Raw genomic sequence first — 144,179 nt, 5'->3', positions numbered from 1 at the left:
CATTTGACATTTAAATTTATTTACCACTGACTGTCAAATTTTGTATTGAATAGAAAAACATTTCAGAATGAGCAGCAGAACTTTCGATATACTCTGCAATGAACTAAAGGATCTGAAAATGCAAGATAAAAACTTTAGCCTTATGAAGGTACTTATCAAGTTGAGTTTAGGCAAAGATCTATACGCGCTCCAAAAGAACGAATGGGATCCCGTCATTGAGTGGTTTTACAAACGTTTCGATACGAACAAAAAACTCCCAGTATATCACCATCCACCGTCTCGGATGCGCATAAAATGAAAATATCCAAGTACTTAATTTTTTCACAGTGAAGTTGTTCTGTTTGGTATGTATTCTCTCATGATTCAGTTTTTTTTTAAATTCTTCTAAATCTTCCAAAATCACCCTCATCCAGAGAGATCACTGAAGCTGTTATGATGGCCTGCAATTTCTCCATGACTACCCCTTTGATTTTTTACTTATGTCAAAAACCCAACGAAAATTCAATTAAGTTTGTGAAATTACTGCGGATAGCCATAATGCAATTTTGCTCGCATATCTGCATAATTACTGCATAGCCATAATGTAATTTTGCTCACGTATCTACATGTCAGATTTTACTTATGCGGCGAGCGACTGTAATCGCTCTGGCTTAAGTGTGCTTAAGTTGACGAAACTGAGAAAAATTGAACGAAACGGAGCTAGACTCCATTATGTTCACTCGTATTGAGATTCTTTGAATTCGCACGTTTACTTGTGCGCGCATATGCTAGCTTATGTCTATTATAGTTGGGCCTTTAACCTTCACCAAAAATGTACTTTCATACTTATTCTCCTTCACAAATGAACTTATCGGATTGAACGGAGTTACCGGAAAGTCTTTCTCCAGATTGTAAACGAAAGCGTCGAACATATTTGTGGCGACGAGTGAAATATTTGTTTAGACAGCAGCCATCCCATCAACTGTTTTGTTTACAATAATTTGAGCGCTGATTGTTTCGAAAGTTTTGTTTGTTTAGTTCAACTTTGAATTGCTACTAGTTTTCGAGAGGTTTTATATAAAACTTGTTGCTTACCAAAAATGTATGGCAAAACTTGAATTTTCGATGTATGTTTTCGGCCAAAACTGATAATTACCCTAAAACCGGGTTTTGCACTTGGTGTGAAAAGCTTATTACTTAATAAACTGATTTAAAAAGCATTCGAAATTATAAAATCGATAGAAATATAGAACCTTAAGTCAGTTTTATCCGATTTGGTTTTACTCTATTTCTTGAACCTAGCTGAAAGTGTTTGATTTTTGTCAATAAACTGAATGAATTGGAACAAAAATAATAAGTAAGCAACCTGCCTATCAATAAAGCCGCAAGCAATGTTTTTAATTCTACTCTACTTGTTGATGTTGATTGGAATACCATGTGAAAGCGGGGTGTAAGTTCAGTGCGTCTGAGTGAAGATTTCTTCTCGCTGGATGAAGTCGATTCTCATTTATCCCGTTGAACACACCCAATTCGAAGTTATAAATTTCGAAAATGGCTCCTACTTCCGCCCTCTCAAATATTCTGTCTTTTCAAGAAACTGCGAGTAAGAGTGAACACCATGAGGTACGGTTCCGCATAAATAATATTAAAAATTCCCTAAAAAACCTTATATCCAGTGTTTATTTATATATTTTTAATGTGACATTTACTTATTATTATATTTTTGTTAATTTTTTAGTTCGCTTAAACTTCAAAAGAGGCTTGCAGCCTCGGTAATGCGATGTGGCAAGAAGAAGGTTTGGTTGGATCCTAATGAAATCAATGAGATTGCAAACACAAACTCACGTAAGTTATTAATTAGTAATTTGAATTAATGTGAAAAGTTCAAACTATACAATCATTTCATTAATTACAGGTCAAAATATCCGTAAATTGATCAAGGATGGTTTGATCATCAAAAAACCAGTAGTAGTTCACTCCCGTTACCGTGTCCGCAAGAACACCGAAGCCAGGCGCAAGGGACGTCATTGTGGATTTGGTAAACGCAAGGGTACAGCAAACGCCCGTATGCCAACAAAATACCTGTGGATGCAGAGGATGCGAGTTTTGCGTCGATTGCTGAAGAAGTACCGTGACAACAAAAAAATTGACCGGCACTTGTACCATGATTTGTACATGAAGTGCAAAGGTAATGTCTTCAAGAACAAGCGTGTCCTTATGGAATACATCCATAAGAAGAAGGCCGAGAAGCAACGCAGCAAAATGTTGGCAGACCAAGCTGAGGCCCGCAGACAGAAAGTGCGTGAAGCACGCAGACGGCGAGAGGAGCGCATTGCTAACAAGAAGCAGGAACTTGTGCTTATTCAAGCTAAGGAAGATGAAGTTGCAGCTTTGGCAGCGACCACCGGTCCAAGCAAGAAGTAGTTTTCCTAGTTTGGTTTGTATCTAATTCCTTTTTAATAAAATTAACAAAAAAAAATCAAAACACAAGTTGGTGTAATTCTTTTTTAAGGAAATACTTTTGTTTATTTTATCAAAAGTCGTTGAAAAAGGTTGTTAGTTGTCACTTTCTCTTACTTAAAAGATGGGCATCTTATCTTGAATCTGTATTCTGATTGGAAAATGCTGACAACTTTCAACGAAATTGGGAAGTACACTTTAATGGATTGAGTATAAACAAAGTTTTAAAGTAATGTTAGACATTCTTAGGTTTTCCAGAAATGTATTTCTCCTAGTATGTCAAAATATTTTACTATATATTTACTAGTGAAGTTTGAAGTGATGAATAAAAGAGAAAAGGGCCGAGCTTTTTTGAAAGTCAGTTGGGTATATTCATTAGAAAGATATCGTTTTAGCAAAGAACTGAATTAATATCTGCTACAAAATGTAATGGGCGGTGGAAAATAATCATATTTACTTAGACTTTTGGGGTCGTATAAGGTCTGTTGGAAACTTGTTTTATCGTTTAACTTTTCGAGGTAAAGTGCCACCCACTCATCCTTAAGAAATGGTTTCAAGTGCATGTGTAATCAATTGAAATGTTGTTTTTCATTTCACAACACAAATTAATTGTTATATATTTCGCAACTGGAAGCAATACCTGTATTTCTTTTACTAACGTAATAGCTGTTAAAAAAAATATGAAATATTAATTAAGTTGATCCCCTACTGTGAAGAATATTTACATAAACAACGTTTTCTTTTATTTCGACGTGACAAATTATAAATAAATGTTAGGAAGAAACTAACTTTATTCAAGTTAAAACCAACTTTATTCAATAATTTCTTTTTTCGCGAACAACCCCAAACTTATTTCAAAAAAAAACTTGTCTAACTTTAGAATAGTGATACGCAATAATTTTAGATGCGTTTAAAAAGCAGATTTATATTTGAGTGTGCAAAAACCATACCTAGCCACTTCGAAATTTCTTGTGATTAATAAGAATTCCAAGTAAAATTGGTATTCAAATAATTTTAGGTTAATTTTACCTATGCTAAAGTTTGTTCAGATCATAACTTGAACAAATTGTAGGGAGTAAATTTAAATCTTAGAACTGCAAAACTTTGATTTTGATCCATTCTCTTCATAAAGACAATCCAATAAAATTATCTTCTTATATATAAAAATGAATCTCAAAATGTGTTAGTTACCGCATAACTCAACAACGCCTGGACCAATTTGGCCAATTCTTTTTTTTAAATGTTCGTTGAAGTTCAAGGATGGATGCGAGAAAAATTCCAACAATTGCCGAAAAACCATACAAAAAGCCCTTTTCTTTTTCCCATACAAATGATTTCTAACTGAAACTTAGTCGAACCATTTCGAACTCATTCAGCACTAAAATTTCCATTAAATATGCAAAGCAATGAAACTCCAACCTGCAACATTTTGAAGAACTCTGCAATGGCAAAGGTTTTGCAGCAATCTAAATTGATTGCGTGGGATGAATGTAAGATGGCACATAAAAAATCTTTGGAGGCTTTAGACAGAACCTTAAAAGATCTACGATGCAATAATATCATATTTGGTGGTGCAATGATTTTATTAGTAGGAGATTTTTGTCAAACATTTCCAGTGATTCCATGATCAACGCCAGCTGATGAAATCAATGCATGTCTTAAGTCCTCCAATTTGTAGAAACATGTCAAAGTGCTTCATTTAAGAAAGAATATGCGTGTCGAGTTGCAAAATGACCAATCTGGAAACATTATCTAAATAGCTCATTAACATTGGTAATGGCAAATTTTCTATAGAAATGTTGACTGGCGGCATTAACAAAGTTTTTGTCAGTTAACGCAATCAAGAGACGCATTTATTCAGAAGGTGTTTCCAGATGTTTCTCAAAATTACAGAAACCATGATTGGTTGAGCGAACGACCTACAGTTATGTTCATAAAAATAGCAGTACTGGTCACATTTTATTAGATTTTCAATTATTCAAATAACGGAAATTCTTACAAAAATTATTAATATATTACTTGCATCTAACGGTCTTTCGTTTTCATATTAGAGACTTTTAGCTTCAAGTTATACTCTACTTTTCGCGGTGAACACACATTATTTCAAACACTCTGGATATAGAGTGTTCATAAAAATAGCAGTGCTTTTCATTTTATAATTAAGAAGGTTAAAAATTCATTTTGTTTTATTTTTCGGCAAGTAAATATTTTACTATTTAAAGTGTTAAGTATTTGTAACATATAAGCATACAAATAATTAATAAACATTGGCTCAAAAATAAATAAAGGGACAGTTAAGATACTGCATCGATGAAATTCGAAAACTTATTAGAAAACTGCGTTTGAAAAATGGTCAGTAACGCCTTAAAATGGCAAAATAAACCGTAAACGCGAGGCCCAAAAAGGATGACTACTGAAAGAAGTGACAAAAAATTGTTCAGTTAGCAAAACAGAACCCTTTCATAGGCTCTAGGAAAATAAAAAATGGACTTTAATGGTCTTTTAACGCTGTCACAATACGAAGACGTCTTTTTTAAGCGAAGTTACCATCCCAAAGTCCATTTCGTGCCGAAAAGACATGTGGCAAAGAGAATAGAGTTTGTTAAAGCGCATAGAGATAAGGCAAAAGAGAAATGGAGGAATGTTCCGTGGAGCGATGAAAGCAAAGTCGTCCTGTTTGGGTCCAGGGGTAGTTGGGAATATGTGACAAGACCCTAAAATGCAGCAATCTAAAACAGTGAAGCAAGGTGGAGGAAAAATTATGATATGGGCTTGCTTTTCACACTACGGGGTTAAACCTATTTATCCTATCGGGCGTACAAGGGAAGTAACCGACTATGTGGAAATTCTCGAGGATGTTATGTTACGCTATGCTGAAGAGGAAATGACGTTGGTTTGGGCAGAAGAAGTTATGCGCTATGGAGTGTCCCGCTCAATCCGCCGACCTTAACCCCATCCAAAATTTGTGGGGGGATGTTAAGAACGCAGTTCATAAAGCAAAACCCAAGATTTCGAAAGAATTGTGGGAAGCATTGGGTGATTCGTGGAACGTAATACCAATCGAGAGTTGCCAGGTTTTAGTGGAGTTGCTGCCCCGTAGATGCGAAGCATTCATAAAAAACAATGGTTATGTAACAAAAAACTAATTTAAGCTAACATTATTTGTATACTTTCATATAACTTATAACAGTTTTTCTTACTTCTTACGTAAAAGATCCAGTACTTTGTCATTCACTGCTATTTTTATGAACAGCCATATATTTAAAATATGGTTTTTACTGTGACAAAGCTAACGGTAAAAAATCGATAATACTTATTTTCTGTTATTATGAACAAAATATTTTAGATTGTTATTAGAAGTTTAATGAATATATTATAACGTTTATATTGAAGGCCTTTTCGTTTTATTTGGAGAGCACTACTATTTTTGTGAAAACAACTGTAAATCTGCCAAATGGCGGAAGTCCTCTTTTTTTGTGTAACATTGGTCATAATAAAAACATTTATTTTTAATACTGGCGGTTATATCGGGCTTATGGGTTGAAAGAGTTTTGTGTATCGTGTACCCAGTAAGAATTTGATTTGAACATAGAAATTCCGGTTTAAATTTTTAAGATTTATGAGAATTTTCTGAACCATATTGAAAAGCAGGAGAATTAAATATAAATAGAATTCACTATTTATTCTCATTTAGCAATCAAATTAGCTCTGAATTTCTATGCGAAGGATAATACTCCAGAAATCAAATCAAATAAATTCTTTTACAAGTTTTAACAGTAAAAACAAGACATTTTTAAATAATTCTGAGAATAGGGAAATCTCTGGAATCTTAAAAATAGAACCTGTTTAAGTGTTAGCTGACTCTGTTAGAAACACAAAAATAACTGACATTATGTAGTCCAAAATGCTTTCCTTAAACTAGCTTCATATAATAAATATTTTGTAAATGCCAATAAACACATCATATATCCGTAACATACTGTAATTTTTGCATTTACTTTGATTTGACAGATAGGCTGATGAAGAAATAAAACGAGGCTCTAAAATGAAAGCAGAAATCAGCTAAGGAAACATACACATCATTTGTATTACCCCACGTCTCTACTAGTATCATTTATTTATATTATTTTTTTTTTAGAATACAAAAGAGAAACTTGAATTCTTATTTGATAAGGTAAATATTTCTCAGAATTTTTTTGTGAAATATTTCATTCGTGAAATGTGAGCAAAATAAAAAAAAGATACATGTTTTATTACTTATAAGTATCAATACGATTCATATTGTTATTAAAGTTGCCAGGTCGAAGAACTAACGAGAATAAGTAGCTTTCATAAAAATTGACATAAAATATGTTCTATGGGTTTAAGTATCTATGTACGGTATTATTAATGTTTTTGCGCATGTTTTTCCTTGCATCAATGAAGTGCGAAAGAAAAAGGAATAAAGAAAATATGAAATAGAATTAAATCTGTCTCGGCATGCACGTACAAGCTATTCTTGCATGTTTTTGATGTTTGTCTTTCCTTTTCTTCATATTTTTTCGCATTTGCTTCACTTCATGATCGTGTTTAGTAGAGGTTATACCTCAATATGGGACACGAAAGTGAATGCAAGGGGACGATAGGTATGCCACTACTGAAAAAAGGTTTGTGTCCAAATTTGAAAATAAATATGACAACTTATAGGTAAAAATTACCAACATAATTCAAGTCCGAAAAATTTTGAAAACACAGATTAATGAATTCATCACATTTCGTTTAACATATTTTCCAAATAAACTCACAAAATCCCTTACAAACTTAATTATATTAGATTAACCCAAATAAAGATGACCAAATATAAAAATAAAGTATATAAGACGACAGTATATCCAATTCAGATCAAGAGTTTATATTTTTAATAAAGTTATTACTTACACAAAGTTGCTTAGATGAGTTTAACCGTTGTTTCTGTTTAGCAAAATGAGTATGTCAAAAGAATGAAAAATATGACCAAATGGAATAAAAAATGGCTATTTGACCAAGTGATAAAATAATGACCAAATTTGGTCACAGATGATAAATGAGCCAACGTATGTTGGATACACCGAGTGATAGCCGATTAATGCGCATTAAATATATGCGCTGTGTGATACCAGACTATGTTTCAATCGGCCAGGCATCCCGTGAAGGAAGAACATAGTTGAAAGCAACTTCAAGTTTCCCGGAGTATTCCCAGAGAAACCAAACAACTGAAAAAGTTTATTTAGAATTTTTAGTTAGTTTTTCTTTTTGAGTTGAATTTAGAAAACTATGTCATCTAGTAGTGTCCAAAGGCAATTTTCAATCGAAAAATGTACACTCCATACTAAAACCATATCAATACAAAATAAAATGAAAACCACATAGAAACAGGTACAGCTGTTTTGACAACTTATTGGCAATGACAAATATACATTTTATTGAGGGTAAAGGCTTAAATATATTCAATCTTTTGTCTTTTACCAACACGCTGGTAGTTTCTGACTCTCATCAATATAGAACTAAAGTGAAAAGTTAAAACGGTCTTAGCTTTCACTCTTTCAAAAACCCCAATATATGCAAACAAAGATGAAAACAACGAGTTGTAGATGTCTCTCAGATCTAATATTTATGGTGAGTAGCCTTTTTCGACAGGTAATGACATACAACTTTAAAGTACTGAACACAATCTTTGTTCTCATTAGTAGTTAGTATGTAATTCATTTTATTTACAATAATTTACAAGAATTTTATCCAATATTTTATATTTAAATATTTATTTATAACAATCTATCCTTGTAAATATCTTTTAAAAGTATACTTACAGTCTTATTTAATAGAATTCGCTAAACAGATGAATAGTTATACAGTGAATAAGGATTTATGTAGGCTCTATGTAACGTTGCGAAAAATCCTATTTATAAAAAATTCTGCTATAAATTTTAGTTATACAATGCTTATATAAAAAAAAGTACCAAAATGTCTATAAAATCAGCTTGTTGTCATAACAACTAAAATATACAAAATAATTCCAATTATTTTTATGATATTCTCTTTCGAAAATCTATATTTATTTTAAATTCTTCGTTTCTTCTTCGGCTCACGAGCTAAATTGGAGAGGCATTATTGTTTTTATTTTAATTTCAAAAAGAGAGGAGAGAAATCAAAATGACATTTACGAAATAATAATAAAAATAATTTCCTTATGCAGGCTATATTCAACCTCAAAACGAGTTTAGTTTATTATGGGACTATGCAACCTTGTATAAGTTTTATAAATAGCATTTTTGTGTTTAGAGGCATTATAGAGATTACATAACTTTATTTAGGCTCTATACAGCGTTTTTAAATAAGACTGTTATTTTCGATTTCATAAACAAACACTAAAAGCACCTTTATCTAAAAGCTTTTTAAATTTTATCAGGCCTTTAAATTTGTTCAGTTTCACCAAGCTAAAAATGGGAAATTTCAGTGATATTTTTGTTAAAATAGAGTTCTCCTCACAATCCTATAAAAAGAAAACCTCATTTTTCTTTCTATTAAGCGAATTGTGTGAGAAAAAATGACAAAGCATTATATGTTGAAATAAATGACAAGAATCTCAAAATACAACAGAGTAAACAAATCAAAAACAAACGCCACGTATACGGTGGCGTATAACTATATATGATGTTCTTCTTCGTCAGATGAAGATGACGAATCTAATATTCGAATTAAAAATTAAAATCATAAAAATAATATTATTAATAGTAATGCAATGCTGAATTGGTTAACCTATTCGTTCCGTATCTAAAAATATTGAGAATAAACATTTTACGAAGTAAAACATCAGCTGTCAACCTGTCATTTTCATTTTTTAATGACACTTTTAAAATTTAATGAGACAAAAACGGGCATTTAGTTTAAAAAGGGATTTAAAAGCTTATTTACTTTAAAAGCGCTTGGTGAAACCAAAATATCCCATTTTACAGTTTAAAATCTTGTTAAATGTTTAAAAGTTGTTTATGAAATTGGGTATTAATGTTTTCCAATCATGCTCGTTAAGAATGTTTATAGTCTCTTGTAAAGTAACAATATTTTTCTGGAAAAAGTTTCACCTTTGAGTTTTTAATATTGGACATATACCAATGAAGTGTAGGAAATCTTCTTTTGATTTTAAGTTGCACAATGCAGAATTGGTTGAAACTACAATTATAAGGACTTCCATATAGGTTGAGAACTTCACATCTTTCTTTAAAGATTAGGGATATCTCTTCATTACATTTGTTTTCGTTTTTATAGGTGGATTCCGCTTTCTTGCGTATACTTTTTAAATTAAGTTAATCCCTAAGTAGGTAAAACTAGCTCAAAGTTGCCAGCCACTAAATTCCTCATGCAACTCACATTAACTAAAAGTTGCCAGCAACTTAAATGACTACAATTTGTCTCCTCTCATATAAACCAATGTAGTATTAAATCGTATCTTAAGTTTCTGGGTTAAAGACTAAAAGACGGAAGGTCTTGAAAAATACAATTTGTATCTTTGCAATTTTGATGTCTACACAAATTTTTAATATGCAGGGACAAAAAGCTGTTGATCGTATTTTTCACACCACCTGCTTCTTCAAACGTTATTTTCGAAAATACTATTTGGAGCCATTTGTTTTCCTCTTTGCTATTTGAATACTTTACAATTTTAAGTGAACTGTGTGTATGTTGTATTGAATACAAAATTTGTTCCGGAAAAATTTAGTTTAGTTAAATAAATGTTTACCATTCAAAACACATCTCTATTCGATGAATAACTTATTGTCATGTTATCGAAAATCGACGGGACCTGCTTCAGCTCTCACTCTCACTCCCATCTCCCAGGCCAACCATCTCCATCTCAATAGTCGATACTCGACAAGTTGAAACTTTTGTGAAAGACTCAGAATCTCGGAATTTTGTTATGAAGATTTTTAATTACAATTTCACATATTATATCGTAATTTATACATAATCTTTTTTTATTTATTGAAAATTTAACAATTGAACCGCCATTCGTGCTTAAAATATATAAACTTTAATAACAAAATCTAGAAAGAAAGTGAACAAATTTTTTCGTATGTCAGTTGCGATTTATATGCAGAGCAAAAGCAGAAGCAGAACGAGAGAAGGAAGAACCCAATTAGTAGAAAAATTCTTTGTTATTCTTATTACAAATTTGTAATCAACTTTTTTTCACTATAACTGGTAAGTCCAAGCTCACAATTCCCAAATGCCGTCACTGCTGATTGGGCATAATTATGAATTATTCAGATCTGTTTTATTTTTATTTGGTTTTTTTCATAACGCTCAATTGCTCCAAATTGCATCCAAAGTCGCTATCACCAACCATAATTATTCAGGTTTTGTTGTCTTGTTTCCCTTTGTGTAATATATGTAAAATGAAAAAGTGTACATATTTAAACGCCCATCATATACCCAAATGAGATTTATAATTGTTTAAAAGTATATTACCTTCCTAATTAGCAGTAATTTGTATATACTTAAGCCCCTTAGTAGTTTTGTTGGTGTAAACATGATTCCACGAGTTTCTTGCATGTTTCACACTTATCCAAATCAAATCCAAATTAAAGCACTGAACACACTGTTGAATATATTAATTTCTTACCTAGTCATTGGTATTAATAAAGTTTGTTGTTGTTGCTAATCGTTTTTAATAGATATTAAAAAAAAAAACTTAAACGTGGTGAAAACAACAAAATCAATTTTATTTTATATCAAATACCATTTTTCCTTATAGACCAAGAAAGTCTCCTTTTTTGAATGTCAACATAAAGTTTTAAAAAGAGTACATAACCACTTACCTACCTACCTACCCAACCACACGTTACATTGAATAACTGTTGTGGATAAAAAATTTCTTAACATGGATCGCAGCGTGGACTCTATTGGAAGCTGTTCACTTGATGTTGATGCAGATTCCTCAGATGTCTCAGGTACTTGTTTGTAATTTAAAATACCTAGGTATTAAATTTGTTTGTTGTCTTGTGTGTGATAAATGTTCGACGTTTTTTGTTTTATTGTAATATTCCCATAGTAAATTATACCTAACTGAATATTGTAGACCCAAAATAATTTATTAATATGTGCAATTAAAATAAAATAAAAGAATTGAATTACTAACTAACATTACATACAAGAATGAAGTGAAACCGAGAAGTTCGATAACTTTTTCTTATGTCACCGTGACGAAGATTTCAGATGGATGCCCATTCATTTACAGAAAACTTAATTCGAAAATTTCTTACTTCAAAAGAATCAATAAAAAGAACTCACAAACGTTTGGTGGCGCAATCTTGCATGAAGGAGTGTTACATTTGCATTTTTTCATAACAAGATTTACAGTAGGAAGATTTGTCAATATCTCGCAAGAAGCAGTGCCCTAGCTTTAATTTCCCCACTTACAGTACTGTGCAAAACATTTGCAACTAGAACCTCCAACATTTTTCTTAAACAAAAAAAATTGTTTAGAAAATCAAACAGTAAAATTCTTTCTTTAGTTTTCTAAACTCTTTTGATATTTCGTTATAATTGTCTCTTCACTTAAACAAAATATAAATAACTAAATACTTGCATAGTTGGTAAAATTGCTGTGCAAAACAATTGCAACTTAGATCTTACAACTAAATTTCAAACTATTTTCTTACTTCGAAGTAAGGAAATGTTATTATTTATTTGTCCTTACATAGTCTAATCGCTCAAGGTGCTGTGTTCTCTACTCTATACATAAATGTGCTGAGTAGTATGAAATGTAATGTATGTAGTATATAATTGCATACCCTTTATTTTTTATAACGGCTGTATATCTTCTGGGCATTGATGGTAAAGGGTTATTAATAAGCGTTTTTGGAATGTCATTACACTGCCTCTGAATTTGAGCGAAGAGGTCACTTTTGTGCTTAAAAATGTAGTTCCAAACTCTTCTCTTCACAATTTCTCACAGGATCATTATTGGGTCTAGGTCTGGGGATTGGACTGGCCATGGTAAAACCTCAATTTTGTTGTCTGCAATCCACTTTGTGGTCAACTTCGACTTTGAGATCATTGTCGTGTTGGAACGTCCATTTCCAAATAAGCATAAGGCAGCATGGTGTTACAAAGGAAGTCTACATAGTCTTCAGGCTTCATTATGCCCTCCACTTGTCGAATTTCCCCGATTCCTTGGCCAAAGAAGTGCCCCAAGGCCAAAATTGAACCACGTCTATGTTTAAGCGTTCCTTTAGTGTATTTTGGATTTAGTTTGTCACCTCTTGGCCTCCTGACATTGTTTTCCACCCAATCCGTGCATATTGAGCTTTGATTCGTCAGAAAATAAGACCGTTTCCCATTTTTGGGGAGTTTTTGATAAAGTCAAACGAGCTTTCACATTTTTTTAAATAAATGACCGGAATCCGGCCTGCAGTGTGCGGCGTCTGATAGTTGATGGGTGAATAGGTAACCTAAGTAAATTTCTTTTTGTGATACCCTTTTTTGAAAGCACTCAAATGTCTGGATATTATTTTTTATATTTTTTCCGCCATTTTTAAAGCAAAATTTTGTTTGTTTTAATTTAAAAAGAATTTATCTTAAAACCGTTTTATCGATCAAAGTCACGCCTAAAACTAACTAAACAAATCCAGCTACACGTATCAACTTACCAACCTCAAAATAAATCAGATTAACCGTTATCAAAACGAGACGAAAACAGAATTGGCCACTAGTTTCAAAAGTTTTGCACAGTACAGTATATTGTAATTCTAACCATTCTAACGGGTGCTTTTTTTAGACGACTGGTTTTCAATCTGGCAATAATTTTTTCGGAGTTAGTCTTTTTGACCGCTGTCACTTAATTTATGCTCAGTTAAATTTTACTGTTCGATAATTGGCAGGTTCAAGCTACATAAGGGGCTTCATTTGCAGTGAATTGAATTCCTTCAACGCAAGTTTCGACCAAAGCAACGAGTTATTTTTTCAAGTGTCATAAATTGCAAACTCGGAACTTTACTTTACCTTTAGTTCATCGTAAAAAACTACCAAAAACATTATTGTCTGAAAAATATTCTTCAGGAAAGCTGAAAAGAATTATTACTTACTTTTTTTTCTAATTTGACAAGGAATCCTTTTTCATAAAATATTAAACGGAATTGTGCGAAAAATGAATAGAGTAATAAAGTTCAGCCTCAGTTGAATGAAAAAATATTATTATCAAGTGTCATTTTCACGTAAGTAATATTCACTTGATAGTTAGGGAGGTTTTTCTTAACTAACTTTCCAGCCACCTTTCCAACAAATTTGTCTTAATTGGAAGTCAATTTTAGGCAGTTGGGCAATCAGATAGTAGAAACTTGCCTTACTTTCAAGTCCCTTATGTCGTCTGAACCTGCAAATTTATTACCAAAATAATGGTTCGGTTCTAACAACCAACGAAATAATCAATTTATTGAAGGACTTTTTAGTGAGTGCATTATCTCGGCTTATGGGACTGTGGGGTGGCCACAAGCTCGTTGGATTTAACACCGCTGGACTATTTTTTGTGGGGTTATGTGAAGTTTTTTGTACTCACAGATAATCCCGAAACGTTTGATGCCTTGAAATAGAATATTCGGCGAGTTGTTGTTAACATTCGGCCCTAAGGTTTATATTTATCTTGATAAAAAAAGCTAAATTCTTGTCCATAACATAAGTTATGTATGTATATGTATTTTATTTTTTCTTGAAAACTAACACCCTTTGTGTGATACACCTACATAATGTTTGTATGAGAGTTATCATTTGACAAGATGCCAAAAAAGAGTGATTTCTGTTTGCTTCTTTGTATTTCGTCCTTTGCAAAACAACAACGAAAACTTTGTACAATATTTTTTATTGATTCTCATGTTTTTTTAGAGATACCCGAAGAAGAAAATTGTCCAACACCTAAAATCTGATAATTTACTTCGTAAAATATTGACTTGTTGTTTCATTTTCTGTCGGTGAAGAGCTCAATTTTTGGTTTCATAATAACTTCGTTTGGTAAACTCTATAACTATTGAATAAATAAATTTAAGAATTTGCGATACAGATGCACTCAGGCGCTCGATGCAACTGGCTTAAGATGATACAGGACAAGAGCCGTTATCGATTGTAATACACAAAACTTATGTTGGCCATCGTTTTTCTTGGAAAGTTCAACTCAAAATTAATTTTTGATTTTGTTGATTTAAAAAAATCATGTTCTCTCCCATTCCACAATATTGCGCTGACTTATGTAAGAAACTAATTTTGCTGGCAATGTTACCTAATCAAGCATAATAGACATAACTGTCTTCACTGGACACTGCCATACTAGTTTTTAGCTGATGGAATATGAGTTTAATGCTTTTTGTATCTAATAATGCTTTCTATTTTTCAAGGTTACTGCGTATGTTATTTAACTTTTGCCTGTAATAAATATATCAGTTGATAAATAAAGTTGCAGAATTCTTCCAAACAGTCTACAGGTCTCTCGCTCCAAAGAACTTTTTTCGCTTTCGCTGGGCAACGCAATCACGTATATATTTATTATTTAATCGGATTCTTAGTGTCCTTGATTATATAACATATTATGTTGACATTATAATTTTCTTTCAGTTCGTTGCGGATGGCAATGGAGCTCTGAAACGGATCCTTGGCTGACAAACGATAAGTTACTTTGTCTTCTTTTAGTGTGGTCTTCCTTTTTTGTCAGAAACTGTACTTCCCTTGTCTTTCATCTGCAAAATTATTTTTCAAGTATCTTCTGAGCACCATTGTCCTTTTGCCATGACTATTTAAGTACATTTTGATTTGTAATAATTTGATATTACCAAATACCAGATTACCTCGAAAAGTGCAATTTTGTTCAACTAAACGGATTAAAAAATGTATTGGGACTAAAATGTGATAAATTTATGTCCAGCTAAAAATAGTTTGAATTACAAACTTATGCAGTTATCTCAAAAGCAAACAATTTTATTTATTTAAAGTATCAGTTTTTAGTTTTTAATGACTACATAAAACTTAAAGTTGTTTAGAACAAAACATATACAAGTAAAATAACGATATTTCTTATCTTCTTCAAGTGTGATAATTTTTTGTCCACCACTGTATATGTGTATCACTGTTGCGTCAAGTCTTCGTCTCCGCATATGAGAGTATTGGTAACCAAGTTTGTAGCAATCATATTTATTTTTTTCAACACATCTATGTTATCTGTAAGTATTCAATTTAAATTAAAAAAAACTAATGCAACAAAGTTAACATTTATTAAAAAAATTGAAAATTCACGTCAAAGTTAAACTCGTACAAGTGCATTTAAGTAAACAAAAAAGGCAAACAAAAATGAGTTAATATTTTGTTGGAAGACCCTTACTGTCCTTAACAGCTTTTAACCTGTTTGGCAAAGATCGAACCAATTTTTCACAGTAAGAGGGTGGTATTTTGTTCCATTCCTCCAGCAGCACCTTGAGATCATTTTTATTAGAAATATGATGCAATTTTACCCGGTCTTCCAAATAACTCCATAAATTTTCAATTACGTTAATGTCTGGTGATTGCGGAGGTGTCTCAATCACTTTTGGACAGTTGTAAAGCAGCCACGAACGCACTTTGTAAGCTTTGTGCTTGGGATCGTTATCTTGGTAAAATTGGAAACCATCTCTTATACCAAGTCTATCGGTACTAGCATGTAAATTCAGTTTAAGAATGTTGAGATACATATGTTGGTCCATTATGCCATTAACAAAATGCAGGTTTCCAACTCCTGATGCTGCCATACAACCCCAAACCATGACCGACCCACCACAATGCTTAACGGTTGCCCTTAAATTTTTTTCTTTGAGCTCTTCATTGGGCCTACGCCAAACATTGACCTTGCCGTCATTATTCTGAATGAACTCCCATTTGATTGGCACCTCCTTTTCAGTTAATGTAAGCATAACAGAATTTACGATGTCGACATACTCCACAACACACATCTTATCTTCAAACCAAAATATATATGCTGAAAAGTATTCTCAAATCATTATATTCCGAACACTGTGTTTCACTGTTTTCTTTGTGTATTTTGAGTTAAACTTCTTGTTTTTTGGCTTTCTAATCGAAAGTTAACAAATTGATCTTCGTTTCATCCGACCACAACACGTTATTCCAATAAGAACAGTGTCTTTGTTTTCAAAGGGAAGACTTTGTATTATGTGTTTCTTGGTTAAAAAAATGACACTTTAAATGGACTTCTATCGGGAAGATTTTTTTATAATAAGTGCCCACATTCGTGTAGTACGGATAAAATACGAATCTCAATACTTGACGGTACAACCGAATTATACTGATGGGCATTCCTAGAAGCGCGAGTATTACGACGTAAATGATCTTATGATGGTAATATCACCAATCAATCTAAATGCTCTAAGTTCAATACTGTCTAAGAGGCTTAAGTAAGTTGCAGGAGCACCAGCCCAGATAACGGAGTTATAATCAAGCTTTGGAGGTATATAAGTCTTGTAGATAATAGCCTAATTAGAGGGGGAGAAAAACTTCTTGCATCGCCTTAGAAAACCCAAACATCTTGCGGCTTTTTTGGCGACATCGCGTATGTGATCGTTCCACAAAAGCTGGTTGGTGATACTCATACCGAGAATATCGAGATGTTCAGTCTCCTGGATGCAAGTGCCATCTATGGATAATGGCGAGGGGGGTATATCTCGCTTTAACGATACAAGACAGGGTTTGGGTTTTCGAAGCATTAAATTCCAAGTAGTTTGTCTCAGTTTTATCATCACTTGTGTATCGAAAATTATGACGACACTTTTTTCTATTATTTTTCAATACTGTAAGCTTCTAGCATTTTCATTTTATCAAAACTGAAGTCTGATGCTTTTGTGATTTGGTGTTTTGATATATTTTCGTGTTTGTTTCTTACCTCTTTTTTTATTGGCTAATGCAATGATGTCCTTTGCTGGGATTTTGACGTTAAAACCATCGAGAAAGGTTTCTATGTCGAAAAGTTTTTAATTGAACATTTTATTAATTTTGAGATTGTCAGACACTGTATTATTATGTCTATGTCTTTTTTGAAACGTGATCTAAATATGATCAATTTTGTTGTCTAATAAAAACATCGTTCTAATTATTTGATGTAAAAACTTTAACTACAATATTACCGAGTTTCTTTGAAACTAGTTTAACGGCATAAATTGGCCTAAAAGGGGTTCATTTCAGTTTCAAAAGAAACTTGATTAAAATTTTGTTTTTCAAACACTTGTTATTTAATTGTCATCTTAATCAAATTTAAAACAAAAATTGAAGCTTGAAACTCCTTTCAATTTAGTTCTACTATAAAACTAGTTCAAAAAAACTAGCCCTTTCAGAACAGCTTAAGACAGTTTAAATTATATTTTTCAAGATTTTAGGTCGTTAATTCTTATATAATTTTCTGAATATAAAAATGTGAACGAAATTTAGTTTATTTGAGGCCCTTATTTATCCCAACGTAATTAATTCAAAAATTGGTGTATCAAACTTTGAATAATTGTAAGTTGTGTAATTTTCTGTTGAAAATACCAAAATCTTTAATTTTATATTGGAAACAAAATAAAAGTAAGTACATTTTGTGTGTTAACTTTGAATATTTTCACCAATTTGCTATAAATAAACGATAAACTCTTAAACAAACTTTACACTGAACCACATACGACAGCACGCTAATCTCACTAAAATGGTACGAGTGTTAATTGCAATTCTTTAAAAGCTATACAACATACCACAGGCAAACTGACATCGGCAGTTTTAACTCTTATCATCGGAATCCAAATAAAAGTTATTCGGAATTACAATTAAACTAAATATTCCTGTACAAATATCAGGTCTCAAGTTTTGTTCTTAATGTTGAATCAAATGTTTTGCTTTGATTAATATTGTGTGGCAGGTTGTATTTTTTCAAAGAAGAAATATTTACATAGATAACTTAAATAACATGTGTTTTATAATATAAGCTTTATTTTTGTTTATTTTAGATACCAGCGGAAGTTTGAATTTCGCTACACCATTATCTGCAAAAGACATAACCAGAGAATTTACTGCAAAAATTAAAGAACGCTGTCAATTATCACAAAACACAACCACTTATCTTGATCCTTTTTCTGGCCAAATTCATACTATTGTTACACCCACTGAAAATCCAGCTACTAGCCCCAGCAAAAAACCCAGTTATTTGAATCTCGCTTGCTGCGTCAATGGGTATTCCAATTTGACAACATATGATTCCAAAATCAGGCAAGACATAAACAAATCCAGAGAAGTATCCCCGATAAGACCTTCAACAAACAGTATTCAGCATTGCAAAAAGAATAACTCACTGGCACCACCGGTTTTTGTTTCTTCTATTAAAACCTCACCAAATTGCAAACTAACTATGACATCAAATCAGTATTTAAATGACAGCATTGGAAGTAACGACACAGTTAATATATCAGATGTCGTCGATGCACAGTATTCACCACAACAGAGCTTTATACAGCAACGAGTAGAAAGGCTTTATGGGCCCGGGGCTTTAGCTCAAGTCTTCTACAGTCCAAAGAAAGTCAAATCAAAAAATTCCAATAACATAATTCTGAACGAGCGATCATCAAATACACAATCCGAATTCTGTAGAAAATACCAACAGCTTTCCAAGAGTAGATATTTCAACCAATGCAATAAACCGACAAATGAAGTGATTGTTACCACTATCCCAACAGCTACGGACGTGACAGATCATTCGGTGAATAACACAATTGATCTTCCAGTTTTGAGGCATTTAAGTCAAGAATTTAGGGCACAGTTGCCTTCTATTTCACCCAAACGTGCATATATCAAATTAAATAATGCCAATTCAAATAACATCTGCCCTATTAGTGAAAACAATTCGAACTACACAGAACTGCATAACAATGAAGGGGAAAGCGAAAATAAGAGCTCCACAGAAACGTCAGCCGAATCACTAATATCAACCGTAGATAAGTTTAACAATGGTGTTTTGGAGCGACCCAAACAAACGGAAGAGAAAGATGGAAATTATTTTCTAGAAATTCTAAAATTGGAGCAAAACCGATTGTTGGAGCTGGCTCATCGAGCGGAAAAGTATCTTTGCTCTTTAAATGTATAAAGTTATATGTTTTCAACATAAAGTAATTGATTAATAATAAGAGTATATTTCAGGAAAATGAAGATGTTTCAGAAGAAGTGTTTGGACTACTAAGATCGGCGTCTGGTAAAGCACGTCTCTTGGTCTCACAAAAAATGAAACAATTTGAAGGTAATAACATCTTAAAAATTAAATGAATGAATTTGTATAAAACTTCTTTATTTGAATAGGTTTATGCCACAACCACATGAACCGATCACCAGAGGATGCATTTCCTACGACTATAGAAGACTTGGAAGGATTTTGGGACATGGTATATCTCCAAGTGGCGCACATAGACACAATATTCAAAGAGATTGAAGAACTCAAAGAAAACGACTGGAAGTTGGTGAGACATTTTTAATTTAATTGTTTAAAATGTAGAATCTGTCATTTATATGCAAATTTGTTTTTATTTCTCTTTAAATAGAAACCCATAGAAGAGAAACAGACAACGATTTTCCCAGTGAAATCATGTAAAGTTTCGAAATCGACAGGTCCTAAACAAAAGACTGCACTTAACGGCCCCAAACTGCAAAACGGAAACAATGGAGCGGTAAATTCATCAGCATCAGCTGCTGCACTGAAGCGTGAAGCTCAACGGAAGCAGTTTTTGGAAGCGAGAAGAAAGAACAAGAATGCGATTAGTACAGACAAGCCGCAATCTAATACGGCAAATGCTATAGAAATATTTGTTAGTGAAAACAACAGTTGATTGTTTTTATTAGTATATTCAATTAAAATTTAGATAATCTAAATTATTGCTAGTCTGTTGTAAGGACATTTCATGCTTTCGATAAAATACCAGTCAAATACGGCTTCTTAACACGAAAATTGCAAACAGCACACTTTTATGACAATATATGAAAAAAAAACTTTTAAAAAATTGAAAATCAAAAATCTCCAGTTAATGCAATGAAGCTAGAAAAGACATTTTTCTTATTTAGAAATTAAAACTAGCAAAAACATGATTTCAAAATTAAATTCTTAAATTAGGTTAATAGAAAAAAACTAAAAAAAATCTCACTACTAGACTAAATTAATTGTAATTTGTTCTCTCTATCTGTTGACTCACATGTCACATCACTAATTACTGATATGTTGTTACGTTTTATATTTTGTACAATAAAGTTGATACTTGGATATGTTACATTATATACATTTTGTTAACATCAGAAAATAAAAAAAAAATCCCTAACCATTAACCATTAGATTGTTTTATATTTTTGTTGTCAAAAAGAAAGATTCCAAGTTGCAGATTAGACAAATATAGAAACTTAATAGATGCGCAGATGGATAAGACAAGTGAACGCGTTTTAACTTTTGTCAATTGAAGTTCCAAGCAGTTATTTGAAATTTACTGAATATTATATATTTTTGTTTTGGCTTCTTTTAAAATATTTTGTCGTTTATTTTAGATTTCTTTAGTGTTTAGACCAGGGGTCGGCAAGTAGTTTAAAGTGGGGTCCAGATACGGTTCAAAACATTTTAATCGAAGTCCAGAAAAAAAAACTAAAAAAGTTTTGTAGTTTTTATTTTGCTTCTTTTAAGTAACTGTAAAAGTAAGAAATTTAATGAGAAAAATTACAACGATGGTCTTGAGTCAGTTTTTTTAATAGTTTGGTTCACTTGGGGAGCAGCAAATGCGAAGAGTGTCAGTAAGGTGATCGTCTGATAATCTCGAACGTTATTTGTTCTTCAAAATATTCATTTTTGAGAAAACGATTCGCTTATATATGCCGAGCCAAACATAGTAGCTAAGTTAATATTTCTTCAAAGGATGCAGTTTTAAACATTTGCAATGAAATATCTTCTTCAAGGTAATTTAATTTCAATTGTAATGAAGCTTTTGAAAGATAAATTCGCAACCACTACAGTCCATTCTGCTACTGCAGTGATTTTGTAAGGCAATCGAAGGAATTGAGATAGCTTCCCAATATCAGCAAAATCTTGGAATCTTACAGCTTTTAAGATCGGATAAAAAGTTTGTAAACACTGCAATATCTTCTTCTTTAGAGATTTTTTCTTTTTATTTTTAAGAATTGTTGCGAAATGAATACATTATTTTTGGCAATATCTTTTTCGAAAACATCCAGCTAACGATGAAAAGCGGACACGCTTTGTAATAAATCACGTATTGATTTCCCATTTCCTTGTAACTGGATGTTAAGCTCATTAACTACCCCTATTACCATTGGCGAATCGAATGAATAAACGTGTGAGTGTGAGAAATTTGTATTACAGTTGGCGAATTGGGAACCGTAGATTCGACTTAAATGTCAAAAATTTTTTGAAGATTAATCTCACTCTATTGTGGTTATCGAATGTTCGTTGATTTGAACGTCAGTCTAGTTATTTTTTGTCGAACGTTCATATTGTGTGAGAAAAGGTCGAAGAAAATAAAACAATGTAAGTTCAAATGTATATTTCATTTCTTTTATAAAATAACATTAATCAATGCATTTTTATTCAGTTGCAAAAAAACTTTAGAAAAAATCAGTACGAAAAGTTAGTCGAACTAATGGAATCGAACCCGAATGTAACGAGAGGTGTTGGAAAGTTTGGTTCTTCAAAAAAAAAAGGTATATTGGGACTAATTTGCTATAACCTTTAACTCACTTGGGCCACCTACTCGCGATGGAAAAGAAAAATTATTGAACGACGAAATAAAATTATAAATACTACCAAGGAACAATGAACGTTCTCCTCTTTGGAGTTCCATACAAAGGAATCATGGTTTTATCCAGGATATCTTGAGTCAACATAACGAATACGCATTTTATGGTCACACGCCTTAAAAACCAAAAGCTACTCTCGAGGAAAAAACTGTAATATCCTTTTCTGTCATCAGTAATGACGCAACTCAATCGGAGCAATGATTCCTATATGGGTTCCGTCAACACATCATATTACTCTTCTTAACCTTACCGTTAAAAAAAGCAGTTTCGTGCGTTTTGTTCTCTGGGATGACATGTTGAGATTGATCCAGGCTGGACATAATTTGTCTTCAATGGCACACACAACTTTTTTTAATACTAAGAAAACCGAGGATTGCGACACGCCTAAGTCAAAATATTTTCTATCCCTGATAACTCCCACTATCAAAAAATCTAAGGGCAGAAGCTAATTTTAGTATAGCAGGGATTAAGGAGGTGCTTGCATTTTTAAATTGCCCTTCCAACTTGTTGAATACGAATACAAACGCTTCCTTATTCAGTCGAAAATATGATCTGAAGCTTAAGAAATTAATTAGAATTAAAAGAACTTCCATTAGGTACAAAATATTTGTTCAACTTACAGATGATTAGAGATTTCTAAGAAATTAGAGTTGTCTCGAATATTCTTGCGCAGTCGAAGTATTCTTAGGTTTTTTTCTGTAATTTTCGTTTTTTCCAAAAAACAAATCTATGCTGCTTATCATTTTGGCTTGTTTTGTATTTTTATTAAATATGAAAATTATCATTCAATGAACACAACAGTTTTTTTTGAAATTTCATGAGTTGACGATTATTTATGAATTTTGAACTCGAATTGCAAAGTTCGCCAACCGTGGTATGTCGAATGTGTTAGTTCGCTATGAAAATATCTCACTTGGAACGTTTGAATCACCAACCATAATAGGAGTACATTGCGCTCTTTTGTTATGAGCTCAAAGTGCTTCCTTGCTTCCGTCGTATCCAAGCTTTGCAAGAACGAGAAAATTTGCTCTGTAATCATACAGAAACGTATAATAACTTGACCTTTATATAGCCAACTAATATTATTGTGTTGCAGTAAGTCCGAATACGCGCGCCGCCGTTTCACATTCAGAAAGATTTTTTTTTGTGGAATTGCTGATGATTTTTCATAATGGTGCTTTAAATTGGCACTTTTAACAATAGTAACAGTTTTAATGCATATGAGGTATATGCAATAAAACTGGAACCGCTCGAGGCTTATCAGGCAACGTAAAACATTATTTTTCAGTTCAGCCCGCCTGTTGCTGACAGCTCGTTTAAACCCTTCACTATACAAACAACGATTAAAATAGACAATTATATTTATTTTGTATTGGTACACAAAATATTGAAAAATATCTCCGAATTTGTCTATTTATGAAATAGCAAACCAAACCGAACATAAATCAAGTGACAACTGTAAAAAAAAAACAACTCCGACAAAAGTATTGCCAGATTGGAACATGCCTTAAAAACACTAGGTTGTGGTAAAGCATTTGAAGAACCCACTAAAAGTAGAAGTTTTTAAAAATTTTATTAAAACAGCTTAAATCGGTTATAATTCGGGATAGAGAACATCCTTAAAAAGTAAGTACAGTGTTGAGATAAATATTTAATTAAATGTAGAATACAGGTTTATTAAATCTGTAGTGTTAGTGCGTTTGCCTTTTTTTACTTAGAGTGTCCATATGGGACCAGTAAGTTAGTTGTAAGTTATGGAAAATTAGGCTAGTTTTATGAATTTTTATCTAGCTTTAAGATAGTTTTAAGAAATAATAAACAAAAATGAATTAAAAAAAAAATTGTGTTGCCTATGCCACCTAAAGTTTTTTTCACGTCTACTGTCTCTTCCGAGTAATTGACAAATTCTCCAAGAGTAATTCTTGTCATAAAAAGTTCTTTCTCAATTTAGCCGTTCGGATTTGGCTTAAAACTGTAGTCCCTCCATCCTTGGCAACAGTACTCGAACTCAGGAATGGTTGAGAGTTTTAAGTCACTAGGCCTTTGTTCTAAAAGGACTGTTGCGCCACCTATTTATTTATTTTTATTTGAATCTGTTATTTACAACTTTACTTTCTTTGCTAAACAGTGTGGATTCGAACTTCAGAAATTTCATTGCAAATCAGTCACCATACAATGTATCCATTGAATTACGTTACTTTTGTATTGAAATTTTATGTTTTTATGTTTATTTTTATAAAAAACTATAGTTTTTATTAATCCAACATACCATCCGTTTCTGAAGTTGTTTTCACATTCATAGCAAAAAAAATCAACAATTTATTTTTATTTTGTCCAAAAATAGCTTGAATATCGAACATTTATTTGAAAGATGCAAAATTTTCTTTGCAACGTTTTATTTCAATTCAAAAATTATAGAGAGTTCAAAATCTTATATAACTTACATTAATATTAACGTGGAATCTTATTTCGCATTTGTAACATGGCGAGAGTTTTAAGAGATCTCTACGCACAAATGTAAATCCGGTGGTCTAGATCCCCGGTATCCCCGCTTTCGTTCTGAAGAGATGTTCTTCAGCGCTGACAAAACTACTGCGTAAGGTCTCGTTTCAAGTAAATGAAAAACAGCATTTGTGTAGCCCGTCCCTAAAAAAGAATGATCCTCACACTGTAATTATCGACTGATCGTACTTACTTCCCCATTTTTCAAGGTCATGATTAGTTATTAGCGCAAGAAATATCTCGAAAATAGAAAGCTTTTAAAAGACCGACAGTACTGTTTTGCAGCAATAGGTCCACTGCTGACCTCATGGTTCATCTCACCGAACAGTTGAGCAAATCTTTATATTTCATAACATTTGACAGGGTTGATCTCTGTTATCGAAAATGTGCACTTTCGGTTTTCACGAATTCCATCTTTATTGGGGCAATAAACGAGCGGAGGCCCCCTCGCCACAAATTATTTTGAAAATAAAGTAAATCATTTTTTCACTCGAGTTTTTCAATTAATAATTTATTGAAAACCAAGTAAATATGAACGGAAAAACGAATTATCTGAAATTAAACTTTAGGGTTAACGAACGAAAACTTTCGAGCTTTTTTCGCGGACAAATCTCGGAGTAAGTCGCTTTTAATGCTCAGGAGAGAAAGCTTCAATAGACGGTTTTATCCCATCGTGGTTCGAAGAATATTTTTTTGTATAATTTTCATTTTTGAAAATTAGCGCTCCCCAGTGCAATTTGTTACCATCGAAACCAAATACATTCTCAATGCAATTTCGAGGTTTGGGGATTTAGCTCGGAAATTTTGATTTTCAAGAATTTGGTAGTAAAATAGTTCCGGCGATTGATCTATTCGGAAGTTCTTTTCCATTTTATGTATGAGTCAATCAATGAACCAACATATTACCAGGACTAGGCTCTAAATCATCCGGATACACTTTCACCAATGCCTCTGCTGCAGGGTGCACATTTTTAGCATCCATCTTCTCGATGTGATTCAGGAATCCAAATCTCCAACGTACAGCTTCATAGGCATGCAATCTTTCATTAAGAGAAACGGAAAGCTGCTCAATCACTGGGATGAAGGCGGATAACTTGTATTTTGCCTTGAGTGACAGATTTGCGTCTGGATCTTTCCCGTAATCGAGCGGATTCGACCTCACGTTTCTCGTTTTGATGCGGCTGCTTCCTCGTATTTATAAAAATCATTTCGTTGGGATTTCACGAATCATTTCAATGATTCTAGTGCACGCATTTACGATTCAAGCATCATTTTCGGGTCTTGCAACATCTTATTTGAGCGTTGAATCGCTCCAAGATAAGATATAGCTCCAAAATGTCGCTGAGCTTTTTCAAGACTAAATACTGGCCGCTTTTCGTCTCCGATATTATTTCAATCAGAATTCGGTGCCGCTCTGTCTGGCTGTGAAAAACATGTACAAATTCTGCACGAAATCAAAGAAATGAACAGCCGATGAACAAGAGTTAGCAGCTGCCTTTCCCAGCAAAAAAAATACATATCAAGTGAAAATATGTTAACTAGTTGGAATTTCAAACAAAAATTTTCCGAAACCTCTATTGTGGGCCTCCCCATTTGTAGAGGCCCCGGGGATTCCGTCCCGGTTGCCTTTTCCTCAATCGGGCCCTGTTTCGAATGTTGAGTATAGCTCCTATCCCCGGGCTGATTCTCATGCAGCTTACTTATACCTCTTGGACAGTATTGAACTTAGAACATTTAAATTGATTGGTTATAATGTCTAACCCTTTTTTATCGTTGCTTTAATGGTTTATGCTATATTGTTCTGTCCTGGCCAAATATTGGAAATTATTTCAAAAAGACGCTGAATTTTTGTAGGGTAATTGAAAAGGTTCACAGTTTGCTGGTTATAACTTATATAATACGAATTAAAAAACATTATCTAATTTATAATTCTTAAGATTTGTTTTTATTTCTAAAACGATTATAAATAATCCATAAGTACAAACGTTTTACAACTATTGTAAATAATTTATTAGCCTAAAATTACACAACTTAAAACAATATGTTTTTAATAATTTTATAATACATTATTGTAAATACTTACATAATTTTTTTGTTTAAACTAACCTTGGGGTATTGGATATATATGTATGTAGGTACCTACATTTCTAAATCTTACACACACTTCAATTTAGTAAATTTATTCACATTTTCTTTTTCTTTTTTAAATTAAGGACTTTGTTTACACAAATCCAAAAAATATTTCTGAATACTCGAAAAAGCATCTGATACAGAATATTACAGGAAAGTTATTCTTTTAAATTTATTTTTAATAAAATACAACTAAAATAATAAATACATTTCTTATAAATTATAAGAATTTTAAACTTTAACATCCTAAAACAAATGTGATTAATATCTGTTTTGCTATTTTCCTGCTTGCCTGATAGAAAAAAAAATAAATATAGAGATCGAAGAATTTGATTTAAATAAATTTTAAGATACCCATTTTTAAGGGAAACAATGGTACAATTAGATATCTAACTTATCTTGAGGGTTAATCCGCATTAAGATTATAAGGAACAGAAAAGATGATTTTAAAATGTTTTTTTTTTGTTTTACACTTTAATTAATTTAATTGAGCTTTAATGATATTATTTTTGTTTTGCGATTTTCGTTATCTAATGGGAATCTCAATGAAGTTTATTTTATGGGTTTTTAGTAGTTGTTGTCATTTTTCTCATGTGCGCAGTCATGTTCCTAATTTTCGTTCACAATGATTTATTTATAAGTCTTTATTTGATTTTCTACTCATGGTATCGTTAAACTAATCATATCTATGATAAATGTTGCATAATCATAATGAATATAATGCTGAGGTAAAACGTGTTGGTCGGTTATATTAATCAAGATTATGTGGGCTTGATGTTCCTCCCAAGATAAAAGATGGACTGTGAGCAGAGAAACTGTCTAGGTCCAAGGGCCCATCCCCCTTATCGTTCATAGTTGAGCCATCTTGTTTCATCATCATGCGACGCCATTTTGCTCTTGCATTTTGAAACCAAACCTAATGAAAAGATATACAAAATGTTAATAATCATTTAAGTCAGAGATATGACAGTTAAGTTTAGTTCAAATTTTACCTGAAGCACTCTTTTGGGTAAGCCAGTTTTTTGTGAAAGTTGCTTCAAATCCTTTGCATCAGGATTATGGTTGATAGCAAAATAGGATTTCATTGTTCGTAACTGATGGTGTTTAAACGATGTTCTCATTCTTTTTGTGCGCGATGATGAACTCATATGCGAACCACGTCCAAAATCAAGATACTCGGAATTTAGATCTGAAAAATAAAAAAAAATAATTAACTAAGCTTTTGTTAAATAGAAAATGTTAATTTGCTTTAATTAAATTATTAAAAAAAAAATGTTAATGATTTAAAATATCTATTTTATTCATGTTTACAAAGGTTCCTGAAGCAGTTTTGTCTTCATACACCAAATAAATGTTTTATCAAGGCATGAATGCCTTGAGTAGACAAAAATTAAGATTGGCTTATTTCATTTGGGGTAAGAAAATGCTAAAGAAATGAAAAAAAGCATTCTTTTTAATAATGCCGCAGGTAGAAAAGTTATGACTATGAGACTAAAACAACAGTCAAAATGTGGAGCAAATCCCTAAAGCCAGGGAACTATACACAAAATAAAAAAAGAGGCTGGGGTGAGACCCACACTGATAACTTCCCATCCCGTGTCTATTTGTCTTGCTTAAAAGTTTGTAGGTTTTCGTGTTGGGTTACAAAATTTGTTAGCTGAATTATTGTTAAAAAATTAAAATTACCAACAATATTTTTCATATAAAGAAATAGTTTAGTTTGAAAATCTAGTTTTGTTAAATAGATTTTAAGTCGAATATCTCAAATCAATTTTTAACAAGTTTTATTAATTTTTTGTTTAGGATTTTATTTTTTGAAAAAAAACTGTCAAATCGATTTTTCTCAAAATTTTAACGAATGTTGAAAACAATATTTCTTATAAGCGAAAATAAGTTGGAAGCCATAATCTCAAATTTTTGAAAAGATATTTGAGTTGAAAATCAATTTTGACCAACTAGTATTAATTTTTTTGTTTAGATTTTTAATTTTTGTAAAAAAAAATGTCTGTTCGATTTATTTCAAAATATTAAAAACAATATTTCTTATAAGATAAAATTAGTTGGAAGCCATAAAAACAAATTTTTGAAAATTTATTTGAGTCGAAAATCAATTTTTAATATCTTCGAGTAATGTTTTTTTTTAGGCTTTTATTTTTTATAAGAAAAACCGTCAATTAGATTTTTCTCAGAATTCTGCCAGATATTTTTCCAGACGTTATTTTTCTTTGCACGTTGTTTTGGAGATAAAATCAGTTTGCATTCGTAAAATTTTTGAGGTGATTTATAAAAAAAAATTTATTTGAAGTCGATATATGTTCTGCTGCTTGAGGTAAGGACCACGAAAAAACGTCGCGAACGTACGGACGTACGTACACACGCACACACAGGCATCTTCCTACAAATCTTTTATTTCTACTTTAGGGACCTTGAAACGTTGAGAAATATCAAAATTTTCAATTTGACAAATCGGACCCATTACAATAACTTCCTATGGGAAGTTAAAAATGAGTTTCGTCAAAACGATTTTGATATAAAATTCATCATCTTGGTACATCATTTCTTCCTGAGTCAGTTTCCTCTTCTTTTGGGAGTCTATCACGTTCCCTACGCAAAACCTGTCATAATGTGTTATGAGCGATGCCCAATTCTTGAGAATTAACTGGAATTGACTAATTTGGATCATTTTATACACACGATGCACGCTGAAAATCAGCGATATCTTTCATTACTAATATGTGCAGAAACAAAGTTTTGATATTGCTTATCTATTAGTGTGAGAAATTAAATGCAAAGATGTCAAGTCCCGTTTGGGAAACCCGATACACTTGGTTGGGGAAGAAAATCAAATATTACTGGTAATTAAGACTTATTCAATTTGGAAATAAAGCTTATTAAGGTTTCGATCTTAAACTATCTATTTAATTAGGGCTAAGTTCCCTTTGCTTTGGTTTGTATCTATGATTTTAAAGTTTATAACGCCTTAGAAAAATCACGCTATAATTTTTTTGTTAAATGCAAGATATCCATTATTTGTTTTTGGTTCAAATTGGGAAGAAAACCATAATAGTTTTTGAAAAATTAAACCATTAATTAAATGTTGGAAATTGTCCCCCAATAAATAAATAAACAAAAGAGTACGTTTACGCATCAGTGCACCGCAATGCATTATTTTCATACTATAAAAGAAAAGAAAACTACTTTTGATGCTATTTAAAATATCATTATACCGTCCACGCGTATAAACAGCCTTACCCTACATGATAAGCTACAGTAGATACCTGCATAGTGCATATGTCACATGTGACGACATTGCAAAAAAGTGTTTTAATATTTTGTATGCTCTTCAATATTTAACCAAGTACTTATTCCTTGAATCACTCATTTGCTTATTATTAAGACATTCGTAAGATTATGGGGTCTGTTGACAGGATTCAGTGTCTTTCAACAATCGCAGCAAAGACTGATTTTATGAAAGCCTGTTTTTCAAATCGTGGAAAACGTTCTTCGTGATTTCAGTTCAAATTTAGAATATTAAATTTTATCTTGTCTGTTCAGAGCTATAAAACTGATTTAAAGTTGTTTTTGGTTTTTACGATGAGACTGAAAGAAACTGCACGTGAAGTAGTAAGGTATCAAATGAATGTTGTTGGCGCGACTGTGTTTTGCATCGTAAAGTTAAGCTGGTATGTTTGCATATATGTAACGCTTCATCTTCTTGCTTTAGGACATCTGATGCGAAAAAGGTTTATAGCAATTTTATAGCCATGTTTATGAAGGCCTTTTTTATTTTCAAAACTCAAACTGTGCCGGTAGAAAATTCTGGCGCCATGATGCGCAAAAATCAAAAAACTTGCAGTTAAGATAAGAAATTCTTGTACAAAGCAAAAGTCTTCACGCTTGGTGTTGGTTGGTTGGTTAGTTGGCTTGGCTTTGAACTGATCTTGGGAAAATCATATTGATCGTTAACGTCTTGAGGCTAACAAAACCATCATAAACATAAAAAACAAAACATTTTACTTAAATTATACCCAAAACTGCTTTGAAATGATGATTTCTTTGGAATTTCACTTTGAAATCTATGTTTAAGTGGTTTTATGTGTGTTCGGTACGAAAAAATCACACACCAAATCCATTATGCATCTAACATAACAATTATTTTTTCTGTTGGCGTTGGCATCTTATTACATATAAAACAGTTTTATCTTAATGAGCTGTAGCTATTAAATGTATGCTCACTCTACTTCATCGTGGGAATATGTACCTACTCTACTGTATACCTATCCACCAAGAGCTTGCACACAGTTAGTCATAAACGTGCAAAGTTTTATTAAAGATAAAATTGCTAACGATCTTAATTAAAAGAAATTCCAAAAAGCATTCATTTTGTAGGAAAATGAGAAATATAGTACAGTTTAGTTAATAGATCTTTCAGTTAAAGTAGCCTTTGTTAGTTTATAGCAACATACCTATGTTTGCTGTTAAAGAGTCGATGTCTTTTGGCTTTCTTTTTCTGGGCCGCCCTTTTTGTCTTGGCGCCTGAGGAAGCCCCGATATGACATGAGAAGCTGGCATGTACAAACCGGCAGGAACAATTCTATTTGGATCATTAGGACTTGACGAATCGTTTGGAGGTGAACCAAATTGTGAACCGTATGAGCACGAATTGGCTAGAGGTGTAGACGCTGCCTGTGCCTCTAAGGAAATTCCATAATGTAATCTGTGAATGAAAAATCAAATCAAATATAAAATAAAGTACAAATATTTTCATTTCTAGTAATTTTTTGATAATTTACCTGCAAAATATCACCGAATCTCTTATTCCAAATTGGTCACCCTTATTTAACGGTGTATTGCACATTGCGCAACTGAAACAATTCACATGAAATACTAAATCTCTCGCACGCATTACCAGTTCCGATGAACTTATAGATGCTAAGCATCGGGAACATCTTCTGGTACCAAAAAGTCTGTGGAAGTACAAAAATGTTTGTATTATTGTTAAGCATATTTGTAATACAAATTATCAAGGCTTAATAATATCAAAAAAAATATATAAAAGAAAAATACAAAAATACTTCCAACTCCATATTTAATTTATCAAATCGCATGATTCTTCAAAAGTCGTCAAAATCAGACAAAATTATAGCCCATTGCTAATAATGGGCCGATTGAAAATAATTTAGTGGGTGCACGCTGTGGAAGTTGGTAGGTAGGTTAGGTAGTAGTTGGTAGGTAGGTAGGTATAGTCATTATAATTTGAACCAAAGCGCGCAGAGAGATTCTTCTTTTGAATTATCTTGGCGTAACATAATTAATATCATTGTGATCATACAGAAGCTCTATAAGCAACGATAAAAACGGATCGACAGGTTCTGAAAATCGGCACAAGAAAACACGAGAGGTAATCACTATCAGCCAAGGCTGTTATTATTTTTTTGTTTTGTTATTGTCAATGTGTATTTGGAACTGATAAAAAATATAAATGTAGATTATAATAAAAAGTACATTCATGAGGTTCTTGTGGCAGATTTAAAATTTGTTTGCAATGGAAAAAAGGATTTACTTTGAAGTGTGTAGTACAGGCGACTTTTGTATTTTGGTATGTAAACACAATATCAAGGAATTCAAATTATTATATTACATACATATGTTGAAAGAAATTATTTTGTAAATGAATAAGTCGCACATAAAGCTTAAAATATGGTTAGTTAAAATACATTCAAAATTGAAAAGAATTAAGTAGAATGAACTTTGTTCAATGTCAGTTGGCCAACCATAGAATCCAAAAAAGAAATGACAAAAAAAGAGTCGTATTTGCCAAAGTTATATGTTTCGGATCATAAAATAAATTCCTCCCTTCCCAATGGCTTATTATATAAAGCTGTCATAATTCTGTAGTTTTAATGACAAGTTAATCAAAGAATTGCTAATAATTACTGATTTCAAAAATTGTCAGGATTTCGAAGTATTTTCGTGCGGTGTTTTCAAGGTTTGGAAGCAACTAATTATGGTAGGTTATAGTGACTGTATGTGATGGAGTAGGACATACAGTTTAAAGTCCCATTGTGATTCCACATGAATCTTTAGGCTTTCTTCAAATATCAATGAAACCAGTTTGAATCCCTTGCGAAATGTGAGAGCTAATTAAGTTAAAATGATTGATCGTTTTAGATTGTTATAGAAAAATTCTCCTAGGTAATTTTTGGGTGTTTGAGATAGAGCAGGGCACATACAGAGGAAGTGAAGAACTGTTTTATCCTCTTTCTCATTAATACAACTTCTGCAAAAGGTATTTGAAAATACGCCTAGCCTATTAGACAGTATGCAGTTATAGACACCGATTTATCGAGCTTATGTATGTGTGATCTGCTTAGAGAAAGTAAGCACCTTGATTGCTTTAAATCTGTGGGGATGTTGTTCCACTTGATTTTTTCATAGCGTCTTGCATTAGCAATAGTTTGCATTTTACATTTTAATTGCCAATATTTATAATTTTCAAGAGAATTAAGTTTTGGTCGTAGAATTGTGGAAAACAAAAGTAAAAACAGGGACAATGTAAAATCCTTAAAAATTAAATCAATACAAATTAAAACGATTTATACTATCTGTGGCCTATTTTTGTAGGATTTGTAACCACGAATTTAAACTTGGTTTATGATCCTCATCACGCCTACGCGCCATCGTGTACGGTTTCTGGAGATGTGTTTGAGCTCCCTCCAACTCTTGCCTAGTGAAGCTAATTCCGCCTCAACTGTCCTGCGCCATGTGCTTCTCGGTCATCCAGCTCTTCTTCATTCTTGTGTGAGCGAATTCCACTGCATTGCTCGGCCTGCAATGTAGTCGTTACCTTTTCGAAGCATATGTCCAATCCATTGCCACTTACGTCTTCGTATTATAGATTCTATAGGTTCCTGACCTGTCCTTCTATTAAAGACCTCATTTGATATGCGTTTTGGCCAGAAAATCGTTAGGATGTTACGAAGACATCTATTCACGAATGTTTGCAGCTTTCTTGTTAGGGCGTAAATAACCTTCCAAGTTCCGCACCCATAAAGAAGCACAGATTCGACATTTGTGCGAAACAGTCGTAGCTTTGTTCTTAAGCAGATAGAGTTATTCCTCCAAATTTTTGACATCATACCGAACGCCGCTTTTGCTTTGCGGATCCAAGATATTGAAAGCTCTCCACTTTTTACACCGTTTGCAAGAAAATATTTATTTAAGAGGATGGTCGGGTTCCGAGGCTGATCATTTTTGTTTTTTTTCGGAATTAATTTTCAGCCCCACAACTTCTGCTTCTCTCTACACACTTGTTGTTGTTTGATGAAGATCCATGATCCTATGAGAGAGTAAGCAAACATCGTAGTATGTCAAAGTCCATTTGATCCCTCCGTTACCTGACAGAGCTGAGCGCAGTACATCGCTTATCACCAACAAAAACAATATTGGCGACAGAATACAGCCCTGTCTAGCTCCGCTTCGGATTTCAAAATCATCTGACAACCTACCCTCGTGCAGAACGTGACACTTGGATCCATCATATATTGCTTTAATAATAGCAATTAGTTTTTCTGGGATGCCTCTCCTCCGCAAAGCTAACCAGATATACTTCCTGTTAACGCTATCAAAGGCTTTCTCGAAGTTGATAAACAGCAGGTATAGTGTAGATCGATATTCAACGCACTGTTCAATAGTGATCCACAGGGTGTTGATATAATACAGGAGGAACCAGCGCGGAATCCTGCTTGTTCGGCACTTTGTAAGACCTCCTTTTTTTGGGAGCTTGACGATAATTCCCACCTTCCACTCACTGGGGAAGGCGTCTTTTAAGAGCGGATGAAGCAGTTCGCTTGATGATGTTGGCGCTGCTTGTAAAAGCTCTGCAGGAATTCTAGCAAGTCCTACCGCTTTGTTGTTCTTAAGTGCTTTAATTGCGGCAACGATCTCATCTTTACTGGGAAGTGCGATGTGAATTCGGGGATTAGTTTCTACAGGCTTCAGAAGGTTCGGATTCAAGTTGTTTGCAAACATTCGGTTTAAAACCGAGGAAAAGTGTTCTTACTACCTTTTGACTTGCTCATCCACCGAACTTATGACAGTACTGTCTACTTCTTTCACCAGGTGTGAGCTGTGTGCTCAGCTCTTTGGTTATTCTGTAAACGGTCCTGCCTTCGCACCTGTTTGCAGCATCTTCTGTGCCAGAATGAATAATCTATCAAAAAATTCAAAAAAAAAATAGCGAAGTTCCGACCAGCTGATTTTTGAAAGTTGACTATCAAAATCAAGGGAATGTGATAATCAAATTCAAAGTTTTAACCAAACAATTTGACATAAAATAAAAACTTCAAGAAGGGGGTTTGTTCGTAGACTACTACATTAACATGTGGTGTTGAAGCGAGCTTGAAGCTCATCTAAATTCTTTATATTCCTGAATCGAGTTCAAATGGGCTTGATTTGCCTCGATTCCGGTCGGGGATCGGAGTCGAGTCAAAATTTGTGAAGAAAAACCTGTGTGAAGGAGTTTGGTTTACAGATAATGTATTATGGTCCGTTTATTCTTATATGGTGCTGAACTATTTAGTTTTTCATTGTATAACACGAATCAAACTATCTCACTTGATAGTGGAAACACCAAAAAGATTTATTTAATCCAAACTCAGATAAACCTTTGGTGGAAACATAGCAAAATTTAATTTTCTTTTCTCTTGTTTCTTGCTAAATAAGCCCAGTTAGTTTATTTTCATTAAACAAAAATAAATAATATCAACAGTAACAGATTGATTTTTGTCCCCAATGGAAAACACGTGATTCCAAATGCACAACTACTTAACGAACACAGCCATCGAGATACGAATGCAATGTCAATCGTACCAAAATTTGAGAACGAAATCACATAAGATCCATTCGAGACTCGTATAAATGTCAAAAACCCTTCCGTAGTAAGATTCTACTCTAACTTTTATCGGTAGTATTCATACTGCGGATATTGTTTTTGATATTAGTGTAAAATCCTACTATTTTATAGATATATTTTCCAACAAAACACGGTTAATTTAACAGTAAGCAAAACGAAAGAAAGGTTCAACATTTTTGACTTCCAAAGTAAATTGCTTAGCATTCATCAAATTTCCAACAAGTAAATTGCTAAATCCTTGACAATTGCTTCAAATTTTGAGCCATTGTTTGCAAATTTGAAAGGCCAACAATGGTAAGTTATTAGTATGGGTCGCATCCCAGCTTCTTTTTAGAATTATTTTAAGACTGAACTGTTTGGCGATTGCAAAAACAAACATATCTCATCAAGAACTAGCATTTATAAGTTTGAGTTATTCAAGATATGACCAAGGTTTAAAAACGAATTAAAAAAAAAAACATTACATTATTGAAAGGATTACATTTGTACCTAATTTATGTTCATTAATTGATATCACTTTGCAAAATTTAAACTGAAAACATTTTGTGTTTATTTACCTTTATACCTATGCATGCATACAACTTTGTTAAACAAAAAACAAAATTTTTAAAAAGTGACTCAAAGGTGCAGCAATTTAAATCCGAACCTCGAAATTCATAATAATTCCCTTCATCCAAAATCCAAAAGCAACACAAACAAACAACAAATATAATTTGTAAATAATATTCTGTGAAATAAATATGATGATAAAAATAAATAAAATATATTTGTGTATTTTGTTGGCTTATACTCGAGTATTTTTCCCTTTCTTTCTGCATAACATTTTTCTTAACTTCAGACAAAATCTCCAGTCGAGATCGTAATTTTCACGATTGTACTAACATTCCAAAAAGCAGCAGACGAAGAAAAATGAATTATGATTATTACCATGTAAAAGAGCAAGCGAAATGTCAAAGAGACATGTTTTAATATATGATTATGTTTTTGTGGCTCGAAATCTGATACGGTCACATGTTTATTATCTTTTTCTTAACCGATTTATCATAGAGTGCAGAAGGCAGTGCGTATTCTAGTGTTTTTTTTTTTTTTACTTTTTTCTGTCTTCTGCTCCTTCCTGTATTCATCACATTTTTTATCTTGTAGATGGGTCGAGGAACACGGTTGCATGGATACAAATTCTGATTTTATAGGCGTATATGAATTTTTTTTTGGTTCACCTAAGAAAGAATTAATGTTGGAAATTTGTCTTTTTTCAAGTTCACGCCTCAAAAATTCTATAGGAAAGATGGAGATATGTAATGCATACATCAAAGTGGAGTTAAGAACATTGTATAGCCTTGACATAGGTAGGCAGTAGGCACCTTTAAGATTTACGAGTACTGAGATGATAACGAAATGACATTATTTTCAATTTATATATGTATGAAAAATCAATGAATATCTACTTCATTGGGTTTTATCTGTTGTAAACACGAAATGAAAATCTCTGGATTAGAAACTTAAAATGTCCGTCACATTAAAATGGTATCTTATAACTTAAGAAGCTGACAAGCATACAAAATATGGCCAACATATACAAGTTAAAACACTGTTTACACAGGATTTCGTTCAATTATCATATTATAAATATTTTAATGCAATCATAAACAATCGGTTAAACGTATTATTCATTTAAAATATTTGAGTTTGTTTGTAAATTAAAATAAGAGGCGCAAAATAAATTGTTTATATATCAAAGCTAAAAAGATAGTGTATAGGTACACATAACGAAGATTTTATTGGCACAGCTATGGTTTTTAAAACTAAATTACTTATAAAAAAAGAATACTTATCAGATATATGTTTTAAATTTATTTAAAATAATTTTTATTTGTTATTTTTCCAATAAATTTTATATAAAAACACAACTTTTCATCATTTTCAGTACAGACAAATTTTAATGGTTTAAAAAATTCCAGTTTTTCACGGAAAAAATATTGGCACGGGCTCTAATTGCTCACTAAAAATGTACCCTTTTTTGCACTTTCCATTATTTTTTACTATAATAGCTGCTTATTTAACAAAAGTCGTTGTCAAGTAAAGTTTGTTATTATTGCACAAAATTATAAGTGGTTATGCTGGTTTCTTCTTCTAATTTTTATAAACAATTGTTGGAAAAATGACAAGGAAGGATAAGAAAACTACCAATAGTGAAAGAAAAAATACTTTCGATCTTCACTCGAAAATAAAATCAATTTTTTAGATCGGGGTGTTGTCAACAGAAGCTCTTATAAGGTTCGCAGCGTTGTTAAACGGTTCAAGGACTTAGAAAATAACCGACAGCTTAGAAAATAACAAAAGAAGCGACAGACCCAGGAAGTTAACAAGGAAAGAAGGAAGGTATGTCGTTAGTTGTATAAAATAATCCGAAAGTCAAGTCCACTGATGAACTAGCGGTAGATATTTCCGAACAATTTGGGAAACCGATACAACCATAATACATGATGCTGGTTACTTTTCCTGGATTCCAAGGCCAAAACCGTTTATTGGTAAAGTGAATACGATAAAGAGTTTGGAATTTGCAAAAGCTTACGTGAATAAGGAGTCAGAATTTTGAGACAAAGGTATATTTTCCGAAATAATCAAATTTAATATCTCTGAGAATGATGGTCGAGAACTGTTGTGGCGAAAACCAAACACTGCCCTTAGCAAAGAAAATTTGCTTCCAACAGTCAAGTATTTAAAAATATAAATGTTCTTGTTTTTGTCACATACTTTATAAAATGAATTAAAATATAAATAAATTCATAAAATAAATTATTATAAGTAACTAATTTAAAAAAAAAATAATCATTTTTAATACAAAATAAGTTACTTTTTAAAAATACATGGTGCCAATACTTTTTTTCATGTTTGTATATGATATTTGAAAGTATTCGGCAATAAATCTAGATTTAAATTAGATACAATTACAATTACTTAATTTGCATTAATAAAAGTTTTAGTACATAAAGTTGACTTTGGTTCTTTTCCATCTTTTTTATCGATTCAAAACGGTATTCACACTGTATGGATCAAGGTTGGCTTTAAGATTAAGCTTTTCTGTTGCCGGAATATGTCTACTATTTACTAACTCTAGAGATTTCTCACCGAAGCCGTCCTACACCATTTTTGAAATAAAATACAAAATTAAATAGAACAGTGTTCTTGAAGAATGTACTTTTGCTTGTTTAAAAAAGTACACGTATCTCACATGTTACTGAAAGTAGGAACTACTTTAATAAGTGAAAATTTTTAAGGCCTTATCATGTAATATAAAGTCTTTGTTTTAGGTCAAAACTTGTATTTTAGTCTCACATAGCTATGCTACATCTTTTTGCAGCTTACCTTTATCTATCCTATTTCATGACACATTTTAATCGGACTAAGTTTTTTTCAACAAAATTCCCTTCCTTAAAATATACTTGAATATAGATCGATAGATAAATTTGTATTCAATAAAAAATTTACAATAGAAAAAAACATACAAGCATGGCATTAGAGCCGTCTATCGAATTTTATCAGGGCATTTACATTGAGAAAAAAGAGTATACAATTATGGAACATAAAATAAAGAACATATATAAATAATATAACAAAAATGTGATAAACTTTTTAAATGTTGTTTTGTTAAAGTGGCAAAGTAATTTAAAGAAGAAAAAGAATAGTTAACAATAAATATGTGTTACTATGAAAAAAGAAAACAATTAACAATTAGGTACTTTAACTGATTGTTCAAAGTCTTTAAGTTTATTTTTTTTTTTAAACTAAAAATCCGAAGGTGGTGAAGAAGTGGAAAGTTTTCGGAGAATACGGACTTTATTTAAGTTAAAACGGAAAAAGGCGAACTCGAAGAAGTTCAAGTTATGGAATATTGGGGCTTTTAGTTTGGCTAAAACAAAACTTTTTTTTATTTAAGTAGATACTTCAAAACAGATTAAAATAAGGATTTCTGTAATTATTTGCATAGGAGACATAGCGTACCAGCAATTTAAAACCTTACTTCCCGTTCAAAACACGTAACCATTCTTCCGATAAAAAGAAGCTTTTATCAAAATGAAGTCTATGGATTTCTTGTAAAATAGTTTTGGTTTGAGCTGCAGAGTGAACAAATTGCATCTATGTTAGTTCTATGTGGCTTGTAGTTTAGCTCAAGAGTTTCAGTCCGTATTTTGAAGAAGCAGAAAGGTCCTCACAGAAATAATTATAATCACCTAAAGTTAAATTAAGACGGCTATAGGTTGCCTTAGAAAGTGATTCCCTAGCCCTATCGAGATTAGTTTTGTAAATTTCTCCATTCTTCTTTGTTATTTGCATTTAGATTCATTGCTAAATTTTGTGCTTTGGCAAAGGCATGCCATTTTCTAAAAGGGGAATAACCCCAATGGAGTGATACAAGCAGGAGTTGCTGGGTCAGATTACTATCAGGTCTATGCATAACTTTAATAAGATAGTCTGCTTTGGCCTTTAAATTTCTAACATATATTTGCGGAAGCCCGGACTCGACATATATGGAGTAATTATTTGTGCTACGCGGCAGCCGGAAGATTCTTTTGAAAAATTGTCTTTGAATAACTTCCATATCCTCTAGAAATCGGTATCCATACACTTGATTCCCACAACAAAAGCAATTGTTCACGGTAGCCTCAAAAAACTTAAATTTCGATGTAGGGTCCACAAAGCTTCTTGAAAAAAAAAATTTGACCACATCGAGTTTATAGCTGATTTGACTAGTACCAGTTTCTCTTTAATATGATTTTTGATGTTCAAATTATGAGTGATAGTTAAACCAAGATAATTATATTCGTTGCAACTTCAATAGTGGTACCATCTAATTTCCAATTTCATACATTATTATCTGAACGGACTTGAAGTTTAAAAATCATAATTATAGATTTAGAAATGTTTATTTTGAGATCCCACGAATTGCAATATTGCTTAAGTTTATTTATCTGAAGCTGCAATGTCACTGGGTTATCAGAGAACCACTAGGTCATCAGAAAAGAGCAAAGATAAATCGCCATAATCAATATCATTTATAAAAAGAACGAACATCAGAGGACTCAATATACAACCTTGTGGAACACCTTTTTCCGTTTTAAAGAATGTGGACATAGATATACCATTAGAAACCATTACCAGAAGTGTTAAATAAAAGTTGTTCATAAATCCGAATAAATTTGGTTGAAAGACCAATAACTGCTAGCTTATATAAAAGTGATCTTCTGTTTGTCGATAAAACGCCTGACAACGCTCGTGAGAGCAAAAGGATCACTCGAAACCAGCCTGATATCGACTTATCAAATTATTTCTTTCAATCCAATTCATAAGCCTAATGTACAACATTTGTGCAAACAGTTTTCTTATTGAGCTCAGATTTGAAATGCCTCTTTAATTTTCTGGTGAACTCGGATTACGCTTTTTTAATATAGGAAATATTGTAGCCAAACGAAAGTAGCTCGGATATTTCTATTCTGTAAACAATTTGTTTAATAACCCCAACACACGCTCGAGAAATTCAGGAGTTGAATTCTTATAGAATTCGATAGAAATGCCATTCAAACCCGCTACTTTGTTATTTTTTATTCTCCCTAGAGATGCCAACATCTCAACTCAACTATGTTAAAAGGAGAGTCTCGCTCATCGATTGAAACATTTTGCAGGACAAAACTGACGATACATTACTTGAATATACTTAAAAAATTAAGACATTTTTTTTAATTAAAACTTTTTGAACAAATGGGACTTCGGAAATTGTTTAAAACCAAATTGATAGCAAGTTTATTAAAACTTCAATTCAATTCAAACTTACTCGAGTCTCCCACTTTGGACTTGCAAACATAAAAACGAAATTGAAGTTGTAATGCTGTATGGGAAACATTATCATTATTTTACATTATGGTATTAAGATACAATATATTTAAGTAAACAAAATTCATCCAGAAAAGTTAATCAAGCATGAGTTTGTTTTATTTTTTCAGAAATTATTTTTAAGATAATGTTCCTTACTTAAACCCGATACTTTTTGGTACATTGCTTCTAAAGCGAGAGATTTGTGTGGTCATCTAGAAAAATTTGAATATTTTTGAAAAGATAAATTTCCACATAAACCTTTGGATAATACTGTTACATATATAGCAGTTTTCAAAACAATATTCTCAAATCCCTATTCTTCCAAACTGTCACATATGACATGCATGCAATTCTTTTGTTATAAAGCAAAGATTTAGGGATAAATACTCGCAAACACTATTGACATTGCCAACCCCCAAAGCAATACCTATAATTATGTCGTAAAGGTTCATAAAGATTCATGGGAAATTCAACTCAGAGACCCTTAGACTTAAAAGTATAGTTCGAAATCCCGCAGATATAATTTGTAGTTATATATTTGTGTTTTCTTTTTTTTTATAGAAACCAAACAATCATAATTATATGTTACACAATATTGACAACAAAAAACTATCTTACAGCATTGCTCTCAATTGAAAAAGCTATTGACAAAACTCTTGACAGAAATATTGGCTTTTCCACTTATGTATGTATGTATGTACAAACATTGCATACGAGAACTTACATAATATATATTTTTTTAAAACACAGTTTTTTAGTTCAGTACATTTTGTTTTTGTATTTTGTATAAAGGTAGGTTGTAAGGAACCATGCTTCGAAAATGAACATAAAGATACAAAAAGCATAATATCGAGCGTGTGTTGCAGAACTAACATATCTTACAGTGTCAGAGAGGGTTGGATTATTCGTGAGTAACTTGACAAATTTATAAACACAATGTGGCGTCTACCGGCAGGGCGTCCGGAAACGTATGTGGGAACGCCACAGGGATTATGTTTTCATTCTTTTGACACCGAAGCGTTTGATTTCACTCGCATTTGTGTCCTTTTGCCCGGGGTTTGATCTTGGATGAAACCAAGAAAAATATATGTACATAGATATGTACATATTTGAAGGATTGTTTTTGTGCAATTGTGTGTAGTGTTGATTTGGCTAAAAGTTCAATTTTACACAATTAACACGTTAAAATAGAGCAAAAAGATTGTTGATTCAAACATTAAGTGTTAATTTGTTTCGTTTTCAGTGGGTTTAGTTTTGTATCCAAGTTTTCAGAAGTTCTTGTTCAATGGCGCCAATAAATCTATGGATTTCATTATAAAAAAGGATTTACGTATGAGGGCCTCATATGAATTTGTAATATTATAAGTTGAAGAAAGTTTTCTTAAATTTAAATACGTGTACACAATGCAAGACCAATGACTTGGTTTCGGTCATACAAAATTCGTCCGTCTTTGACGTTGTTAGTTGGTCAATATCATCTCCATTAGGTCTATTCTTAGTCGTACAAGTAAGACTACAGTTGTGCCATATATTTAGTAGATCAAACTATGATTCAAATAACCCCTTCAATCAATTGATTTCGGTATATAATAAATACCATTGTATAGTCTATAAATGATAATCCAAAATTCATTTAATTTAAAACTATGTTCTTTAACAGCTTAGAATATTTAATTTAGATTATTATTATTATGGATAAGTATTGTTCCTGTTAGTATTTACCGAACCTAAATAAATATTTATCTATTCAGCAATATGAGTTTTAAAAATCTACAATTAGAATACTAGATAAATATTTACATATGTGAACGATTTATTAAATAAACTTAAGTTAAATATAAATACTTAAAATATAATTGTCATGAAAAATATATACAAATAAAATAAAAATACATAATTATTTTGTTCATACATAATTAAAATATCAAATCAGTTGAAATGAAAATACAAAATCAATATAATTTGTTTCTTTGACACAGCGGGTTATTGGTTCATTTTTCGCGTAATTAACTCTGTGTACATCTTTTCGAAACAAACAACGTATTCAAAGTTGTCGCGATGAAGCTTACAAATTTATTAAAGACAACAAAAAAGGGCATTTGATATGATATGATAAAATATCACTTATAAAAATCACAGAAAACATTTTACGTCTATTTTCAAGTGATTAAATAACTAAAAGTTGGATGATGCAGGTATTGACCATCACTTGCAACTGGGTTTGCTTCGGTGGACAAACTTGCGGAAAACTCGGAACATGCTGAAGGAAGAGGGGAAGCAAGAGAGTTGTATAAAATCACTAAGGTCATTGTCGGACAGCGTAGTAGCACTTACACTAACCATCCCGTGTTAGATTTGAACGGCAAATTTTTAGTGACGCTAGAAGATCAGCTACAAAGATGGAAGGAGCACTTTTGTGCGCTGCTAAATGATGCAGAATTAAATCCACAATTAAACAACATGCGCAGATCTTCTAGGGGTATCGACACCAGTCTCCCAACAAGTGCAAAGATAAGTAATGCGATACATCTTCTAAAGAAAAACAAAGCACCTGGACTTGTTGGTATTCCCGCAGAATGCCTAAAAGCAGGCCCTGATGCAGCTTCCCGAATTTTGCTTAAACTCGTGTAGGCTGTCTGGTAGAGTGAAACTTACCCAAGGGACTGGAAGGATGGATTTATTGTAAAGTTACCAAAGAAAGGAAACCTCAAAAACTGTAATAACTGGAGCGGTATCACAATTCTGTCCGTTTTTCCGAAGTTAATGGCAACTATTATTCTCGATAGGATTAAGTTTAGGGTCGAGTCTACCCTCAATAGGAAGCAAGCAGGGTTTCGCAATGGCCGATCGTGCGTCGACCACATCAACACCTTGCGAATCATACTCAAACAATCATCTGAGCACCAATCACCGCTGTACCTATTGTTCGCAGATTTTGAGAAGGCGTTTGATCAGGTCAATCTTGAATGCATCTGGAGATCGCTCATTGAGGCGAGCGAGGAATCCCTGAGAAAATTTTCGCTGTTGTTAAAGAATCGTACAATAACGCAAGGTGATTTGTGTTGCACAACGGACAGCTTTCCGACTTCTTCGATGGGCGTGAAGGAGTGAGACAAAGAGAAGTCTTGTCACCCAATTCTGTTTTTGCTGGCGATTGACGATGTGATGGCTGCCACGGTGAGTACAAATGAAAGACACGGTATCCAATGGAGTCTGTTTGACAAACTTAACCACATACGATTATGCTGACGATATATATGTCTCATGGCAAACAACACTGCAGGCTTAAATCAGATGAGTCACTTGCTGCAATTGAATAAAGAGGTGGCCACGGGCCAAAGCATACAAGTTATTCTAAGGCAGGGGACCATAAAGGAGGTCGAGCAGTTTAATTATCTGTTATAAGCTTTATAGCTCTCGATGGCGGAAAGGACCTGGATGTAAACAGTATAATAAACAAAGCTCGTGGGGCATTTAGAATCCTTTCTCCTGTGTGGAACTCTAGCAAAATATCGCTACTCACCATGTCAAATCAGTGCTGTTATATGCTTCTGAAACATTTAAATGCTCTGCCAACATCTGTAGCAGGCTACAAGCTTTCGTTAACCGTTGTGCTATTCTGAAGATCCGGTGGCCGCAAACCATTTCTAACGTTGAGCTGTGGAATAGGGCCGGACAGAAAAAATTGGACGTAGACATCATGCAACGGAAATGGCGTTGGATAGGCCATACACTGAGGAAACTGGGCGACAATATAGCGAAACAATCCGTCCAATGGAATCCCCAGGGTAATAGACGCGATGGAAGACCAAAGACAACTTGGAGGTCATCAGTTTTGAAGGAGGCTCGGTCTCAAGGTATTCAATCGTGGCCACAGCTGAGGTCAGTTGCGGTGAATCGGGATAGGTGGAAGGATCTTGTTGCTGAACTATGCTCCAGGAGGAGTTAAAGCGCTGCTGTACTTGCAGCCGGACAACATACATATACATATATAACAAAGTTAAGTTTAGGGTCATAAACAACACCAAGATCTTTCTTTTCCATTACTCTTTCTAGAACTTGATTCTCAATTTTGTCTTCAAAGATGATTTCCGAAAAGTTGGGGCAAAAAGAAAAACATTCAAATTAAGCGACATAAGTTTATGACAGTGATATAAGTAATTTAGTTTTTATTTTCGTGAAATCTTAAAAATGTTATACAAAAGTATTTTTTTAGTTTTTGTCTAAAAATCTAGGATTAATTCAAAACTTTTTGTTTTTTCGAACTTCGCAGACGGTACAAAAAAATACAACTTTTTTCTCACTTCAAAAATATAGCGCTCACAGGTACAACTAAAGAATTCGATTTTATTGTTATCAAGCTACAAATCTATACGATAATTTAACATTTGTCTTGAATAAAACTTTCAAAAGCTACTGTCACTAGTTCCCGAGCTATATAATGCTTTGACAAAAAAAATTAAAACAAAATAATGAAAGAAGACCACACTTAAGAGAGTATGACGTTCTTGGACCTTCATCAACGCTTTTACTAATTGAATGATATTCGCATTCGAAAGCCTTGTTTTTCTGTATTTTCATGTACATCATGCCAAACATTTTTTTCACTTATGTTGAAGCCTTAAATTTTCAAATTCAAATTCAATTGTTGACGTAATATTCTCAAGATTTATAGTTAATATGTAATTGTAAAATTAGTGCATATTTAAATGGAAAATGTTTTTTTTTTTAACTTATTTCTAAATCCATACTAGATCCATGCCACAAATTTAGTTTTATTCTGAAGATATTCTTTCACCCAACACTGGATTAAGATTGTATCAAAGAATTTTTCAACATTTTCAAATAAGCAAATGGGAGAACATTACTTGGAATTTTTGCAATTTTCATGAATCAGCAATCCACAACTTAGTTTGTATTAAGTGCTTTATTTTAACATTATTTAAAAACACCCAATATTGTTCTGAATTCCAACAGGGCTATCAAATCACGGGGACAATTTAAAGAAACTAAATGAATGATATTTTAGACTTGAAAAATAAAATACAAACAAATACATATGTACATACATATACAGTGAATCACAAAATTGGTCACGCTTGTCATAAACAAAATACGAATTCTCTTAAATTGCTCTCATTGTAATTTTTTTCTTATTTTAATTTTCCTTACATAATTTTCTCTTCTAACAGTTTTTAACGGGTTTTATTCTCCTCTACTCAAAAGTAAGTTTTACTATATGACTGCAGTCGCAGTTGAATCATGATCGTTTTAATGAGTAATGAGCCTTCGGGCTCGGATGGTAGAGAATGGGTATGGAAAACACCAGGAGAGAAGTTACAACCTCGACACGTTAAACCTACTCTGAAGTTCGGTGGGAGATGCGTTATGATCTGGGGATGTATGATGGCGAGAGGAGTGGGTTGAAGCTTCGGAAATTGTCTTTCAGCAAGACAATGATCCGAAGCATACTACCAAGATCACCCAAAAATTGTTAACAAACCACGGCTATACAATTTTGACATGGCCAGCGCAATCCTGGGGTGTGTTGGTCCATTGCAGGAGAAGCTGCAAATTAAACAGAACTATGGCCAAAAATTAAAAAGAGCGTGGGAAAATTTAAGCCCAGGGATTGGTAAGAATTTGGTTGACCGTATGCCCAATCGAATACAAGCGGAAATTGATGCTAGAGGGGGAAACACAGAATATTTACTATTCAACGCTTTTGAAAAAGAAAACACTTCAAGTCGAACAAGCTTTGAACATTTCTTTTTGTTTATATTTGATATTTTGAAAATGCAATTATTTCAGTTGATATAAAGATTTCTAATATTTCAAATAAAATATTCATAAGAAATTTGAAGTTTTTCATCTACTTTTTAGACTTGAAACAAAATATTTTCATTTTTTATACAAAAGCGTGATCAATTTTGCGATTCACTGTATGTATAACTTAATATTGAGAATTTGAATGTCTAAGATTTTTGATTATAATTCAATGTGATCTTTTAAATATACATTCAAACATAAGCCCTTACTTATGTAAATAATGGAAAATATCATATACCCTCCTAACTTTGGCTTACCTTAAAAAAAGCCTGTAACATCTTAATTCTAATAATATTATTAGTGGAATAATTTTTTAATGCATCAGTAAAGTTTCAAAATCATCATAATCAGGTGTATAGATTATTCAAAAACAGTGGCCTTGTTATCACGACAAGAATTACACTAAAATGTTGTTGTTGTTGTTTTTATGGCTATTCGCTACCACTTAAATAAATTTTGGATCATTAATTTCTATAAAGTATCTTCCTTTTAAATAAAACTATTCACGATAGCACCATCACCTAGAATGTACATATATTTAAAAAATAAACGAATGTCAAAGACGCATGGAATAAAGTCTAGAGATTTACAGACAACTATATAAATAGAACCCCTATACCTACCTGCCTGCCTACATATAATAAAAATAAAATTATAGCCATGTTTTGGAATCTTTGATTGCTCCACAAGAAGTTTAAAATTAAGATCGCTCCTGATAACGTTTCATCACATTTACGAATTAAAGGCATCTTTTTATTTCATCGCAGATAACAATCCAAATATAAAAACAGAGACCCCATGTTCTTTTATTATGACTCTGCTGTATACTTCTGAATACATTTTAGTATTTATCGTTTTTTGTTTGTTTTTTGCTTTGTTTCTTGTCCAGTCTGACTTCCTTTATATGAGATGTTTCACCTGAGTCAAAGCTGAAGCTGAGACTGAAACTGAGACTGGCATACTGGACTCTTCCGCTGTTCGGATGCATGTTTATCACACATCTCTTGAGGACACATTATTATTTCACCAGCAGCTATAGAGATGTCTTTAGGTGGCTGTCGTGTCTTGTAATGGTGGATATATTTGTTATTTTTTTATTTCATTAGTCTTTCTTTTTTTATTTTGCTAATGCAAATTTGTATGCCTCTAATAGAGTCACCACAGTTTGATCGGGTGACCGGTTTGTTTTTATTAAAAAATAAAAAAAATACAATTCTTGTTTCATATACGTATTAATTCTTTATCGTTTACCTTTAGCTATAATTATGTTATTTTTTTTAATTTGTTGAGGTAAAATAAATCGTTTATGTATAGAATAATGTGATTAATAAATATAACATAATATTTGAAAAATATTTTAAAAATATATACCGGGGTTAGGACATACAAAAACTATTACAATAAATAAGAATTTATCGTCGTCAATAAATCGAATTGGAGGAATTTCTTTAAGTATTCTTTTTCTTCAATAAATCGCAGCTTGTTTATTGTGTTTAACTTTGTTTTCCAAGCTTTATTATTGCATATAATTTAGTGTTGATCCAAGTTGTCATGAATGAGCAAAAGAATGATCGAAAAACATCAAAAGAGGGAACAATTTGTTTTTTGTCATATCAAGCGAATCGCGACTCGATTCCTGATTTGGTTAAGAATAATTGATAGATCAAATTCATATTTAGAAGATTTTTAAAAAATATATTTAAAAACACCGAGGAAAAGTATACAAATTAAAAAAAAAAAATTAAACACAGAAGGAAATGCGAATTAAAGAGCTTTGTAAGGGCTTACATAGGCATCATAACACTTATCCAAACTAATATTATAAATGCGAAAGTGACTCTGTATGTCTGTCTGTTACTCAATCACTCCTAAACTACTAAACCAATTTGCATGAAATTTGGTATGGAGATATTTTGATATCCGAGAAAGGACACAGGCTACTTTTTACCCTGGGAAAATGACGCATTCCAATTAGAAAATTCAGGTGGGCCGATCGCTTTTGCTCCTAAACTACTGAACAGATTTAAATGAAATTTGGTAAGGAGATAGTTTGAGATTTAAGAAAGGACATGAGTCCCTACGCATGTTTGAAAGCATCTGTGTTATGTACAGGTACATGTAAAAAGTACATGCGAGTACAGCTACACAATGATTCTCAAGCAGGACGATATGCCGCTGCTCTTCTAAAAATCGGTGAAGATTGTATGTCAACAAACTGTAACGGCTGGATTACGTGGAGTCATGAATTTTGTCGAATTGTCTGTAGCACAGATGAATTAAAAAGTAATGTCTATCCAAACCTGTATATAAATATAGGCAATCGGCAGTGGGAGAGTTTACACTCCAATGTTATGTAATGATACACGGCTACAGATTACTCACCTAGGACGAAATATTATAAAAGCTATAATCATGACTGGAATAGCAAAAGGAAAAAATGTTTTAACTCTCCGATAATTCCAGCCGATTCGCCGTTTCAGTTTGAAAGAGTGCAGTTTCCTCTCAAAGCAGCATTTGTAATAACAATAAATAAAGCTCAGGGGCAAACGCTGAAAGTTCCAGGTGTAAATTTGGAAAAAAAAACTGTTTTTCTCATGGAAAATTATATGAAGCGTGCTCACGAGTCTCAAACCCTATGACAATCACACTTAGTATGGCCTCATTCCATCTCGGCACAATTCAAACATACGTCAAAAAGAACAGCTTAGGGTTTTTCATACTTCTATGACAAAAAAAAAAACTATCTGATACGGACGATACATATGTACATATATTTCTTAATTATTCGATTTTGAATTTTTAAAATTACAAATATTTGCAAACAAAGCATATTTTGACAGTTGAAATTTTAAGCTTAGCAAACAAGGAATATTAGGTGTAAAAGAAAGTGGATCTAAGTTAAAGATTCGCGAGAAACATAAACTCAACATATTGATTGACGAAACTTATGGTGTACATTTTTTTGTTGGTTATTTATTCTAAATTAAAGGGTGTTTTTTTAGAATTGTGATTCTCAAGGAGAAATAAAACGCATAAAATTTAATATTATGGCCAAAAATTATGCTTTATTATAGAGGTTAGGGTTTGCCAAATATTGGTTGAGGGCAAACCTTGGCTGGAGCGAAGATTAATTGTATTATTATTATTTCTTTGCTATGAGTGGCCACTCTTGGGACACATGTCAGCAATAACGCGCCGAATATTCTCTTCAAAGGCGTCAACATTTTTGGGCTTATTTGCGTAGCCAAGCGACTTCATATAACCCCACACAAAATAGTCCAGCAGTGTTAAGCCATAATGCGCTTAACAAAAGTTATCATTCAACAAATTGATTGTTTCGTAGAGTCACGCAAACGGCACCATTTTTAACTTCCCATAGGAAGTTATTGTAATGGGTCAGATTTTTCAACTTAAAAATTTTGACATTTCTCGACGTTTCAAGGACTCTAGAGTCGAAATAAAAGATTTTTAGAAAGATGTCTGAGCCTGCGTGTGTACGTACGTTCGTACGTCGAACGTCCATTGCTCAAGAACCAAGGAGATATTGACTTCAAATAAATGGTGTTATACAGATAATAAGGCAGAAAGATGCAGAAAGAGCTCTCAAAAAAATTGCGTGGGTGGTTTTTTTACCATAGCAGTTTGAAAAAAGGTGAAAATGTTGGTTAATCCTAAATATCTCTCGAACCAATAACTTCAGAGACTTAAATTAAATTTTATATAATATATTGTAACGTGATACTAATCAGGTATATTTTTTGAAAAAAATCCAACTAACTGTTTTTCTTATAAATCAAAAAAACTAAAAAAAAATATTTGTCACCTCGAAAATTTTACGAATTAAAAATGATTTAATCTTTAAAGCAATTTTGTGCAACAAGAAATAACGTTTTCAATATCTGGCAAAATTTTGACAAAAATGAAATTGACAGTTTTTTTTACAAAAAATAAAAACCTAAGCAAAAAAAATAATATAAGTTGGTAAAAATTGATTTTCGACTCAAATATTTTTTCAAAACTTTGAAAGATTGGCTTTAAACTCATTTTTTCTTGACAAAATTTGAATTGAAGATTTTCTTACAAAAAAATAAAGACCTAAAAAAATTAATAAAGTTGATAAAAATAAATCTTTTTTAAAATTAAAAATATTAGCTTCAAACTACTTTTATCTTTTCAAAATATTGTTGTTAACATTCAGCAAAATTTTGAAAAACTCTAATTTTTGCCCGAAAAATAAAAACCTGAAAAAAGACAATACTAAAACTTGGTAAAAATTTACTTTCGACTTAAATAGCTTTTCAAAAATTAAAAATATTGTCTTTGAACCTTTTTTATTTATCAGAAAATATTGTTTTCAATATTCAGTAGTTTTTTTTTTTATAAAAATCCAACAGTCCAGTTTTTATACAAAAAATAAACTCTACAAGAAATAGTACGCAAATTTGGTAAAAATTGATAATCGGTTCTTGATATCTCTCAAATTAATTTCATTCATCCAATTTGTAAAAAATTAAGAAATGCTACTTAAATTGGTAAACATTTTGTTTTGACTTAAAATCTATTTAACAGAACTAGATTTTCAAGCTAAACTATTTCTTTATTTGAAAATATTGTTGGTAATTTTGAAATTTTTAAGAAAAAATCAACTGACAACTTTCTTAACACAACACTTAAACCTACAAACTTTTAAGCAAGACAAATCGACAGACGGGATGGGAGGTTATCAGCATGGGTCGCATCCCAGCCTCTTTTTTTGGTAATGAATTTGCACGATTTGCAAACGCTCTCTTTTCATTATGGCTAACCAAACTGAACATAAATTAAGTGACTGACTAATTCCAAGAAAAAGGTTGCTTAAAAAAAAAAACAAATCAAATAAAAAAAATTTCATAAGATCAAAAAATTCAAATTTATTCAAAATATAGAACTTTAAATCCATAAAAACTTTAGTGAAATCACTCTTATTTTTTATTGACTTATCTTCACCCATCTCTTTTGCTCAATTTAAAGATTCGAATATTAGGATTTTCAATAAAGAATAGCAATAGGTGAGTCTCTAAACAAAATATCGCCTAACCGATTCCCGTCTCTCCAAAGAAATTTCCAATCGCAAAAATAATAACTTAACAAACTAATCGGTTATTATTATTGTTGTGTTGAATAAAAGAGACTTACACACAAGTTCTAAAAATAAGGAGTGATTATGAAATTGTATTATCTTATAACATATAAAGATCTATAGATTCAAAAACATGGGGAACATAGCTTCAATTCTAACTAAATTTTTCATTTTTTAAAGAAGTCGGCGCAGAACTGACATCAAACACTATTTTCATGAAAATCCATATAAGAAAAATTATTTTTTTTTTTCAGATACTCAATCGCATGAGTGCACTTCTCTTTAAAAATTCAAAAAATAAAAAAAAAAACTCGATAAACATTAAACATTTATATTCGCAGAACCTTCATATCCAGGGAAACATACATATTTCAAAGCTTAACTAAAGAATTTAAAATATTTAAGAGAGGAAATTCTTGGTTTGAATACGACGCTAGTGTAATTAAAATTAATAACTGCATCACATAAAAGATTCCGGTGTATGTTATAGGTATCGAATTTATCTTGCTTGAGGGATTGTGTTTCACGCTTTTATGGTATATAGATGGCATAGGGTAGTGGCGCATACCCAACCATCTATCATCATACACATGCGGTACATCATCCGAATAGCTACGTCTCTTTTTTCAAGTAACCACATCTAATTTTGAAACGGGAGACGAGTCAAAGATTTTTTCAAACATATTTTCAAGGGGGATGGAAAGTAGGTAGTGTCTTTTTTTTTTTTTGAAAAAAAAAACATATTTTTTATAATTTATATGCGGAAAAAATTGTTGTAGATAATCTAAAGAAAGTGATGTGTTTTATCATTTGTGAAATTCCAAATCTTTAAAGAATTGAAAAGACAGAATTTTAGTCGTTTTCTAATTGTATAAACATTTCAGAATGGTTTATAACAATATGCCTGTGTAATGTTTTAGTCGCAAGTGATTGCTACCCTTATTCGTATTATATATTATATTATTTGCTAGGCTTGCAAGATATTTTTTGTTTCATATAAGCAAAATATAAACTTCTTATTATGTAAATAACTTATGTTGTTTAAAGTGTAAAAAAAGAACATGTCAATGTTCATTCGGACTCATTTCAGTCAATTTTAATTCTAACTTTTTGAAGTTTAAAAATATTTTCATAATTGGTTTTTAACACTTAATAGATTAATGTTTTTTTTTTTCAAATGTTGAGTTTTCATGCGGTTTTAACATACATTTTTTCTCAAATATTGCTGTGAACACAAAATGCTATTTGTAGTGTGAAGTTTACTAATTAATTTTAAATAAATATAATTGATAATAATATATGAATAGAATGCATAAATAAATTAAGGATGAAATACATTCATTTTGTAAAATACAATTCCATTTAATTATCTTTAAAAGGCGAAATTTACGGCATGTATTTAACCCTGCAAGAAGGTATGATCTTACATATATTAAAACAGAGTCAGGACTTTTAAACATTTCTTGCAATTTACAATCTTTTTTTCGAATTTCTTAAAAATATAATTCATAGACAAAAAGAATAATTAAGTTACAAAACCGGGGTTTGTGGGCCTTATATCTATTTCGAGGTAATAATAAATTAATGGAAACAAGGCATTCATTCATTTCGGAATTATCATTTTCGGATTTTGGAAACTCACTTTTGTGATATCTCTTGGAAATAAAAGTAAGAACATTTTAAAAACAGTTTGCGGAAAGAATTTCAATCAAAAAATGCAATTTTAAGCAACAAAAAACATTTTTTAAGAAGCTATTTTATTAAATTATTTGCAATAGCCGTTGCAAGCGAACCGGAAGTTCATTTTTAAACTTATAATTAAAATACAACATTACCCAAAGCAGTTACTAAATTGGTTTATGAGCTTAACAAATAAGCATTCAAAAGCCATTATTTATATATTTTTCGTATGTTTTTCCGTTAACAGACTTATTTAAAACAAAAATGAATTTAAAATTACCTATTGTGATGGCTACAGGAACAAAGTTTTCGCAATTTAAAATTACAAATATATTTTTTTTTCTGGTGCCATACAAGCGGGAATTCAATTCAACTCAATTTTTTCTTTATTTTTTGGCTGGCAATCAAATTGCATTTTTTGTATGCGTTTTTGTGGCCTTAATTCAAAAATTACTCTAACACGGCGGGTTTTTTAAGATATTGTAAATACTTTTTAATATTCGCAAAAAAAAACTGATATATATGTACATACCCGTGTTTTCTAAAACACAATCCCAATCTTCCGTATGTAATCTTCATAAGTCATGTGATTTAACTAGACGGTTTTTAACGGTTTAGAAAGAAATTTTTGTTTTCGTGACGAATCTGTTCTTTAAACTTGCTCAATATTGATATTCTAAATAAAATTGATATAGATTCTGAAAGTTCCTTGTTTACCATGGCTTTAAATGCATGACAGATTCTTCTAAGAGCTGAATTAACCATATTTTTGTTAGATGTCATAAAAACAATACAAATAATTTCATTGGTAAAGAGTATGTTTTAAATCTTTGCGATCATAGCATGATTGCTTTAAATTATTTATCTGTCAACCGTTTTCAAAACATTAAAGCCGCTTCAGATCCAGTGAAATATTGTGTTCACCTTACGCTATTAAAAGAATTATTAACATTTGAATGATGGGACCACGTTTATGCCGAAAAAAATCTTTCGGGTAAAAAGAAACACCTTAAACGTTGGATGAATAACTATATTCTGAATAACGTCAGGAAAAAGAAAAAATTGAGCGGGATAAGGTTGGTTTGGTTTGACTTTAGCCTTAAAATCTCCGTTTTTGATTGTCTTTAGCATTTTTAGAGAGGCATATTTTAACACAACCTTGGACAAATTGTAAGATGAAATCCGAATTCAGGACATCTTAATCCTTTAAAAAAGTATTGTTTTGTTTATGTGACAAGAATTTTTTTTAATTTTTGTATTTTTCTCGACAAGTGGTATCATTCCAATTTTTAACTTCCCATAGGGAGTTATTGTAATGGGTCCGATTTGTCTAATTGAAAATTTTGACATTTCTCCACGTTTCAAGGTTCCTAGAGTCAAAATAAAAGATTTTTAGAAAGATGTCTGTGCGTGCGTGTGTACGTACGTTCACGACGTTTTTTTCGTCGTCCATAGCTCAAGAACCAGAACAGAAAGATGCAGAAAGGGCTCTCAAGAAAATTGCGTAGGTGGATTTTTTTTACCATAGCAGTTTAAAAAAAGGTGAACATTTTTTTTAACTTTAAATATCTCATGAACTAAAAACGCTAGACTTGAATTAAATTTTATATAATATATTGTAACATGATACCAAACAAGTATATTTTTTGAAACAAATCCAATTAACGGTTTTTTATAAATCAAAAATTATAAATGAAAATTTTAAAATGATTTTATCTCCATAGCAATTTTTTGCTATGAAAAATAACGTTTTTAACGTTAAATTTTGAGAAAAATTTAATTGATATTTTTTTATAAGAAATAAAAACCTAAAAAAACATTACATAATGTTGGTAAAAATTGAATTTCGACTCAAACATCTTTTCAAAAATTTGAGATTATGGCTTTCAACTAATTTTTACTTTTAATATATGTTGTTATCCATATTCGGTAAAATTTTGAGAAAAATCGATTAAACAGTTTTTTTTTACAAACAATTAGAAACCTAAAAATGTATATATAAAAGTAGGTAGAAATTGATTTTTGACTTTAAATATCTTTTCAAAATTTTGAGATATTGGCTTGGATCTATTTTTATCTTATGAGAAAAATTGTTTTGAAAATTTATCATTTTTTTTTGAAAAATCAAATTGAAAGTTTTTTAACAAAAAAAATCCTAAAAAAAGCATTTTTAAAACTTTACAATAATTGATTTTCGACTGAAATGTCATTTCAAAAATTAAAAATATTCGTCCCAAAATTATTTTATCTCAATTGATATACACATTGCTTTCGTCATTTAGTAAATTTTTGATAAAAATCCAACAGTTCGTTTAAAAAAAAAAAAAAAATCTACAAAAAACAGCACGAACATTTGGTAAAATTGATGTTCGGTTTTCGATATCACGTGAACAAGAGAAGGTATTGACTTCAACTTAATTTCATTCATCCTATTTGTATTTGGTTAAGAAATAACAACTTTTAAAAAATTCTACTAAAGTTCGTAAAAATTGGTTAACCACAAAAAATCTAGTTAACAAAAATAGATTTTGACGTCAAACTATTTAATCATATGCAAAATATTGTTATTAATTTTTAAATTTTTTAGAATAATTCAATTGACTAAACACGAGAACCTACAAACCTTTAAGCAAGACAAATGGACAGACGGGATGGGAAGTTATTAGTGTGGGTCGCATCCCAGCCTTGTTTTTTTTTATAATTCAATCACACAATATTATGACAGATTTTAAACAACCGATAACCACCAAACGTAACCATATTTACTATCATTTTATTAGACACAAAAATAAGTTGGTCAAAACCTTTTCTATAAAGGGAGTCCGTTCAATTGAAATGGTTCAAAGAAAGGAAGTTTTCTTCAAAAAAAAAGTATGAAATATTTTAGGTATGATGTTAAATATCCACAATTGCATCGCACACAGTGAAATAAAGGTTAAAACAGATTTTTTGTATTATTATGTTCATAACATAATAAGTCATAAATTCAATGGTTGGTAACACATTTATAGACATTTATAGTACCCATAAGTAGGTACCTACATACGTAGATACATATATATAAAGATGCAAACCTTTTCGATACTCGGTTGCCGTTTCCCATAAATCAAGTTGTAGATAAATGTAAGATCGTTGCACAAAACAAAAACAAAAAAACGCAGATGAACAAGCATCATTTCCAGTTTGCGTTTTTAATTAGCTCCCCATCCCTATGTTTCCACTATACGACAAAATTTATATACGTATGTACATATATATAAGTATATAGATCTTAAACTGCTTTTGGTTTGTGTGAATGTTGACATTTCCTTTTTAAGTTATTTTTTTTTTGTTTTGTATTTGGTTTTAAATGAACTTTCCGAAAAGGAATTACAATTTTCTGTTTTCTATGTGCCACCTTTCTCTTTATAACATACGTAGATACTAAACATCACATCAATTATCTTCTGTACTCCGCAATGAATATCTAACATAAATTTACACGACACAATGTCATATGTGACATACCGAACATAAATCATTGGTCCGGGGCAGCATACGGATCACAGCTCAAGCGCGTATGTCTAAATTTAGTTGTTGAGTCTTGAGAGTTCTGTCCTTCGACCTAAATGCCTTGGAGGGCATGTAACCGCATAACATACAATAAATTGATATATGTACAGTACATATATTGTTTGGTTTCTTATAGAAAACATATTATTTTGTAATGATGGTACAAGTACATTATGTACAACATCAACTTATTATTTTGCCAGGATGTTGATTTGTGATTTCTTAAAAAAAAAAAACTATGTGCATGGTATATATCCCTTCTTTGAAACATGGAAAAAGGATTTTTTTTGTGAGAACATAATTCTATGGGACTGATAGTGTACTTCAAATTCAAACCCGACATCATTCTCATGCAAGGAACTCGGGTGCTGCTATGCTACCTAACACATAACCTCCCTTTTCTTTGATATAGTTTACGATTATACCTATCGAATAGTTTACATACATGCATAAATATAAACGTTAAGATACTCGGATATCTTAGTATTTTTCTCGTGTATGAATTCTTTTTTAACTCAGAAATCATACTGAACCAAGTTTGAACGAACAGATTTGTGAAACTCGAATTTTGAGTCGTTTTATTGGTAACCAGACTATAATTTATCTCAATATCTTAGTGACTAATAATTATTTCTTCACTTCTAGGTAAGCTCACAGAATATAATTACATTGGGGCATATTCTATTCATAGATGTTTGCTAAATTCTTGCTAAGTTATTACTAACAAGTCCAGAGCTTAGGCTATTTATAAGTACATTTAAACCTAAACTTAGAGCTTAACCTGTGGTTTAACTATAAACTTAGGAAATTCTGTGTTTAAGTCGTTATTATCACAGCAAAATGACATATTTGATTTTTGTTTGTGAATTAAAAAACTGCAAAGGTAAATGATATCAAATAAATTGTACGCAAACTTGCTGGTGCAGCTCTTCTTTTTGGCAATTTTCGCTATAAAGTTCTTTGTCTGACTGCGATAAGTTTTCATCCCGTTCGTGTTTTATATTTTCCTTGGTGTTCATCTAAAATATTATTGAACATTGTTAGTTGTTTTTCTTTTTTCATTTTCTATTAAATAGTTTTGTTTAACTTAAGCGTCTTGCACATGTGCTACGAACTACGAACTGCGAACTGTGGATGCTCGCATATTTTGACTTTTCTTTCACATGTTTCACATGGGCTTTATTTCTATTCGCAGATAGCGACGAATTGAATTACCCTTTTCTCCATATTTTCCTCAGCCATGATCTTTCATACAAAAACAAAACAAGAGTGGTATAATTTTGAGGTTATGTTGCGCGCGAACAATGGGCAGATTCAGATTCAACATTAGGGACTTCATTTGCAGTCAACTGCATTCTCTGAATGTACATTTTGACCAAGGCAACTAGTTAGTTTTTCAACAGTCATAATCTTAAAACTAAGAATTTTACTTCCTTAACCTCTACCTACAATCATTGTGCAAAAACTATCAAAAACATTATTATCTACAAAACACTCCTCAGGCTAGCTAAAAATACATCACGATTTTGTATTGCAGAGAAATATTACTTATTTCTCTTCCAATTTGACAAGGAACCTTTTTACACAAAAGATTAAATGGAAATGTGCAAAAATAAATAATTTATGGAGTAAAAAAGTTCAGATTTTAGTTGAATTAAAAAACATCATCAATTGTCAATGTGACATAAGAGATATTTTTACTAACTTTCCAGTCAACTTTCCATTAAAGTCAGATCCTAGAAACTTGAATTACTTTCTAGAGCCTTATGTCCTCTGAACATGCCCAATTTATTCATTGCAGTGTGGATGGTGTGTGGATTGTGGAACGCAAATAGATTTTGACAGTTCGTAGCAACCACGCTGCAATTCGTTACTACCAAACTGTTTTTACAAAATATGTATTCTTGTTTAAGAGAAGAAAATTCAAATTTTATTATCCTAACATTATTGTCAATTGGTTTCTTAAAATTTAAATGTGTTTTTGTTTGAAATTGATTTTTGAAATGTGTAAAATCACGTTTATTCGTCCATTCGTTCATTTGTTGTTCGCTCTCATGTGCAAGGCCCTTTAATTTTTTTGACATCCTTCGAGGAATGACAGCACAAAATAACGAGTTTGAAAATATAACAGTATTTTTTACTATGAACCGTCATTTCAAGAATAATTGTAGTAGAATTCAAATTATTTAAACTGGGGTATTACTAAACACATCAGGGAAATTGACTATGAGTAAGAGCTTTGTTTATTTAATCAACAAGCCTTAAAATAAAGTTCAAGAAATCACAACTTCAGTAATTCTCTATGAAAACGCGCCATTGATTTTAAATAATCCCACATAAATCATTTAATTTAATTCTTTTATATTATTAGCCAAGGATTTAATTTTTGTTAGAAAATCCTTTGTTATTTATTCTTAATAAGAGCTTAGTTTATGTAATTTGTTTAACTTTTGAAACGCATATGTTTTCCTTAAACCACAAAAGTTAACGTACCTTAGACGTATGGTTGACATAAAATAAATTGGTTGGAGCAACAGTCCGTTGAGAACTAGGGCCTAGTGACTTACAACGCTCAACCATTCCTGTGTGCGAGTATTGTTGTCCGGGATGGAGGGGATCTACAGCTTTAAGCTGGATCCGAACGGCAAATTTGAGAAAGCACTTTTCATGACAAGAATTACTCTTGGAGAATTGGTCAATTCCTCGCAAGCTGCAGGACCCGTGAAAAAACTGTAGATGGCATAGGCAGGGATCGAACCAAAGAACACTGGCATGACAGTCGAATGCACTAACCATCAAGCCACGGGTACTACTCGTCTATTTGACAGCTGTCATTTAAACTATATTCAGTTTTATTTTTAATTTCATAATAAATAGACTTAGCGCTGAACGAAGTATTTAACCCTTAAACCCTACCCAGGGTGCTTCACTACCCTGTACCTTATTTGATTGATAATATTTGTGGAGCACCTCAAATTAAAATGTGTACTAAACGTGTTAAATAGAAATTTTAATAAAAGTTTTCTGATATTCTATTTAAATATCAATAAAAGTAAATATAATTAATATTCAAAATGTAAAAGTACTTTTATTTAATAAAATACATTGAAATAAAAAACAGGGTGTCGAGGCACCCAGGGTAGGAAATGTCCACTCCAAATATGGATAGGGTTCTACTTCAGGGGTTAAATCCTGCAAATTATTTACCAAAGTTATGGTTCGGTTACGTATCAATTTATTGAAGAAAACTGTGGCGTGGTTCCCAAGAAAGTGCGATTTAACACGGCTGGATTATTTTGTATGGTTTTCATTTATCAACAGCAATTGATAGTATAATTTGTTTTGTTTTATTTATGTATCAATATTTGTATTAGTTATTTATTTGTTTATTTATCTTTTTAATTAATTTATTTTTTGTTTTATTTATTCATTTGTTTATTTATGTATGTATTTGTTTATTTATTTATTTGGTTCATATCACAAACAATGTTCTAAAATATATTTTATATTTATTTATTATTGCATTGGTCTACAAGGTTTACTTTCTTGCAATAAAATTGCAATGTTAAACGACTTGACATTAAGTTTTATTTTTCATAACGAATCTATTGTCCCAACAATTCTAGTAAATGCTTAAATTTAAAGTTTGAATCAGTATTTAACCTTAGAGTAAGTGCGGCAAATATCCATCTTTAACATTTTTTAAACATTCTAACAAAACATTTTTATTTCAGGTTTTAAAAACTTTAACTAAAAAAAGAAATATAACAAAAAGTTAAAAACAAAAACTTAGAGGAACTTCATAAATCGTATTAAAAAAATTACCATTTTTAATAACCGACTTCATATCTTTATTTTCGAGGTCTTAAATTTATTCGAGTCAAAAGTTACCTGCTGTTTCAATTTGCATTAAAGTTTTTGTTTGTATTTTGGATCATTTTATCAACATACCATTTGTTGGGCAGAGGTTTTTGTTAGAAGTTCTATAACCACTCAAAGAACAACCTTTCACGTTACACTATATTCTTTTAGCCTCTTTTGATTCTAAGTTTATACGAAAAAATGTACATTCACAATATTCGAAGTTTCATTAACTTAACATTGATTTAAAGAGCTTTTAATAAGTCGTAAGAACAGATAATAACGTTTCGTAGAATTTTTCTACATATCATTCCTAATTTTATTAAACGTGCACAGGATCAAAAGTAATACACATCTTCCTCCGATTTCAGACATACGCGTAAAAGATACGCGTAAAAGATATTTTTTAAGTCTGCATCGATTCTAATCATTAAATAAATATCCTTCTTATTCTGTGATATATGTAAATACAAAATTAAACGAAAACTATAAATAATTTATTATCTTCTAAAGTGACAAGTTTGTGCAGCATACAAAGAAAGTAAGTGCATAATTATTTCGAAAAGTTCTTCGTATTTATATTTTTTTTAAATCTTAAATATAATCTCCTTGTTTATCAAGAGCACATCATTTTATTTTCATAAAAAACAAAAATATTTTTCGATTTCCCTTTATACTAAATGCGCTACACACATAGGTATAAAGAGTGGCAAAAGTCTTGATATCTTCCATAAGCATCGCACTACACTACTTTAGATTTGAGGTATTCACTTTAAAAATAAGTATATTTTACAAAGGATGATGGTTAAAAATGACCTCGATTCGAATTTTTAATTGCAATAAAAACAATGGTGTATAATTTAAGACAATGTATATCTATATCCATATATGTGATTATTCTTCTCGAATATAATGTAAATATAAAGATATGTATAACATTTTTATAGCGTGCCGGTCGAGAATGCAATTTCAAATCAAAATGTATCAGAGGTGATGCAAGAGCGCAAAACAGTAGATTCCCAACAGCTTTGTCTTAGATCGTTTGGATCGTTTCAGAGTTGCGTGTCAGAAAACTATTTTCTGTGCTTCGTAGACTTGAACATTGCACACATTATGCATGTATTCTTGCGAAGCGGAGTAACCATGAAAAAAAGTGTAATTAGTACGACATGTTAGGGGGATTTCTTGGCACTTCTTTTGCGCACATATCAAAGTTTTTTTTGTTTTTTTTTGAAATCAGGAAGAAAAGTAATGTTGATGTAAATGCATTACACACACAGACCAACATCTATAACTATAGCATATATAATTTTTTTTAAATATAGTAAGACTTTACATATGTTTAAATATACGTTATCTTTAAAACGAAATATGTATGTAGGTATACGATACCAAAACATAGGTCCGGAAATTTTATTATTCAAAACTCACCTATAGTAATCACTTTTGCAATAAATTTTTCCATCCTTAGAAAAACACGATGACTCTCCTTCCAATGGTTGTTGGCATGTACAGCATTGAAGACAACCAGCATGCCATCGTTTTTCAACAGCTGAGAGGTAGAATCGGTCCTAACAATATGCCCAGTTAAAGATATGAAGTTTTTTTGTTTTGTTTTATTTTTGAGCTAATGCTATAATTTCGTTAAATAAAAATAAAAGTTTTAAATGTTAGGCTCCATTACCTGAATAAATCGGCCACAACCGGCGCAGTCTTCAGGACCAGGTAGTGTTGTTTCACTGGAAGATTCTGGACTGCTAGGTGGGCCATAGGGTTCTGTTTTGAGTGACACTCCAGATATTTGGTCATCACTACCTTCTGGACAGTCTAATCTCCCACTGACAGAATATTTTATCAATGATTCGTCAAAAGGAGCTCTATCCGGTGCATCGTAGCTGAAAATATTTTCAATTTAGTAATAGTATAAATAAATATTGGAAAAGATAGGTGTTAGTTTTGTATATATGTATTATGTAAAATATAAGCACCTTCTAAACGAATCGTTGTATATGGGTGCGGATTCAAAGGCCTTGATGCTATGGTCACATGTTTCAGGACACGAGGAACAGGAACGATATAGTATGTGATTGTTGTTGGAAGGTCCACCACACTGGCGGCTGATATGCGTTCCAGGTGGTGTTGGACTTCTTTCCCTTGCCGGCCCTAAGAACCTTGCGCTCTGCTGCTGTAAAGGTGAAAGAAAGAGAGTCGATATAAATTTAATGTAATGAAAAGACTATGTTGCGAAATTATAGATTTGATAATTGATTATATGTAAATATGTTTCATATTATATAACTTGTAATTTTCTTTATATATGATGGAGAATTATTACAGGTATGTATATAAATAGTTGAAAAGTTTCGGATTACATTGTCTTTGGATGAAAACTTATAATAAAATGTTTTTGTTTCTTTAAAATGTAGGTTTTTATGAGAATTTCACTCGCTTTAAGCAGAAATAACTTTTTAGACATAATTTTGAAAATTTGCTATACATATTAATAAAATAATTCCCTGACTATTTGAGCACATATTTTAATACTCGTGTTCGTACATTTTTCTCTATTTTATAATGGGTCCGATTTGTCGAATTGAAAACTTTGGCATTTCTCGACGTTTCAAGGTCCTTAGAGTCGAAATATAAGATTTTTAGAAAGATGTCTGTGCGTGTGTGTGTACGTTTGTACGTGTTTACGTCCGAACGTTCGTACGTGAGACCTTTCGTACGATTGTACGTGTGTACGGTTGTACGTAGCTCAAGAAGAAGATGAGATATTGACTTTAAATAAATTTTGTTATACAGATAACAATGAAGAAAGATGCAGAAAGTGCTCTCAAGAAAATTACCTCGGTGGTTGTTTTACCATTTTTTTTTAAAGGTGAACATTTTGGTTAATCCCAAATATCTCACGAACCAAAAACGCTAGAGACTTGAATTAAATTGTCTATAATATATTGTAACGTGATACTAAACAAGTGTATATTTTGAAAAAAATTCAAATAACGGTTTCTTTTTTAAATCAAAAAAACTGAAAAAAATTGTCACCTCGAAAATGCTGCGAATAAAAAATGGTTTTATTTCCAAAACAATTTTGTGCAACTAAAAATAAAAGTTTTAACATCTGATAAAATTTAAAAAAAAATCAAATTGACATTTTTTTTATAAAAAATAAAAACTAAAAAAAACTACTCAAAGTTGGTTAAAATTGAATTTTGACTCAAATATTTTTTTTTTAAATTGGAGATTATAGCTTCTAACTAATTTAAACTTATAAGAAATATTGTTTTCAACATTCAGAACAATTTTGAGAAAAATCTGACTGACAGTCTTTTGAAACCTAAACAAAAAAGTTAATAAAAGTTGGTAAAAATTGATTTTTGACTAAAACATCTTTTCAAAACTTTGAGACATTAAACTTATTTTAATATATTCTTGTCAACATTCAGTAAAATTTTAAGAAAAATGGAATTGACAGTTTTTTTTTACAAAAAATAAAAACTTAAAAGAAAATTTAACAAAAGTTGGTAAACATTTATTTTCGACTCAAATATCTTTTCAAAAATTTGAGACTACGGCTCCGAACTAATTTTAACTTATAAAAAATATTGTTTTTAACATTTGGACAAATTTTGAAAAAAATCAAACTGACATATTTTTTACAAAAAATAAATACCTAGACAAACAAATTAATAAAAGTTGGTAAAAACAGATTTTCGGCTCAACTATCTTTTCAAAACATTAAGATATTAGGTTTAAACTACTTTAATCTTTCAAAAGATATAGTTGTCAACATTCTGTAAAATTTTGAGAAAAATCTAATTGCCATTTTTTTAACAAAAAATAGAAACCTTACAAATGGCTTTTTAAAAATTCAAAATATTGCCTTTAGACTTTTTTTAGTAGTTTTTTTTTTTATTAAAAATCCAACAATCCGTTTTTTTTCAAAAAAAAAAAAATAAAATCTACAAGAAATAGTACGCAAATTTGGTAAGAATTCATGTTCGGTTCTTAATATATCTCATTTGAGAGATATACATTATTTTTTTCATTCAATTTGTAAAAATTTATTCTGTGTTTAACAAAACTAGATTTTTAAACTAAACTACTTCTTTATATGAAGAATGTTGTTTATAATTTTAAAGTTTTGAAGAATAATTCAACTAACAACTTTTTTAACCCAACACGAAAACCTACACACATTTAAGCAAGAGAAATCTACAGATAGGATGGGAAGTTATCAGTGTGGTTCGCATTTCAGCCTCTTTTTTAGATTTAATTTTGAAAATTTGCTATACCTACTCGTATCAATAAAATAATTCCCTGAACATTTGAGCACATATTTTAGTACACGTGTTCGTACATTTTTATCTCTTTCTTTAAATTATGTATATTCCAACGAGTTTCCAGCATGAGACTGACCAAAAATTGTTGCAAAATAAGCTTCCTATGGTACCTCCTGATTGAAAGATTGTCTGCTCTACAAGTCAATAATTCCATACAAATTTAAACTCCTTACCCCAATTTATTCTAGTTTTGACAAAGTCAACTGTTTAAATCAAACTTATAAAATTCAATTTTTAACCTGTTTTCAAAACCATTCTTTTGACTCGCTCAATATAAAAGAACGTTTTCTCTACGTCTTCGAACTATTGTTCTTGCAAATTTGTGTTCTTTTTTAAAAAACAAAGTTTCTTTAAATCACTCATTTAAAGGAAAACTAACAGCTTAATTATTTAAAAAGATCTTATCTGTAAAACTTATTGAAAAATTAGAACCTAATCGAGTTCTTAATAATTTCTTTATTAAGTTATCAATCGTAAGAGCTCTGATTAAGATGTCTCTTTGAGATAGAAATTCGATTTATTCGTACCCCAAATTTGAGGGGCTAGGATAAATGTTAGAACTAAAGAGAATCGAAACCGAAAGGGTTAAAAATGCATTTATTAGTACAGTCAAACTTCCTTATAACGACCTTCTACATATCGAAGATCTCTCTATTACGAATTGTACACAAAAGTACACATCTTTTTATTTACTTTTTTGGTGTGTCTTGATCTCTTATAACGAATTTCCATAAAGCGAATTTTTCTCTTTTTAACGAACAAATTTGTTGTTTTTATAGAAATAAAATAATTTTCTGTTAAGTTCTGAGCAAGTATTCTATGCCCAGTCTTCAGTGCCTACAATTGAAAATGTCTCAAAGTAGCATTACTCTTGCGAAAAAGTTGTTGAAGTTGATTGACTAAAAAAAAACAGATTTTGCTATTGACGTGTTTCGAATCTTTCTGGAGATGAAGAGTAACGTACCGACTTGTATCTGTCAATTTATTAGACGATTTTGTTGAAACAGAGAAATGGAAGAATGTTAACCAAACTAAAATCACTGACTTCCTTAAATAAAAGTAAAAACATAAAATTTCTGTAACAAATTTTATATATAACGAAATAATTTTCTGGTCCCGTGCAAATTCGCTATAGGGAAGTTTGACTGTATTAAACTGTTTACTAGTGAAAATGTACCTACATTTTTATTTCTATAAAAGCAAAAATGTATTCCTTATAAAACCCAAATCAATATAGGTCTTTAAAACTTGATAGAAAATTTACATTGAATTTAAAGTAAAAAAATGTTCGAATTCTAAACATTTTTAAAATAAGCTTGAAAGAAAAATCGACAGCTAATAGATCGAGTCTTAAATTGCATTTAAATTTTTGTAAATAAAATTATCGTTAGTATATATTATAAGAATTCTAAAACAAATCATGTTTTCATTTGTAATGTAAAGAAAAGGAAGGACACTCTTGATAGATCTCATCGAACGTTTTAAAACATTTTTGAATATCTTAATGGTAAACTGTAATATCAAATTCACTTTGCTTCAATGTTGTTTTAGTTTGATTTGACTGTTTTTTTTTTTAATTTATATATATCCTTTTTTAATCCATTTTATGAAAGTTTTCATTCCACGAGATTGTAAAGAATTTAAAAATTTCTTAATTTCGCAGTCAGATTCGAATAAAATTGTTCTGAAAATCTGCTGATAGAGAAAAGAAGTAGGACCTAGCAATTCAAAACAAATTGTTTTCATTTTATTGATGTTCCTAATCCTATGATCTGTACTGTATAATATTTTAGCATCGTTCATAGTTTGACGTGTCGACTTGGCTTTGATATTCATGACATATTCGTCACATCCTTGCACTAAAATAGAAATTTAAACACATAAACGGTGTTCATCTAAAGAATTTTTTTTAATTTATATGCAAGTATGTATATGTAAGTATCTATTGTAGCTATAAGTGTATGCATACATATATGATTTATATGAATTTAAAAATAAATTCAAGAAAAATGCATTAAAATCAATTATGAGTGTCCGCAGTTTTAATATAAAATTGATTAATTGGTTTTGAAATATGAGAATCATAATGGACAAAAGTGAAAATGCACAAGATAGAAAATATTCATATTTTTGGTATTTTTGAAATTTAGGTTCCTTGGAATAGTATAATGCAAACTGATTTGAACCGTATGATATATTTATGTATTTTTGAGAGTATATAGCAAATGAATATAGATTCTAAAATTTTAATATGACGGATGTGTCAATTTTGTCTTGATATTTGTAAAGTTAACTTTATAAAAATATCAAAAAGTCAAAAATGATCGTTAGAAGTGATAAACCGATAAACCAAATACATTCATTATTTTTTTGATGCAGTTTTTTAGAAATTCAGTTTATTCTTAACATTTTTAAAAAGTATCTAGAGACATACACAAAGTATGTCTCTAGATACTTATTTGTAATAGAAAACTGGCAAACATAATTTTACATTTTCTAACAAAAAGAAAAGAGTAAAGTTTTAATAAAATGAATTAACTTATTGTTACATGTTGGAAACAACTTATCAGAACCTTCGATGTCAAAAAAGGTTTTAGACAAGGTGATGCGCTGTCATACGACTTGAAGAATACTGCAGAGCTCACATGCCAACACTTTCAAAAGTCTGCCCAATTACTAGCATATGCTGATGACATTGACATAATCGGAAGAACTCAGCGTGATGTCAATGGGGCTTTTGTGAGTATTGAGGCAGAGGCGGCAAAAATGGGGAGACATATAGCCAAGCCAGGAACCGAACTAGATGGAGAAGTTTGTTTGGTGAAGCCCTAGTTCACAGGACTGTAGCGCCACCTTAAGCAAGTAAGTAAGTATATAAATGTTAAGTGCTTCTAAACTACACTTTTCTCAGAGAATTTTTTTTGTTAATCTATAGTTATTTTAGTTAATTTATATTATTAGTTGCTGATTTACCCTGATATTTATCACTGTAAACTATTGCAATGAAAATATTATTTTTTAAGATAGCGTTGCTGTTTTTGGAAAACTATTCTAACGGCAGATACATATATTTTGCTCTTTCGGGAGCATCCATTTTGAAATCGCATAAATAAATATTTGCAGGTTATAATTTGTAGGGTTTTTTAGAACGATGAAAAAACAGACCAATTTCGATGTGACATTATAAAATTAAAAACATAAAGCTAATACCGTATAGCACTGTTATGCCATGGAGTTCAATCTCTAAAGCATCTTGCACATGAGCTACGAACTGTGGATGTTCGAATATTTTGACTTTTCTTTCACATGAGCTTTATTTCCATTCACAGACAAGACGAATTGTCAATTTATAATTACCCTTTTCAAAAAACAAAACAAGAGTGGTAAAATTTTAAGGTTAAGTTCAGCGCAAACAATTTGTTCGTTGTAGTGTGAATGGTATGTGGAACGCGAATAGAGTTTGACAGTTTGTAGCAACCACATGTTACGTTCGTTACTACCAAATTGTTTTTACAAAATTGTCTTGTTTTAGAGAACAAAATGAAAATTTTATTATTCTAACATTAGTGTCAATTGGATTTTTATAATTTAAATGTGTTTTTGTTTGAAATTGACTTTTTGAAATGTGTAAAATCACGTTTGTTCGTAGATTCGTTGTTCGGTCTCATTTGCAAGGTCCTTAACTGTGCCACCTTTAGTTTTTTTTTTAAATTTAATGGATAAATTATAAGAAAATTAAAATAAAGGTAACTCACATTTTTATGTTATAACAATCAAGAAAGAATCAACGAAATCGAACAGTGAATAATGATAGACACTCTCTCGCCTGGGAATCCGCAAAAAAAAGCTGTCGGATTTCAATTAGCCAACAAACATTATGACATTCAAAATTGGCCTTCGAATTCGTTAATTGGTCGAATTCAAAACGATGAAGCCGAAAACTTAAGAGATAATTAAAAAATGGATCGTTACTAAAACGATTCGCCGTGAATCCCATAATCAGGCACTGGTTTTGGCATAACAACTACTGGTTACCTTCTATACCTAATTTTTCACGAGCTGTTGTGCCCGTCAAATTTTTTGTAATGATATAAGATTGTTTCTTTTTTTTTTAGACGTGTGGTTTTCAAGAAGAGATTAAACTCATATCATTGTATGTTATGATCAAGAATTAAGCTTTATTATAAAGACAAGGGTTTGGCATTATGTTTTAAGAATAATTCTTCACCACCGGCTGATGGTTCAAATTTTCGCCCTATGTTGGCAATAACGCAAACGCATATTCTCTTCCAAGGCGTCAATCAACTCGGCTTTTCTGAGTATACTTCACACATTCAAACAAAAAATAGTCCAGCGGTATTGATGTTAAATCGCATATGATTTTGGAGACCACGCCCGCAACAGGACCACCCCACGACGACGCGCTCACCAAAGGCTTGCTTTAATAAATCGATTGTTGGTTGCCTGTGTGGCTATCTTATTGGAACCAAAGGACGTCCACATCAATACGTCCTAATTTAGGCACAAAGAGGATATTAATAATCATTGGCACTCCAAAAAGTGACGTTTTGAGAATGTAACGGCTACTCAACAATGTCTTGTGGATTTCGATCACTCAAAACACGAACATTTTGCTTAACGTAGGTATCCATTCAATCAAAAATAGGCTTCAATTCTTGCACGTATTGTATCTTGTATTCGGATCTTTTTCGATTCTCTGCTCTACAGCAGTAATATCGTCTTCGGCGCACACCGTTCGGCGTCGCACAAGGGCCTGTTTGGCGTTTATGCAAAACTGCTTGCAATATTCATTTTTCGAGTGGGTCTATAATGCAAAACTTTTTAGTTTACTGCATTCACAAATACTTGGAGTTTAAGTAATTGAAAAAAATTATTCAATTTGGATTATTGGTGTGCTTTAGCAGGCTAGAGTTGAAGATTTTTTATGATTTTTTTTCTTAACTTTGAATGTAAAAACCAGAAAAAGGGCTTCAAACGCTTTTCGTTTTTGTTTTCATAATATGCTGTGCCATTATTTTGATCTATAATTAAAAAATATATATTTTTTAATTGTTTAATGTAATGTTTTTGGAAACACTAGTTTTCACACTTTTTCGACTTCAAATTGTATAGGAAAAAAGGTTCAACGAGTTTTTCTAAGATCTCAACTGATTCAGAATCCTTATTTAATTCCTAACATAAACCCGAAAGAATAACTCCATCATTTTGCATCGAACTGAGCTAGGGAGATTTGAATTGATGAAGTTAGTCATTTTTTCCTCCTCTTTTTCGATGGAAAATTCTTTGGAAGTACGATTTCTCTGTTTTGTATATGGTGTTATGGTGGATTTAAAAAAGATGATTTTATTTAAAAAAGGTTAATCATTTTTGTTTTATGTTTATTACCTAAGATTTTCAAGAGTTTAACGGAATCAAAGTCTACGCGTTCATGACCGATATGCAAAAAGAACACAAAAGAATTTCAATTAAGATGAGTCAGTTGAGAACCAACATAATTACGAATATGGAATCTCTCAACTGCACGCTTAAATCAGATGCACGGAATTTATTTTGAAACGTGTGTATATACTCTTCGAAGAGAAGGAGAAGATACTGATGAATCGATTGGGACCAAGGAGGCGGAAAAAAGAAAACAAGAGATCCAAAGGTGTTTTCGCGATGAGCTTGCCCTTGATGTGGATAAACCAAAGCAAGGGTTTGGAAACACTTATGACGAAAACAGAAGATTTTTTGAAAAGTCAGATGCAACCGCTCGTATAACTATACTTAATGGAGAAGTTATAATGAGGGTCAAAGTATATTAAGCAGTATATTAAGTAAACGGCAGAGCTTTTTAAACTAAAGTATCCTGAAAAACTACTTACACCTACTCTACACAAAATATTGGTTCATAGTCAAAATATCATTGCAAATCAATCACTACCACTTGGAGAACTGTCAGAAGAAGCCCAGGAATGCAAAAATAAAGTTTCAAGGATTCGGCAGAATGAGGATCTATATAATATGCTTGCAACCTCTTCGGATCCACTTATTTCTTCCTAAACGCATGTGAGAAGCCAAAAAGATCTGAAAGAACGATACTCTCCAGAAATGATGAGTTTATAACACATTTCCCCGGACTTAGATGATAGTTTTCAAGGAATTTAGTTTTTATATTAGTTTGTTTTGTCTTTATTTCTTTTTCCACTGTTTGACTATATCAAAAGTCACTTCGGATTTCCAAGTACAGCTCATTAAATTATGGTATTTTACCCATTTTCAAATAGAGAATAATAAATCATGTAGAATGTAATGTTTTAAAAACTCTCCGCTGTTTAATGTCGTATATTGACTCTTTAGAAGCATAATGAAACTTTCTCATCCCGTAGGATTCATTTAGGCAATACAAATATTTCAACCAATAAGAAAATTTTGAATTAACAATTTGTTTATAAAAAACCAACATCAAATAATCAAAATAATTGCTTTCTATGATTAGACATTAAAACTTAATTTATTTCCGGACTGAGACGGACTGAGTTGTCGCTTGCATACTTTTGGTAAATTGATCAAACTTAAAATATATATAGATAAGATATGGTACTGAAATTTTGAGTTCAATAGGTTCGGAGGTTACAGAATTCGCAGCATACTTAAAGTACATTAATTTTATAGGTCTATTAGTTTTTACGATTATTAGTTTGAATACTATACAAAGCACGCTGACGTGACGTCATTCGAATTCTATTTCATTGCATTGCTTTGCCATAGAGTTTAATAAAATTTAAAAATTAATATAAATAAATACACAAACGTCATCTTATCAAAATCTCTTTGACTTTTGAAGATAACCTATGAATACAATAAACGCAACGAATTCAGATTCGAAATTACTCGCAACGAATAAACGTTTTTTCCTTCTTATATTTTCGTGATGCAGAGCGTTATCTTCTTTAAATGGGGTTATCTTTGGAGCGCTTACAACAAAAGGAAAGTTCAAATCATCGTTCTTTTGATTTATTTAGTATATTGTATGTATGTATTGTGTATTGCAGATAATTTTGGTTAAAAATCACCTTCAATTTTTTGACGCATAAAATATGACTTTTCATGACGAGCATATCAATAGAAACATATAGGACAGTTATTTGTGTTTTTATTTGATATTTTTTAAAACATTGCAATAAGAAGATTTTATCGAGTTCTATCACACTTTTATTTATTTGATACACTTTCGCAAATAAAATTTAAATTCTTTAATTGTCTGTTATAACGTTTTTTTTTAAAAACATCGTTTCTCTCTTAAATGATGTATGACAGTGGTTTGTTCAAATTAATGTTGAGATTATAAAAAATTTAAGAAGAACAAAATAAAAATGGGTACAGCCGAATCGCGCAATATTTTAAACGATTTAGTAAAATGTTGAAGACATTTTTAATAAGTTAAAATCACAAAATGGATACTTTAACTTTTAGCAATTTTCTAAATCTATATGACATCTTTACAATTCATTTTAGAAGATTAATGAAAGGAATGATTTAAGCTTGTTTCCTTATTCACGAACTGCCACTGTTAAGATATGTTCAGATGTCCCTTTTTTAATAAAAGAGAATTCGTTACTTACTATTGAGCAAAGCGAAAAGAAAGGTTTGGAAAAATGTTATAAACCCTTGTTGCGGTAAAATTTACCACAACCAGTTTCATTAGCCTATTTCCTTTTTAACCTTCCTTTCGTCGTTGCGGATCCAAAATATTTTAAGAGTTCAGTAGAATCCTGCTTTCCATCAGTCAGTGCCCTGCTCTTATTGTATTTTGAAAAAGCAAACAAAATAGGTTTCAGTTGTAAAGCGGTTGTGGGACAAAGGGGCCAAATTTTCATTTACTTTAAAAATTCGGACTAGCGGTTACAAAATACACAATTGTGTGACGGATGAGTCACGAAGACGGCCTAATTGAGTATGTGAGAGGTGGTCCACACAAGGAGAAAACGATAGTGTGCATCCTTTCTATAATTTGCACACCATCCTAAAATTAGTATGGCTTAATGCCCAGCCTTAAGTGTCGGAATATTAAGTAAGGTCTCCTTGCGATGTGTTTTTCCCTTCCCCTAAAATTGTCTGCGCGGAAGTCAAAAGGTTTACAGTCTAAATCTCTAACTATCGGGTTCGCCTCTCAATCTTGGTTGCAAAATGCCAAGGTTCCTAATTACCAGAACGCTTTCCTCAAGTTATTAAACTAGGCCGGTTTGGTCTGGGGGATTTTATTTGCGAACGCTCAAAAATGTTTCGTTTACTTTCTATACCAATTGGATTCGACGGATAAGAACAGAACTCGTCCATTAAGCCAAGGTTGGTATTCAAATCACCAATGTGAAAGAGACCACAAAGGTTTGACTCGTTTTTGAAATCGGCATGCACCCCAGAGAAAAAGCCGGGTGTCGCAGTTAGACCGAAAGAGAAAACCAGATCATAACAAAAGGTCAGAGTAGGATGGCATACTTTTCGTGGCCTTTTGGATGAGGGAAGTTTACCATGAATATGGCACTTTTTAGAGAAGCTAAGAAGAGCGAGGTCGAAATGAAAAAAATAGTGACAAATTTTTGAAAAGTAAAAAAAAGAAAAATCATGTTAGTTTTGCTTTGAACTAAATTAAAATTGGGAAAAACCAAACAAAAATTGGTGAGGAAGGCGTTGTTAAGAAGGAAGAGGCAGGATCGATTTGACAAACAAAAGAAGCTAAGTATATTTTTTTCTTTCGAGTGAGTTTTGTGCATTCGTATTTTCTGGAAATTTGTGGTTGGCTATAAAGAGCCAAAATTTAACCCGATAGACTTTCGGTCGGTTCCTTTGTCTACCGAGATTGTGGGACCCGCGACATTTGTTCCTTTGTTCTTCGGGTACTTTCCTAAGGCGACCTTTCTTTGTGTCCTTTGTTACTCAACCAATTGTTCTCTTTTACTTTTTTTTTCTTTGTATCAATTTAAATTGTACAATTTTTTTTGGAAAAATCGAGTTCGATTAATAAAATCTATAGCTTTTTCGAAACCCACCTCCAAACTGAGCTACTGGGTGACAGCACTGTTTTTGCTGTCGGTGGTAAAATTAATTTTGCGGATCATTGTTCCGCCAACCTATATTATAATATAGTAGAATAATAATATCATACGGTTTGTTAATTTTTCCAAACCCTTAACAATAGCTTCTTTAAAATTTTGCACCAATGTTCTTAACAAACAAAAGTTCAAGAAATGTAAACTTTATCCCTTCACTGTCCATTAAAGTGTCCAGTATATAGCTATAGCTCTAAATTATAGAAACTGTTTTATGTAAATCTGGAGTATAGGTCTTATTCAAATTTTTGTTTATAAACTTTTATTGGTATAATAATGCAATCTTAACTTGCAGTTGTAATTTATTATCAAAGTGATTTAAATGACTCCAAAATTGTAAAAAAATTGATCACATTTTTATACGAATCATGCCAAACTTGTTTTAAAAGCAACTTTTTCCAAAAATGTAAGCTTGTCATTGTTTTAATGTTTCATTTAATAATATTTTCTTATATTTTATATTTATTTTTAATCAAACTAATTTATTCTTGTATTTACCTTTAATATTTATATTTGTTTTACTCTATTTTTTTAATGAGGAATGTTCTCTCAGGTAGATAACACATTTGCCATGCCTTTATTTATAAGCATAACTATTATTTTAAAATGTTGTTAGAAAAAAAAAACAATATATCTATGCAACTATAGCTCAAACTACATTAGCTGCTTTAACAATTATAAATACATAATTTAAAATGAATCACGCATCTCTAGTTAACTTGTTTGTATATCTGATATAAAAAGATTACAAATAAATATGCAAAATTCATTCATGACCACTTTGCTGATTCGGTTTGATTGATAATTTCTTCTACAATATTAAAGTATTTCCGTTGTGTGCTTTTACAATACTATTTTACGAAAAAGTAAAAGTTCAAAAAATAATTTTATGTATCGACGGTTAAAGATTAGGTTAAACCTTATAGCCTCATAAGTCGGAAAAATTAGAGGGAATAAAGTTGGGTGAAGCATTCTACATTTTCGATGTGCGGTAAAGAAAAGCTTTATATAGGTACTTGACAGCATACGTCCGAAATTGAGCTCAAAGGTAATCTGATTAGCATTCCTAAAGATTCGAGTATTATTATTATTATTATTATTTTTATTCCTTTATTTCATTAAAAATTTGTTTACAATTTTAAAATCAAAATAATATATGAACATGGCAAGATTCCGTGTGCCAGAAAAAAACATTTGCTTTAATAAAATAATAAAATAAATAGATGGTAGGTTTTCATTAGATTTCTTGCTATACAAAAAAAATATAATTTGTTGTTTTACATTCGCTTAAACAGAAAAAATTAAACGATCTTTTGATAACTATTGATTTTTGCAATTTGTAAATTATTTTAGAAATTTGTAAATTAATATTTTTAGGAAAACAGAATTAAAAAAAAAATTAAAAGGTTGAAAAGCTTCTTCGATAATTTAAAGCATGTTCAAAGAAAATGAAGAGATTTGTCCACCCAACGGATCCGTCCATTACACCAAACATTTGTTTTCTAGAGAGGACACTATGTTGAAAATAGAGCCTTTGAATTTCTTGTAGTATCGAACAAATAGCTATGAAATTGTAAATATCGTCACGCTCATTTCTGTTACAACTACTGTAAATGAGAGGTACATCTGACCGATGCGGAATATAATTGAAGTTCAATATTTCAACCCTCGCAGAAAGTCTATTATTGAAATAATTTGTCGCATTAGTATTTAAAGAGTGGCTTAGATTTCTATTTATTAATCTTGTTAACGATGATGATCTATTTTAAACCCACTCAGTTCAAGAGAAAGATTATGCAATCGGGCAAGTTGAGTCCATTCCTTAAATGTAGATGCTTCTGTTCGCAAAAGAACTTTCATGATAGATGTGTGAAGATTCGAACTTGGTTTACTCATTAATCTTGTCATAAAATCTGCATAGTTTCAAATTTGTAATATAAATCGGCGCAATGACTCAGCATGAATTACATAGGTTGGTGTCGAATTAGGTAACCGAAATAATCTTCTGAAAAAGAGGCGTTGTATCAACTCAAATTCTTCAAAATAGGTGTAACCAAAAACTTGAATACCGTAAGACAAGCAAGTGTTAATAGTTGCTTGGAACACTAGGTATTTAGATCCTAAGTCTATGTTTTTGTTTGAGAATAAAGGTGACCACATTATGTTGAGAACTACTTAAGCTTCTTTATACTCTTACGCTGAAAATGTTGATGTCTGCTAACGGTAGCACTCCTAGATATTTGAATTCCTGTACGATTTCAATAGGTTGGTTGTTAAGGAACCACCTTTCTTCTCTTAACCTTATACAACTCCGTGCCTCAAATATCATAATCTTTCGTTTTCTCTGAGTTTATTTTAAGGTCCCAGATATTGCAGTACGTTTGGACCCTATTGATTTGTAGCTGGAGAAAAGATGGGTTATCCGCTAGTATAACCAAGTCATCCGCGTGAAGAAGTACTTTGATACGAATATCAGAAAAAACAAACTCCACCGGGTAAATTATCTGAAATATCATCATTGTAGAGGGAAAACAAGATTGAGGAACACCTGCAGTCGTTTGAAACCTCGGCTCCATCCCAAACTGTATAATAAGTTTTACATACAAATTTTTCATAGGTATTTAGAAATTTTGTAGATATACCAAGTGAGGCCATATTGTAAATGAGAGCTTGTCGGTTGACGGTTTCAAATGCAGCTTTTAAGTCGATAAAGCAAGCATACATCTTCTTTTTCTTTTGGATAAATTTGTTAGCAATTCTCGATAAAGGTAAAATATGGTCAAGCGTTGGAAAGCCCTCACAAAAACCATCTTGAAACATACTTAAGCGATTGTTTGATTCTACCCAATTGATAAGTCTTCTGTATAGGATTCTAGCAAATACTTATCTAATGAAATTTAATATTAAAATACCTTTGTAATACACTTGAAGACATAAGATTGTTTCCACCACAGATTCGAGTATAAAAGCTGAATTGTTTGCGGCTATGCAACAGGCTAATTATACAGAACATTGTTTGTAAAAATATCGGTGAAACAACGAAAGGTATAAAGTATTGTTTTGTTCGAGCGATGTAAAGTTTTCGGTTATAATTCTTTTGCTAACAACGCTCTTTTTTGGATTAAATTTAAAAGACCTTAACTTGTTTTAAGGGCACCTTCCCAAATATGCGTTATTTATTCAATTTATGAACGGATTAAGGCCTTTTTAAATTACAGCCTGATCAGATGGGGGACAAATTTCTTCATGAACTTGATTATAACTTAATATTTGGACAGGACACGTGCCCAAGTTTTTGGCAAAATTCAAAAAAAAAAATACATGTACAATTGGAATGCCAATAAGTTTACCATTGAGCTTAATTTATGATCACCAATAATGTGTAATGCACATCAACTCTGTTTATTCCTTGTGCAATAGTATCTCCCCTGAAATCCTACCCTATGTTTTTTTAAAGTTTGAATCATTGAAATCATTCTATATATATTTCTGCCATTGGCATTTGCGTTGACACTTAACAAATTTAAGATAAATTATGTAAGGCCTTAAAGGTTCATGAATATCTTAAAATAATATTATAAAAAAAGGTCTTTAAAAGTAACTATGGATCGTTGTAAAGCCCTCACGACTTAATCAATTTTGATAAAATTTGGTAAAAATATACGATACAATCATAGAAAACATAGTAGGATACCAGAAAATGCATAACCTCCGCAAATAAATTGCCGATACCATCTAATACATGTGTACCTACTTTACTTTGATCACTATAGGATAATTTTAAACAAAGCAAAGCTATAAGCAAAAAAGTTGAATTGAAACTATAGGTATGATAGAATTCTTATAGTGTTTAAATATTTCTTGCAACTTTAAACACTATTGCAAGAAGACTGTGTTCAACTTTTTGAGCGTTAGAAAAATTCGTTCCAATGAATTATTCCGTAGAATTTCTCCCTTTCTTGAAAAAAAACATAAGAAATACAATTTGCATGCATTTTTTGTGGACCTAACTATAGAAGTCCATCACTACATGAACATCTACCGGGCTTTGTTAAATGTTAAAATTATATTGTAGTTGCGAATTGCAATTTCACATGGTGATAAGAAGCTATGAAAACAAGGGTGTAATTTGATTAGTACAGAAGCGTTACAAAAAGTGGTCCAAGTTCAATTATAGTATAGTATAGTATAGAAAAAAAGTGCGCACGCGTAGTATAATGTACGTTGTATTTAAAAAAAAGTTCAAGTTAACACTTATTTTGTAGAAATTGACAAAATTATTTATAAGCAATGTAAATTTCCAGTTTTGCACAAGTTATCGTATATGGTTAAATACTTTATTCAATAAAAAAAACATCTGCATTCATTTATCTTTAACGTTTAGTTCAGTTTTTCTCACCTAGTGGTATGTTTTCGGGACTGGAGCTGGACGTGCGAAGCCTGACGCTGAAATTGTTTGAATGATTTAATTGAACAAGTTTTGTTTTGGGTACAACAACAGTTCTTAAGCCGTCTTTTTAGACCAAAGAAAATGTCTCATATTGCTTTTATTAGTTGGCAGTTAGGAAAGATTTTAGAAGTCAATTTTTAACTCTATATGCAAGTGTTCGTTGTAACAACAGAACTATTAATGAATTTGCAGTGTGACAAAGGTGCATCATCTTGTTGAAATCAGCATCACCATCCTCAGTAAAAAACATGAGCTCATATTTACTGATACGAATTCAGATGTATACTGTTTCGCCTTCGCAGAAGATAAATGTTCCAATGATGGTTTTGAAACAAAAGCCACTGCCGCGCCGCCGGCCAGCTCAAACTGTCGATTTTTGATCAAGAAATGATGCTAAATTCATGTTTGGGTCGGCGTTGCCACTTCAAGAAAAGAAGGGCGCAGTAGATTATTGCAAAAAAGCAGTAGATTGGATCTTTCCGCAGTACATTTTTATCGAACAAAAAATATACAAATAATAAGTTTAAAACTACATTATGTATATAGGAATTTTTAAACGGATAGGTATTAAAACCTAATCTTGGAATATTTACTAAATATTTAAACATTTTTTTCACAAGATTTTCTATCAGTAAAAGTAAAATTTTATAAATTCTCTAAAACATCAGGACAGTCTGACATTTACTGACATTATCCATTTCTTTACAAAAAATAAACATTTGCTAGAGTGTTTACCTTATGCTTGTTTCGTTATTTAATTTTAACTTGACTTAAAATTAAAAATATTAGCCCCTCGCAGCAATCGGTATAGGGCAAGGATTCTTAAAAATTACAAATTATATATATATATTTCAGCAGTTTAAGTTTTGTATCATTAAAATCAAAACATTGTGGTTTGGTAACGAATTTCTACTTAAGGATGTAAAACATCATTTTTAATTTTATTAGATCATAAGTTCAGGGTATATGACTACATTATTTATTATTGAAATGCTATTCCAAAGGATGAGAAATAGTTCTCAGAAATATATTAGAAACAGAAGCAGAGATTTGTTTAATGAATAAACACGTCGAACTAATTTCATATATCATATCAAGTTCACAATGAGTTGTCTTCGTTCGGATGTTTTTTACAGCGGTTTTTTGTACATATGTTTTTGGACAGCTGACCAACGAAGAAAAGTGCAGTAGATTGAATTTAGTGGCAGTAGATTTAGATTTTGCGAAATGTGCAGTAGATTTACTGCTAAAAAAAGTGGCATCGCTGGCGCATTGATTTTCTGTGTCCGAGATGTGAAAAGTATTTTAGTTAAAACTGCCCTGTGACGTGAGAGAGTGCGATGTTTGTCTGTTGAACATCCAAGCTTTGCCTCTCAAAACTCAGTATGGTAACACAGCTGGCAGACAGTTTTATTTTCACACTCCACACCACAATATGCTTAAAGTAACTTGAAGTAACCATCAATGTCTTTATTTCTATAAAGATCAAAGAACTTGATAAAATTGAGGTAATCTGTGGCGTATGTGCACTTTTTTTTATTATTTATTACGTTTAACTTTCCTTCAGTGCATATTTGTATACAATTACAAGCTAAATCTTTTTTCATAAGCCTTTATTTATTCACCCTGTTCATTGATGGTGTTTTTGATATTTCTCCTGGTGATAATCAAATAAAGGTTTTACTGTATGCTAACGATTAAGTATTTCTACCAGAAAATCTTGTTGCCTTCACTGCAAACAAAAATGCTACACACACTACGATACTTTGAATACTCAAATAAACGTTATTAAAACAAAGATCATGATTTTCAAAAGTCGACAAAGATGAAGGCTACTTGAAGAACCGTGGAGGCTCCACAGTAAACAGCTGGATAAGTGGTACGAGAATTAAAATATGGGAGTTTTAAATAAAAAAATAAACTAGGTGTCGTAACAGTCCGTTGTGCTAGGGCTAAGTCCTAATGACTTACAACTCTCAACCATAACCATTCCTGTGTGCGAGTAATGTTTTCAGGGATGAAGGGGACCTACAGTTTTATGCAGAGAAGAATTACTCTTGGGGAATTTGTCAATTCCTTGTAAGAGGCAGTACCCGTAAAAAAAACTTTAGATGGCACGGGCAGAGATCAAACCCAAGACCCTGACATGACAGTCCAACGCACTAACTACATGCCACGGGTACTATACTATGGGAGTTTTGTTATCTTAAAATCTTAAATTTTAAAAACACGTAATAGGCAGAAGGACAGAAGCTAATTTAGCAAACAAACAAAATGCGACCAACATTTTTCGTATATCCCAAAATTGATCTTGCTTCGTAATATATCAGGTTTTTAATGTAACAGTCAATACTTGTATGTGTTATGGAACACATGCTTTTGAAGTCAGTTTTTTTGATGATTTTAAAGCTATCCAAAGGTAGTTCTTGAAAGCGACCACTTTTGCACGGTCTTAATTGAATACGTTGATAAAACATTCGACCAACACTTAATTAGAGAACCTATATATACATAGGTTTCCAGATTAAATATTTGAATCTGTAGAAAGCTATTTTAACAGCAGCTATTCATCAGAAGTTAAATAATATAGTTATTCTTATAAATAAATATCTATTTCATTTATTTTCATACCTAACGTTTTTTAAAAATAAAAAACATCAAAGCTGTAATGTTTTTAAACAAATTATTAATCTTTAAAATTATTTTAGTCATGTTATTAACTTATTTCAAAATGTCATATTCGACAGACGGCAGAATTGTCATGTCCGTATTATTAAGCTAAATAAGAAAAGCTGTTTAAGCATTTATAAACAAGTACCTAATTTATTTATCTATCTTTATCTAGTAATCAATCACAAATAAGATTGTATGATCTTATCTTATATAAATATATTCATAACTTATTCGGCGAATAAAGAAAAAAGAAGTGTTTTTGTTATTGTATTTAATGATTAAGTTAAGTATTCAAGTCAATGCTAATTAAAAACAATGGAAGTATTAATAAGAAAAACATTTTATGTCTAAGCTTTCTTGCAGATAGAGATCCATCTGCCGGCGGTAATACAATTGACATCCATCAGTTTTTTTCAACAAATTTGGATTCTGACAATAACAAGGTTTCTAAATTATAAAGTGCATATTTTTTGAAGCGAATAAAGACCAAAATGCAGAAGATATTCATTAATGTAGATTCGAATAAAGTCTCATAATCAATATAATAAACAAACATGTTTATCTTAGCCGGCATATGTACATAACTACATAATGTATATTTCAGCTTCCATTCCACTCTTCTCTTTTCTAAATTTGCATATGGATATTTGCATAATGTACTTAAGTTCATACTTTCAAAGAAAATAACCGTCGGAATCGTCCATTTTTAAAATTATCTTCTCTTAAATCTTTAGCGGTGTGTTAACAGAAATAATAGATATATGTATATGGCTCAAAATCAACAAGGTTTCAAACTTCAAAATTGGTTTTATGACAACAAAATCGAAGCTATAATAATAACTTTTAGTTTATATTGTTGCAAAATTTGTATATAACTAAACTTTGACATTGCACCGCACAGATTGCTATATACATTTTTATTTAATATTGCTTTTCTATGCGTGTATATTGATTTCATTCAAAGTTTACTTTATTAATATAATATATTAATTTATTTATTTAACAGGGGTGGGATCCTCTAAGGTGATTGTTTATAAATGGCAATTCAAATGATCGAATTTGATCTACTCAAGGTGATAGTCAAATTGATACCTAAAAAGTTGTCACAAACAAAGGCAATAGTCATTTTTAAACAAATATGTTTATTCCGAATAGAGCTACCAGACTCTTATACAAACGACTGGAAATTTTGTTTAGCTCACTTTGTTTCTTAAAAAAAGAAACACTTTCCTTTGACAGAGCTTATACGACATTAAAAAAAAGAAAGAATTTTATTCAAAATCAGCCAATTTGATACTTTTATTCAGATATTTTATAAGAATCAATTTAAAATTTCACCAAGGCAACAACAAATTATGACAATTTGAATCTGAAATAGTTCATTGGAATTAAATTGAGTTGAATCATCTTACACAGACGGAATAAAAATAATAGTCAATTTGATTATCAAAAAATGATAGTCAACCTTAGCCCATTCCACCCCAGGTTAGTTTTAGTATTTTATTAATTTTTTTAAGTCAATTAAGTCAAGATTTAAGACATTAAATTGGTAGCAAAGCCGATTCTCCACCTTGGTCGTTTTGAGCCATAAATCCCCTTAAAAAAAAACTACAACAGCGGCTTTCATAGCTTATTATTTAATTGAATAAAGATATATTTTACCTTACATCCATCGACTTGCTCGAAATTCCATAAACAGGCCACAGGGATCGGTAAAGGTAAATTCTTTTAATTTGGTTGAAAAAAATACATTACATTTATATTCTTAATCCAATTAATTGCTAAAAAAGATAATAAAAGTTTATATTGAAAGAAGAATATCTGTACATGAGCGGTTTATACACATTTTTGTAGATATTGAATATGTTTAAACTGTCCTTTTAAATAAGAAAGATCAAGATAAGATTGCTCGAGAAACTGATAGACATTTTGACAATAAATCAGATGTTTAAGAAAATAGTGGAAATGACAATAATAATGAATCACTTAACACTTAAGTCGATAACAAAGGAACATGATTCTCTATGGATCGTTATCCTCGGTCAACCAATTTTTGTTTCAGTATAGTCCCAAAAAACGGTGTGCATTTTTTTATGGTCTTTAGTGCTATTCATAAAATATCTCTTTCCCGCATTACTTTACTTCATAATTGCAAATGCAGATACATCTTACAAATTAGCTTTTAATATAACCAATTTGTTTCGCCTATGAATCGAGCATTAAGGATTTTTATATGTAGGATATATGGCGCAACGGTCCGTTGAGAACTAGGGCCTTGTGACTTACAACTCTCAACCTTTCCCGTGTGTGAGTAGAGTTTTAAGGGATAGAGGGGACCTACAGTTTTAAGCCCAATTTGAATGACTAATTAAGAAAGCATTTTTCATGACAAGAATTACTCTTGGAGAATTTATCAATTCCTTGCAAGAGGCAGTAACCGTGAAAAAACTTTAGATGGCATAGGCAGCGATGGGACGCAAGACCTCTGGCATGACAGTCTAACGCACTAACCATCATGAACCATCATGCCACGGGTACTACCGATTGGGTAGGCTAAAATCTTTCGTCCCTGTTTGAGTGTAAGCGATAACGTCGAATTATAATCTGGTCCTTGTGTCCTGCTTCAAAAACGTAGTCTATATTCTTCGTTGCAATGATATTCGAAAGATCAATATAACTTACATAACAAAACAGCTCAATTATAGTCATAAATATGTCAAAATGCTATAGCTTCCAACAACACCACCACAGCTTCAAAGTCGATTTTTATGAAAGTTTTGAATGCATTACATTGAGATACTTTCACTTGCTCCGTTACTGCTTTGTTGTTCTTCCTAGACCTCTTCATTATTGAACGATAAAAAAGGACAGAATATTTCTGTCCGTTCTTAAAAACTGAGCAAACAAAAATTAAGTCTGGTCTAAAATATTAACTCTAATTTACGGCACGAAAAATAATGCTATAACCAAACCATAAAATTTGTATGCACATCTAATTGTTCATTATTACTACATATTTGTTATTGATTAAGTTGACAATTGTGGTGTCTTATTTCAATAAATGAGCCATTTGACGAAAGTCAGATTTATTTTACATTATAAGCTATGTACATTCATATATTATATATTATAATATAATTTTGTTTCTAAGAGGATTATGAAGACATTGATGAACCCATGGTGGAGGCATTAGGACCGATAGAAAATTTGCCTGAACCAGATTGGATGTTTTGAATCTCATGAGCACGACCAAGAACCTTCGACGTCGGCTTCAGCGTCGAATGAACAGTTTATTCTTGCCGCCAGTGGTCGAAAATGAAAGAAAGAGCATGAAAAAGCAGAATTGTGTCGTATCCAAGGTAGTAATGTTTTAGACCTGGTCGAATTGTTGGCCTTGTGCCTAATTTGAAACATGAATCTCATCTCGCTATTTTCAACCATATAATTAAATAAGATATCATCAAACGCACAAACAAAAAGGCCAGTAATGTAGATATATACCAAAATGAATGCGAATCGACGATCATAACGCATCTGCAAACCTTTGACAATAGACGAACTGTAGGCATATTTTTGCGTTTTGTTTTGTTGCATCAAAAGATGGTCACCGATGATCCCATCAAGGGGTTCACACGAACCCCAAGTTTTGTTTGTGGCTTTTTTTCAGAAAAAAAATTACCTTCAATCACTTTGATAAAAAAAACTATCAAAAACGTAAAGAAAAATGAAATTTGTTCACTGATTTTTTATCGCTGGTCAATAATATGATTAAGAAAAAAGTTATAAGCATTCAAATTTGCGTTGGGGTTCACTCGAACCCAAATACGTAGTGGAGTTTTTCGCAGTTTAATCTACAGGACTTATGTGTTTTTTTCTTGTTGTAAGGAGAAAAAGTGACTCCCCATGGATCCCTAACATTTTTACCCAAGTTCTAAAAAAATTAGAAAACCCTATAAAGAACTAGAACCTACCCATGAACTTCTTTTGTGTTCTATGGTTAAAAAACATGGGGTCGGCGCTAAAGAATTTGTATAACATAAACAAAATCGAAGTAGGGTCCTAATTGTGTTGCCATGATTATATAAAACTAACACTGGTTATAGGTTCTTCCATTCTCATGAGGAAAAAGGTTTCTGCAAGTTAACGTACCTATTCGCATTCCATTAAAAATGCCACCCAAAAGCAAAGATTCATCAATTTATATCTTTCAAAAGAAAGTATCTCACCATGCATCCATCATACAGATACCCAACCGTCGAGTCACCGTTTTCAATCGGAAACAGAAGCCGTATGAGACAAAATAAAAGATTTGTTTTATTTCTTTTTAAAAACATCTCGCGGCAACCTAAGTAAATAATTTGCATACTAGTGCTTCTCAACTCCCGCCCACACTTAAATCAAGTAAATTTACTTTTTGCATCTTTAAAATACTTTTTTCCTTGCCTATAGTCATGCAAAAAATATAAACAAATGCAGCAGAAAGTTCAAGAGTGTTGGCATAAGTTCAAAGAGCCTATGTTTTTGCAGATTTTATTATTTAGATCACAATTGATATTGATAAATATTATAAGATTTTTTAAGCGTGTTCTATAATAAAGACGCATATACCTACAACTGTAAATATATCCATACGCATAAAAGCACATTCTTACCCAATGCATCACAGGGCGCTCTTCAGTACAGACGCCCATGTGCGTCTGTTGAAGTATAACGTTTGTAGCCCCCAACGATTCCTTTCGAAGAGCCTGCACGACTGCTTCTGGTTTTTATAATCAACTGCTTAATCAATGAATTGTATTCCAGATAAATTGTAGTTATCAATCCGCTTAAAACAATGTTCTTTCCTCTTTTTTGTGTAGGCAGGTATTTAAATTAAGACTCACTCGATTAATTAAGTTATCAAAGTAGGAAGGTACCTATTTTTATAGTTGCACTTTTATGATTCCATTATCTATCAATGGACGTTATCCAGATTAATCAATTTCTTTAAAAAAACGCCCGACTTTTAAATTAGAAATTGACTGAGAACTCACATTCGTATATATCAATCCGATTCAAACGCACTTCCAACACAATAGCAACAATGAAGGTAATAATTCGTTAAAGAAAAGGAATTTCTTGCGGCGAAAATGACCTTTACGACCTCTCAATTCCTTCTTGCCAGACCCCGACTATAGGCAGATAAGGATTAAAGAAGGAAAGTCCAGATACCCAACATTCAAAACGTACATAAATAAAAAGAAACACACTTAAAAAAAATAAAACACACAAAAACTATTAGATATTATTATTGCTTCTTATAGCACACAGTGGACAATAGTTAAACTATAATTTATGGCAGAGCGCAATAAACTCAAAACGGATCGAAGTCCCCGAATGTAGAGTGTAGAGATATGTTGAAAGTAAAACAAAACATTAAAAAGATGCCACCAAAGATTACAGTCAATTGAGGGTTCCTGACGTCCTCTTAAGATTCTCTGATAAGAAAATAATTTATAGGTTAACTCCGACACTAACTGAAGGTGAAATACACCCAACCATCAACTATCAACCGTCAGCAACCAACATGCAACCAGCCATCGCATCGCATCGCTTCACAAATAAAACACACTACACATCATATTTTTTGTTTCCTCTTTTTAAAAAAAAAAACCTATATTAACACTGGAATAATTCAATTGAAATATTTATATAGGCGTAGGTATATCTTTTGACATTTACACTGAATATATTTTTGACAGTGATTATGATATTTTAAAGAGCACTTCTCACAGATGCAATCACGACGCGACAGTAAATTGATGAAAGAAAACTAAACAACGCCAACGTTTCTTTTTCGCGACTCGCAATCGTAACCAAACTCACTAACGGGTATTTTTTGTCTGTCAAGTGTCGACTATGAGACATCAGACATGAGAGCAGGAGCACCACAAAACGCATGCGTTCTCCGCCGGACTTCAAAGACGAATACTTGTGCGAGAAAACGAATGAAAATGGGAGGCGTCGTCGCATCATGATTTCTATATACTAACACTGACTACCGGACTTGCTAAGCAAACATATAGTCTTCTCTGTCTAGTTGCTAGATTTGCTTCGCTCTACTCACGGTGAATTATGATTGGTGGAAATTGCCTGAAGTGATTCGCTGTGGGTTAGGAGAGACTTCATTGCAATTAGGGCGTGGTTAGTAGCCATAAACAACCAAAAGATTCAATACGAAAGTGGGAGAGAGAGAGAGAAAAATATAATATAAATATGAGACAGCATGAACTTTGTAGATAATGTATTGTAATGTTTCATATTTCGATCTGTGTATTGATAGAAAGTCAAAAAGGAAGCCAAATAAAATGAAAATGAAGAAACGGGCGAAGGCGAAGGCGAACGAACGAAGATGGTAGTTAAAGCTGAAGCTGAAGCTGCTACAAAAATGGGCATTTCGCCAACATCCAGTTTTATTTGCATTTTTCTTTGTAACTCGAATCCATATCCATGTGCATGTAGAATTGTAGATACTGCTTTTTACAAAGCACATACAGCAATGGCGATGGCGAACAATGTGCTTGTTAAGCTAAATAAATAATAAAATACACATAGATAAAGGTAAAGTTAAAGTTAAAGGTATACCTATGTATCTAGAAAGAGAGAAAAATATCTACAGAAAAATAAAACTGAAAATAAATAAATTGATGTAGCTGCTGCTGCGTCTATAGATGGTTATTGGCGAACCGCAGCTACCGCGCCACGCGGTGGATATTTGTAGTGTGATGATGGCGGGGGATGCGGGGGTGGTTGGCGGATGAAGACGATGCTGTGTTTGAAAATGGAAGGTTCCCTTAACACTCAACTGCACGCACCTAAGGATCGGGTTTGAATCTCGCTGCTTCGGCTCCATCTCGTCATCTCGAATCCAAGAAGCCCAAATAATAACTGTTTGCATAGCCGGTTTTATACGCTTGGCTCGTTGGTAAATATAAAGGTACCTATACCTAGTCTTTCCTAAGGTTTATGTTTAGTTTACCTACAGATACTTTAAAGTACTATAGATATACCTTACCTACCTTTGTACCCAGATAGATAAGTGCAGATACTCGGGTAGGTATTGACCTACGTACCTACATATATTTGCACAGAAAATAAATAAGTACCTACTTAACTATAGCTTTGAGCTCCAAGGTATGTAGGTGCCTATAGATGTATGTAAGTTTATTTGATGCTATTAATTGATTAAAACGCTCTATGGCTGAGGAAGTGGATACAAGTGAAACAGACTGATTGGAAGGGTATGCTGTAACCTTAGATTTAAAAAGGTAGGTAGGCAGGCACCTAGTTCTTTTTTTTCCCAATAAGATTGGTATCCGCACAAAAATTTAGCTTCAAGTTATGTTACAGGGTACTATAAGGGATATCTTTAGGAAGCCGTGTGATTGCTGATTAAAAAAGAACTCAGTTTTTGTTTGTGTTATTGTAAATCTGCCAGGCCAGCATATTTTCTTACAACCCTGTATTTGGTAGATATGTACCTACATAGGTACGAATCTATGTACATAGGTATTATAAAGTGTATGTCGGCCTGTAAATATCAATATGATATCTCTTGACGTTCTGAAAGCCTTTAAAAAGACAACCTTACATAGTTCAAGCATGTGCCGCCTGTAAAGTACCTACCAAACTAGGTAAGTTATGAAATAAAACGCGTCAAAATTCCTTCCAACATAAAATTAAAATGTAAACCTATAGGTTAATATTAACTTAGTTAATTCTAGTTAAGTATATAGGAATCTATAGGTTAGCGGGTATACATATATCTACTTTTAAATCAAATTTATTTAACTTGTGGAAAAGGCATAAGTTACGTCCCTAATCCCTATATTAATTGTCACATATCGAAAAGCAGTTTTCAATAAACAAATTATCTTTAAAATATCTGTATACATCTTTAAATTTCACCTGTCTTACACAAATTTGAAAGAAACGCTGGACCATTTATGCTAGGTTTGAACAGAAATTGGTAAAGAGGTTCGAATGTAAGTTTTGTTCTTGTAATTTGTTATTGTATTTTTTAAACTTGATCAATTCGTTAAAATTAAAGTTTGGATTCGAGATCAGGGGCCGATATCTCACGAATAAATGCTTCAATGTTGTCTTCAAATGCTCCAATTGAAGCGGGCTTGTCTGTTTAGACATGAGCTTTAACATAGCCCGACAAAAAATAGTCTAAAGGCGTTAAATTGACCGGTCCCGAACGTAAAATAAAATATTAACCGCACTCGCCTCCCAATAAGTCCATTGTTGAGCATGCTATTTGGCATGTAACACCGTCTTATTGAAACCACATTTCATGCACCATTCACAGTTACGTTACGATTCGCATCATCTTTGAAGAAGTACCGTCCAATAATGCCACCAGCCCATAAACCACATCAACTGTGACTTTTTCTAGCTGCATTGGTAGCTCTAGCAATGCAACTGGTTGATATTCACTCCAAAACCGGCAATTCTGCTTATTCGTCGCTAAACACAATTTTTCGGCCAAAAAGTGGATCTTCGGCCAACTTTCCAAGAGCCCATTTACCAAAAACTTTACGTTGCAGTTGGTCGTTCGGCTTTAATTCACCGCAAAATTTTCAACGTTGTTGAGTAACAATTGCTGCAAACGGCTGCGATATTTTCTTCAGTTCGCACTCTACGTAAGCGTGTTGGTGGTTTAATGTCCAACAATGTAAATTAGGTGCGAAATTTAGTCACAACAGACCCAATAGCCGCTTCAGTGGTCGATTGAACTGACCATAAAATGGAAGAAGCGCGCGATGAATTTTCTCAACAGGACACGAATTTTGATAATAAAATTCAATAATTTGCAAGCGTTGTTCCATTATGTAAGCCGATTCATGGTTAAATTATAGACCAAATGAACTAACAGTCCATTCTTGTAATAATTATTCTTCTCCAAAAATTTGATGTTATATTATTGTTTTTTTTTTTTTTAATTTTGTTTTTAAAACTGTCACATAACTCGATACTCGCTCGAAAGTAGAACATTTTTGAAAACAAGTTGGTATTACTTTCTTACTTAGTACGATTTGAAAGTAGAATCGGAAATGAGTTTAAAATCAAAAGTAGAATCCAGTTACATAGTAAAGCTCCAGCACTAAGAATTAACCCCCAAACATGATTTTCAAAACTATGAAAGTATTAGATTTAAGGTTTGCTCCAAACTTCATAAAGAGTCTTATAAAGACTTATATAGCTAGTAAGAATTTACAGAAACTAAGTAAGATACTTATTTGATTTAAATTGTATCTAGAAAAGAAAGATTTGTACCTTCTTTATCATCATACAATTTATTGACAAGAGATATATTGATTTTAACTTTGCCTTAGAAACCCCATTTTTGTTTTTTTTAGGATTTGTAAAGAAACTTGTTTTCAAAACCTGATGAGGTAGAAAAACTGAAAATGGGAGGTTTGTATTATATTCCTTTATTATATACATAGGTACTATTTTATTTAAACTTTTTTTTTTTAAATTCCTTAAGTGTTAAATCTTCTCGGACTTGAAGGTATTTCTGTTTTATTTTCAAAAAAAAATTGGAGGTTTCATATAAAATGAAATAATAGCACGCCTCTGTGGCGTTTACGTACTTTTCATAATTTATTTGAATCCAAAACACTTGTATTAATACATTTATGAAACTATCAAAAGGAACAGATCATGTGTCAGATGGAAGGACACATTATGTTTTTATAAATATTACTAATATTATTTTTATATAAAATAGCTGCCGAACTATTTAAAGCAGCAGGCGATATGGCTTGGTAGGGAGCATGCACCAAATCATCTGCAAAACATGTTCGGAAGAAAGCATGCCCAATAAGTGGAATCTCAGCATAGTTTGCCCGATACATATAAAAGGACACCCTATAAATTGCGCCAACTACAGAGGCGCCAGTCTCCTTAACATTGCAGATAAGATTGATATAAGATCCTTTCTGCCGTATTGTGTGAACGTCTGAAGCCGTTCTTCAACAACCTGATAGGTCCTTATCAGTGTGGCTTAAGACCAGGAAAGTGCACTATCGACCAAATATTCACACTACGGCAGATCTTGGAAAAAACTCAGGAGCTTCAAATAGTTTTGGCATCCCTGTAAAACTTATCCGTTTGTGCAGAGTGTTGATGGAGATTGCACGCTGCTCTATCAACGTGTTACACTGTCATGCGACGTCTTCAACATCCTTCTGCAAAGCATTGTGCAAAACTCAAACGTCAACACTAGAGGCACAATCTTCCAAAGGTCCATCCAATTACTCGGATACGCATATGATATTGACATAATTGGAAGATCAAAGCGTGATGTCAGTGAAGCGTTTTTGAGCATTGCGAAGGAAGCGAAGAAGATGGGCTTAGTGGTCAATGAGGGCAAGACCAAGTATATGCTGTCTTCAAAATAGGACATTGAACAATGACGACTTAGACAAAACGTCACCATAGACAGCTATAACTTCGAGGTAGTTGAGGACTTTGTCTATCTTGGCACCGCTATAAACTCAGACAACGACACCAGCGCTAAAATCAAAGGAAGAAAAACTCTTGCGAATCGCAATCAAGTGGGTGGCGACCTCAACCAACTTAGTGTGCGAAACTGGAGTCAGCTAGCTAGGAACCGAGCTGGCTAGAGACGCATGTTGGTTGAGGACACCTTAAGTAAGTAAGTATATAAAATAAAAAATAAAATTTAAAAATTTTTTCCCCAAAAATAAAAGAACCATTAATAGAAGTTCAAGGTGAAAATTAGTATCAAATAAAAGATGTGCACAAGGTAAAAGGGCTTAGGTCAAATCCACCTAAAATGTGTAATTTTTGTAAAAATATTTAAATAAAGTGAAAATTTGGCTTTTCAAGAGGGCACAAACAGTTTTTCAAAAGTTTGTATATAGCAAAGTGCGAGTTTATCTCGAGTTTGAAACCAATTATTTCGTTGAATTTTGCGAGTTAAGTGATGATACGTGATACACAAAATTCACGATGACCAATGTCCCAATTGATTTGCAATTGATAAACGCTTTTTATCTGTTTCACAGACTTATCGATTTGAGTTACATTGAAATGTGTTAACTTATAAGCTAAGTAAATTCATGGTCAACTCAAGAAGACAACCAGGGGTTATAATTATTTTGTTTCCTGATAATATATTTTTGAATATTATTTTTACTGAATATAGTAAATATACAATTAATTTTTTCTCATATTACAGTGAAATTATAAATAGAGTGTAGTTAGGTTTATTGTACATATTTAACTATAGACGATTCAAAGGGCAATATCAATAAAATGGAGCTCATGGTTCATGAAGTTAGTTTCTCACAACGCATTCATAAAAACATCAATAGCAACTGCTCACTTTATGTACTGAGATAAACTACTCTGAGCAACTACTTTGTTTTATACAAAGATTACATAATCTTCAAACAAAAGTGAAAAATGTTATTGACTGTGTTTTTGCTATTTAATTTTGGATTAAGTTTAAATAATTAAAATATTGATAACACTGATCACAGTTTAGTTTATTCTCTCTTATATCAACAATAAAACAATTCACTGAGGCGTATACGCACTTTTTTTATTTTATTGATTGTTCAAATTAAATTTGTCTCCATTTTTGTTTGTGAACTTTACATTGGTTTGCTTTATGTGTTACACATGTAGAGTTTTCCAAGGAGAGGTTTTGTTTTGAAGATGGTATCATTTGACATAAAAAAACTACACCATTACTAAAAACTGAACGGTACACACTTGAACAACGCATTGAAATTAATAATATCAGTAATTCGAAGTTTTAATCTTAATCGTTTATGATAACACCTTTATAGACTTTTTTCGTTTGGGTCACATGAAGGATTCAAGACCTTAAAAATCGAATTCTTATAATAATCGAGGACATACAGACGCATTTGGAGTATGAATTGGCTATGGAAAATTTCATGAAAAGTAAATGGGGCTGCAACCGTAGCGGTGGCGGCCATTTGCCTGATACCCTTTCTATTGTTAATGTTACCTTCTGCTTTCCAAAAAAAACATCCACTGGTCTTTTCTTTTTTCTCTTTAAATAATTTTAATTTCTTCGGCCTCCGGATTTAAATAGTCTTGTAATTATTTCAAACTCTTTGTATTATAAAGTTAGTGAGGTATTATGCTTATTGAGTGCTAAGTAAAAAAAGGAAATATAAAAAAGTGAAGGGAAAATTTATTTGAAATATCAGTTTAAATGTAAAGTTAGGAGGTCTACGAATTATTTCTAAAAGGCACTCAAAGTTGGTGTACTCGAATAGGATGGACTTTTCAACATATTTTTTGCGATAAATTGGTGGTTATGTAAGAAATATAAGCTTTAAAATTATCCTTTAGGTAAATTCAAATATCATAAACAAAAAATTAGAAAGCTGAAATAAATGCCAACTTGTTCCTTTGGGTAGTGAAAATTTGGAAACAAATTGTACTGGATATGTAATTTCCAAGCAATACAATTATTTATTAATACCTAAACATTTTAGTAAGACAAATTGCTTAGAATGATATTATTAATCAATCAATTAGTCAAAGAATTACGTGACGTCCTCAAAAATAGTCAGAAGCGACATTATTTAATATTAATAAAAAATGCGTATTCTTAAAGTGTATACCATATACTGTAAAGCAAATAAAGTTTAGAAACCTACGAAGAAGAAGCTAGGGCGGATCTAGATTTTTAATCAGGGGGGAGGGTCACGCACTTAACATATAGACGAGTTTTTACTTACCGCTTAAAAATGTTCTTTAAAGAAGGCTAACAAAACTTAAATAACATAATGTGCATCTTAAGCTTAAATGTACACCTTTCATGAGCTAAAGTGACAACTTTATAGTTATTACATTTAATTTAGTAGACTTTCCTTATATGAAAGCATAACGATTCTAACAGTTTTATAAATATGAAATATTGAAGAGCAAAACTCAATAGTTTAGAGGGTTTTTATTGCTTTCATGGAGAAACGTACGAAATTGTTTTGAAACTTTGCTTTGTTCCAAAAAATATATATTCTTTTTTGTTTCCAAAAATTCAAAAATCCAGAAAATGAGAAAGAATCTGTATCAAGAATTGTCTGTTTTTATATCGCTACCATGTCTGCTTACTCGTAGATTTCAGCTGATGGCTTCATCTTAAAGGAGTCAACAAAACTTTAAAATTGTAGAGAGAAAAATGTTTGATTCTTGAATTTAAGGAAATAAGTGCATTCAAGTACATAATTTGTACATAATTTCTCTGAATATATAATAAAAACAAACTGAGATAAACAAATAAGCTAGGAAGAAACTTTTGTGTGGCAGTCACAAATTACACGTTTCAGAATCTCTTTTCACTTCAGTTCTCAAGAGATTCAAAGCTTTTATATTGATACATATACGAAACGTGCGTTGTGTTTTTTCTACAAGCCATTAGCTTAACAAAAGTGTCACTTTTGCTGTTTTTGGGGCATTTATATTCTTGAAATTCGTGTTTAAATCTCAGTTCTAGAACGACTAAAGCAAATTCCCTTAAAAATGTAGATTTCTTTAATTTGTTACTACCTTAAAAGTTGTATTCAACAGAAAATCAATTTTAAAAGATACATGTTTAATGCTCGGCTGCAATACCTGCAAAAAAAAATGTTCTCAAAAATCATCATCAATTCGAAAATTTGACCATCGACAAGAGCTTGCATTGAAAGACAAGATTATTGGAATCTGATTAAGTTGTTGAGAAAATTTGAAAACAAAAAAACGGTTTCATGAGGGGTACCCTTCTGGAGCAATACTATGTTTTTCTTGTAGAAAGAAGCCGAATTAAGAAAAAAAGTAGAGAAAGTTCTAAAAAAATCTATCGGTTCATTTCTGAAAAATTCGAACATGAAAAAAACGCCTTAAGCTAATCGGCTTAGTTTCAACCGGCACAGTGGTTTATGCTTTAGGGGCGAGGACAGACAGACAGATGGATGGAATGGGGAATCCACCTTTTTTTACCTTTCTAACATTGTAATGTCATGTTACGAATAAAATACTTGCCATAAACATAGTTCCTATGTGTCGCAAGTAAAAACCACTTCAATGTTCACTATTTATGTGCATAAAAAAATAAGATGGAATTGAAGGCTAGTTTCAGGAATTTAAAGGGAACTTAATATAAAATTGAAGATCTCCTATTCAAGGTTTCTTCTTAAAAACCTGAATCTTTGCTCTTTTTCTTGGAAACAAATTTTATGAAAATAATTTAAGGCATTACTCAATTTACACAAATTTTAAATGTTTTTGACAACTTTTTAGTGAATGTCGTTAAGTTACTAACAAATCTTTACTTTCATACCTGAACTGCATAACCCCCCTGGATCGTTACTTGGTCAAATTTAATGTTTTTGGAATAGGGCTGAATGTCAGATTCATATTATGTTCTTGGTCCAGCCCTCAGTTAAAAGTGGTACTTTTTGCAACAAAGTTTAGAAAGTAAAAATAAAAATTTTGTTTTCATATACAAAAAATAAATAATTCAAAATATAATAGGGGTCATATCCATTGACTCAATTCGATTAGTTTTGTATTGAAGGGAATTCCTACAAAAATACAAACAAATTATCTCCCATCAGGGGAGGGTCATGACCCCCTACGACCCTCCCCCCTCTGGATCAGCCATTGAGAAGAAGGCTAACCAAAGTAAAAATGTCTTAATAACAAGCAAAATGTTTCTATAAATACTGCCTTCAGCATTAACGTTCAGCTACACATTTCAGAAGTCCGGGCCATGATGACGATAGCCGATGAAAATACCTCGGGTTGTTTAGAAAGAAAATCCGGCCTAGGAAGTTCTCGAAACGCAAATAAGGGACTAATAATATCACGCACATTTACATTCCATTAGTGCTCGCCACCTGATCCGCGATCTTTCTCTACTGCGCTGTCCTGTGGGTATGAAGACTTTCCGGGCCGGAGCATTGGTTTCCAATGGTCGTTGGACTTTTACCCTTCTGGCTAAGTCTGTTTTCTGCGTTTACAGCGGAGCCTAGGTAGACGAAGTCCTTGACTACCTCAAAGTTACGTCTGTCAATTGAGACGATTTGACCAAGAAGTCGGTGTTGTAGGCCCTTTCTTGACGACGGCGTGTACTTTGTTTTGCCTCATTAACCGTTAACCCCATTTTTGCCACCTCTGCCTCAATACTCACAAAAGCCCCATTGACATCACGCTGAGTTCTTCCAATTATGTCAATGTCATCAGCATATGGACAGACTTTTGAAAGATAGTGCACCTAGTGTTGACGTGTCAGCTTTACACTATTCTTTCCAGTATATTGAAAAATCGCATAACCTGCGCATTGCCTTGTCTAAACATTTTTGTTGACATCGAAACGTTCTGTTAAGTTGTTTCCAATCTTAATGGAGCAGCGTGAATTCTCCATGGTCATTTTGCACAAACGGACGAGACATGGCCCAATATAGCTCGTCCCTCTAGATACTGGCATATGCGGCCTTGAAATCGATATAAAGATGGTGGGTGTGGAATTGATGTTCTTGGGTTTTTTCCAGGATCTGCCGTAATGTGAATATTTGTTCGACCTATCAGGTGGTTAACGATGGGCTTTAGACGTTCACATATTACGGCAGAGAAGATTTTATAGGCGATATTAAGTAGACTGATTCCTCTATAATTGGTGCAGTTTAGAGGGTCTAATTTTTTCAGGATCGGGCAAACAATACTGAGGTTCCATTCATCGGGCATACTTTCTTCCGACCATATCTTACAAGTTGGTGCATGCTTCTAACCAACTTATCTCCAGGTGCTTTAAAGAGCTCGGCATTGAAGCCATCCGCTCCAGCGGCTTTATAAGACTTCTGTTTAGATATGGCAATCTTTACTTCGTCTAAGTCAGGAGGACGGGATTGTTGGCTTTCGTCGTCTATGTTGAATGGATTACTCTGCCTGACAGCGGAATTCAGTTAGTCGTCGCCGTTATACAGCTTGCAGAAGTGGTCCTTCCATATCTTCGGCATTGAGGATATTTATTTTATTTAACTTATTTTAAGTTCGGTGGTTTTAATTTTTTAGTAAGTTATTTAAGATATTGACAATATTAGTAATTTTCAAGCTGAAAATTAAAAAGCAAATAAAACAATAAAAACTAGTAAACTATAGTATTTTAGTGATTCAATGTTCTTATCAAATTTTGAATTTAATAAACAAAATTTCATTACATTAGTTGAAAACAATAAACTATTTTATAATCTAGAAGGCTCATCTCCAGGACCTTTTTTAAATCCGATAGATACATTTTTTTAGAGGTACTTCTTATAATGTATCAATCCAATTAATTTTGTATACCTCCAGCCATGAACGCAACTCGGCCAAAAATCATCAAGATCGCGAAAATGCCTGGTTCTTATCGCAGCTGTTGTCAATTTTGACCAGAATGGACTGTAGTTCTTTCACCATAGCATTACGAACTAAATCATACTTATTTATCTTTAATTTGAGACCTTAAACAAACTGTAGACACATTTATTTGCCAAATATACCTTTTCAAAATTATTTAAAATTACATTTTTATAATTATAAATCCTTCTTTCAGACGTCATGATTGTTAAATTACTGTTTAGTTTTTTGCAAATATTTCTGATTTCTAAACCGATGAGAGAGATGGATGTGGGCTCAAATTAGGGTAAATTTAGTATAATAGCATCAACTAGTTACAATCGGTGCTCGATGTCCAGAACTTAAATTATTATAAGGACATTATGTCAAACAAAATCGTACAAAAACGGAACTACCGGATTTAACGCACAATCTTGCGTACGTTACTAGCCTAGATAACAAACAATAAAGTTTTCTGTGACAGTTCAGTCTGACGTTATTGAAATGTAGGAATGTTCAATTAGGACAATGCCCAATATATTTTATATGTGTAAAAACAATTATTTTATATAGATATAGATTTGCAAGAAATCTTTTCAGAAGTAAAAGATATCTTAATAGTTCTATGCTACAGCTTGGCACCCTTGCATAGTTATTGACACCCTGCATGTGTAAATCGCTCATAAAATAATAGAAAAAATAACACACACGTTTATCATTTTATTAGGGTAATATTGCGTATTCCCACGAGCATTCAATTCAACTATATCGGATTTGGTGGTTGATCCCCGAGGTATGTCATTCTCATTGCAATAAAACCAACTTGACTGTTTTCTATACCTACTCTTATTATTCTTTATGTATACATTTTTGTTTTTGTAACCCTCTGAATAAACTTATGGTCGGTATGTGTACCGTTACCGAGTAATGAAGTACTCGTGCGTATAACAGATTTGAAGTGATTTGTAAACAAATTAAGGGCGTGTTCGTATTGTTTTGTCACGTGTCGGCATCATTAAACTTCCACTTGAGTAAGTTTCAATGATCCTCCAACTAACCAACCAACGAACGTAAAAAAGTAAGTTACACAAAATATCTACCCGGAAATAAAATAAATTCAGACCATATTACACAAAGAGCACCTATAATGTATATACCTTACCTTTTTCCAAATTGCAAAAACATCAGACAGGATGCAACTTTTGGATTGCTCAGTAAACTTCAATTTTTTGAAGTCATATACGTATTATGTTTATTTTTTCATTCAAATTTGTATGTTTGTTTCCGATCTGAACGATTTTATTCATCTTAAAGAGCAGTTTTCAAAAATGTTGCACTAATATTTTGTTTAATGTTTATTCGTTGTCAAACAATATAACGAACAAACGACATATAGATATATTTAACAACTATAAAACATAAGCGGATTTTTTATCACTGCTTTACATTCTGAGCTTTATTTTGTTAAAGTGAAACAATTCTTTTATAATCTAAGCTAAATAAAACTATTAAGTATTTAAAGCCAACCGATTCATTAGGTAAATTTCTCAAATGCCTTACCTATATTGGCCAAAATACCATAAAAGCGGGTCCAATCACTCGATTTCGATCGGATTAAATACCACTTAATAAAAAAGAGGCTGTGATGCGACCCACACTGATAACTTCTCATGCTGTCTGTCGATTTAACTTTCCGTGTTCTGTTAAAAAAATCATCAGTAAATTTTTTCTAATAAAATTAAAAATTATCAACAATATTTTGCATATATAAAAGAGTTTGATTTCATAATCTATTTTGGTTAACTAGATTTTTATTCGAAAACCAATTTTTACCAATTTCAGTAGCATTTCTTAAAAGTTTTTATTTCTATAATAAACAAATACAAATCGGATGAATGAAATTAATTTGAAATCAATGTTTTCTAAAATTCACGAGATACCGAGAACCGAACATTAATTTTTACCAATTTTGAATACTATTTTTTGTAGATTTTATTTTGTATGATAAAACTGACTGTTTGATTTTTATAAAATGTTGAAAACAATATTTTTTTATAAAATAAAATTAATTTAAAGCCTAATATCTTATTTTTTTTAGAAAAGATATTTGAGTCGAAAATCAATTTTTACGAACTTTTATTAATTTTTTTTAGGTCAATTTCATTTTTCTCAAAACGTTATTCTTCGTTGCACAAAATTGTTTTGGAGATAAAATCATTTTTCATTCGTAAAATTTTCGAGGTGACAATTTTTTTTTTCTTCAGTTTTCATAATATCAAATTTAATTGAAGTCTCTAGCGTTATTAGTTCGTGAGATATTAAGAATTAAGCAAAATGTTCACATTTTTTTAAACTGCTTTGGTAAAAAAAACCACCCACGCAGTTTTCTTGCATCTTTATGCATTATTATCTGTATAACAAAATCTATTTGGAGTCGATATATCTTCGGGTTCTTAAGCTATGGGCGACGAAAAAAACGTACGCACAGACATCTTTCTAAAAATGTTTTATTTCGACTCTATTGACCTTGAAACGTGGAGAAATGTAAAAATTTTCAATTCGGCAAATCGGACCCAAGTTAATAAATCTTTGCCATATTGTGAAAAAAGAGTATTATTAATTTAATTACGTTAGTTTATTTTTATAATTTTATTATATGATAAAAAAAGAGTATAGGGTATATAAATAAATAAATATATTAGTGAAATGCAAAGATATAATTAATCTATTTATTTGTATAAAAATGTCTATAAAAACTTCTTTTCCTATGACTTAAGGTTATCATTTTATAGAAACCCGATCCCAGTTGTCGAATTTAAAAATTTGGCATCTTAATTTCTTGAATCTAAATCGGATGTTTTTAGAGAGATGTGTGTATGTGCTCTCAAGAACCAGTGGATATATTGACTTTTGTTTACAAATAATAACAATCAAAAGATGCAAAATTGTGTAAGTGTTTTTGTACTTTAGGAATTAATCATATCTATATTATATTACTCAACAATCAAAAATATGATAGTCACTTATCCCCTTATAGCTGATCCCACTCCTGGTATAATTTTTAGAAACAAAAAAAACAAAGTGAAAGTATTTTTACAAAAAAAAATACTACTTATTGTTGGTAAAAATTGGTTTCGACACGCAAATCCTGGCAACAATTAAAGATATTGTCTTCAAAATTATTTTATCTTACTCATATAAAATTGCTTACACAAAATATAAAAATGGATATGAAGTTGAGTGAAATACTAAAAACGGCAAAAATTTGGTATAAATGCACCTTTGGAAAAATTGCTTCAGTATCTGCGAAAAAAGCCACAGCTGCACGTATCGCGGTTTTGAAGCCATTGTGGAGTCTATTCTCTCCTATGCTGCAGAGAAATGGGGAGGAAAAGAATACGAAGCATTGGAAAAGCTTTTAAGGTTCTTCATCAAAAGAACTTTGCATCTTGCGCCAAACTATATTGCCACTGTTCTTCGGATCACTTTCTTCCTTAAAGGATCACGCCTTATGCGACATATACTACGCAATAGAAGACGATGTTTTGAGGAATGGCATGAAAAATACGACATTGATCTGAATTGTAAGTGCAGTGCAGAGGAACCAATTACTTGGAAACCATTGCTATATGAGTTGATCAGAAAAGCACACCTAAGATATATGTAGATCTTAATATACGAAGAAGCTAGAAGCTCCCTTGACCGATCAATATATAATCGTCTTGATTATTCTAAATATAATTATTTTCAAGATGAGAACGACGGAGCCAAAATCTCACTGATGAATTATTTGATCTAAATAAGGTAACATATGGAAGCGATCTCCCTAGTCTTTTGTGATTCTTATAACCGAAGACAAAGGAAGGACATCATACATTTTATAGGCAATGGCCAACCTTAAGGTAGATAAGACGAAACGTATTTGGAAATGACTATTTAACAGAGGATTCGTGTACTTCACTATTAAGTGTGATGGTTGTTAATGTTAAACTATACACATACGTCAAGACTGCACTCAAATATAGAAGCCGCTTACAGAATGCCAAGTTTGAAACAATTAAAAAACGCTGAAACAAAAATGCCAATTTTACGCAACGAAAAATGTTTTAATTACTTAAGGGGGTATTCTGGTCTAGAGACATGTATTTTAGGTAATTTTTGAAGTGCTGCAGAAAAAAGCAAGCAACAATTTTACCATCAATTTTTGTATACATTATTTATTCACATTAGAAGCATACAAAAAAAAGTAAAATAGTAAAAACAAATCAAAATTCCGTTAGTTATCAGCTGATGGAGTGGTGCGTCTCAAAAATTTGGTACATGACCATACCCACTATTTTTACTCTCCTAGAAATCTGAAGTCAAAAACTTAAAAAGATTTATAATATACAATAATGTCGCAATGTCTGGAACTACGGAAAAGTTACAAACATTTTTTTTTACAAAATGGCGACTGCCTAAAGAAAAAAAAAACAAAAATTTACCACTTTTTTGAATATTCTTCGATTTGTTAAAAGTAGTAAACATGAAAATTTGGGGATGGCCGTAGTTCCGGACGTAGACAAGTCCCTAAAGAAGACTCTCTTAAAATTTCAAGTAAATTGGTTCGGCAGAACCTGAGAAATCGTGGGTATCAGATTCAAAAAGACAGTTCTGAAAAAATCGCGTTTAAAGTACCCCATTATGTCTTTTGTTCTATTGGTTGCAGCCCAACCGATTTGGATGGCTGCTCAGAAAAATACTTATTTCTCCGAAAATAATTTGAATTTGGGAAGATCCTCTCGTAGACATATTCTTAAATAGTTAAACTATGAAAATATGGAAAAAAAAAAATCTATTTTTTTTATTTCTAGACCAGAATACCCCCTTAAGGATTCATTAACTAGATTGTCAATCTGGCAGAAGGCTAGGCCGTGCTAAAAACATTTTTTATATATTTTAATGTTTAAAAAATCTTTAACAATATGAATAAATCTAATATAATTTAAAAAAAATATTTTTCTTAACATTAGGCAATTTTCTTAGCAAAACCCATCCTGCAAAAACGACTTAAAACTGATAAGAAGTGAGTTTCGACTCAAGAATAAACGATACAAAATTTGCAGATGAAAGACAAGGGAAGGACAGTTTTTGACATATCCAAGTTTTTATCGTTTGTCAGCCAAGGATCCGTTTCAGAGCTCCAGTGCCATCCGTAAGGAACTGAAAGAAAATTATGATGTCAACATATCATCAAGGACGGTAAGACGCCGCGCCGATGAAATGAAAAAAATGTGGTTGCGTTGCCCAGCGAAAAAAAAAGTTGAAAGCGAGATTAGATTTTGCAAAATCAAATTTGAAAAAACACTCAGTGTTTGGAAAAAACGTGGTTTGGAGCCACAAATCCAAATTCTGTCAGTTTGGTTCAAATGGCAAAAAGTATGTATGGCGTCCACAGAATATGCAACACAATCCTCAATATACTGTTAATCAGTTTAACAAGGTAGTGAGAATGTTATGGACTGGGCTGCATTTCTCGACACGGTGTTGGTCCTATAGTAAAAATTGACATGAAAATGGGCCAACATGTGTACAAAATTATCCTGGTACACCATATGATTCCATTTTCAGATGAAAATTTACCACCTTAAAAAACATATCACAACTTGTAAAGAATTGCTTAGATGCCAATAAAATTAATGTTCTAAAGTGGCCAGCGCAATTACTCGATCTTAACCCGATCATAAATTTGTAGAATGATGTGGAACATCAAAATGAAAAAAGAAAGCCCAAAAATTTGCAAGAATTATGGCAGTTCATTTATGATCCATGCCATAGATCATAAATGAACTGCCATTCCAAGACAATGATGTGTTGTTGAAAGTTTCCTAGAAGAATATATAAAATAAACTTGCAACTTTAAGTGCAACAAAAACTTTTCAATACAAGATTTTTCATTTCATCAAATAAGTGTGCTAAATTCTTGTCCACCACTGTAGCTGTTGTACAATTTTGAATGCAATGGAAACAGCAAATCTTGAACAAAAATTTTGTTTTCTGATTTAAGAATACTAAAAACGGGAAAATACAATACAGTGGTGTTTTAAAGAGGAATCAACGGATATAAAGAGCAAGGTATCTAATTAAAAATGGAAAATAATATCGTCAAAATAGACATCAAGACTTGTTTGAAGACTCGGTTCTGTCCAGAAAAGTGTGATGTTTGAAGAACATGCATTTTATCCAGTGCATTTGAAGACCGATGTGGTTTATCCTCTTCCGAAAAAGGGAAAGGACAACTCCAACCCGTCAAATCTTTAGTCGATTAGTCTTCTTCCGAGCATCAAGAAAGTTTTCGAGAAAACTATCAATAGGGCTCTGACTAAGTGATCTGCGGACAACAAAATAATTCCGGATAAACAGTTCGGGTTCAAGGTGGGTCATGACACAATTCATGCTGCGTCTAAACTCGTTTCTGATATCCAATGGAATAAATCAAAACAACAATGCACAGGTGCTGTTCTGGTTGATTTGGAAAAGGCCTTTTGACACCGTATGGTTAGAGGGTCTTAACCTAAAACTGAGCAGGCTTGGGACAAGCAAACTATTGTTGTATATACTTTATAAAATGCTTAACGGTAGAAAGTTTGTTGTCAAAAGTGGCAATGAAACTCCTACCACAACATTCTTAATTAAAATGGTCTTCAACAAAGAGCGGTGAATTCGCCGATTCTCATCAGCATTTACATCAGCGATGAGCGATGATTTCGACAAGATTCAGCGATATTGCGACGACTGAAAACTGAAAATAAAGTCCAGAAGTCGGGGACAATTCTGTTCCGGACTCCGTTGGCTAGGGCCACGAGGGATACGTGCAAGAATTGGCGCAAATTGGCCATCGTTGATTTTCACGGGCAACCATTAGCGAGCAAAAGTGTTGTGAAGTACCTTGGTATCTGGTTAGACCAGTATTTATATTTCGACAGACATATAAATGCTGCTCTGACAGGGATTAGAGGAGCCTTCGCTATGACGAAACGGCTGTTTTTTAGCAGTCGGCTTGACTCTAGAGTGAAGATAATTTGATATATGGCCCTCATACGACCGATGATCGTTTATGGTTGTCCTGTGTGGTTTAACGTTGCTCCTTCCCAGATGGAGTAGTTTCGGGTGTTCGAGCAGCAGTGTTTACGACGCTGTACCGGCTTATATCGAACAGCCGAATCTTCTTACGTGCATTACTATTTCAACGAGGTCCTATACAACGAGGCCCGAATCAACAGAATGGACAATTTCGTGATAGAACTCGTTCGAGGTCACGTTGCAAGAGCTATGTCTTCGATCAACAATTTAATTTTCGGGGGGTTCTATCCGAACGACTAGTATTTAGAGAGTGCACACTTGAGCGTCTTCATCCCACCAGAGGCATTCCTCTTTTTAGATAGAAGCGCTCTGATACAGGATAGAATGGCAGTTCCGTTAATCTACCACGTCAGACGACGAACCGTGGCTAGGCAACTCCTGTACAATCGGGACGTCATGGCACAAGGCGGAGCAGAGCTCCTTCGGTTCATTAGGGCTGTGTCCGAACGAGACCGAGCTGATAGGGTGAAGCAGGAGAACCAGTTTTGGTGGCTTTAATCGGCACTTGATAGTTGTTAGTCGGGATGGGGTTTTAAGACTTGGTCGGCTTAAATACTTGTTTTATAGTTTAAGGGTTTAGTTTTAAGTAGAATAGGCATCGCGGCACAAAAAAAAATATAAAAAAATTAAAAAAAAAAAGTTACAATAGTTAGGTTTGCTGCTTTGGTTGTTCTAGTTTTAAGTTGTTTATTTAGGTAGAATAGGTAGTTTAAGTTAGTTTTAAGTTTTATTTAACGACCTAATTTTAAGTAGTTTTTAAGTTATAATAAAAAAGGATACTGATATTAGTTTTTTTTTTTAATTTTCTAATGAATACAAAAATAACTAAAATTGAATTAAAGTTAAATAGATTCTAGGGCCGAAAGGCATTACAATTAAGTATTATTGTTTATAGTGTTCGTATGAGACCGGTAATTGAGTTGTAAGTTATGGTTAATTGGCTGGTTTTATGAATTTTTGTCTACCTTAAGATAGTTTTAAGAATTAATGAAAAAAAAAATTAAAAAAATTGGTTCTTTAACTGCCGTTGTCATCTAACTTTTTTTTCGCGGTCACTGATTTTTGAAAGGATTTGACAAATTCTAAAAGAGTAATTCTTCTTATGAAAAGTGATTTAGCCGTTCGGATTCGGCTTAAAACTGTAGGTCCCCTCCAACGCTGAGAACATTACACGTACACAGGAATTTTGATAGTTGTATGTCACTTCTCAAGGGACTGATGTGCCACATAATTTATTTATTTTTTTTATATATCACTGAATTTTAAATGCTTAAGCTTTTTCGGACAAATTTCATATACCCATTCTAAGTAAATGCTATTAACTATTTCATTGTACATGAATATATGCAACTGCTAAATTCCTTTAGTTTAAAAGCAAAATTCGTGCTCTCATTTAATTGTTATAACCAATACTGCATTTACTTAATAGTTATCCTCTCCCCCTAAATACATTAATATTGTTATTGATTTGAATCTTTTTTATTATTTCCTAGCAATTATTTTTAAAACATAATAATTATAGGTACAAAGTATATGACATACCTGTAGAAAATCAACAATATTACAATCTTTTACCCCATATGTCATTTTTACTCACGATTACAAAAATCCTTTTTCTATATCAACAGCTTTACCTGATTAATTGATTACATCTATGTCAGCCAGACTATTGCTTTTTTTTTAAATAACAATAGGTGGTAGTATAAACATAAATATAAAATATAACCCGCGAAGGAATACTTGTAGTTAAAATAATATTCTACATGAGTCGGCGGCGCGCGGTGGATGATTGCATTGTAAATTGAATTGCACGTTGAATGGTGACAACTGAATGAGTTTGACGAAAACCGAATATGACATTCATTTGATTCGGAATCATGATTACTATCACTGGGCTTGCTTTTGATGCATATCTACCCTTAACGAAGGTGGTTTGTTTTGAGAGGGTCGTGACACATGCTTTTTTCAGAACGGTAGTTCCTCATAACTCAAGTGGACACAGATGATGTTTATCAGACTAACCAAAACTATTGCTGACACATGTATCCGTTTATTTTGTCATGACTTTTGTTAAGGGTTATATCAGAGATTTGTGTAAATTGTACAGACCCGCCTGGTGCTTATATACGCTTACCACACACACATCATAAGGATATATAATCAGCCCTACAACAAAACAGAGGGGTTGGAATTTATTATAATATAGTTCTTCAAGGTTTTTACCAACGTTTTTCTATTTCACAAGTAGGTATAGTTTTAAATATAGTCACATACCTGTATAAATAATTAAATTATTTAGTTAGGTCTGGGTTAACCAAAAGTGGTGATATTGCAATTGCAAGTGTCTAAAATTTTAAATTTCTCTGTAATAAAACAATTCAGAAAGGTCATTAAGAGTTGAAATTGAGAAAGTTAAATTTATGAGGGTTGGTTAAATGTGTAAATTAGGTGTATTATGCATACATAAATATGTATATTTATGTTTTTCTTTTCAAAAAATTAAGATAATAAAATTAAATTAAGCCGAATATTATCACTTGTCTTTAGCTTTAAAGTGTTATTATTTATTCACTTATACTTACTTACTTAAGGTGGTGCCAGATCGGTCCCTAGCTAGCTGTCTCCAGTTTTGCACGCCAAGTTGGTTGAGGTCTTCACCCACCTGGGTGCGCCACCTGAGTCGGGGTCTTCCTCTACTGCGCCGCGCCGTACCTCGGGATTTGATTCGAAGACCTTCCGGGCTGGAGCGTTGATGTCCATTCGCTCTACATGACCCAGCCATCTAAGCCGTTAGACTTTAATTATTTATTTATTCACCTAAATATTCAATAATTTAGAAGACATGAAACACAATGTTTATTAAACTCAAATCATAAAATAAACTAATGAGTACATCAGTATACCTAATATAACTTTTTTAGATGTGTTTTAAACCAGATTTAGTTACAATTCGGCGCTGCATAAAAGGACGAGAGCTGCTCATGAACTCTATATAAGCAGAGAAGGCGGGAGGGACACCGACTTCTCAGAAGGAAAAAGAGAGAACATGAGAAGCATGCGGTCGAAGATGTTGAGAGGTTTCAGAGCAGGAATAAAGTTCGAAAGGTTTATGAACAACTGAAACGAAATTCACAAGTACATCAACTTAAAACCTAAGGCTACAAGGACGAAAGTGGAAACATCATAGTGGAACCGCAGTCAATGCTGAGGATATGGAAGGACCACTTCTGCAGACTGTATAACGGCGACGACGAACTGAATTTCGCTGTCAGGCAGAATGATCCATTCAACATAGACGACGAAAGCCAACAATCCCGTCCACCCGACTTAGACGAAGTAAAGATTGCCATATCAAAGCTGAAGGCTAATAAAGCCGCTGGAGCGGATGGTTTGAATGCCGAGCTCTTTAAAGCAGCAGGAAATAAGTTGGTTAGGAGCATGCACCAACTTATCTGTAAGATATGCTCGGAAGAAAGCATGATTGATGATTTGAACCTCAGTATTGTTTGCCCGATCCTAAAAAAAGGAGACTCTAAACTGCACCAACTATACAAGAATCAGTCTACTTAACATCGCCTATAAAATCTTCTGTGTCGTAATATGTGAACGTCTAAAGCCCATCATTAACAACCTGATAGGTCCTTATCAGTGGGGTTTTAGAGTCCACAGTCGATCAAATATTCACATTACGGCAGATCCTGAAAAAAACCCAAGAAAACCAAATCGACACCCGCCATCTTTTCATCGATTTCAAGGCCGCATGTGACAGCATCTACAGGGACGAACTGTATAGAGCCATGTCTAGTTTTGGCATCACTGCCAAACCGTCCGTTTGTGCAATATGACCATGGAGAATTCACGCTGCTCCACAAAGGTTGGAAACAACTTAACAGAACCTTTCGATGTCAAAAAAGGTTTTAGACAAGTCAATGCGCTGTCCTGCGATTTCTCATCATACGAGGGTCGTTTGAAAAGTCCGTAGGAAAATAAAAACACCTTAAGTTTTTAGATAATCTTTTTTTTATTTTTGAACGTAGTCTCCTTTCAGGCTCATCCAACGCTGCTCTAGTTTGTTGATCCCTTCTGAATAATAGGATTTGTCCAAGTCTGTAAAGTAGTTATTGGTTTCTGCAATCACCTCCTAGTTTGAATGGAATTTTTTTCCCGCCAGCCATTTCTTCATATTGGGGAACTAATAATAGTACGACGGAGCCAAGTCTGGAGAATAGGGGGGATGTGGAACGATTTGGAATCCTAATTCCAATAGTTTTGCGGTCGCAACTGCTAAGGCTGGTGCTGGAGCTGGTGCGTTGTAGTGATGGGAAATACCTTTTTTGTGGGCCAGTCGTGGACGTTTCTCTTTCAGCTCGGTCTTCAAACGGTCTAATAGCAATGAATAAAATTCACCTATAATGGTTTTACTCTTTTCCAGATAGTCGATGAAGATTATTCCTTGCGAATCCCAAAAGACAGTCGCCATAACCTTCCCAGTCGACGTCCAGAACGTTCAGTGTCTGTTGTGCTCATATGGCCAAACCGAAAATTTTGAAACCACTTGTAAACTGTTGTAAATAACCTCGATATGCACCAGTAGTGCCATCTGTCTGACTTTGCGCGGACTTTTCAAACGACCCTTGAAAGAATAGTGCAAAGCTCACACGTCAACATTAGAGGTACTATCTTTCAAAAGTCTTTCCAATTACTAGCATTTGCTGATGACATTGACATAATCGGAAGAATTCAGCGTGATGTCAATGGGGCTTTTGTGAGTATTGAGCAGAAGCGGCAAAAATTGGTTTAACGGGTAATGAGGACAAAACAAAGTACATGCTTTCAAGAAAGGACCTACAACACCGACGTCTTGGTCAAAACTCTTGCTAATCTGTTTCTTTTGGCTAAGAAAGCAATTGAGTTTAAAAGTCCTCTCTCGAAGTACCAAAGTACCTTTATTATCCCTGTCCTGCTATACGGTGCAAAAGCATGGATTATGACAAAAATGGATGAAAGCACCTTGGGTCGCTTCGAGAGAAAAGTTCTTCGTGTGATCTATACGGTCTACGGACTTGCTGTACGGGCTGTATAGCGACGTAGACTTAGCCAGAAGGGTAAAAGTCCAACGACTAAGATGGCTGGGTCACATAGAGCCTATGGAAACCAATGCTCCACGACAGCACAGTATAGAGGAAGACCACAGATCAGTAGGCGCGCACAAGTGGAAAGAGACCTCACCCAACTTGGAGCGCGAAATTGGAGATATCTAGCTAGGGACCGAGCTAGATTGAGAAGTTTGTTGGGTGAGGACTTAGTTCACACAGGACTGTAGTGCCACCTTAAGTAAGTTAGTAAGTTACAAATAAATGGATGTGATAGGTAACCTTAGAAAATGGTTTTCAAGATCATATGCATGTAAAAAAGGCTCAAACTTATTTCAGTGCTATCTCAAAAAAACTGAAAAATGACCCAAGTAATTGATCAAAGATCGTGGTAAAAGGATGCGCCTTTTTGACCGAAACGCTCGAAAATGTGTGTGCTTGATATGTTTATGTGTGTAGGTGGGTCCGCTTTCAAACGCAAGATGAGAATAAGATAGTGTGCCTGGGAACGATAATTTGTGAAAACAATCATTTTGGTTAGCTAGTTATGGAAAAAAACATATAGTAAAAGGAGTAATATAATACTAATGAATTTAACTTAACTTTCAATTTGAAAACATCAAATTATGCCTACATTTCAAAATACAGTTTGCTATAATGTGTATCAAACAGCTGTCGTTAAAGGTTCGGTATTTGGCGTAAACAAACTCCGGCATTTCAATGTGTTGGGAAAATTGTATTTTTAAGTTTGTGTTCTTAAAGGATTAGGGTTGATGATAATGTTTTGAGGGTTTTTAACTTACTGTGTTTCATTTATAAAAGAAAGCACAATGAGCACAATGAGCCCTTTACACTTACAATATAATTTTATGTATGCATAAATACCTATCTGTTTTTTCTTGACTATTTTTTTTACTGCACAGGTCAAAAAAATTATTTTTGCTTTTTTATCACAAACCAAACAATGCTTTTCCAAAGGATTTTGTTGGTTGAATTCAAATCTAGCTTAATACAATTTTGATATATGTATGTATCAAGAGAGGTTTTTAAAATATTTGTACATCTTTATAATTTAAATGTAGCTATTTCTTTAAATTTTGTAAATAGAAAATACTTGAAGGAGATATCTACCATTAACTATTATAATCTTACCTTCAAATCGTTTACTGTGTGGCACGCAGCGGCGGAGTCCTGCTGAAACCACATGTCTTTTAGGTCCATATGGTTTAATTTCGGCCATAAGAAATTGTTATCATCATTATATATAGCGCTCGCTGTTGAAGGTAACCACCTCACTAACGTCGTTTTCAAAAAGGATACGGAACAATTACGCCACCTTCCCAAAATCCACAGCGAAAGATATCTTTTTTAGGATGCATTATCACCTGTTGAAACTTGGGTGGGTTGGTGCCGTCCCATATACTGTAATCTTGCTTGGGTTCTCCAAACGATTCGAAGCCCAGTCATGTCTATGGTCAAAATTATACCGGGAATAAACCCATTATACTGGTAGAATATACCAGAAATATTTTTTTCCTGGTAAAAATGTACCAGAATTCTGGTAGAATATACCGGGAATTTTTTTTACTCAAAATGTAGCTGAATTCGTGTAGAATATAAAGTACGCATAAGATATAGTTAATATTCCTAAAGAAAACATTTACATCAACATCGTCTCTAATGTGTCCAAGTAAAAATGGAATAAATTATCGGAAGCGAAATGTAGTTTACGATTATTTGGCGGGAAGGGCTTGATTGATAGGTATAATGTACTAAAATTTGATTGTGAAGACTGGTTTTTATCTAAGATTAAAATATACATATACTAGACAGAAAAATGTCTGGTTTTATTTACCAGAAAAAAGATTATTCTTAAACTCCCAGAATTTCTGGTATTAAGAACCAGAAGGCTGGTTTTAACTATAATACAAAAAAAAATATACCAGACAATAACATTCCTGGTTTTATTTTCCTAAAAAAGATAATGTTTAGACTCCCAGTATTTCTGGTAATAAGTACCAGAAGACTGGTTTCATCTACCAGGAAAAAATATACCAGAAAATAAATTTCCTGGTTCTATTTACCAGATTCCAGATAATCTTCATTTTACCATAAAATAAAATACTTTCACCACGATGCTGCTAACATTTACTAGAAAATTTTCTTCCAATAATTTTACCAGGAAACCATATTTCTGGTGAATAAAACCAGTTATTTACCACGAAATCTGTAGTCACTTTTTTTCTTGTTTTTTTCCTACTAGGAAAACTGGTTAAAAAAATGTCTCCTGGTACTTGTTAGATTCTACCAGATTTCTGTTTTATTTTTTTAATTTTTACCATGAAATCTGGAGTTATTTACCACGAAATCTGGACTATTGTACCAGTTTTTTGGGTGGTATTTTCTACCAGATTTTGCCTGCGACGAAAATTTTTTGAGTGTGGTTCGGTTGGATCTTGTTCGGGTGTTTGTTTGTTTTTTTTTGTTTGCAATAAACTCTTTTCTTTTGCACGGCAAGGAATAGACTGCCTCGCGTTCTGCTATACACTTTCACGTACCGCGGTGATTATCTAGGTTGAGCGTGAAAATAAAGTTTTATAATTGGAACGTGCTGTTCAATCGTGTAACTTGCCATGATGATTTGGTATACACAATTGAATAATAAATAAAAGATATGACAGATGTCACCAAAACTAAATGCCCAAAACGATGCGCCAAAATCTACACGCGCCAATTGAAAACCCTTTGCATTAAGAGTGTTCTTTAAAGATGTTTTCAGCTAGCTACCGAATTGGTACAAAATTCGTAATAAAGTAAATTTATGAATGAATTAACCTTGTATACAATTGATAAAGGTTTATATTCGAAAGATAGTAAATTTAATTTAGTAACATGCATACATTTATTAATAAATTCACGTTAATCGAGATATGTATGTAGTACCCGTGGCATGATGGTTAGTGCATTGGACTGTACCCGTCAAATCTTCGGTCGATAAGTCTTCTTCCGAGCATCAGCAAAGTTTTCGAAAAGATCATTAATAGGGCTCTGACTAAGTGGGCTGCGGACAACAAAATTATTCCGGATAAACAGTTCGGGTTCAAGGCGGGTCATGACACAATTCATGCTGCGTCCAAACTCGTTTCTGATATCCAATGGAATAAATCAAAACAACAATGCACAGGTGCTGTCCTGGTTGATTTGGAAAAGCCCTTTGACACCGTATGGTTAGAGGGTCTTTACTTAAAATTGAGCAGGTTTGGCATTAGCAAGCCATTGTTGTATATACTTTATGATATGCTTTACGGTAGAAAGTTTGTTGTCAAAAGTGGCAATGTAACTTCTACCACAACATTCTCAATTAAAAATGGTCTTCAACAGGGAGCGGTGAATTCGCCGATTCTTTTCAACATTTACACCAGCGATCTGATAGGTAGTCTTACAAAGGCAATTGCGTACGCCGACGATCTAATTGCGTACAGAACGGCTCGAAAGGTTGAGGTTATTAGAATTCTCTTGCAGCGTGATTTCGACAAGATTCAGCGATATTGCGACGACTGGAAACTGAAAATAAATGTCCAGAAGTCAGAGACAATTCTGTTCCGGACTCCTTTGGCTAGGGCCACGAGGGATACGTGCAAGAATTGGCGCAAGATGGTCATCGTTGATCTTCAGGGGCAGCCATTGGCGAGCAAAAGTGTAGTGAAGTACCTGGGTATCTGGTTAGATCAGTATTTATATTTCGACAGACATATAAATGCTGCTCTGACCAGGGCCAGAGGAGCCTTCGCTCTGACGAAACGGCTGTTTTTTAGCAGTCGGCTTGACCCCAGAGTGAAGGTTATTTGCTACATGGCCCTCATACGGCCAATGATCGTGTATGGTTGTCCTGTGTGGTTCAACGTTGCCCCTTCCCAGATGGAGAAGTTTCGGGTGTTCGAGCGGCAGTGTTTACGACGCTGTACCGGCTTATATCGAACAGCCGAATCTTCTTATGTGCATTATTATTCCAACGAGGTCCTGTACAACGGGGCTCGAATCAACAGAATTGACAATTTCGTGATAAAACTCGTTCGAGGTCACATTGCAAGAGCTATGTCTTCGACCAACAATTTAATTTTCGGGGCGTTCTATCCGAACGACGAGTATTTTGAGAGTGCACGCTTGAGCGGCTTTATTCCCCCAGAGGCATTCCTCTTTTTAGATAGATGCGGTCTGTAACAGGATAGATTGGCAGTTCCGTTAATCTACCACGTCAGACGAAGAACCGTGGATAGGCGACTCCCGTACAGTCGGGACGTCATGGCACAAGGCGGAGCGGAGCTCCTTCGGTTCAGTAGGGCTGTGTCCGAACGGGACCGAACTGATAGGGTGAAGCAGGAGAACCAGTTTTGGTGGCTTCAATCGGCACTTGATAATGGGTAGGTCGGGATGGGGTTTAAGCCTTGGCCGGCTTACACACTTGTTTTATAGTTTTAGGGTTTAGTTTTAAGTAGAATAGGCATGGTGGCACAAAAAAAAAAATATAAAAAAAATTAAAAAATAAAAAGAAAAAAAAAAACAAAGAAAAAATAAATTAAAAACAAAAAAAAATCAAAGAAAAAAAAAAAATCAAAGAAAAAAAAACCATACAAAAAAAAGACAGTAAAATATAAAAACAAAACACGTTAGATTTGCTGCTGTGGTTGTTCTAGTTTTAAGTAGTTTATAGGTAGAATAGGTAGTTTAAGTTAGCTTTAAGTTTTATTTAAGGACCTAATTTTAAGTAGTTTTTTAAGTAAAAATAAAAGAGGACCTTGATATTAGTTTTTTCTCATAATTTTCTAATAAATACAAAATAAATAAAATTAAAATGAAGTAAAATAGATCTTAGGGCCGAAAGGCATTAGTTTTAAGTGTTATAGTTTAGCTTAGAGTGTCCGTATGGGACCATTAAGTTAGTTGTAAGTTATGGATAATTAGGCTAGTTTTATGAATTTTTGTCTAGCTTTAAGATAGGTTTAAGATTGAATAAATAAAAATGAATTTGAAAAAAAAAAAAAAAAAAAGTGCATTGGACTGTCATGCGAGAGGTCTTGGGTTCGATCCCTGTCTATGTCACCTAAAGTTTTTCACGGTACTGCCTCTTGCGAGGAATTGACAAATTCTCCAAGAGTAATTCTTGTCATGAAAAGTGCTTTCTCAAATTTGCCATCCCTGACAACAGTACTCGCACACAGGAATGGTTGAGAGTTGTCAGTCACTAGGCCATAGTTCCCAAACGGACTGTTGCGCCACCCAAATTATTTATTTTTATTTAATCGAAATATTAATTCCAATCGCTTAGCAGAGTAAAGGCTAGCGTGTCCCAGCAGAAAGCCATGTAATAATAAGATCCTTAAAATTGGTGATCACTTTCGCGCAAATCTCCCTGCCGATTCTGCAAATAATCTTCTCTTACCATATATTATATTATGTTGGCTTCTTATAAGTCAACAGAATCCTATATGAAAGCAGACAAAATATTGAGGTGAATACATTTTGTTTTGACAATCGAATCTTTGTTCAGTCCTTGATTTCGCTGATTTTAGATTTTGGTTTTTACTTTGTTCTATGAAAACATCAGTTTTAAACTAGTTTTGTTGTGATTTTGTTGGTAGCAAAGCAATGTACATATATTTTTCTTTTATAAAACTTTTGTTTTCTTTTATTATCTATAATTAATTAGTTTACAATAATTACCAAGAAATTCTTTATACTCCAAATTTTACCCCGGATGCATTTTATGAATCATAAAATTAAGAGTACGAGCCCAATTTATTGAATTAAACAACATTTTTTTTAATGAACAACCAAAATATATCTTTTTGCAATTGATTAAAATCTACATATATGAAATGAATTAATCCACAATTGGTAACAATTTGTCTTCCATAATTGTATTTCACACTTATTGGTTGTAGGAATTGTTTGCAATTGAAAAAAATCGAACATTTTACTTGCAAAACAAATTTCATTACCGTCTTCTTCATCATTTCATTTCTTCTGTATGATTTTTAAAAAAATCTGTAAATTTGAATTTCGTGACAATTTAACAGTCTAAATTTGTAATTCAGAAATGAACAAAATACAAATTAGATAAATGGGTTTTTGTTAAACTTTAATTAATTTAACAGATTTTAATTTGATTGAAATTAAAAGCTACATAAATTATAAAATCTAAGACTATATCAAATTTTTAGATTTTGTTGGTTAGGATCGCTTTTGCTTTTGAACGCTAACACGCATGAAACATTAAAGGCACATTTTTTCCCTAGAAGTAGCTTTGTATAAAATTTGGACTAGATTGCAAATAGTTTCGATTATGAAACCAACTGAATTCCGAGAGAAAATGCAAGTATCATCAGCGAAAATTCCTATTTTACAAAAACTAAGTAATGGAAAATCGAAGTAAATATTGAGTATAGAATAGGCCAAGAACTGATCCTTGAGGAACACCTGCCGTTATATCATATTTTTCAGATAACCATTTATTGACTGAAAGCTTAAATTACATCTGAATTGGTGCTTGAATTATTTTTATTAAAATACTGGGAAGTTGAGTATCAACAACTTGTGTAAAAGCGCATTATGCCAGACCGTGTCGAATACTTTTTCGACATCAAGAAGTACCATACCTGTACTTTTACCAGAAGTTAAGTTACTTCTAATGTGTTGAGTAATCCTATATACTTGATGAGTTGTACTTTGATGCAATCTGAAGCCGAACTGCTCGTTTGGTAAAATGTTATTATTGCTTAAATGTGAATTTATACTAGCTTTACTAACTTGTTCAAAACATTTACTAATGGAACTCAACAAACTAATGGGTCTATAACTATTAGTTAGATTAGCGTTTTTACCAAGTTATAAAATCGGTATTATTTTGGCAGTTTTCCAATTGTTTAGGAAAAAGCCAATTTTAAGACATTTATTAAATAACACTCGCAAGTATTTTAAACCTAATGTTGGTAAGTTTTTCAAATATATATTTTTAATGCCATAAAAATCAGCAGATTTCCTTGCTTTAAGATTTCGAAGTATACCTTTGATATCATCCAGCGAAATCTCGTTTTCTAGGTCATTTATAGGTGATGAGTTAATTGACTCAATTGAGTTGTTGACAGTTGATGCAATAATGTTATTGTTCATGTTGTTACTGGTCATATGGGTTGCAGAAAATGTTTCTGCTAAAACAATTGATTTTTCATTGTTCGTGATTAGAATATTGTTAAAAACTTCAAAAGCAGGAATGTGGGCGTTTTTCTTCTTTATGATTTTAACTACTCCAGAAGGGCTTACTTCCCTTATCTAAACCAGCAAGTTTTCGATTCCAAGATCGATTCCTATGGTGCCAGATTTCATCTTTTATAATTAAGTTTAGTGTTTTTACTGCAACAAATAAATTAGGTTCTCGGTTTCTTATCTATTTTCTTTTAACGAAATTTCGATGTTTTATCAGATTAATTATATGATTTGTAAGTTCATGCTCTCATAATTAACTACTCTTTTGGAAGCTGATTTTCCTATGCTTTCATGAACAGCATTCGTGAAAAACGTGATACTTTGATCAATATCTGATACATAGGAAAATTCGTTCAAAGTAGTGAGAATTGACAATTTTGTACTTCTTCACGTTTTATTTTCTAAAGGTGATGAAAAAGAATTAATTACCACTGGAATATGATCTGAACCTAGTTCTTCTAAGATCATAGGCTGGTCATAAAGATTGGCCTTATTAGTAAGAAATAGGTCTAATGTTGAAGGATTTGATCTGCAATTAGGTGTCTAAGTAAGTAGGTGTGAAGGAAACAGAATGTTAAATGGATAATATATGGATAGAAAACCTGTCCTATATGTCGCGTATTAGTTCTTCTGTTTAAGAAACGTGAGTCTATAACTTAAAGAAGCAATAAAATGTTTGAATAAAAAAAGACGAATCATATATTATATGTTCTAAAAATGTATTTATTACTAGCGGCTCGGTACGTGCTTCGCTACGCATAAGGCATAGTAATAAGAAAATATTATTAAATTAATTTATTTAAACAAAAAAATATTTTAAATTGCTAGCTATTTAAAAGTTTAAATGACCCAAATGATATATTGTTTATATTATATTTGTCAGCAAAGAGTAAAAAGTAAAAAATAAAAAAAGAATTGGGTACTCTTACTATGGTGGGTTAGTCTAAAACAGTTGGATAAAAAATATTTTTAGTTTTTCCATTTTAAGCATAAATAAATAAACAGTTGGGTGTACCCAATCTGGAACAGGTATCATAAAGTTGGCCATGTGGAAAACATGATTCTTCCAAATTGACACCACAAACGTGAGGTTTGCCCTTTGGCCTTATTTATGAACATCGCTAATGATAAACGCATAGGATATTGTAATCTTTTGAATTCAAATGCATATCAGTTGGAATCATAGGGATACTCGGTATCAAACACACTTCTCCTTTTTATTTACCATTTAAAATTATAGCTTCAATCAAATTTGGCAATAACTTTTTCACTGCAAATCTGGTGCCATTACACAGTTTTGGTGGATTAATATTTCGCGATAATATAATCAAAGAACCAATTTTAAGATTCAAGCAATGCGTTGATATACCAGCTGGTTCCAATGAATTTAAAAATTCAATTGGATAATTCATTGCCATCATCTTGATTCATAACACTGTCAATTGATTTATACGCGGTGACTACACCTGGCAGTTTCGCTTGAATTTGAAAATTAATGGCATTGATATGAATGTTTTTCGGTGCTAAAATGGTGCATTCTTTCAAGCAATCATGATTTCTGTAATTCTGAAGAATATTCGGAAAAACACATTCAATAAACTCATCTATAGCTAGCGCAATTGTACAAAAATTGTTCGGTAAAGTGACCAATCCGTTGGTACTGTTGATTGGTAATTTGCATTGACCAATTTCTAACAATTGTTTTGATAACTCATGAGCAGTTGCATCATTATGTAGGTGCTTACGCATAGTAGAAGTTGATCAAGGAATGACAGGCAATGTTACTAAATTCGATTAAATTCGACATTGTGCACTCATCCTATAAAATAATTGACGTTAATCGCAGAACTTTTTCCATAACAGAATTTGTCGAAATATTGCAAGTTAGAGTTTTAATCAATCGTACATTCAATGCCAATTTTAATGCAGAGTGTGCGGCGCGACCATCTAATAATGTAGCAGGAATTCCCGAAGATGCAAGTGCCAATTTAATTTTCGGTTCCAATCGAATAGTCGCGAAAATCAATTATACAACGAACGTTTTGCCTGTACCACCAGGTACATCCAAAAAGTATAATCTACCTGTATTATTGGAAACGGCTTTCATGATTGTGTCTTACACATGTTTTTGTTGAATATTCAATTTGGTTATATTCGATTGTACAAATAAACGTTTCATCATAAGAATTGAACTCTTATGCTCACGTTGCAATTCACGATCAAAAACATCGTGTATCTCACGATTTGGTGCGGTCATACCCAATTGTGCTAATGCTTTATTTACAATCGTTAGACACATATCTTCAACTATTATTACAGCTTCGTTGTATGTAAATTTATAAGGAAATCAACAAATTGGGATTTTTTTTAGTATAAGTACAAATAATTTGTATATGGGAGCATAGAAAGTTGTTGATTTTCGACCTTTTCAAGATTTTTTTTTAATTTTCTCTACGTACAAACCTTCTCTGGACTTCCACGAAAAATTCAAGCCTAAAATAAGCCAAATCGGTAAAGGCATTGTTGAGTTATAACATTACAACGAAAAGTGGCATTGATTTTTATATATATAGATTTAAATTTGTTTTTGTTGGTAAAATAATAAAAATTGTACTTGTTTTCCACTGCATTCATAAAAACAAAAAAAGACGCCCTTATTTAGATATTTTTCTACACTAACATATAGTTATAGGTATTTTCTGAATTAAAACCTTCCGACCAACAAGCAATATCGACTACAACAGTCCTATACGGTGTTAAGTCTAAGTTATCCACTCCTCCGCTTCGATCGAACCTATATGATTATATACCTACCTTCGTGATCATCATCATAAATTTTCCGATATCCGATTGAAAAGAATATTCTGTATATATTGCTGGTATAAACCCAAGGGCCCATTTGGACCAACGTTTTTGGTGAGTTCAGATCCAGTAGACTAACATTCCGATGATATAAAATTAAGATAATATTATTCGCATGCTATACCTATACCGCATCAAACAGTAGTTTGAATCTGACTGTTTCTTCTCACGATTGATTGTTGTGATTTGAGGTGACCCACCTTTCTTGAAATAGAGCTTCTGAAATTCAGTAGCTAATTGGATATCGAAAATATCGCTAGCCTTTAATATTCGGCTAAGCAGGATGTATCAATGAAATAGTTCAAATTCTTATTAGGAGTCGCATATACAGGGACACGAAACCGAATCATGGAATGAATTAGTTTTCCTGTTATGCTGTCACTTCTGAGAAAACATAATTCTAGAGTTAGTTTTGTAAGCAAACTATATGGCTGATGTTTTGTGATCTAAATATCTGGTGTGTGGGGTCTTGGAAATTAAAAAGGATGTTCGTGGGAAACATGCAAACAAAAATTTACATCTTCTTCGTTTGTAGTTTGCATTTGCGACATTAACGAACTCAAGAATAAAAACTATACTTATACCTAAATTATCCGGAAGTTTCAAGCCTTTAAAGATTTGAAACTTTCATATTTATAAAAATGTATAAACCTAGGGCTTTTAGTGTCTTTATCATGGGATCAATAGAAAATATAGGAAATCAATACATTTTTATTTATAAATCAATTATTAAATACTCGTTTATTTATAATTCGTTAAATACTAATATATATACTTAAAATCTAAAAACTTAAACTAGACTGTTGAAAAATATTAATTTACATTTTAAAGTTTTTATATTATCATTTGTTGAATTAATACAAGAGTAAAATTTATTATAGATTTCAATTAATTGACTTAAGGGGCTATGTACACCATAGTTTTATTTGCTTAAATTAGTATTCAATGGTTTTAAGAGTCTTATACTTGAACGACTGAAACTAAAGTTTAAACTACCAAGAACTGATGCTGATGAAATTTGTCCGTTTATTATTCTAACAATAAAACAAAACTGCAAGTACATCCTATGATTTGTCAAAGAAGGAAGATTTATGGGAGAAAGTCTTCGTAAATAAAACGGTAATGTTTGAATATCATGAAACCACGGAAGGGATCGTAGACAAAAACGCAAAATTCTTTTCTGAATGGCTTCGAAACTTGTGACGCGTACGGAGTACTAAGGTGACCAACTGTACAGGTATATTCCAGGACTGGTCTCATATAGAAAACAAAAAGGAATTTTAAAACATATGGATCACGAAAATCACGACCAAATCTCTTAATAAAATATATAACTCTATTTGCTTTTTTAACTATGAAATTAATATGTTCATATTAGTTTAGGATCTAAGACAACACCCAAGTCAGAAAATGCATATACCTATTCTACTTAAAAAGAGTTCAATTTTTTTAAAAATTTGAATGTCATCAGCATATACAGAGGTAGTCAAAAGTATTTACACAACAAGCTTTTTTGTGCACATTCAATTGAAAAAGTGTTTTCTTGTTGTTTTTGCAGTCCAACAAAATGCTATTTTCTTTTAAGCCTTGTATATGCCTTAGCGACCGAAGTCTATTTGGTAAGGATAACGGTACATTGGACAGAAAACAAAGCAAATGAACTGATGATTAGCGGTAGTCAAAAGTATTTACACACATTTTTATTGCGTCAAAAGTATTTACACAAAACTTTAAATTGATTATTATGCTCCAGATTAATGATAATTCTTAAATTTTGAAGTTTAGCTTAACTAATTATTTTTAGATATGAAATTAATAATTGGTTACATCTCCTTTGGCATCAATAACTGCCTGCTATCTGGCTGGAATTGATCCAACCAAATTGCGCGCAAAATTCAACTGTTAATTTGGACCAAATTTCGGTTATTTCAGCACTTGTGTCATTGCGTTTTCGGTTCTTATCAATTGTCCTCTGACTTTTGACGAAAGCCTTAACATTTTTAGAAGAACAACTTGATTTACTGCACTTAAATGTCTTGTAGGTAACCTTCCTTGATGACAAGGAGAATCGTCGTGTTGTAAAATCCAGTCGATAGTTGGAAAAAGCCTGTTGCCGGATACAAAGTCATGGTCATTTAAGATTGTTGTATACCCAGACTGCTTAAGAGTGCCCTCAATTCGTACCAAATCTCCAAAACCGTAGTAAGATAAACATGCCTAAAACATCACCGTCTGTTTAGCAGCTGAACTGTATCTTTCTTCTTTTTACGTTGTAAATGCATAAAGTGTATACTAAACGAGCCCTGGAATTGAAATTCAGCCTCATTTGTCCTGTGGAGGCTTTTGTATGTACTCCAAGGCAATTGAGAGGCGTTTCGCTTTGTTGTTTTCAGAAATATCGATCACTTTGCGCAGAACGTACTTGTTTATGTTAACTTCTTTTAATCTCCGGCGCAGTGTAGCAGCACTGACTTTTTCCCAATAAGATTCGATGCTGCTACAACCTTAACGCGACTTACTGTGGGATTTTGTATGATTGTACCGATCAATTTTCTGCATTCTCTTTGAGTCATCACCGGTTTCCTCCCAGTTCTCTTTCAATTGTCCAAGCAATTGTTCGTCTCCTTCTTTTTAACTAAATTATAAACAGTTTTCCTTGAAATTTTATTAATTTTAACTTAACTCCAAAGCCGAAATCCCACATTTAAACTTGGTAACGATCTCCGATCGAGTTGCAATGGATAATTCCTTTGTTTTCAGCATTTTATTTATAAAATTTTAAATTTTAAAGCACATTTAGTTTGTTATGAAGGCAATATAACTTAAAGACTGTTCTGACTCAAACTAAATGAAAAAATAAATGCTAATTTGCATTGTGTTAATACTTTTGACGCAATTAAAATGTGTGTAAATACTTTTCACTACCGCTAATCATCACTTCATTTGCTTTGTTGTCCTTTATCCTTACCAAATAGACTTTGGTCACTAAGGCATACAAAAGGCTTAAAACAACATAGCATTTTGTTGGACTGCAACAACAACAACAATAAGAAAAAGCTTTTCCAATTGAATGTGCACTAAAAAATTTTGTTGTGTAAATACTTTTGACTACCTCTGTACATATTAGGACAGAAGAATTTTGTATGATCGAAATCAAGTCATTTATAAATAAAAAAAAATAGAATAGGACCAAAGTGTCTACCCTGGGGGACACTAGAATTCACAACAAATGAACTTGAACACTCATTACGAAATTTAACACTATAAAGACTATCCTGCAAATATGAGGAGATCCAGTTTATGAAACAGTCGTTAAAACCTTGCATTTAAAGTTTATTACTTCCGTTTTAGGTAGAAGAAAACGTTTCTATACCGAATATCTACACAAATTTCTATATTGCATATGTTTGTATTTAACATTCTTAAAAAAATGTTTAAAAATCAAGAAATCAACAAAACAATCAAAGCTTTTTTAAAATTCTACTTTATAGAAAGTAAAAAGAAACTCTACCTCTTTGTAAAAAAACGTCTCCGGTAGGGTGGCACTAGGGTCACTAATTATGTACAGAACAGTAACTTTACCGATATTGATTGTAAATAACGCCATTATATAAAATCTAGATAAAAACACTATTTTTTTAACGAGTGATTTAAGAAAACCACCACGCCGTGAGTAATTTAAAAAAAAATAATTTACAAACTTATATGAAATATTAAACCTAGTTTGTTTAAAGTTAAAAAGTTTCTTAAGTGATTTTGTAGTTCGAATTTGCAAGGTATAAAATGTCATGCTCTAGAATTTAAAAGGATATATTTTGTCTTAAATTTGCATGCACGCGAAAATCATCGGAATTCGTGGTAGCTGGTAATTAACAATACAAAATGTTGGCTTTGAAAATGTTTATTTTTTTAGAATTCCGAAGTGAAATAATTTACAAAGTCATGGAATGTGTTATTAGAGGTCTAACAAACCTATGAAGTTCTCAAATTTTGGTTGAAGAATTACCAGCTTCTTTAGCAACGAAACTCTATCGATCGAGGTCAATTTTTTAATTTTAGGAACTTTTAGTTTAGTCTTAACAAATGTTTAGGACTTTTAGATTAGTTAAATCAAAATATTTCACGTAATTTTATTAAATTCCAATAAATTTAATCGAAATTAGAAGAACATTTTAGAGGATTTTCAATAAAGTTAAAAAAAAAATTAAAAGACTTTTAGATTAGTCAAATCAGAAACAAAAATGTATTCGGTCAACTGATTCTTATGCCTGTTATTGGTTTGAATCAAAAATGTTCATCTATAATTCCGGCTCTGTATTTTATCGCTTCTTTGTAGAATTCGTAATTCGTAAAGGCGCATCCAGTTCGCACTATTCAGATAGTTCATAACCTCTTCAACTTGCAGAAAGCTTTTTTCAAAGTGAACACGCCTTATCCCCGTCAGCATTGGATAAGCGCTTACGAAATGTAAAACATCCTCTTTCTCATGCTGATTACAGAGGGTTAACCTTGTTACGATGGGGCCTAAAGATTAGTGTGATCAGTTCTCCTCTTATCTTATGTGTGGATCTAATGATAGAATTGTTATATTCGCTGGTGAAATAGTTTCTGTCTTTGAGATTAAATACGCACTTTGAATAATATTGCCTTTCCGTTGATTCTCATCAGTGAGGGATATTACTTGGTAAAGCATCTTCTTCAATTGAACCACATTCGTACTCCAATTCAGAGTCAAGCCACACAGCTTACAAGTTCCAATCTTTTACAATCAGCTTTTTTGTTTGAATCGCATAATACTCCATTAACTTTCTCGGTACCCAATGCTGCTCCATATTTAGAACTCTCACAATGCAGTCAACATTCAGTTTAAGGGTTGAAATAAACAGTGACGGAAGACCAGTTTCCAAATAATACACATATTTTTGGGCATTTATTGGCAGAAAGAATATTTTCCTTAAGAAAAAGCGTAATAGGCTTTCAACTAGCTCATACTTGTATACTCCCCAAAACTGCGCACCATAAAACAGGGTAGCTTGGGCAGTAGCATTAAACACTCTATATTTTAAGTCTTGCTTGTTATTATAAATTCTTTTCCAATTTACACATATTGCCGATTTAGCCTTATTCAGTTTCGTTTTTAGATGTTTTTCTAATTTTAAATTGCATAAGTGAACTCCGTTTGTTAATAAATATAAGACTTATAGCTATATGTACGTCTGGAGTTTTTTCGCCATATTTCCATTAATCGTCTCTCGCCGTTCTGCCAGATCCATTCTTAAAAACCAGGACTTTTGATTTTTCCGGATTAATAGACTGAAAAATAGGTGAGTAGATGAATTGTTTCCAATTGGCTTTTTGATGTTTAATCAATAATTGATAATAATCTTCGTTATTTTATGAAAAAAATATTTTACTTAATGTTTGAACACCCTTCAAATCGTCTTCCAAAAAAACATTCCTTCAGGGTAAAAAATAACATTAAGCGGAAAAAACCCTAATTTTTACGGTTGTTCTGATTTTTGGACATTATCGCCCGAAGTTGGAAAATTTTATTATTAATTAAGCCAACATTATAAACAAGTAACCAAAATATCAGAAACAGTGAATTTTACGCAAGGTCTCCTTCTACTCAAATGACACAGTTACTAGACTAATACAGGATATTGACTATTAATATAAGCCGTGTATTTTTGGTATTCCATATATAGTACAGTGAGAAATCACCAACAAAATAAAACGGTCCGCAGTAGTCCGGATTTTATATTTGAAAGTTGATACAATTGAATATTTGCCAGAATAATTTATCAAAGAATTCCAAAAAAAAATAGCGAAATTCAGACCAGGGGTAAAATCGTGTAAGCTGATTTTTGATAGTTGACTTTCAAAATCAAGAACACACGTCTGTGATAGTCAATTTCAAAGTTTAAACCAAACAATTTGACCTAAAATAAAAACTTCAAGAATGGGGTTTGTTCGTAGACTACTGTATTAACATGTGTTCTGGAAGCGAGCTTAAAGCTCGCCTCAATTCTTTATATAGCTGAATCGAGTAAAAATGAGTTTGAATCCCCAAACGGAATCGGAGAAGTTGGTCTTACAGATAATGCATCATAGTCTGTTTATTTTCATGTTTGTGTACAAAAAATATAGTTTTATTTTAATCAAATAAAACAATACAAAATTGAACATGGAGTAAGTAGCATATTCTTATATGGTGCTGAACTATTCAGTTCTTTAACACAAATCAAATTATTTCACATGCACTTCATAAGAAACATCGAAACACCATTTGCATTTTAGAAAGTGCTGCCAAAGTTAATCATTTTTAAATCTTCTTGTGCGGTGGAAACACCAAAAAGATTTATTTAATCTAATCTAAGATAAAACTTTGGTGGAAACATAGCAAAACTTATTTATCTTTTCTATTGTTTTCTCTTGCTAAATAAGCCCAGTTAATCCATTTTCATTAACAAAACTAAATAATATCAACAGTAACAGATTGATTTTTTCCCCAATGGAAAACACATGATTCCAAATGCACAACTACTCAACGAACACAGCCATCGAGATACGATTGCAACATCAATCGTACCAACATTTGAGAACGAAATCACATAAGAACCGTTCGAGACTAGTATAAATGTCAAAAACTTATCCGTAGTAGATTGTAGGTATAACAAATTCCAGTTAAGTTAAAAAAAACACCAGGTAATTTATTTGTATGTTATTAAATGCCAATTTCCTTCATTGTAAGATGATTTTAACCTTATTTCAAAAACCTATGTTCGAGAAGCTTTACCAATTGAAACAAAATGTTATCTTATTATGAACAAATATCATACAATATCACAGTAACCTGACTCACCCTCTTATACTGAATATACAGTAACTTTTGAGTTCTGAGTTTTCCCTCTATATAATCTTCATCTCTAGACTATAATAGCAGCAATTGACACTGGAAACATTTTTACCAACTAAAATGTACAAATTATCGTTATGCTTTATGTTCCGGGCAGAAAAAAAATAAACTAAAATACATATGTTTACCCCTTACAAATTGAAATGTACTCAGATGGATGCCGGTGTCAGCCTTCGTTCATTGCACCCATTTAATTGGGATAATCCTGTGAAATCTTGTTCCTTTATGGTTCCTGGTTTCTGATTTCATGCCTACCTACCTAAATTGTATCCCCTTGCGAAGTTACCAGGTTTTTTGACTCAGACGATACAACACGATATGCTGGCGATATGTTTTTTTGTTGTTGTATAGTTGTTTGATGAATGTAAAAGGGGGTTGAATTCCCCGGATAGATTATATTTTATTTGATGAACGCACTTGGTTTCGCGATTAAGTTGTTGGTCCGTAAACATTAGGGAAGCGGAAGCGGATTAACTTCCATGGAGAAAATATAGATAAGTGTTGCGTATTCAAGTCGAAAAGGCAAAACAGACTATTCCCATATTGCTACGGAAGGATACAAGACAATTGTCTTTTATACTGATGACTTGACCACCAGTGCCAGAAAGCGTTTACATAAATAATAATTTACATCATTTGTGTATATAGGATGTGTTCAAAATAAAGCATTTATGTAAAAGATGTTTTTTCTTTCAATAAACAAAGTTTCCGTCAAATATTCTTCAATGGTTGATGAGTTCAAATGTTTTTTAAAGCTTAGCTTACGCATACATATACTTCTGAGATCAGGAAAAATATGGGTCGTTCGTGCATGAAAAGAGAGACGAGTGGTTGAACAACCCCTATATGATGTTTAAAAGGTAGGTAAGGTAAAGAGAGTTCTGCAACCCGAATCCGATTTGAGAGAAGTCAAATTAATTCCTGCAAAAGTCTTAGTCCTGTTGTCGTCGTCGTCGTATACTACCTATATCCGCCACCGTATGCTTTTGCACAGGACAGCACACACCACACAGCACATGTCTCATTTGCGTCAAAATTATGATGTAAAATACTGCACACGTGCACAAAGCAAAGTTTCCCACTGAGTATAAGGTGCACGTGCAGGTCCTTGGGTTTGCTTAATCCATTCACGATTCTTATTTCAAAGGTGAATATCGCTTTTGTGGGTTGAAGAATAGGTCTCTTTGCCCTTTAGGCTTTTGAGCACGTTTATTCTGGTATAGGTACACTTATACCTGCCTATGTACTCGTAAACATATTTCTATGAGGAAAAACCTGACCAAATGATGGAGGGATCATGATGTATTCCTGTCAATAGTTGAATGAAATTTAATAATTCACATTAAACATAACCTTGCGTTAATTTCCTAAGAGAAGTGAAAATACAATACCATTTATAAATGAGACTAGGTATACCTTCTCTTAGTACTTTCACCATAAAGCCAATTCCTAAAAATAAAAGTGAAGTACATTAAATGTGCGGTGAACGTCTGCAGAAATTCTTGATAAAGTGAGCTGACTATGTACACAGAACAAAGGATATTCTACGAAATTTAAATTCAACTAATATGCATTGTGCTTATGGCCTGCTTCCACGGTTGGTGCCTTAAACAATTTGAACAAAAAGTTTTGAATTGAACCCTTTAAATGTTTGTAAATTCAGCATACATCTATTTTTGAATTTAGAAAAAAAGTAAAGTGTGCAGTTTTGTGATGTAAAAATTAAAACAAGAAATTTCTCTTCATCTCTTTATATTCTGGATTTCTTTTTAAATACAATAGTTATGTTCTAGGTGAAGCTTTGCTCAATTTCGTAGATATTCCCGAAAAGAAAGAGACACTTTTTTAAAATAAGAATAAAACATTCACAAACATGATATTCTCTAAAATGTCCCCAGTAATGGAATAAATAACTACTTACTAATTATACAATCAAAAATTAATTTGGTCAATAATATCGGAACTTTTGTTCCCATGCAATATTTACTCCTTTAAAAATTCTTCACAATTTGTTTGGATACTCACCAATTCACGACGTTAAGACATTATATGTTTTACAAAACTTTCATAACACGAAATTTTGTATAGTGAACTATAGCAATATTTACAAAAAATACTTTAAATCATCGGGAGTCCCCCCTCCCCCAATACATCGCTTTTGAGAAAGTGAGGAACAATAATGCTGTCTCGGAGCCACTCCACCGCCATCAGTTTTGTATATATTATTGGCGTTGCATAATAACTTACAATTTGACTTGTTAGCACAGATCAACTATTTATTATAAGCTTGTACATTACGATCAATTATCTGCCACAGCCTTTTCTAGACATGATTTAATTTACTTAACTTATGACTTTGAATTACAGGTCGTTACTCAAAGTTTCCAATTCAGGGATTTTCAAAATATTGATATTGAAGAGTTTGAGGTAAATGCTAGAATCATAAATTGGGATACTTTCTAAAACCTGCCCTCGTCAGATCTTCAAGTCGAATTTTAAGAGGTTGTATGATAACTTAGTTCAAAAACGATAAAAAGTCGTAGAAGCGGCAAATCAACCTTGGTTAACGTTGTTTATCCGTTCGAGTATTACAACTAAGGCGCACTTACTGCTCGTTACGTAACAAGGTGGTGACCGAAATAAGTAATGCCCAAAGGCGTAGTTTTTCAAATTACCTAAGCCATTCGCAAGGAGGTCGAAAATTATGCGAAGATTTGGTTTATGCAAGAATAAATTGTGCCTCATCTCTGAAACAGATACAAATATGCTGAACGAAAGATTTGTTAGTTCTTCTGTTAAAACCTCAAGTTCTTCAAATTCTCATTACCATGAAGTTGCTGGGCCTTCGTCAATAGAACCTATTACCATCTCTGGTTTCAGTTTTTCCTCCATCGACTCTGCCGATGTCGTTGAATCAATTCTCTCAATTGGCATTGACGATATACATCCATCATTTCTCAAAATTTGACTGCCTATTCTTACCATACTTAACCCATATTTCCAAAGGGATAGAGTTCAGGCCAATTGCTATTTTGTCCTTTCTGTCTAAAGTCTTTGAAAGACTCATTCAAAAACAATTAAATAATTGTCTAATGCCAACAATCTAATAACTTCTTTGCAATTTGGTTTCCAGAAGAAACATAGTTGTATCACTGCCCTAATCAATGTTATTGAAGACTTGAGGATGTGAATGGATAAAGAACATGTGTCGTTTTTAGATTTTAGATTTTTCGAAAGCTTTCGATTCATTTGACCACACATTATTACGCAGTAAACTTAATAATAAATTTAATTTTTCTTCTGCGGCAGCGAACTTAATTTTTTCATATCTTACAGGTAGATCACAAGCTGTGGACATTAATGGGTCGCTATCAAATTTCCTACTGAATTTAAATGGTGTTCCGCAAGGCTCCATTCTTAGTCCATTGTTGTTTTCAATGTACATAAATTAAATTCCAAACTCAATGAAATTTTGTTTCTTAGCTTTGTACGCCGATGATGTGCAGCTTTACTTAAATTGTCCCCTCGGTTTAATTGAACACTACATTGAATGCTTAAATGAGGATCTTGAAAGGATTCAGAATGGGTCCATAGCAAAGAGGCTTCAACTTAATCCTTTAAAAATTAAATGCATAGTTTTTTCGCGAACACCTCTTGATCTGTTTTACTTTCCTCGTATTGTCATGAACCATATCCCAATAATTTTTTTTTTTTGTTTTTGTCGGATCCATGATCCCAAGAGATGCAATCGGGTATGATTTTGCCCAATCAGGAACACTGTTGAAGATCTAGTCTAAACGAAAAAAAGTGGTATTTTTTAAAAACATCATAATCGTAATGGTAGTCAAGAAAAGTAACGAAGGGTTCAGAGATTTCATGAGAAGGTGGGAATTTAGCTAATGTTGGACTTCTGCTACAGTAACAGTATTTTGACTAAGCATAATGATTGCACTCAAAACATTCCAGCTGAGTGTTGAAAAAGAGACAAGCTTACGTACAACTAAGCCCCATCACTCAAGAAATATGAAAAATCAGGTGATCTGACAAATGTTTTGATATCAGGTGCTGAAGAGTTGGTTGTTTTCAGATAGTATTTGGAAAGTATCATAGGTAAAAAATTAAATGAAAGCTCACATAAGATGTGATAATTTCAATGATATCAAAGCCCTGTGTCAAAAAGCAGAAGATCCAGAAAACATGCGCAAGAACAGAAAACCCTAAAAGATAGATTTTAAAGAGTTCACTTGTGTGTGTGTGTACAGAGCTCAAAAAAACAGCCTATGAAATATATAAAAGCTATCAGCTCAGAAAATGGAAGAAGAACTTTTAAGTCTTAAATCAAGTCTTCAATAAAAGCTTTCAACTGACGTCTTCTGCGTTGTGCGATGCAATAAATCTACAATTCACTACCACACTTCCCACTTAAAATATGACCTGTACCGTTTTTCAAACCAAAACGGACTTAAACGGTGAAGTTTTTTTTAGAAGGAAGACCCGGTTAGTTGCAAAAGGTTGCTGTCAGCAAACAGGCATACATTTTAAAGAAACCTTTGCTCCAGTGGCTAGGCAATCTTCAATTCGTCTTATGATGACACTCTCTGCTGAGAGGGTATAAGTACTGCATCAGTTAGATGAAGTTTATGTAAATGGAAACATTGATGAGACATTTTATATATAACTTCCTGAATTTTTTTTTAGAATTACAGGAGAACAAATAAACAAAAATAAGGCTTTTCGTATTCATAAGGCAATATATGACTTAAAACAATCAGGCAGACAATGGTACATCAATCTCAATGAACAACTTTTAAAAATGGGGATGAAACCTCTAGTATCAGAACCTTGTATTTATATGTTACAAAGAGGATCTAACAAAGTCATCCAATAGTATTTAAGAAATTGAATTATTTAAAAAAGAAATGAGATCCAAATTTCAAATGAAAGATATGGGAAAACTTAATTATTTTTTGGGTATTGAGTTTAACCAAAAAGAAAACGGGGAGATTACAATGAGTCAAAAGAAATACATAAAGGAGTTACTTAAACGTGTTAACATGGAAGATTCAAATCCGATCTCCACACCTTTAAATACAAATACTAAACTTTCCAAGAAAATACTAAATGCTAAGAATAATATCGATAAAGAAAAATTAACTAAATTACCTTAACAGAAATTAATAGATTCCTAACTTTACTTAGCAGTTACAACAAGACCGGATATATCATACGCAGTAAGTTTTCTTTGCCAGTTCAACCAAGACTATGGTAAACCACGCTGGACGGCAGCAAAAGGAGTGCTGCGGTACCTTAAAGGAACGATGAACTACGGGCTTACTTTTCGTAGGACAGGTCACAATGTAGAGGGTTTAACAGACGATACTGGGGTGGAAACTTAGATGATAGGAGATCCTATACTGTATATGTTTTCAAACTTGGAGGATCAACTATATCATGGGAAGCCAAGAAGCAGAGGACGGTCATTTTATAGAGTGTGGAGGTCGAATACATGGCTATAGCGGATTTAGTCAAAGAGGCAAAGTTTCTTTAAAAATTTCTTAATGAAGCTTTTGTGCTTTGTCTTATCTAAAACATAGCACGCTTGTTAGAGGACCTTGGATATCTATCAAATGACAACAAGGGTGGAAAGGGAAGCACAAAATCGAGGAGCCACATAAATAAAGCTTCAAAAATGTAGAGACTTTATTCAAGGCCTGGTAATGCAATTGATTTCCATCACCTAATAAAGTAAAAGAATTGGGTAAGAATTGGCTCTTAAACCCGCTGATTTAGTCCATTTATTCATTGAAAACCATATTAAAATTTGTGTGTTGGTGTTGTTGCATCCGCTTTGTCGCAAAGAAATATAACTTCATCTGAGAACTTTTATCACGTAAAAAAGAAAACAAAAAACAATTAAACACCTCCGTTTTCTATGTGAATCTTTGGCACGTACAAGTGAGTTGAGTACACCTACTCTTATTCATATGTATATAATTACCCTAGTTGCTTGAATTTTTTTTATAAAAGGACACACGGCCAGATGTAATGATTTGAATACATTGTAGGTATTTGTTTTTGTTTTGTGTTTACTCTTAACTTAAAAAGTCTGATAAGTACGGAGATATGTAGATAAGTAGGTATGTCTATTCATGCCATTATTGTGCAATATAGGCAAAAGAATGAGTGAACACGTATTTATTGATCTTTATTATATGAAGGACTTGTTGTTTTGCAAATACTTAGATGGAACAAAGCGCAAATACCTACATGATATAGAATGTAACAAGGAAGTGTTTTTGTGTTCTACATTTTCTGAGGAGAGTTTGAGCCCATGGCCAAGTGCAGGTACTTGAGAAAAGCAAAGACTTGCAATTTAAAAAACCCCTAACGCAAAGAATTGCGTCGTGACAACGAACAGATTTTAAAACCTAACTTTCTGCAAATTTTTGAGAAAAAAACATTTTCGGTAAAATAAAGAATGTGACCATACTGACCAGTGTTGAAAAGGTCTCAACTTAAAAAGAAGAGGCAGTTTGTCTCAATCGTTTTTGAGTATCTATTTTAATATAATTATGCAGAAAGTACTTTTCAATTTTTTTTAAAAAAAACGTTTGATATTTTTGGGATTTAAATTAGATTTTAAATATAGCTAAAGAATATTGCTACATTAAGAAACGGGAACAACTTGTATTAGAGAACGTTTATTATATTTTAATTTATATAGTTGAAAAGATTATTAAAAACATTCAATCCTTCTTAAAAATTATTTTGTTTAAATGGCCTCCACTCACGTGGGGAGTAATCCACCATCAAATGCAGTGTTCACCTTGGATTGTTTGAATTATTATTTTTGTTTTCATTAATTTTTATTAATTCTTCTTAAAACTATCTTAAAGCTAGACAAAAATTCATAAAACTAGCCTAATTAACCATAACTTACAACTTCTTTCTGTTCCCATATGGACACTCTAAGTTAAACAATAATACTTAATTCTAATGCCTTTCGGCCCTTTTATTTACTAGAAAATTTACAAAACAAAATAATTTCAATATATTTTCCCATTTTTACTTAAAAACTACATAAAATAAAACTTAAACTATACCTATTTTACCTATAAACTACTTAAAACTAGAACAACCACAGCAGCAAATCTAACTATCTAACATATTATTTTCTTTATTCCATGTTTTTTTTTATAATTTTTTTTTGTGCCACCATTCCTATTCTACTTAAAACTAAACCCTTTAACTATAAAACAATTATGTAAGCTGGCCAAGTCTTAAAACCCGACTAACAACTATGAAGTGCCGATTGAAGCCACCAAAACTAGTTCTCCTGTTTCACCCTATCAGTTCGGTCACGTTCGGACACCTACTGAACCGAAGGAGCTCTGCTCCGTCTTGTGCCATTACGTCCCGATTGTACAGGAGTTGCCTAGCCACGGTTCGTCGTCTGACGTGGTAGATTAGCAGAACTGCCTATCTATTCTGTATCAGACCGCAGCTATCTAAGAATAGGAATGTTTCTGGTGGAATGAAGCCGCTCAAGTGTGCGCTCTCTAAATACTCGTCGTTCGGATAGAACGCCCTGAAAATTAAATTGTTGCACTGTGACCTCGAACGAGTTTTATCACGAAATTGTCAATTCTGTTGATTCGAGCAGCGTTGTATAGGATCTCGTTGGAATAGTAATGCACGTAAGAAGATTCGGCTGTTTGATATAAGCCGAAACAGCGTCGTAAACACTTTTGCTCGAACAACTGAAACTTCTCCATCTGGGAAGGGGCAACGTTGAACCACACTGGACAACCATAAACGATTATCTGCCGTGTGAGGGCCATGTAGCAAACTACCTTAACTCTGGGGTCAAGCCGACTGCTAAAAAACAGCCGTTTTGTCAGAGCAAAGGCTCCTCTGGCCCTGGTCAAAGCAAAATTTATATGTATGTCGAAATATAAATACATATCTAACCAGATACCAAAGTACTTCACTACACTTTTGCTCGCTAATCGCTGCCCGTGAAGATCAACGATGACCATCTTGTGCCAATTCTGGCACGTATCCCTCGTGGCTCTAGCCAACGGAGTCCGGAACAGAATTGTCTCCGACTTCTGGACATTTATTTTCAGTTTCCAGTCGTCATTGGTAGTATAAGGCTTTGGATTTTTTTTTTAATGTCTGGTAGAGCAGTGGCTGCCATTAATTTGGTAAGAATGGCTTTCCGCCAAGTATATTTGTAAGTGTGTTGAACCCGATAAACCTCAACACTATACCAAGGCCACGAATTTGTTTCTTTCTAAATGTATTTTTTTGTTTATAATACACTTAAACTAAAATGTTAACCACCGAAAGATATTCCCACCTAAATTATTGATTATTATTATTATCTATCAATATACCAAGGATTCGATGGCTGTTTGGAAACTGTCAAGATAGTCGTAAGTGACAATAAAAACATTAAAACTTTAAATTATGGGTAACTCAACTTCAAAAAAAGAAATAAGATTTTGAAGCTTATCGGAATACCATTTAGAGCTACCCAATTGAGTTCAAATTTTGTATATATAAAAAATATCAAAAGGCTGATCATATTATGAACTTAAACTGAACCATTTTTTGAAAAAAAAAACGATTTCTTGCGCAGTCTTTAGTGTCCACTCATATTCAAGTATTCAATTATCCTTTACAACTTTTTTGTCAAACTATTCTATCTACTCCGCTATAGACGTAATATTTTATTGTATTTCAAATACAAAATTGTACAACCATATCCCTATTTTATCAGATTCTTCAAAGAAAGCTTATAAGTTTTGCTAACAAGTTTTGGTTGACGTATCATTCAAATTTGCCATTCAGATGGTTTCTCTTAGCTTTATGAAAAGTATTCTAAAGATCTAAATAAGAAGAAATGTAAAAGAGTAAAATATTCCCGTTTGTACAAAAAAAGGCTGAACGATTTCTTTCGAAGTTGAAATTTATTAAAAATTAATTTAAAAGTATAAAAACAATAATTAAAAAAATTCCATTGCCCTATATGGACAGTACGTCTTTTATCGTACAAATAATTTAATGGCGATCAGAATTTTGTCAGTTGTTTTTTTGAAACCAATGACCGCAATTTTGAGATTGATGCCTAAAAGGACCAAACGAACATAAACTCTTGTTTTCGTTTTAAAGTTTCTAAAGATTGATGGCGATATTGTTACTTCTTCCATGTTTACCTATTTTGTGTAAAGATTGCATAATAAATAAATAAATGTTCTTAATTGAGAGAACAAGTTTTACACACCACCGAAATCATAACCTATGTGTGTTACATAACTATCTGAATGATTTTTTCTTGTGATCATGTCACAAAAAAAAAATGTTTTTAAAATAAAAAGACTTGAGACTTAATTTTTACATTTTAATTACAAAGATGTTGTTCGTTTTGTAAGTCCAACAAAATAACAAATTGATACGATTTAAATTAAATAGTTTTCCGATACATTTGTATTTAATATTTCAATTCTTAAAGCATATTGTGATGATAAATGTGTTTATGTATACTTATGTAAGTAGGTGTATATTTTTTGAAGAATTAATACCTTACTATACCTAGATCTATGCCTTTGTACATAAGTTACTTGCCTCTCTTTAAACACCCGTACAAAGCATACAGTACATAGCTTTTATGTACCAGAATATGCACAGAGTATTACACTACACATATATACCTAGGTACAGGTATATATGACTTGAACATGAAAGAGTAGGTAACTTCATATATACATATACACCGCAATATAAACATTTTTTGATTTCTTATACATAAGGGTGGGTCATATAAAAAAAATAATGTTTATAACGAGAACAGCGATGAAGTGGTTCTAAATTTTGTATATATACATATAACAATAATATAAAGCTTGGTTGGGATCAGACTTTATATCCTTAGTGTTGTTTTGGAATTCTATAAATAGTATAGTAGAAAATTCCCAAGAATACCCATCGGCAGTAGCCAGATTTTTGTGTTTAAAAATTGGTACAGCTGAAAGAAGATCTGTCAGAATAATAATAAATGAAAAACACAAAAAATTAACTTCAGCAAAAAAATAACAACAACTAATATAATGGACAATTTTGAAGAAGAAATAAATTTGTGAAGAAAAACCTGTGTGGAGGAGTTGGTTTTACAGATAATGCATTATGGTATGTTTATTTGGATGTTTGTGTACCAAAAATATAGTTTTGTTTTAATCAAATTAAAAGAAAATAGCAAATTCTTATATGGTACCTACTGAACTATTCATTTCTTCATTGTTTAACACGAATTAAACTATCTCACTTGCACTTCAAAAAGAAACATCGAAACCCCATTTGCATTTTAGAAAGTGCTGTCAAACTTAATAATTTTTAAATCTTTATGTGCCGTGGAAACACCAAAAAGATTTATTTAATCTAAACTGAGATTAAACTTTGGTGGAAACATAGCAAAACTTAATTAACTTGAAATCACATAAGATCCATTCGAGGCTCGTATAAATGTCAAAAAGCCATCCGTAGTAAGATTCTACACTAACTTTTATCGGTAGTATTCATGCTGCGGATATTGTTTTTGTTATTCGTGCAAAATCTTACCATATTATTGATAGATTTTCCAACAAAACACAAGTATTTTCTTCGTTAACAACAAGCTGCTTCAATTTATTTATTATTTATTTTAGAAGTAACGGCCAATTTACTGATGAAGTTCTAATCACTAAGACACTATTTATCAAAAAACACTCATTTGTTTGTAAAGTCCTCAAGCTTTACAACTCTGATTTAACTCTGATTAAGATCTCAATTTGAGAAAGTCCTTCGAATTAGGAGTCCAGAAAATTAGATCTTGGTTTAGCAATAATATTACTTTTGTAACTGTTTGTTTGTTTGATTATTTCTACGAATATTATAGTTCGATAATTATGCAAGTTGACATAGGGAGCCAGCGACCTGTTTACTTAATCAGTGTACTGTACAGACATCAAGACGTATATTAAGTAATAAAAGTGCGATATAAGGTTCATTAGAGCTATGTCAATTTGTGCAACATTAAGTTTCATGCACATTATATAAACCAACAACGCTAAAATCCATTAAAAAAAAACTGCATCGAAAATTTATCAAACCAAATTAACAAAACGTTAAAAACAAACAATATAAAATTATATTTCAAATAAAAAAACATCCCAACGATATTGGTACACACAAGAAAAAAAATAAAAAACAACTTAAATCGAGACTTCAAAAAATAAATTATTGAAAAAATAGTTTCCGAAAAATCATATTTGAACATTAAATATTATTTATTAATAGAACGCCAAAAATCCTGCAGGGTGTTCTGCAAGTCGTTAATTTTTTTATAAATCCCAGATCTGAGGACATTATAGAGATTATTAAAATTCACGAGTTTTAATTTTTTTTTAAACCTAGTTTCAAAAAAAACCCGAGAGTTACTATACAACTACTTTATCAAAAATTGGCTACAAAATAAATTATAACATTTAAATTAATATTTTATTACACAAAAATTAATTAAATACACAAAAATCTTAATAACATAGGGCTTGGAAGTTCTTCGATTTTGATGAATATTTCTCTTCCTTCAAGTAAAGTAATTGTCGTTTAAGTCAAAGCACCGTGCGTTGTTTTAACAGCTTGAGTGTGACAAGAAAAGTATAAAAAATTATGGTATTCTTCTCCTTTTTGTCCAACAAACAGTCATAGTTTTCCGCTCCTATAGATTTTAATTTGATTCTATTTCAAAAACATAGACGATAATATTAACGTGGCTTTACTTGAAATCGGAACCAACAAATGTTGGTATCACTACATACTAATAGACAATAACTTAAACGAATATAATATAGGTTATGTTAGGTTAAAATGGCCGTCCGTGATGGAGTATGACACACTTAGGCCAGTTTGCGTTTTTGAGCTAGAGCAAGGCATGAACAGAGAAGGTGAGGAACAGTTTCCTCCTCTTCAGCATCCATACAGCTTCTGCAAAAGTCATTTGAGAGTACGGCTAGGCACGTGGCGTGCTTTCCTATTAGACAGTTTCCGGTTATGACACCGATTACCGATTAGTATGCCAACATTAGCCAAACGTGGTAGAATGGGTTGTACTATACTATTTCTAGCGAGTATAATATAAGACTTGACAAAAATAAGTTGATAAAAACATGTTTTTTAATGTTAAGAATAAAATCTTCTTTTTTTTCAAAAATTCAACAAGAATCGGAAGGAAATTAAAGTTTAAAGTACTTACCTGGCGTAGGGGTTACCGTGAAGTGGGGTCTGGCCATTGCACTACGGTTGAATTGACCTTCCCGATTGGTCCTAATGTGAACAACTCGTTCGTATAAAAATTGCCGACATGTCAAAAGAAAGTCCTTAAACTAATACTTAATTTGCCTCGTTGTTATATTCTACTATAAGACTCCATAAAAGAGCTAATATCAACCTTATTAAATATACTCTTTACAAACTACAAGACAACTTTTTCGAGGATGTTCTTTTTCAGAAAATGATCTCATTCAAAACTTACAAAAAAAAGTCATTTAAGTTTTAAGTTTAATAAGAGGTTTTTTTCTTGTAGCATTTACCCTTAAATAAATGTATTTATCATTTTTTCTTTTCTTAAAATCTTATGTTATAGTTGTAAAGAAATTTTGTTTTTTTAAATTTCTTAAATTTATTGTCAAATTTTAAATAATGTGAAAATTGTGCTTCAAATAAAACGAAACTGAACTTAAACTTAAAATAATGTAATGAAACCTAAGCCTTTTTAAGAATAAAAAAAATTACATTTGACCCACCCTAATATACAAATACATTCTTATTTTGCATCCTTGAAATGATTCGGATAACCCCATGTTCGTCTTTTGGGTATACCAACATTATAACAAAATTTTCCTTAGACTTGTAGCGGTATATGTTTATATAGTGTTACAGTATAGGTACAATCAAAAAAAGAACGTAAAATGACAACGAATCCTCTTTCCCCTCAATTACATTTATTTTCATTGAGCGTTTGCTAAGCAACCATGGTATACAATATAACGAAATCCGCATCTACAACATAAGCATCAGCTATACACAGCTTCCACTCTTCCAGTAGTATCACTTCATGGATTTAGAATACAGTGCCCGGCCCACCCGTAACTTTCAAAGGAAATCAATTCTTTCTTTTTTCTATCTCAAGCTTCTAGGTATATCAATTTAAAATTTCATATAAAAAAGTCCGACATGCACAAAATATGTATATTGTATAAACTTAAAAAAGAAAAACAAAAATAAGATCCTTTGTGCATCTTTATATTTAGATCATAATCATTCAATATATACCTCGCTTTGAATTATATTTTTTTTGCGTTCGAAAAAATAATGACGAAATACGATAAAAGGAGCGAAAATCCGTCGGTCGATTTGCAATGCTATACGGAAGAGTAACGAACTGTTTTTGTAATAATGCGGAAAATTTCCTTGAAATGGTTGCGGCGCGGTGGTGCGCGGTTGCAGCGTAGCTGACATAGGTGCCTTTACATCAAGAACTTTGTTTAATTTTTGTCTTTTCACTTTTCCTTTAATGTTCATAAACATTTTATGTTTATTTCTTTATATGTTTAAAGCACTCTTCTCCACTTTTTATCTTAAAAAAACATAATTTTCATTTTGAAAGGGAAATCAAATTAAATTACCTCAATTGTGTATAAGCACGCTCATGGCGTATGAGGGTTTTTTTTCGTACCATATTCATTTGTTTAGACCATCAACTAATATTTTTTTTTTTTAAATTGCACTCTCTTTCTATTAATTATTTATTTACATTCCATTCTCTATATGTATAATTTTGATAATGTTAACATAAATATTTATTTAGAAAAAAAAACAGTAGATATCATTCTATAGTTGAAAACTAGAGGCGAATGAACCATATCAGGACGACGATCCTGAAATAATAGCCAACTACTTGTTTACCTTGATTTCTTACAAATGAGTCGGACAATATGTTTCTGCGGTGTCGTGTAATTATGGGATCAAGCGTGTTTTGATATGCACCTTCCCAACTAGTTATTCCATACTGTAACTTAGAATGAACGAGCCCAAAATATATTGTTGTTAATAGATTTTTTGTACAAGTTCATTTTAATAAGAACATTGTTCGTGAGGTGACTTCCCAGTATGTTGTTTCCAATTTAAATTTTTGTCAAATGTAACTCCTAAATATTTAAAACTATTAACGAATTCGATTTCAAAAGAATCATTGGAATAAGGTGTCGTATGTTCAAAGCTAGATTTTCCACAAGAATGTGTAGCTAAGCTAAGTTTCTTACATTTTCCTGAATGGAAGATAATATTAAAGTCCAAGATGGTAGCTGTTTGTATTAAATTGCAGACCATTATTTTTGTTTTTTTTTTCACTTAAAATGAGATCATGCCTAGAAAACCATTGTCTTAGTACGTTTAAATCTTTTTGTAACATAGCAATCAATTCAAATAGGGAATTGCTAGCATATGTCAGAGCTATATCATCAGCGAACGCTGTTATTTTGCTAATTGATGATTGTTTAAAGACAGAGTTTATGTTTATCAAAAACAATATTGGACCTAGCACAGATCCTTGAGGAACACCGGTAGTAAGCTCCTGAACATCACTAAATATTGCGTCGATTCTATTTCTTGATGTCTTGCGGATAAATATTAAGAAAACTAATCCAAAACCGGACTTCTTAATGCAGCTTTATACATTTTTCCTAAAAAGATCTGATGATTAACCAAATCAAATGCTTTAGTTAGATCAATAAACAACGCTAGAACACTTTTATTGTTGTCACTTACCTCACTGCACAACTTTAATATGGCATCGTGAGTACCCAAACCTTTACGAAACCCAAATTGTTCGTTGCTGAAAAACTCAGTTTTGTCTAAAAAAAAACACCATACGATCCTTTATGAGTTTTTCAAAAAGTTTATAGAACGTTTGTATAATATGGAGATTGGCCGGTATTGGCTCATAATACTACGTGTACCCTTTTTAAACAACGGAATGACTTCAGCTTCTTTCAAAGACGATGAAAAAATTCGAGGGGTCATACTCATATTGAATATGAAGCAAATCACGTCAACCATATGGGGCCAATTCGCTTATGCAGGCAATTGGTTATATCATCAGATGTACTGATGGAGCATTTGTTATCGAGAGACATTATTTTTTTGTATGTTTCGTTAGATTTAAAAGGAACAAATACAAAACTATTGCTTTGGAATATTGGTCTTCTACCAAATCTGGATGCATATGACAGTTACAATTTTTATTAAAAGTGGAACAAGGTTTTAAATTTGATGCGACAGAAGTAAGGTATTCCTATTAAAATTATTATCGATATCAAATGGATTAGATATAACTTCATTAATTTTGTCGATAAAGGTTTAGCATATTTTAACGTTTGATGCGAAGCCAGGCGATTAACCAAAATGAAACTACTATAATAAAGCTACTCAAGAAATATAGGCGCAAAATTTTAAATAAATGAATTATGGGCTTAAAATTTGTCTTGGCTATTTTCAAAAAATCTGATTAAAATTTCGAGAACTCAGAAATCATATAACAATAGGCAATTATTAGTTTTATATATAATAGTGTTAAGTATAGTGTTAGTGTGTTAAGTAAAAACTAAAAGAGGTGTGCAAAATTTTGTAGGCTTCCCAACAATTTGGTCATAATAATAGCAACACTTGATCAATTTAACAAAAAAAAAACAACACACTTTGATAACCAATGCATATTTTTTTTATTTTTTATTAATGAATATTTAATATTTCGTTGAAAACCCTTTATTTCTCAACACTGCATCCATTCGATTTGACATAAAGTCTACCAATTTCTTGCAATTTTCTTGTAAAATCGAATACCACACTTCTTGGAAAATTCTCCATACATCCGCTTTGTTGGTAGGTTTATGCTTAATAACCTTAATCTTCAGTTCTTTCCAGAGGTTTTTAATAGGATATAGATCCGGTGATTGAGGAGGCCACTCCATCATTACGTGACATCAGAGCTTTGTTGATTTTTCCGTATGCTTAGGGTCGTTGTCTTGCTGAAAACGCCATTTAAGTGGCATATTTTCGTCAGGCCACGGAAGTATAACATTTTGCAGTATTA

The 144,179-nt window shown here is 32.3% G+C and overlaps 3 protein-coding genes and 1 long non-coding RNA gene across 5 annotated transcripts; 2 read left to right on the top strand and 2 right to left on the bottom strand.

Annotated features, from left to right (window-relative positions):
• Positions 1-1,528: 1,528 nt before the first annotated feature.
• Positions 1,529-2,469, top strand: LOC129949526 (60S ribosomal protein L19). The gene is made up of 3 exons (XM_056061045.1): positions 1,529-1,602; positions 1,718-1,824; positions 1,895-2,469. Exons 1-3 carry the CDS (start codon positions 1,598-1,600, stop codon positions 2,401-2,403), a joined length of 621 nt encoding a protein of 206 aa, XP_055917020.1. The 5' UTR covers positions 1,529-1,597; the 3' UTR covers positions 2,404-2,469.
• A 7,828-nt stretch (positions 2,470-10,297) lies between these two features.
• Positions 10,298-20,808, top strand: LOC129950752 (uncharacterized). The gene is made up of 6 exons (XM_056062674.1): positions 10,298-10,653; positions 11,207-11,402; positions 18,456-19,579; positions 19,639-19,735; positions 19,795-19,952; positions 20,034-20,808. The coding sequence occupies exons 2-6, from the start codon at positions 11,333-11,335 to the stop codon at positions 20,316-20,318; spliced, it is 1,734 nt and encodes a 577-aa protein (XP_055918649.1). The 5' UTR covers positions 10,298-10,653; positions 11,207-11,332; the 3' UTR covers positions 20,319-20,808.
• On the bottom strand, positions 10,660-11,274 carry LOC129950753 (uncharacterized). Its single transcript, XR_008782106.1, has 3 exons — positions 11,192-11,274; positions 10,921-11,109; positions 10,660-10,827 (listed from the first exon to the last, which is right to left on the bottom strand). It is a non-coding gene; the product is annotated as an uncharacterized LOC129950753 (long non-coding RNA).
• A 5,909-nt stretch (positions 20,809-26,717) lies between the features above and the next one.
• Positions 26,718-88,275, bottom strand: LOC129951698 (protein apterous). Of its 2 annotated transcripts, none has more exons than XM_056063991.1 (8): positions 86,971-88,275; positions 63,728-63,921; positions 63,424-63,634; positions 63,171-63,310; positions 31,707-31,880; positions 31,380-31,630; positions 27,906-28,102; positions 26,718-27,829 (listed from the first exon to the last, which is right to left on the bottom strand). In XM_056063991.1, the coding sequence occupies exons 1-8, from the start codon at positions 87,007-87,009 to the stop codon at positions 27,665-27,667; spliced, it is 1,371 nt and encodes a 456-aa protein (XP_055919966.1). In that variant the 5' UTR covers positions 87,010-88,275; the 3' UTR covers positions 26,718-27,664. The 2 variants fall into 2 exon arrangements, with proteins under 2 accessions (XP_055919966.1, XP_055919965.1); XM_056063990.1 differs by having other exon boundaries at positions 26,719-27,829; positions 63,728-63,924.
• Between the last annotated feature and the right edge of the window lie 55,904 nt (positions 88,276-144,179).

The sequence above is a fragment of the Eupeodes corollae genome, chromosome 3 (genome assembly GCF_945859685.1).
Source record: "Eupeodes corollae chromosome 3, idEupCoro1.1, whole genome shotgun sequence".
Classification (NCBI taxonomy): Eukaryota; Metazoa; Arthropoda; class Insecta; order Diptera; family Syrphidae; genus Eupeodes; species Eupeodes corollae.
The sequence above is the reverse complement of the archived record's forward strand: the minus strand, read 5'-3'. Positions and strand labels throughout refer to the sequence as shown.

What these genes read in the sequence shown, in the direction of transcription:
- LOC129949526 (XM_056061045.1), top strand. An exon ending in GATTGCAAACACAAACTCAC is followed by an intron (nt 1,825 to 1,894) that starts GTAAGTTATTAA and finishes CATTAATTACAG; the next exon opens with GTCAAAATATCCGTAAATTG.
- LOC129950752 (XM_056062674.1), top strand. Translation starts at nt 11,333, where the DNA reads ATGGATCGCAGCGTGGACTCTATTGGAAGCTGTTCACTTGATGTTGAT. An exon ending in AGATTCCTCAGATGTCTCAG is followed by an intron (nt 11,403 to 18,455) that starts GTACTTGTTTGT and finishes TGTTTATTTTAG; the next exon opens with ATACCAGCGGAAGTTTGAAT. An exon ending in AAGAAAACGACTGGAAGTTG is followed by an intron (nt 19,953 to 20,033) that starts GTGAGACATTTT and finishes CTCTTTAAATAG; the next exon opens with AAACCCATAGAAGAGAAACA.
- LOC129951698 (XM_056063990.1), bottom strand. Translation starts at nt 87,009, where the DNA reads ATGGGCGTCTGTACTGAAGAGCGCCCTGTGATGCATTGG. An exon ending in TACAACGATTCGTTTAGAAG is followed by an intron (nt 63,635 to 63,727) that starts GTGCTTATATTT and finishes AAATATTTTCAG; the next exon opens with CTACGATGCACCGGATAGAG. An exon ending in TGCAAAAGTGATTACTATAG is followed by an intron (nt 31,881 to 63,170) that starts GTGAGTTTTGAA and finishes GTACTTCCACAG; the next exon opens with ACTTTTTGGTACCAGAAGAT.